We start from the raw sequence: 144,179 nt of genomic DNA on the forward strand, positions 1-144,179 counted from the left end.
TCTTTCCCAAGGACCACACAGGGAATCTGTTCTGCCCTCAGAGTAGGCTCAGATTCTCCTTCAGTCTCCCACTGGGTTGCCAAAGTTACGGAATTGTAGCGTCTCTCGAGAGTACTCACGTGAATTCCATGAGTTCTCTCCCCCACTGTCTCTTTTTTCACAGTCTCGGTTCATTAGCACCACAAATTCACTAGGTCCTAATCTCCTGTTAATTCACCCTGCCCAGAGTCAGGTTTTTCTGCTAGGCTCAGTGCCGGTGCAGACCTGAGGTCGCTCTGCTTATGACGTATGTCCAAGATGGTGCCTGCTCTTTGTCTTGCTCGCCTTTGAGAGGTGAGCGGAGACAGAGAAACCCGTGTCCGTATCAGTCACTTTTTTTTCTCTCTCTCTCTCTCTTCTAGTTAGCCTGGTGAACTTTTCCCCCCGGGGTCATTCCCTCTAGTCTCCTCTTTCCGCTTGCCTGTTGGTGTCTCGGGCTATTGAGGTTTGGCTCACCTCGCGTTCCAGCGCTGGTGTGTTGAGTCTGCCACTGGTGTCCCGAACTGTGGGCTCCCACGCTCTACACACAGGTCTGCTGTGAATCACTCGTTCCGGAAGAGTTTCTTCTGCTGATTCTCCCCTACTCTTCCTTGAACCTGCAGTATCTCCACCTTTATTAAACTGTCTCTCCCCGGACTATCAGTGTGCTCCCTTCCTATTCTGCCATCTTGCCGCTCCTCCGAGAAAACGGTCTTAAGAGGAAAGTTTATAGCAATTGGTGCCTGTATCAAGAAACTGTAAAGGCACAAATAAATGAACTATCAACCCACCTCAAGAACATAGAAAAACTACAGCATATCAAACCCAACACTAGTAGGACAAAAGAAATAATTAAATTAAAGAAGAAATCAATAAAATTGAATCCAAAACAATAATACAAAAGATTAGCAAAACCAACAACTGTTTTTTTTTTTTTGAAAAATAAACAAAATTGACACACCACTGGCCCAACTAACCAAAAAAAGGAGTCAGAAGACCCAAATCAATAAAATTAGAGATGAAAAAGGAAATGTAACAACAGATACCACAGAAATAAAATAATCATCAGAAATTACTACAAAGAGCAGTATGCCAACAAAATGGATAACCTAGAGGATATGGATAAATTCCTGGACACATATATTGAGCCATGAAGACATAGAAAACCTAAACAGACCCATTACCAAGACAGGAATTGAATTAGTAATAAAGACCTTCCCAACAAGGAAAAGCTCAGGACAAGATGGCTTCACTGCTGAATTCTACCAGACATTTAAAGATGAACTAACTCCAGTTCTTCTCAAATTATTCAAAACAATTGAAAGGCAGGGAATCCTCCAAAATTCTTTCTATGAAGCCAGCATTACCTTAATTCCTAAACCCAGAAAAGACACAACAGAGAAAGAGAACTACCGACCAATTTCCCTGATGAACGTAGATGCAAAAATCCTCAAGAAAACTCTGGGTAATCGAATCCAACAACACATCAGTAAGATCATTTACCTGGACCAAGTGGTATTTATCCCTGGTATGCAATGGTTCAACAAAAACCATGATTATCTCAAGAGATGCAGAGAAAGCATTTGATAAAATATAACACCCTTTTCTGATGAAAACTCTAAGCAAACTGGGTATATAAGGAACATTCCTCAAGACAATCAAGGTAATTTATGACAAACCCATGGCCAGCGTCCTATTGAATGGGGAAAAGTTGGAAGCATTCCCACTGAGATCCAGAACCAGACAAAATGCCCACTCCTGTCAATGCTATTCAATGCAGTCCTGGAAGTTTTAACCAGAGCTATTGCAAGAAAAATCAAATGGATTCAAATGGGGAATGAGTAAGTCAAACTATCCCTATTTGCAGATGACATGATTCTATATATAGGGGATCCAAAAGACTCCACCAAGAGACTGTTGGAACTCAAAGAAGAGTTTGGTAAAGTAGCAGGATATAAAATCAACACACAAAAATCAACAGCCTTTTATACACAGACAATGCCATGCCATGGATGCAAAAGAACTTCTAAGATCAGTCCTATTCACAATCTCTATAAAAAAAATCAAATACCTTCTAATAAATGTAACCAAGGATGTCAAAGATCTCTATGATGAGAATTAAAAATTTTAAAGAAATAAATAGAAGAAGGTACACAAAAATGGAAAAATCTTCCATGTACATGGATTGGGAGAATCAATAACATTAAAATGTCCATTCTTCAAAAAGCAATTTGCAGATTCAATGCAATACCAATCAAAGCACCAAAGAAATTATTCTCAGATCTATAAAAAATGATGATGAAATTCATTTTGAAACACAGGAGACCTTGAATTGCGAAAGCAATCTTATACAACAAAAACAAAGCTGGAGCAACACATTACCAGATTTCAAGACATACTACAAGGCAGTTATAATCAAAACAGCCTGGTACTGGTACAAAACCAGATGGATAGACCAACTGAAAAGAATAGAAATGCCAGAAATCAATCCAAGCATCTACAAACTATTTATATTTGTCTAAGGAGCTAAAGCCAACCCCTAGAGCAAGGAGGTCTCTTCAATAAATGGCATTGGGAAAATTGGATTTTCACATACAGGAGTATGAAGCAGGAACCCTACACCTTACACAAAAATCCACTCAAAATGGATTAAAGACCTAAATCTATGACCTGATACCATCAACTTACTAGAGAACATTGGGGAACCCTGCTAGACATTGGCACAGGCAAAGAGTTCTTGGAAAAGACCCCAGAGGCACAGGCAATAAAAGCCAAAATCAACAAATGGGATTGCATCAAATGAGAAGCTTTTGTACTGCAAAATAAATACTCAGGAAAGTGAATAGGCATCCTATAGATTGGGAGAAATTATTTGCAAACAATGAAACTGATAAAGGATTAATAACTAGAATCTACAAAGAGATCAAGAAACTCCACAACAACAAAACAACATAGTGAAGAAATGGGCAAAGAACTTAAACAGACATTTTTCAAAAGAGTAAATCCAAATGGCCAACAGACACATGAAAAAATGTTCAGGATCACTAGCCATCAGGGAAATGCAACTCAAAACTACAATGAGGTTTCACCTCACCCTTGTCAGAATGCTTTCATAGAGAAATCAACTAACAACAGATGCTGGCAAGGATGTGAGGAAAAAGGCACACTAATCCACTGTTGCTGGGAATGTAAATTGGTTCAGCCACTGTGGAAGACAGTATGGAGAAACCTCAGAAACCTGAATATAGACCTACCACATGACACAGACATCCCTTTCCTGGGAATTTATCCAAAGGAAATGAAATGAGCAAATAAAAGTGTTATTTGCACCCCATGTTCATTGCAACTCAATTCACAATAACTAAGACATGGAATCAATCTATATGCCCATCAACTGAAAACTGGATAAAGAAATTATGGGATATGTACTCTATGGAATACTATACAGTGGTAAAAAAAATGAAGTCTAGTCATTTGCATCAAAATGGATGAATGGAAAACATCATACTTAGTGAAATAAGCCAGTCCAAAAGGGAAAAATACCATATGTTCTTGCTGATCTGTGATAACTAATAGAGCACCTAAAATGAAATCTGTAGAAGTGAAGTTGACATTTGAGAAGCAATGTCTTGAAGAGCCCCTGTTTTAACTGTCGAGGAACAGGTTTTTTTTTTCTCTCTCTCTTAATGGAAAATGGGACTGGGAATAGGAGAGGGAGGAGGAGGTGGGGTTGGAGTGGAGGTGGAAGGGCAGGTATGATGGGAAGAATCACTATATTCCTAAAGTTACTAATGAAATTTGTACTCATTAAATAAAAAGTTTCTTTGGGGGGGGGGAGAATCTTCAAACACTGGAGCCTAATCAATAGGCTTATGAGGGACCAATCTGTGTCACACGCAACCAAAAACACAGGCAGCCCAGTTTGGTGGCACATGTCTTCCAGCTTTCTGCTAATTCAGTTAGGTGCCTTGTCTTCTGGCTTGAGATGTTTTTTCTCCCTCCTCTTCATTCAGAAGTAATAAAACTGATCTGACCTATAGGCCAAATGCCTCTTCATTGTTTGCTTCCTGGACGGTTCTTTGGCAAATAGGGAGTCTATATCCAGCTCCGACTCCAGAGCTCTGTTGAGATTCATTCCCCATCATGAATTCTTCTAGACACAGTCTAATGATGTATACAATATCACTACTCATCTCTGTCTCTTATTGCAAAAGCAAAGAAAAAAATACCCTAGCTTGGTTCACTAACAAAATTAAATACAATTTATAAGAACACTAAACATCAGATTTTTACTGCTCATGTAGAAATAGCGTAAAGTAAACATATCACATAAATAATAAGAACATAAACTCTTCCCATATTCCTGGGATTTTATGATCTAAAATGTGCTAGATTGAAACAGGATAGTTAATATAGAATATGATTTTACTTTTAGGACACTCCTTTTGTTTTGAATTTGAGAGGCCTGTTGTTTAAGACATGCCTTTTGATATGCCTAAGTAAAGCCCTCTTTTTAATGGTACAGCTCTTCTGAGGTTAACAGAGCAGCTGTTAATCTGAAAAAATTTGGTCCCTTTGAGAAATCCATCAGAATTTTACTATGCAAAAATCAACACCTGTGAATGGGAGCTGCAGCATGCAGGTGAACCTGCAAAGGGATGTTGGAAACAACCCCTCACCGCTGACACTGCCACATGCCTCAACCTTCCAGCAGGCAGAACAGACCCGGAGTGGTGGGTAGTAGAGCTCTATCAGGGAGAAAAGAAATATCAATAAATTCACAGATTTGCTTAAAGAGTTGGACTTAAAGCAGGAAGGACTCATCACACTGTCTGTGGGAAGCTTAACAATAAAGCCTACATATCGCCTTTATAAATAAGAGGAATTTGATTTCTTTTTCTTAAAGGGAAACTTTATGAAGGTTGCAGAGTTAAATGCTGTCAACTGAGCAGGGCTAGGTGCAGCTCCATTGAACCTTAAATGTCTAAGAAAGCATTCACTTAAAGCTCACAGAGAATGAATATTCCTACTGACAACCAGGAGGCTCCACAGGATCCCAAGGGCTTTCTGACTCAACTGAGATTACATTGTTTCCCATAGAATTTTATGGCTGAATCAATGTTACAGCATCCCAGTTTCTAATGAAGTCAAAATGTTCAGAGTGGGCAAATTCCTACTTCCACAGCAAACAATTTTAATAATTTGAGCAATTAATTCCTGAATGAGGCTCATGAAACTTTACTTTCAAAAATTTTCAAATGAAGTTATAGATTAACATAGCCAAGTCAAATCACTTCCTGTGGGTGTTGATTAGATAAATTTGTGGAAAGTATATCATCCTCATCATTGCTGTTATAAGTAATACAAATAAAAAGCAATGCCAGCTGACAAGCGCATGACACACTGTGCCTGGCACTTTCATGTCAAGTTTGTAAGGATTATCTCAGGTAGGCATCACAGGCTCTTCCTTACAAGGAAGGAAGACAACTATTATCCCAACTTTTCTCACTCGATATTCAATATATAGTTAATAACTCTTAATGTGTTCAAGGCACTGATTTGAGTGTACAGCTATAAACAAATCTGATAATCCAGCATAAAATATACAATAAAGTCAAACGAGATCATTCAATGAAAAAATTCTATAAAGACAATAAAACAAAATAATATGAATGAAGAGTGACCATGGAGACAGAGAAGGATTTGAAAAAGGTCCATTAAGAAAGGATATTTGGGAGGCTGGCATTGTGGTGTAGTAGTAAAACTGGCACCTAAATGCTGGCAACCCATGTGATTGCTGCTTGGAGTCCTGGCTGCTCCATTTCCGATCCAGGTCCCTGCTAAAGCGCCTGGGAAAGCAGGGGAAGATGGCTCTAGTCCCTGGGCCCCGGCACACATGTAGGGGACCCAGAAGAAGCTCTTGGCTCCTGGCTTCCGCCTGGCCCAGCCCCAGTCATTGTGGTCATTTGGGAATGAACCAGCAGATGAAAGATCTTTATCGCTCTCACTCTCTGTACAATTTGAGACATGCTCAATCGGACTTGCCCCAAATTGTGGAGTTAGAAATGTGCCAGGGGATTCCAATTCAATCCCATCTAGGTGACATGTACCAATGCCATCTCACTAGTCCAAGTGATCAATTTCTGTTCACAGTTGATCACACTGATAGGTCTAAGAGTCAAAGGGATCACACAAATAAGACTAGTGTCTGCTCATACTAACTGATAGAATAAAAGAGGGAGAGAACGATCCAACATGGGAAGTGGGATACACAGCAGACTCATAGAATGGCAGATGTCTTAAACAGCACTCTGGCCTCAGAATCAGCCCTTAAGGCATTCGGATCTGGCTGAAGAGCCCATGAGAGTATTTTAGGCATGGAAAGCCAAGACACTCTGGGGGAAAAAAAAAAAAGACCTAAATGAAAGATCTCTGCGAGTGAGATCCCAGTAGAAAGAACGAGTTATCAAAGAAGGAGGTACCTTTCTCTGAAGGGAGGAGAGAACTTCTACTTTGACTATGACCTTGTCTAAATAAGATCGAAGTCAGCAAACCCAAGAGGCTTCTATAGCCTTGGCATCTCATGACTAGAGCCTAGGGAGATTTGTGATGCCATAAACAAGTGTCAAATTGTTAAGTCAACAACAGGAGTCACTGTGTACTTACTCCTCATGTAGGATCTCTGTCCTTAATGTGTTGTCCAATGTGAATTAATGCTATAACTAGTACTGAAACAGTATTTTACACTTTATGTTCTGTGTGGGTGCGAACTAATTAAATCTTTACTTAATACATACTAAATTGATCTTCTGTATATAAAGATAATTGAAAATGAATCCTGATGTGAATGGAATGGGAGAGGGAACGGGAGAGGGGAGGGGTGCAGGTGGGAGGGAATTTATGGGGGAAAAAGCCATTGTAATCCATAAACTGTACTTTGGAAATTATATTTACTAAATAAAAGTTAAAAAAAAAAGAGGGCCAGCGCCGCAGCTCAATAGGCTAATCCTCCACCTGCGTCGCCAGCACCCCAGGTTCTAGTCCTGGTCGGGGCACCAGATTCTGTCCCGGTTGCTCCTCTTCCATTCCAGCTCTCTGCTATGGCCCAGGAGTGCAGTGAAGGATGGCCCAGGTGCTTGGGCCCTGCACCCACATGGGAGTCCGGGAGAGGCACCTGGTTCCTGGCTTTAGATTGGCGCAGAGCACCGGCCACGGCAGCCATTCGGGGGTGAACCAACGGAAAAGGAAAACCTTTCTCTCTCTCTCTCTCTCTCACTGTCCACTGTGCCTGTCAAAAAAATAAAAACTAAACAAAAATTTAAAAATTAAAAAAATAAAAAAGAGAAAGGATATCCCAGCAGAGTCTGAAGAGTGAAAAGCAATTACCTATGTAAAGGTTGTGGAGAGACAGTTGATCAGCCTGCTGTGTTCTCATGAGTGTTTCATTGGCCATGAAAGCCACAATGGCCAAAGCTTCAGTTCCCCACCATGAGTCATACCCACTGTGTTGTCTTTGTAGACAAGAAGGGTTATTTGCTCTGATCTTCACCCAATGTACTGATTAATTATGTAGCACTGATTATTTATATATTACTGATTATTACATATCACTCTCATGGTCTCCTCTCTGATTACACCAGAACAATCAATCTCTAATCTCCCATTACTATTTTTATTATAATTACATTTTAGTTCCAGTATTTGCAGTTTACTTCTCAAACATGCAAATAATAGCTACTGTGTGTTATCAAAGCCAGCTGTTTGGCTCTTTCCAACTATTCCAAACAGACTGAGTAGGAACACAGGCATAACTATACTCCTGATGAACACATACTACACACACACACACACACACACACAAGATCAGAGTTAACACAAAAACTAAACAATCTGGCACAGCATTCATCAGTTTCATAAATACCAAAAATACCCACACGCTTTTTGTTCAGCATGATATATTTTTTCAAGAGAGATGTTTTAAATTTTCCATTTTGTGCCAAGGTAAGTTTTATGCCTCTGTAATGTACAACATATGGATCTTATGACATTACATATTATTTGCATCCCAATAAAACAGCTCATTAATCAAATAGCCTATTGTAACCTCCAGCTGCAAAAACCACAAAACACACCCAAGAAGGAAAGTAATGTTTAGCTCAGAATGTATCCTTTTACAAGAATATTTGTCTGATCATTTTAAACAGTGATCAAACATACAACAGATATTAGTGTGATGGAGAAAGATAATGATAAGGATGTAGCCAACTCTGAGTCACACACATGGTGAATTTCTTTCCTAACTTTGTGCCATGTGTTTTGCTTTCCTCCAGTTGATTTTAATGTAGTTTTCTTATGAGGTCAAAACAAGGTCTTTTTATGGCAACCAACATTTAGCTATAATAATGTACAGCTAATTTAGGAGCAGGTTCATTGTTGAAGAGTTCATTAGAGAAGTAAATTGGAATTTTACACCTACATCAACTATTACAAACTCATCATATCTAATAAAAATGCAAACATTTTTCGTCCCCATTCTCCTGGTTCCTTCATAACAATTCTTGACACTATGTCAGCCAGGTTTAATAGCAAGCAATAAAAGTCAACACTAGCTTACTTGATCAAAAAAGGACTTCTCTGGAAGGGTATTGGTGGATGCTAACGCAACCAGGGAGCTACCAGAGAAACAAGACTGGGAATGAGTAGGGAACACCATGGCATACCAAAGTAACATGAAGCTTAAAGCAAAAAACAAAGATGCCTCTGTCATATAATAAAGGAAATACCTGATCCTGGTCCCAGGTTCCTGGCACAGAATTCCTGAAGCTCTTGGAATTTTTAGAGCCATTGGCATGTGTTCTGCTATTCATAATGAACCTCTCTGGAATACACCTGAGTCTACACTAATGCAGTAACTCAGGGTAGGGTTCCTGGATACCTGCAGCATGGGGACTGGTCATCAGAAAGATCAAGCACAAGGCTAGAGGTAGAAACATACAGCACCACCGCTACCTCTGGAGGGGCAGGGGGAAGGGATATTGGGTCATAAAAGCTATTCGACAGGAGATCTGGTGAGCTCTCAAGTGGTGAACACATTCCCATGCCTGGAAAGTGGTACACACAACTCAGCGTGGAAGGAGACTCCTGTGCTCAGGACTCTTTCAGACTTTGCTTGTGTACCCTCCTCGCCTTCCAGTAGTTCATCTGTAGCCATTGTAATAAACTATAATAATGAAGTTTAGCATTTTCCTGAGTTGTTTATGTCATTCTAATAAATACAATAATATATATTGAAAATATACCGGAAATATATATATATATAAGTATATATTTGGAATATATATTTGGGATATTTGGAATAAATGCATTTGGAAATTCCACTGTCCCTTCAAATCAGTAGGGCATTAGTTCCAAGACTTCTCAAGGATATCAAATGATCCACAGATGCCCAAGTTCTTTATACAGAATGGAATGGTATTTGCATGTAATCTACACATATCTTCCCATATGCTTCAAATCATCTCTCCATTACTTATAATACCTAATAAAATGTAAATGCTATGCAAATAGTTGTTATACTGAATTAGTTATGGAAAAGAATAAAAAAGTCTGCATGTTCAGTACAGACTCAATGTTTTTGATATTTTCTTTTTTAAGATGTATTTATTTGGAAGGCAGAGAGACACAGAGACAGAGACACAGAGTGATCTTTCATCTGCTGGTTGACTCCCTAAATGTCTGCAAGAGCCAGGGCTGGACTAGCCTGAAGCCAAGACCCAGAACTTCATCTGGAACTCCTACATGATTGGCAGGAACCCAAGCACTTAAGCCATAATCCCTTGCATCTCAGGAGCATCAGCAAGGAGCTAGACTGGAAGTGAAGTAGCCAAGACTTTAACAGGCACTCCAATATCGAATATATCTGTTCAAAGCAGTGGCATAACCCACAGCACCACAATACTTCCCCTCAAAAATATTTTCAATCTGCTGTTGGTTGAACCCATGGAGTAAGAATTCACAGAAACAAAAGGCTAGCTGTATGTAAGATCTACATGTATATATAGAATATATGAGAATACTTCAAAAATTCATGGGACTGGAATTAAAAGATAAGTTCTTTATGGTGCAAAAAATTTGAAAACCACATAATTTTTATAATATGCATTTTTATGAAATGTTTGAAGATACCTTGAATGTATGGATTTCAAAAAATATTGCACCAAGATAAATTTATCTTTTAATTCCATTTCCACAAATGTTTCTGAAATATTCTTTTATATGACACATATAATATACATTCTATATTTACATATACATACAAGTATCTCAAGGAATTGGCTTGCATGATTATGGAGGTGGTGAGTCTGAAATTCCTAGGGCAAGCCAGTAGGCTGAAAACTCAAATACAACCTGATGTTGCCATCAGGAGATGGAGTTTCTTCTTCAAGGAAAATGAAATTTTGCTTATAAAGTCGTTCAACTTATTGGATGAGTCCACTCTGAGTATGAAGAATAATTTCCTTTGTTTGAAATCAATTTTTATTGTAGCTGTTAACCATGTCTAGGAAGTACTTTCACAGCATCACTAAATTATTCAAGTGAATAACTAAATACTATAGCCTAGCTATGTTGACATATGAAACTAAGCATTACAATCCACCCCTTGCCAACTTGGCACCCATACACATCTCCTTAAAAAGCACTTAATCTCCAATAAAAGCAAGTATAAAACAATAGTTCCACTAAACAGGATACAACAATCCTGTATACAACAATAACAAAAAACACATTAACTCTTTCCCTAGAAGAGAATATAAAGTCATTGGATATTGTTCATACTCCTCTTTGATCTACTGTAATTTACATGTGATATAAATTTAAGCATTATTAACAAATTTTATGTTAGATAAAAAAGGTATAAGAGAAAGAAAAGCACAAAATTATTTTATATTTACACACAAATATATCAATACACTAATGTATTAGGAATAAATACTAATAACATACAGTCTTTCTCTCTAGGACTAGCCAGATGTCACTGATGTTTATAACTACTATCTTCCAATACCAACTCCTCAAATGGTCATGGGTTTTTTATTTTACATTTTTAGTGTGTTTAGAAGTAGGGGGTGGGGGAGGTTTGCCTAATAGAATAACCCATTTATTTCTTAAGAGCCTGGGCCACTTTTAGTCCTGCCTGAATTAGGTCACAGTAGTTTTCTAGCATCTATGGTCATGGTAATGTCTGACTCTCAGACACGAATGGTGTTGGCTACTTTATCATGGTGATCCTAGAAATGGCATAGCTGGGCATTATATTAAATTCTCACATGTTCTGTACAAGTGTAGGCATTCTAGGTCAAGTGAATAAAAGCATAACTTGAATCATCAAATTAGAGCATTATAGAGTAACTATGTCCCTTAAAACTCATACAGCGAAGCCCTAACCCCCATTGTAACTGTTATTTGGAGATTGGGCCTTCAGAGAGGTAATTAGTTAATGGAGCTCTTAAGGGAGAAACCCTATATGACTGCTGTCCTTATACAAAGAATAAGAAACATCAGGTATGAGCAAGCACTCAGAAAAGACCATATCATAAAGACATAAGGAGAAGGTACCCACCTGTCAACCAAGGAGAAATGACTCAGGAGAAACCAAACTGCTTGCCTGCAGAATTGTGAGACACACAGTTCTCTTGTTTAAGCCATCAGTTAGTGGTATTTTGTTACAGCAGCTCTTGCAAACTAAGTGGGATTGAATACTCAATTAATTCCCAGGTTTGAGCTTCTATACAAAAAAAGAATGCCTTGAACGATAGGAAGGCCAGGTCCTTATGAGAGAAAACTCTGCTACACTGCTACAAATTTATACTATTAATCTTTCTCCCAGCCCTCCCCAAAGGAATCTATGGCCTTTTTCCAGGGTGACTGCACATTGGAGAAAATGATATAATCAGATATTTTTGAGAGTTACTGTACATGGACTCTAGACTGACATTAATTCTAGAAGACCAAAATTATCAATTGGTCCATCAGTCTGAGTAGGGACTTTGGGAGGTCAACTGATCAGAAGACATTTATCTCAAATTCATATAACAATGGGTTGAGAGCATTCCTGAACCAATCCAATAGCTATTTTCTCAGTTCCAGAATGCATTACTAAAACAGACATACTCAACTACTGACAGAATTCACACATTGAGTCTTTGACCAGTGGAATGAGGACATTATGGTGGGAAAATCCAAGTAGAAATTGCTAGAAATTTTCTCAAGCTGGGGAAACAGTGGATCAAAAGCAAAACTTCATTAGTGGCAGAATTTCAGAGATTTGTGTCATCATCAAGGACTTGAAAGATGCAGAGCTGATGACTCCCATCACATCTCCATTCAACTCTACAATTTCGCCTGTGCAGAAGACAGATGGATCTTGAAGAATGGCAGTGGATTATTATAAACTTAACCAGATGGTGACTCCAATTGCAGCTGCTGTTCCAGATGTGGTTTCGCTGCTTGAGAAAATCAACACATCCTCTGGTATCTGATATTCATCTATGGAGGTGGTTAATGTTATTTTTTCTTTTAATGCCTTTTCATAAAGACCACCAGATTCAATTTTGTTTCAGTTGGCCAGGCACAGCAATACATCTCACCCTCCTACCTCAGGAGTATATCAACTCTCCATCCCTAATTTAATCCACAGGGCCCTTGGTTGCCTTTCTCTTCCAAAAGATGACACATTGGTCCATTACACTGATAATATTATGCTGACTGTACAGTGCAGATTCTTGGAATTCTGAAGGAAATCACAACCATCTTTTGTAGATCACTACTCTCCTTTTGATAAATATCATTTGGATTGCTACTTGTCCTTAATGGACACTGAAAACTAAACACAGGTTACCAAGTTTGCATGTGATCTGAGATATTCACCATAAACTTGGTGCCACTACACTCAGCTAGGCAAAGTTAGATGTGCACAGAGGCATTCCGTTGTCAAATTGATGTGGTATACATAAGCCATCCAAAAAATTCATGGAAAAGGTATATTATGAAAAAATAATGCACAGATTTCAGAGACTCTTTTTCACCAAAATAAACTTATCTTTTAATTCCACTCCCCATGAATGTTTTAAAGTACACTTATATAAGAATGAACAAGTCCTAAAGTCACAATGATTTATATGAGGGAATGGCCGAAATGGCCCTACTCCTGCTATTTTATTTTCTCTCCCCAAAGTTGTATCTCTTGCCTCATGGTAAATTCCTCACACTCAGTTGACTAAAAAAGAAAAAACTTGGTCTTAGTTTACAGATGCCACTGTCTGCTATGAAAGCACCACCCAAAAATACATAATTTCAGTGTTACAATAACTTTCTGGGATATCCTGAAAGACAGCAATCAAGAGAAATCAAGTCCTCTCCACTGTTGCTCGTTTTGCATGGAAAAAGAACAGTCAGAGGTATGAGTCTACATGGACTCTGGAGCTTTCTCTGATGATTTGCCTGGCTGGTCAATGACTTGAAAACAGTATAATTTTAAAATTGGGAACAAGGAGGTCTAGATAAGTATGTAGATGAACCTCTAAAATAGATATATATGTATTCTATGCATATGTTTATTAAGAGTGACAACACAGGGGAGGATATTAATTAAGTAGATAAGATGATCGGTTCTGTGGAAACCAATAAGCTCTGTACCCAGCCACTCCTGTCATTGCCCAATGGACTCATGAACAAAGTGGCCATGTGGCAGGGATGAAGATCATGCATGCCTCAGCAACACGGACTTCTACTCATTAAGGCCAACCTGGCTATAGCCACTGCTGAGTGTTCAGTCTGCTAGTAGTCAACCCAGAATCCATGGAGCATCTTTCTAAAATGATCAGCTAGCGGTTTCATGGTAGATTGATTACAGTAGACCATTTGACCATTTCTGTTACGAAAGGGGTGGTGCTTTGTTATTACTAAAGCAGACATTTACTCAGGTTTGGACTTGCCTTCCCTGAACACAATGCTTCTGTCTACTACCACCTTGGACTTACAGAGTGCCTTATCTCCAATAATGATATTTCACACAGCATTGCTTCTGATCAAAGGACTCACTTCACAGTAAATAATTATGGTAATGGACCCATACATGGACTTAATAAGCTCTACCATGTTCCCCATCTTCCTGAAACAGCTGTCTTGATGAAGCAGTGGAATGACTTTTTTGATGACTAATTTACAATGAAAACAAGACAGTCACATCTTCCAAGGCTGCAATGACATCATTCAGCAAGCTGTATATGCTCTAAATCAGCATTTAATATACGGTTCTGCATCCTCCATAGCCAGTATTAGTAAGTCTGGGAAACAAGGAATAGAAATAACTTGGAAATATTTGCATTTACTCCTTTAACTAACAAAATCTTTGCTTCCTGTCCCTTTGACTTTATTCTCTGTTGTTCTGGTGGTCATATTTCCAAAGGAAGGAATGCTTCAAAGACTTCATTAAACTGGAAGTTAAGACTGTCATGTGGCCACTTTGGTCTCATTCCTCTGAATCAGCAAGCAAAGAAGGGAGTTACTGTGCTGAGATGATTGATCATAATTAGCAAGGGGATTCAGGCTGCTAAATCCTTTGGGGTGTCTCTTAGTACAATTGATTACTGTTTTGGTACATGAAAATTTGTATGACACACAGAAATCTATAGTAAGTATCACTGATCACTTAGTATTCTGATTATTGCTTTGGTAGCTGCAGTTCCACTGTAATTTCTGACCTGCAGAGAAGAGTGACCACAGATTCTTCAAGGACACAGCAGCTATCCTCACAAATTTACTTTGTATTGACATGGTGGGATATTTGCCCTCTAGACTCTCCAAGGCTGGATGATCAGGTCATTCACGAGAAATCTACTCTAAATTCCAATCTTCCTGAGTCCTGAGACACCATACTTGGAGCACACAAAGGCACTTTGGCATTTCAACTACACTGAGTGCAGTCACCCATAGTTCGGCCAACAACAAGCTGTTAGAAATATTCCTAAATTCTGAATCTGAAAATTTGAATCTAGAATCTGTTTAGAAGGCCTTGATTAATTCATACTGAGCCAACTTTGTATGCTTTCTCATTATTCTACACTCTTAATATACATTCCCATACAATAAACCAGAAAAATCATGCATTTCTTTGGTGTGGAGTAAACCTCTTCATGAGTCACACTTTTTTCCTAACCCTGTGGGACCTTAGTCTAATTATAATTTTAGAAGCAAAACCAGATGAAGACAATGTTCTGTGGAAAAATCAGTGGTATCTTTTCATAGCATCAACATCAGGGCAGGTCTTCGCCGATTCTTCTGACAAAGTGGAGCTGGCCTCCTCAGCCAGAGATAGAAAGGCTGCTTCCATGGGCAAAGATAACTTGGCAGAATTTGGATGTTCAATAACCTCTGATTCACTGGGATCCTTCTCTATATCCTTTTTATAATTTTCAAGATCCAATTCCTCCCATCAAATGCTCTCACTATAACAGAAGAAATTCTGTGAGGTTGGGAACTCCATCTTTTGGCTTCCAGAAATTTCAGCCCTGCAACCATTAAGAGTTTCCACTGTATGCTGAGTGTTTCTGTCTCCTCCAAACTCATGTGTTGAAACGCTAATCCCCAATGTGCTAGTAAAAGGAGGTAGAGCCAAGGAAGGTGATTAGGCTGAGGGCACAGTTCCCATGCACAAAATTAGTACTCTTACAAAAGAAACTCCAGGAATCAGCATTGTAGCCAGTAGTTTAAGCCACTGCTTGTGATGCCAGCATCCCATATTGGAGTGCTGGTTCAAGACTCAGCTGCTCCATTTCTGATCCAGCTTCCTTCTAAAAATGTGCTTGGGAAGGCAGGCAAAGATGGCCCAAGTACCTGAGCTCTTTCACCCACGTAAGATAGAAGAATGGGCCCAGTCCCTGACTGTTGCAGCCATTTTGGAAGTTAACCAGCAAATGGAGGATATTTCCCTTTTCCTCTTCCTTTCCCCATCCCCCTCCTTCTCTTCTTCCCTTCCTCCCTCTCTCCCTCTCCCTGTGTCACTCTTCCTTTACAATTACAATAAAAAAGAAGCTCCCAGGAGCTCTCACCTCTTCCACCATATAAGGACACAAGAGAAGACGGTCTTCGGCCGGCGCTGCGGCTCACTAGGCTAATCCTCCACCTTGCGGCGCCGGCACACCAGGTTCTAGTCCCGGTTGGGGCGCCGGATTCTGTCCCGGTTGCCCCTCTTCCAGGCCAGCTCTCTGCTGTGGCCAGGGAGTGCAGTGGAGGATGGCCCAGGTGCTTGGGCCCTGCACCCCATGGGAGACCAGGAAAAGCACCTGGCTCCTGGCTCCTGCCATCGGATCAGCGCGGTGCGCCGGCCGCAGTGTGCCAGCCGCGGTGGCCATTGGAGGGTGAACCAATGGCAAAGGAAGACCTTTCTCTCTGTCTCTCTCTCTCACTGTCCACTCTGCCTGTCAAAAAAAAAAAAAAAAAAAAAAAAGAAGATGGTCTTCAATGAACAAGGAAGTAGGGTCTCACCACCATCTGTTAAATGTAGTGTAGCTTGGCTTCCTAGCCCTGGAAATAAATTTCTCTTGCTTGTAAAATAGCAGTTTATGATATCCAATGATAGCAGTTGGAATAGACTAAGACGGTTCTTTTCAGGGAAGATTTAGAAGTTTCTGGAACATTTCTAAAGAGGTTAAAGTAGGAAGCTCATTCAAAAGAATTCAGCTTTTGTTTCCTTGCTTTTCCAGCAGAGTTAGGAGGAACCAACAAAGCTCAGTATATTATTATCTTAATTTCACTAGAAAATGCTAAGATATCAAATGCATGGTCTCTCAGAATCTTGCATTTTATATGCGTTTGACTAGGAGTATCTAATGACAATATCTTGCATATCACTGTAGTCACATCATGTCATAAACAAGCAGTGTCCTCTTTTCCACTGTACTCATTTGTGCCCTTAAATGTAATAGAGAAACAATTCCTTAAAAGTTTATTTCCCTTTAACCACATTTGGTCATAACCTACAGCAGTCAGGGTTCTGCCAGGGAAACAAAGCCATGTGGGTACCTGAGTGTGTGTGTATGTGTGTGTGTGTGTCCATGTGCAGGGGCTGGCAAGTCAGAAATCCTCAGGGCAGTCCAGCAAACAAGAAACTCTCAAGCAGGAGCTGATGAGGCCATCCAAAGGCATAATTTTCTTTCTTGGGAAAACTCAATCCTGTTCTTAATGTCTGCTGATATATCAGAGGAAATCCACTCAGATTATCAAGGATAATCTCCTTTACTTACAGTCATCTGATTACAGATTTTAACAAAAATATCTACAAATAGATTCACAGTGACTCCTAGATTAGTGTTAAACTGAATAACTGCATACTAAAACCTAACCAAGGTAAACTATAAAACTCAACACCAAGCTATTGTCTTCCCAGAAAAATTGGGACATTAGGACATGTGACATTCCAAGAAAATGAAGTCCATATGATAGTCCATCATTCTGAGTACTACTCTGGCATTGAGTTCAGTCCAGGTAATTCTGGAAATAAATCAAAATCCAATAACTGAGATGAAGTCAATGTTGATCTGTCAAAGGCAACATCAGAGCAATGAGACCTGCATGTCAAGATAGTTAAGCCATTGGGTATACACGCTGGTCACTCAGTGGGCAGGAATTAAGGAGACCTCCTGCCTTAAAGTAGTTCCATAGCCATAAAGCATACTGTTTCCAGGAGTCTCTTTTCAAAACTATTGTTGAGTATTTATATTATGCCACAAGTTAAGAATTATATTAAATACTGAAGAAGACTTAAGAGGTATCCAAGGAAATAAAACAAACAAAAATATATTTTTTATTAAAGCAGAAAGAGAGGACAGGGCCTCTTAGTTGAACATTTATTGAACTTTAAGATGATATGAGTCACTTTATACTATCCTCCAAACAACCTCAGGAACACATATTAATAACTCCACTCTAAGCAGGAAAATTCAGGCTAACAATTGGCAGTGCCGAATGTTTCTCCATCAGTCAGGTTTTCAACACACTTCCTTCCTCAACTAATTCCTGCCCAATCTGAATACAACGTTAAGAAGTCAGAATGCTTAATGCTCAGGTAAAGAGCAGTGCTGGGATCAGTGTTGTGGCATAATGGGTAAAACCTCGGCCTGAGACAACAACATCCCATGTGGGTAAGGGTTTGTTTCCCAGATGCTCCACTTCCAATCCAGCTCTCTCCTAATGGCCTGGAAAAGGCAGTGGAAGGTGGCCTAAGTGTCTGGGCCCCTGCAACGTGCATAGGAGACCAAGTTGAGGCTCTTGGCTCCTGCTTCAGCCTGGCCCAGCCCTGGCCATTGTGGCCATCTGAAGAATGAACCAGTGAATGGAAAAATAATCAAAATCATTCAATCAATCAATCAATCCCTCTCTCTCTCTTTTCAATAAATAAATAAAAATAAGAGCAGTACTCTTTTACTTCTGCCTCACACTGACCCTTCTTCTACCCCCAGAAAACAGGTTAAGTTATCATTGGGGACACTAAATCATTTCCAACCTAACACCAGACAAAATTCTCTAGACCATTTATAGCTTTCCAACGTAGCCAATCCCTGCTAGTTCCAGTCCCAACGTTCTCTGGGCCATGAACATAAATGAAGACCCATATATAACATACCTAGTTTCAACTGTCAAAGCTGAGCAACAACACTGTTGTGTAAGATATATTCTACCCTTCAACCTTGTTAATAAGCATGCTTTCATAATGACTTGGAATGCCAACTCAGATTTGCCAAATTCGGACCACTCAAATCTAATGCTGGCACATGGTAGCAGCGTGGGGGAACTTGGCATAGACTTAGCTAGAACTCACCCCACTTCCTTTTCTACCCTGAAATCCTTATCACACCACAAAGAGGCTCATCCGCATATGAGTGGACATTTCACCTAGAATTTTTTCAACTTTTATTTAATAAATATAAATTTCCAAATTCACCTAGAATTTAAGTTTTTCCTTCCCTGCTACTAACAGACTTCCCCTGGTTACCCTAGAGGCCTACCAGTCCCCCCTGCACAGTAACTTCCCCTCAGGAGAATGGACCCAGAAGGAGACCCAGGATACATGGGCAAAGAAAAATGTGTACTAAACTGCTGAATGATGGTCTAAAAGGATCACGTAGAGGCAGGTATTAGGCATGGCAGTTAAAATGCTGCTTCAAACTACTGCATCCTGTATCTTGAGTGTCAGCCTTCAAGTCCTGGCTCTGCTTCTGATTCCAGCTTTCTACTAGCACACACCCTGGGAGGACAGCAAATAATGACTCAAGTACTTACATCAATGCCCCACATGTGAGAGACCCAGATTGAACGGCCAACTCCTGGCTTTGGCCTGGCCTAACCCTGACTACTACAGGTATTTAGGAAGTGGGTGAGAAGATGAAAGATCTCTCTTTGTCCCTATCTATCTGGCTAGCTGTCCACCTATCTATTTACCTCTATCACTGACTTTCAAATAAATAAAAGTAAAATAAAGAAAATTTTTTAAAAATTAAAAGGGATAAATATGAACTCTGGTAAAAACACATCATCTTTCTCCTCAGGCTTTTATCCTGGTATGGAGGAACACAGATAGACAAAGGCCAGAGGACACTCATGACAAGGACCCCTTCTGGTGGCAAAGCACAGTAGGTAGATTCAAGATGGACTCCTGACACATTATAGTTCCCAGCTCCTAGGTTAATACTATATCTGGCTCCCTTTTACTTTCAATTCCAGACCCATAAGAGACTGTATTACTGCAATGTTCATTTAACAATAACATAGAGAAGGCATGCTTTCACAGTAACTAAGCCTCAGTACACTCTTGACAGCTATCACTAGGGGAAATGGTCTGGACGGGCTTGCATTGTATTTATCATGGAAATAACACAGAGTCCTCCTTACACACACACACACACACACAGAACATCAGTTTGTCCCAGAATCTGACCAGAGGCAGCAAGTAAAAAAAAAAGTGTTTGATTAAACTCACTAAGTAGAGGCTTTTCCTTTAAAACAAACATGCAAAAAAGGAAAATATGTAAAACTATCTAATTTGGTTAGACTTCTGCTTCTCTGGGTCACAAGGTATCATTTTTAATAGGATTTTGAAAGGTTCAAAGCAGATTAGTTAGACTCCTAAATTCCTTTGGAGTCGTAGAATCTCAGGGATTTATTACTCTTTATTACATTCTAACTAGGCATCTGCACCTGGAATACTACCAGTATAATTATAGAATTTGTATACCATTGCTTAGTTGTAGGAATGAATCCTATAGATGTATTGTATTGTTGAAAACTGTTGCCACACTCACATATGTAGGCTCCGAGTATCTGACCTCTGTGTTTTTCCTGTGCCTGTCAGTCCGACTAAACATTTTCAGCACTTTTATCTTTTCTCGGCCCTATGTCTTAATTATCTCTTTCATTTTTTACCCATGATTTTCTCATTACATGTAGATGGAATAGTCCTCCATTTCTATTATTTGGTACACTATACTATCGCTACTATTTGTAGAATTATTTTCACCAACTATTTAATCAAATGATCAATCCACATATGGAATTTTCAAGCCATGGGTACTTAGATGTGTCCCAACACAAGAGACAATCTATCTCCATGCCTAACACAATAAAAGTCACTTCCCCATTTTATGTAATCTACACTCCATAACCACAGGTTCTGCATCCGTGGATTCTAGCAACCTAAAATGAAAAATATTTTTAATACACATTATTTCTGTACCAAACATGCACGGATTTTTTTCTTGTCATTATTCCCTAAACAATAAACATGACAACTATTTATGTGGCATTTACATTTTATTAGGCATTACAAGTAATCTACAGATTATTTACAGTATACAGGGATATGTGTATAGGTTATGTGAAAATACAACATCATTTTATGTAAGAGACTTGAACACTAAAGGATTTTGGTATTCACAGGGGGTCCTGTAACCAACCCTGTAGGAACAACTGTAAACACAACAAGAATTAAAAATATTTCAATTCACTCATGTGTGTGGATTAAAAGATGTCTAGAGAAGCAAGGGGAAAACCAACCATTCATGACATTAAGTGAATTGTCCCCTAACACTAGTCATGGGTATTTTGTCTTAGTAGTCCTTCAAGAATTAAAGTTAGTTAATACATAAATGATTTTGAGCATGCATTTTTTACTTCTTTGGGAAAGAAGATGACATAATGAGAAAAAATAAACCAAATGAATTGCCAAGTTCACACTCAACTTGGTCTATGACAGTAGGTAAAAAACTACCTGCCAAGAGAGCCTGATCTCTCAGTAAGTAGAGATGATTCCTGTCCATTAGAACTGTTTTAGGGGAAAAACATTAGGACCTGATAATAAGGAGAAAATCAATAAATGTCTGTTTCTTCTCTTCTGTTAGGATATAATTCATTAAATATAATTAAAAAGGTATGTTTCAGGTTTCAGGTGTTCCTAAAATCAGAAAGACCGGGGAACAAATTCTACTACATGCTTTATAGCCTTGGGCAAGTTACCCTCTCTAGCCTCAGTTTTCCCATCTGCAAAACAGTACCCACTTTCAAAGGTTGTGGTGAGGACTAAAGGGGTCATAGGCTTAGAATTTCTTGGAATTCTGACACAGAAGTAATTAATAAAGGTCAATATCACTGAGAACATGGAGCATAGCAGCCCAAGCTTCATATCCTGCTTCTGTCACTTTCAGACTATGTTATCATGAACAAATTAACCTATCCAAGAATCATTTTCTTCACAACTATTCTGAAATTAATAATTCTTGAGGAGTCAATTCCAAAAAGGTGGAATAGTGAAGGGCATACAGCTCCAGGCTAGGGGTAAATAGTTAAAAAAAAAAAAAGTGGAGGACGTACATTCTCTGGGGAGAGTTGGAGAGAAGACTGCAGTGGAAAGTCTAGAGAAGGAAGAGGAACACTGGATTAGCGTGAAAAGTGTGGATGTGCGGCACAAGCATGGACACAACACATGACCCCAGCAGCCAAGAGCTGGAGAAAGCGCCAGCTTTGGAGAGTGAGGTGAGATCAGACTGCAGCATCCAGTGCACAGAGCCAGATGCAGAGCTTGGCATGAGTCTGGCCTGAAACCCTAAGGGGGATAGGGTACCCACTAACCCAGTGAAGAAAAGGGGCACCTTTCACTCTCCCATCCCCCTGACAATGGTGCCCGGCAATCAGAAGAGAAGGCAGGCGCCATTTTGAGCGTAAGCAGCAGCTAAAGAAGCTCTGATGCAAGTACCCAGCAACTGGCCAGGGAATCAGTGTTCCCCACTGATTTTGAGTCTGGATTTTGAGTCTGGGAGGATTGACAGGGGGCTGGGCACCCACATAGGACTGTAAGGAGCCAGCAGCCTCTCAACACAACACAGGCTCTAGGGCTTAAACCGCTTAGGCAGGGCACACACAAACAGCTGGCTCTGGGAATGCCTCTCTGTGAACAGGGCAGGCTAGTGGGGCACAGAAGATCCTCTATACCCTGTGAGCATGGGAGCCTTGTGTATTGAGACTCTGGGAACTTTGTGATGGCATGAGAGGGCATAGGGTGTAGCTGGGTCTCCAGGCAATCACTGCAAATGGCTCCACATGGCCAGAGCTCCCTGATTGCCTGGAGTGGGTCATTGCAATGAGATCCATTCTCACACAGAGGACTGCACCAATCCTTTGTGCAGTTCATACGGCAGTGTGCATATGTACTGCCCCCACTGTGGGCTAACATCCACAGGCACTGCTCACCTAGGAAGAGAGGAGGTAAAGGTGTGATAACACTAACAGAGGTGATCATATGGTCCTTCCTGCTAAAAAGAGATTTATCATGCCCAAATTGGATGTCACCCTGGATACTTGCCCCACCCTTGGAGCACTGACCAGAGCTCCCAGACCACATCCAACACACACCTCTGGGTATTCACTGAAAAAGCAGATACTCCAATAAGCCACAGAGGAATAGTTCAAAGATAAAAACCATCAGAGGAAAAAAAAAAAAAAAAACAAAACACCAAGTGTCCCACAAATGCCTAAAAATAAATGCAGAAATTCAAGAAACAAGACTAAGGAAGACAATATGATCCTCCCCAAAGGAACACAAAAACACTTCAATATTAAAATGTGAAGATGAAGAGATTGATGAAATGCCTAAAGAGGAATTCAAAAGATTAATCATAGGATTACTCAGCAGCAATAAGAAGCAAGGTCAAGAAGTAAAGAAATCCATACATAACATGAATGTAAATTCTTCCCATGAAATGGAGATTTTTGAAGGGAAATCAAAACGAAATATTAGAAATGAAGAATTCAATATTCAAATAAAAAATACAGTGGATAGTCTCAATAGTAGACTTGGTGAGGCAGAAGAAGGAGCATCTGAGCTAGAAGACAAATCTTTGGAAATGTTTTAATCAGAGCAAAAAAAAAAAGAAGAAGAAATTAGAAAAATTAAAAACAGTGAGCTGGTGCCACGGCTCACTAGGCTAAGCCTCCACCTGTGGCGCCGGCACCCCTGGTTCGAGTCCCAGTTGGGGCACTGGATTCTGTCCTGGTTGCTCCTCTTCCAGTCCAGCTCTCTGCTCATGGCCCAGGAAGGCAATGGAGAATGGCCCAAGTGCTTGGGCCCTGCACCTGTTTGGGAAACCAGGAGGAAGCACTTGGCTCCTGCTTCAGATCGGTGCAGCGCACCAGCAATGACAGCCATTTGGGGGGTGAACCAACGAAAGGAAGACCTTTCTCTCTGTCTCTCTCTCTCACTGTCTAACTCTGCCTGTCAAAAAAAAAAAAAAAAAACAGTTTGGAGATTTATAGGATACCATCTAACAACCAAACAAATGAGTTTTAGGAGTTCTGTGGTGTATGTTGTTACGTTTCCTTTTTCATCTCTGATTTTATTGATTTGGGTCTTTTCTCTTCTTCTTTTAGTTAGTTGGGCCAATGGGGTGTCAATTTTGTTTATTTTTTTAAAAAACCAGCTCCTCGTTTGGCTGATTTTTTGTAATTTTTTTTTATTCAATCCTGTTGATTTCTTCTCTGATTTTAATTATTTCCCTTCTCCTACTAGATTTGGGTCTGGTTTGCTGCAGATTTTCTAGATCCTTGAGATGAATTGAAAGCTCATTCATTTGGTGCCTTTCCAATTCCTTGATGTAGGCACCTATTGATATAAACTTTCCTCTTAACACTGCTTTTGCTGTATCCCATAAGTTTTGGTATGTTGTGCTGTTATCTTCATTTACTTCCAGAAATTTTTTGATGTCTCTTTTGATTTCTTCTATGACCCATTGTTCATTCAGGAACATGTTGTTCAGTCTCCATGTGTTTGTGTATGCTCTAGGGATTCCTGAGTTGCTAATTTCCAACTTCATTCCTCTATGGTCTGAGAAGCTGCATCGTATGATTCTAATTCTTTTGAATTTGCTAAGACTTGCTTTATGGCCTAGTCTGTGGGCAATCCTAGAGAAGGTTCCATGTAATACTGAGAAGAATGTAAATTCTTTATGTGCAGGATGAAAAGTTCTGTAGATATCTGTTAGATCCATTTGGGCTATAGTGTCGTTTAAATCTACTGTCTCCTTGTTGATCTTCTGTCCTGTTGATCTGTCTATTTCTGAGAGTGGAGTATTGAAGTCCCCCAATACTACTGTATTGGAGTCTAAGTCTCCCTTTAAGTCCCTTAACAAATCTTTTAAGTAAACCGGTGCCCTGTAGTTAGGTGCATATACATTGATAATCATCATATCTTCCTGTTGAATTGATCCCTTAATCATTATATAGTGACCTTCTTTGTCTCTCTTAACAGTCTTTGTGGTAAAGTTTATGTTGTCCAATATTAAGATGGCTACGCCCGCTCTTTTTTCATTTCTGTTGGCATGGTATATCTTTTACCAGCCTTTCACTTTCAGTCTGTATGGATCTTTGTTGGAAAGATGTGTTTTGTAAGCAGCAAATAGATGGGTTTTGTTCCTTAACCCAATCAATTAATCTGTGTCTTTTAACTGGACAGTTCAGGCCATTAATGTTCAATGTGACTAATGATAAGTGGTAACTTTGCCCTGCCATTTGCCAAAGATATTTTCTAATATATGCTTTGAACTTCCTGTGATATTTGCTGTGAGGTTTCCTTCCTTTACCTTCTTTCATATTGATGACCTTGTTTCTGTGTTTCTGTGTGTAACACATCTTTAAGCATCTTTTGCAGGGCTGGACAAGTGGCGACAAATTCTTTCAATTTCTGTTTGCTGTGAAAGGTCTTTATTTCACCTTCATTCACAAATGATAGCTTTGCAGGATATAATATTCTGGGCTGCCAGTTTTTCTCTCTTAGTACCTGGGCTATGTCTCGCCATTCCCTTCTAGCCTGTAGTGTTTCTGATGAGAAGTCTGCTGTGAGTCCAATTGGAGATCCTCTGATAGTAATCTGATGTTTCTCTCTTGCACATTTTAGAATCTTTTCTTTATGTTTCACTGTGGGGAGTTTAATTACAACGTGTCATGGTGAGGATCTCTTTTGGTCATGTTTACTAGGGGTTCTATGAGCTTCCTGTACTAGGATGTCTCTGTCTTTCTCCAAACCCAGGAAGTTCTCCGCAAGTATCTCACTAAAATGGCCTTCTAATCCTTTCTCTCTCTCCATGCCTTCAGGAACTCCTAGAACCTGAATGTTGGGTTTTTTAATAGTATCCTGTAGATTCCCCACAATATTTTTTAGATTTCTAATTCCCTCTTCTTTTCTTTGGTTTGACTGTATACTTTCCTGTGCTCTGTCTTCTAGGTCCAATATTCTCTCTTCTGTTTCACTGACTCTGTTTTTCAGGCTCTCTAATGTGTTTTTCATTTGATCTATTGAGTTCTTCATTTCATTTTGATTTCTTTTCACTATCACACTTTCCTGTTCTACTAGTTTCTGCATTTCATTTTGATTCCTCCTTAAGATTTCATTTTCTCAAAGGAGATTTTCTATCCTGTCCAGTAAGGACTTCCGCAGCTCAACCATTTGTTTTTGAAAACTTTTAACTGTTCTTATCATAAATTTTTTGTAATTGGTATCTTGCATTTCTTCCATCTCATCATCTTCATAATCTTGGCTTGGGGTGTCTTGTTCATTTGGGGGTGTCAAATGTCTTCCTTGTTCTTGTTTCCTTGGTTTCTGCATTTGTTGCCTGGCATTGTGGAGATATTCTTCGGATTCTTCCTCCCTCGCTGTGGTGTTTTTTTCTTGTTAAACTATGACTGTATTAAGTGGACTGTCTGCTTTTGATGGAGCCTTAGAGGCTTGAGATGGGTGTGGCCTGAGAGCTCCGTTTGGTTCCTCAGGGTTAAGGGTGTGCCAAAGGTGACACTCCCAGGTTAGGCATGGTAAATCTCTTTCTTTCTTTCTTTCTTTTTTTAATTCAAAAGGGAAGTAATTCTGCACAGCTGAGCAGAATTGGAGGTAGTTAGCAGGCAAATGATATATCCACAGGAGCCAGAGATCGGAAGCTTTTTCCCAAGGACCACACAGGGAATCTGTGCTACCCTCAGTGTGGGCTCATACAATCCTGCAGTCTCCCACTGGGTTGCCAAGGTTACCGAACTGTAGCGTCTCTGGAGAGTACTCATGTGAATTCCGTGAGTTCTCTCACCCACCGTCTCTTTTTTCACAGTCTCAGTTCATTAGTACCACACATTCACTAGGTCCTAATATCCTGTTATTTCACACACACATCCCCACCCAGAGTCAGGTTTTTCTGCTTGGCTGAGGGCGGGTGCAGCCTGGAGGTCGCTGTACTTATGACGTATGTCCAAAATGGCTCCTGAAGAGCTGGTTTTTTTGAAAAAAATAAATGAAATTGATATTACTGGCTCAACTAACCAAAAAGAAAAGAAGACCCAAATCAATAGAATAAGAGATGGAAAAGGAAATGTAACAACAAATACCACAAAAATTAAAAAAAAGGATCATCAGAAATTATATGTCAACAAATTGGTAAAGTAGAAGAAATGGAGAGATTCCTGGTCTACAATTTATCGAAATTGAGTTATAAAGACATATAAAACCTCAACAGATCAATAACCAAGACAGAGAGTAAATCAGTAATAAAGACCCTGCCAATAAAGAAAAGCCCAGGACCCCATGACTTCACTGCTGAATTCTATCAGACATTTAAAGAAGAACTAATTCCAATTCTTCTCAAGCAAATCAAAACAACTGAAATGAGGGGGCATTCTCCCAGACTCCATCTATGAAGCCTAATTACTAAACCAGAAAAAGATATAACAAAGAAAGACAACTTCAGACCAATACCCTGATAAAAAAAGGATGCAAAAATCCTCAACAAAATACTAGCCAATCAAATCCAACAGCACATCAGAAAGATCATTCATCCAGTCCAAGTGGGATTTATCCTTGGTATGCAGGGATAGTTCAACATTCACAAGTCTCTAAATGTGATACATCACATTAACAAACAGAAGAACAAAAACCATATGATTATTTCAATAGATACAGAAAAAACATTTGATAAAATACAACACCAATTCATGATGAAAACCCTAAGCAAACTGTGTACAGAAGAAATATTCCTTAAGACAATCAAGGCAATTTATGACAAAACCACAGCCAGCATTTTACTGAATGGGGAAAAGTTAGAAACATTCCCACCAAGATCAGGAAACATACAAGGATGCACACTCTCATCACTTATATTCAATATAATCCTGAAATTTCTAGCCAGAGCCAGTAGGCAAGAAAAAGAAACCAAAGTGATACAAATTGGTAAGGAGGAATTCAAACTATCCCTATTTGCAGATGATATGATTCTATATATAGGGGATCCAAAAGACTCCACTAGCAGACTATTGGAACTCAAAAAAGTTTGTTACAGTAGAAGGATATAAAATGAACACCAAAAAAAACCCCATGGCCTTTGTATACATAGACAATGCCACAGCTGAGAAAGAACTTCTAAGATCAATCCCATTCACAATAGCTACAAAAAATTAAATACCTTGGAATAAATTTAACCAGGGATGTGAAAGATTTCTACAATGAAAATTATAAGACATTAAAGAAAGAAATAGAAGAAGACACAAAACATGGAAAAATCTTCCATGTTGTGGATTGGAAGAAATAACATCAAAATGGCCATACTGCCAAAGGCAATTAACAGATTCAATGTGATAACAATCAAAAGACCAAAGACATTCTTCTCAGCCGTAAAAAAAAAAATGATATTAAAATTTATATGGAAACACATGACACCCCAGATAATTAAAGTAATCTGACATAACAAAAAACAAAGGAGAAGGTATCACAATACCAAATTTTAAGACATACTACAGGGTAATTATAACAAAAACAGCCTGGTTTCTGGCCCAAAAAGAGACATGATGATGAACGGAACAGAATAGGAACACCAGAAATCAATCCAAGTATTTACAATCAACTTACCTTTGACAAAGAAGCTAAAGTCAATCCATTAAGCAAAGCCAGTCTCTTCAATTAATGGTGCTGGGAAAATTAGATGTCTGCATGCAGAAGTATGAAATGAGACCCCTACCTGACACTTTATACAAAAATCCCCTCAAAATGGATCAAGGACCTAACTCTTCCCCTAATACCATCAAATTACTAGAGAACATTGGGGGAACTCTGCATGACATTGGCAGAGGCAGAAAACATCTTGGAAAAGGCTCCAGAAGCAGAGGCAATCAATGCCAAAATTGGCAAATGGGATCACATCAAGCTGAGAAGCTTCTGCACTGCAAAAGAACAGTAAAATAAAAAGGCAACAGACAGAATGGAAGAAAATATTTGCAAATCATGCAATGATAAAAAGTTATATCTAGAACCTATAAAGAGCTCAAGAAACTCAATAACAACAAAATAAATAATCCAGTTAAGAAATAGGCAAAGGACTTCGATAGATATTTCTTCAAAAGAGGAAATCCAAATGGCCAACAGACACATGAAAAAATGCTCAGGATCACTAGCCATAAAGGAAATGCAAATAAAAACCACAATGAGGTTTCACCTCACCCCATTTAGAATGGCTCTCATAAGCAAATCAACAAACAATAAATGCCCACTAATGTGCATGGGAAAACTGCGGAAAATAGCCTAAGTTCTTGGGCTCCTGCACCCACATGGGAGATCCAAAAGAAGCTCCAGGCTCCTGGCTTCAGCCTGAACCAGCCCTGCTGAAGTGGTTATTTGGGGTAGTGAACCAGCAAATGGAAGTGCTCTCTCACTCGCTCTCTCTCTCTCTCTCTTTCTCTATCAATTTCTCTGCTTTTTTAAAAATAAAAATTAATAACTTTCAAAAACTTCCAAGGGAGGAAATTCCTAGATTACTATATTGCAAACCCATATGGTTAAACACATGAGAAACATCCAAAACTCGAATAATCTGGAGAGCAAATAAAAAATATTACTAGACATAATCTGAAAATAATATAATATATATTTATGTATAAAGGACTATATATCTATAAGATACATAAGATAGAGATCTAGATATATGTATAGACATATGTAGATATATAAAGAAAGGACACTAGTACCCTAGAATAATTGTTTAACTTTATTGGGTGAATTTTGTAAATCCCCCTATTAAAGCATATATCACTCTGTATGGAACAGTATGTTTTTTTAAAAAAGATTCATTTATTTATTTGAGAGGTGGAGTTACAGAGAGGCAGAAGAGGCAGAGAGAGAGAGAGAGAGAGAGAGAGAGATCTTCCATCCGATGGTTCACTCCCAAATGGCAGCAACAGCTGGAGCTGGGCCAACCCAAAACCAGGAGCCAGGATCTTCTTCCAGGTCTCCCACACCAGTGCAGAGGCCCAAGCTTTCCCAGGCCACAGTAGATTACTGGATCAGAAATGCAGCAGCCAGGTCTCCAACTGGTGCCCTAGTGGGATGCAAGCACTGCAGGTGGCAGCTTTACCCACTATGCCACAGTGCCAGCACCAATAGTGAGTTTTTTTAAAGATTTATTTTATTTATTTGAAAGAGTTACAAAGAGAGGTAGAGCCAGAGAGAAAGAGAGGTCTTCCATCTGCTGGTTCACTCCCCAAATGCCTGCAACGGCCAGAGCTGAGCTGATCTGAAGCCAGGAGCCAGGAGCTTCTTCTGGGTCTCCCACATGTGTGCAGGGGCCCAAGGATTTGAGCCATCTTCTACTGCTTTCCCAGGCCATAGCAGAGAGCTGGATCGGAAGAGAAGCAGCCAGGACTTGAACAGCATCCGTATGGGATGCCGGCACTGCAGGCTGAGGCTTTAACCCACTGGGCCACAGCACCGGCCCCTAGTGATAGAAATTGCACACTTCCTCCCTAAAAGCTATCCAAAAAAAGGTTGGCCCACAGTAACCCCTCGGTGATTTTTAATACATTCTTGAATAAATTTTTCTTCCTCTATGAGCCTGTATTCCTATCAGAACATAAATGCCTAGACTTGGTGATGGTATATTCTATGCATCCCTTATATCTAATACAGAACCTACTACCTTAGAGGATCCTCGAAAAGGATTGAACAATTATTTAGATTAATTGATCAGCTACTTCGACTGAGTTAACCTGATAGCACAGCATTTTGTATGCTATTGGACATCTCATAAACATGTGAATTCAGGCAAGCTATCTTCTTATTTACACACCCATCAGTCAAATGCTAAGCTGCCTGGCTGTACCTGTTATTGCTCTCACCCCTACTGTTATAACAAGCATCTCCTAATAGACCATACCTTTCGACACGCTGCCTCATGCTGTGATCACACCAGATAAGTTGGAGTGATAATAATAAGGCTAATCTTGCGGAGATTAAGTCATAGCAGTCCCCAGAAGGAGGGTGTTGGAACGTCAGAGGCAGCAGTGCCATCAAAACACTCAGAGAAGAAGTGGAAGGAAAGGAAGGCACTGCGCCGGGATCTCGGATCCAAGAGAAACGGTCTTCGTTTCCCTGGCCCAGAAGCCAAAGGAGAGCTTACTGGGATAAGAACTGGGGTGAAGAAAGGCCTGGGACCACACAGGACAAGGTTCTCCATTCAGAATCCTGGGCTAGCAGAGACAAAATTAAGGTCCTTTTTTTTTTCAATCAGCTTAATTTCGTTGCCAATAATCTCACTCAACTCATAGCCCGGCCTCCCTTTCTCACGTTCCCCGAGAGCTGTATCTGTGTTCTACAGGGTTTATGCGTGGTAAGGGCAGCGCCACAAGTGGCAGAGGCTGCTGGACCTCATTCATTCCCCTCCCATGCTAGCATCAAGGCCTGTCCCTGTACCTGGGGACTTCAACCAGAGTTTAAGCCAGAAAGATGAAAACAGGATGTGGAGTTCTGAGCCTGAGGTTGAGAAAGGTGACCTCCAGATTAACAGATAGCCACAGATCCCAGGAAGGGCTCATTCTTTGTTCTGTCCTAGCTTAACACAGCCTTCCCCTGTGGGCAGAAAGGGTCACAGTTCTGAACTCAGACTTGGCCCTCAGATAACCATGGGAAGAGGGAGAGACCAGAGAGTCACACACCTGTGTTCCTTGTCTCTTGCTGTGTGACTCCCTGTGCCACCTCAGAACTCTTGGCAGCAGGAAAGCCATCACCAGATGTGACTCTTTGACTTCAAACCAGAACTGTAAGCCAAAGAGAATTATTTTCTTTATCAAGTTAGCCTGCCTCAGATATTTCATTATAGCAATGAAAAACAGACAAATTTACTCCCCTGACTTTCTCTTCCTTCTTGGCATTACCTCAATCCCTTAAAGAAAAAATAAACACTTTGTTTCACTCCCTGACATCCAGAAGTCCACCTAGAAATTAAGTAGTAAAGCTGTAGTTTTTATTTAGTGAACTTCCCTGATCTTCTGGGTGGCTGCAAACTCTACCTGTCACCAGGATCAATCTTGACCCCGTATTATCATCATAAAACCTAATGGCCTGCGAGCTAAATGCACAGCTAAAACCCAATGAACGGCGCACAAGGCACATGATAATGAACCTAACACAGAAATCCAGAATTTCCTTTATTTACTTCTCTCCTCTCTCTGTGTTTCTGTATGATGGTAGCAACACCATTAAATAGCACTGGGCATGAGCAGAATCTTGGACAAGGAAAAGCACAAGCAAAAATCTAGGTGGTAAGCTTAGCTCTGCAATCTCTAGCACCCATTTGTAAATAGATTGCACTGGGTTGGAAGTTTCCAAATCTGGCTAATGGAGTGGAATAACAACAACATATTTCACTGATTAACAATGTCCAGGACTGTGTATTTCAAAGCTTTCTGGGAGATTTTTTAAATCAATCAAGTCTGAGAGTCACTGCACTCTATGGATAAAACTCAGGCTACCTCAACTTCCATAATCACCTTCCCCTGAATTTACATTTCCACTACTGCCATGGTTAAAGATCCTGTTATAGGAGAGCAGAACCCTTCAGTACCAATGTTAGAAGGATTCTAGATCTATTGTTATAGTCTGTTATTATAGGAAACACTATCATGTCACAATGAAGGTGTACTCAAAAGTTCTGTTCAGAAACTTGGGGTTTATTTAAAGGTAAAATATTTTTCAAGAGAGATTATATTGTCACTTTCAGCTGGTCAAAATCACCTGTTAGGAAACTATACCGTGTCGCACCCCCTCTTCGTGGAGGAACGACACAGGACCCTGCACTGTTCTTTTGTCTGCTCTGCCCTCCCCGGGTTTGCTGCTGGTTCTTCCCGGGTTGGCTACCGACCCTTCCACCTCCGTGGAAGGGCGGTTCCCCCTGCCACTTTCCCCACTTCCGCGGGGGAGCGGCACACCGCCGGCCGGCTCTCTCTGGGGCTGCTCAGATGTTCCTCAGGTGTTCCCTTTAGATGTTCCTGGTGCATGCCGTCTCTCTCCTCCTTTATAGTCCTCTTCCGCCAATCCCAACTCTGCTACCCACATGCCGAGTACGCTGCTCTCCTCCAATCAGGAGCAGGATCAGCTCCTGCAGGTCATCACTCAAGTTGGCAAGAGGCAGCTGCGTAGAAGCTGTTTCCTCCTCTCCCAGCGCCATATTGTGGGAGAGCAGATGCATAGAATAAGTCTTAATTCGAGTAACTTAGTCTAGTCTGAGTTGCTCCCCACAGTTCCCCCTTTCTTTTTATTTTTGGCGTTGATACGCGCCTGTCTTCAGTGCCCCACGGCACACACTCTGCTCTGCTTGCTGGAGTTGCCCACAGGTGCTTACAAGCCCTACCAATCAGGCAAACCGAATCTGGGTCCTCTCTTCGCCATGTTGTGAGGAGGTTTTTAGGCACTGATGCGTGCCTGTGTTCAGTGCCCTGCAGTGCACGCTCTGCTCGAGCTGTCTGCAAGTGGTTATCGCCTAATCAGGCACACCGAATCCAAGCCCTCTCATTGCTGTATTGTGGGGAGGCCTTATTTTTCTCTATTTCTCTATCTCCGGGCATTCCTATTTCTCTTATTTTACTTCTATCTGCCAGCATTCCTATTTCTCTCATTTTACTTCTATACTTCTGTTTCTCTTATCCCCGCGGCTTCCCGGCTCTGCGCTTCTCTTATCTGCGCGGCTTCCCGGCTTCGCGCGCACTCCTTGGTCTCTGCACCCGTCGCGACCACACCACGGCCCCGCGCCAGCGTTCCCTATCTACTCGTGCCCCGTGCACTCTCCCCGCTTGCACCCCGCGCACTCTCTCTGAGCGTGGCGGCTTCCGCGAATCACACAGCCTAGCTCACGTTTCCGCTTCTCAGTTTTCAGTCTAAGTTCCCCAGGCTAACCTGACGAAACGCAACCTAGCCTCCGCCTCTGGTTTTAGTTTTTCGCCTTTTGTTCCCCGGGCTGACTTGACGAATCCCAACCTAGCTTACGTCTCCGCCTCAGCCTGCCCCCGCGGCTTCATTTTCCCTAACATTTTTCTCCACCCAGTATGTTTCCTAAATTTTCTTCCAACAATATTCCCCTCTCATTTCTCCTGGCTTCTCCCCACAGTCCGTATCCGAGTCTAAGTTTCTTCTAGCTTTCACTTTCGTTTTCGACCTTAGAGATTTCTCCCAGCTTCCCCCCATAGTCCGTACCCAAGTCTATGCCTAGGCTTTCGATAGCTTCTTCCGGCACCTTTTCCGTCCGGCTTTTCCCTAGGCTCTTTGCTAGTCTTTCTCTCTGGTATTTTCCCACTTCTTCCCATTCCTTCCCTCCTAGGTTTCCTATCCGAGTCACGGCACCATTATGTCGCTCCCCCTCTTCGTGGAGGAACGACACAGGACCCTGCACTGTTCTTTTGTCTGCTCTGCCCTCCCCGGGTTTGCTGCTGGTTCTTCCCGGGTTGGCTACCGACCCTTCCACCTCCGTGGAAGGGCGGTTCCCCCTGCCACTTTCCCCACTTCCGCGGGGGAGCGGCACACCGCCGGCCGGCTCTCTCTGGGGCTGCTCAGATGTTCCTCAGGTGTTCCCTTTAGATGTTCCTGGTGCATGCCGTCTCTCTCCTCCTTTATAGTCCTCTTCCGCCAATCCCAACTCTGCTACCCACATGCCGAGTACGCTGCTCTCCTCCAATCAGGAGCAGGATCAGCTCCTGCAGGTCATCACTCAAGTTGGCAAGAGGCAGCTGCGTAGAAGCTGTTTCCTCCTCTCCCAGCGCCATATTGTGGGAGAGCAGATGCATAGAATAAGTCTTAATTCGAGTAACTTAGTCTAGTCCGAGTTGCTCCCCACAATACCGTATTCTGTAAGACATACACTATCCCTAGCTTCTGTTTCATTAATACTTGCAACACTCTCAGATTCTTCAAGTCTATCAAATACACATCTCACATGAGGAAACCAGTGCCCAGCTCAGTGTGGGGAAATGAGTAACAACAACTCCTAATTAGTAATGTGAGAATTAAATGAACCAGTGCATGTAAGGTATTTTATAGCCACAATGCCTGGCACTGGGAAGTGTTCAATCAATGGCAAGTATTGTTGCTATTATTTTTATTACTAAATCAGAAACATAATAAATATTCAAATAGGTGAAAATTTTAAAATGAGATAAAGTGCTAAGAGGTCTAATAAGGTCTAATAGAGTCTCAGCCCATTAAGAAGAATAAAATCAACTTCTTTTCAGGATTCCTTTATCCAACCCCTGTTGTGACTTGCTATTCCCTAGAAAGCCATTAAGTATTTGCCATTCTCTTGGTTCCTCTTAAGTTAGAGTTTAGTGCAACCTCCAGAATTCTACATGATGAATCTGAATGGTCACCCACTCTACTCCCCTATGTTCAGGCAGGAAAGAGTCTCACAGAGATAAGAGTGTTCCGATTCATCCTACTCATCTCTAGCAACACTGACACCCACTGCATAACCATCACTCCCAAGTGAACATCCAAGCCCCCCTGAAATTATTCTTAGAGTTGGAGTCAATGAACTTTTATTTTCACACATCCAGGACACAGTACTTTTGCCATCACCTTAATGATCTTCAATCTAAAAATAAGGAAATGGGAGACTTGGAGAGATTTCCTCATTTGACCATAGTCACAAAGAAAAAAAAAAGTGTGCAGTGTGAGATCCTACAAAGTGGTGGGTAGGGGGTAGGAAAAAGCCAGGCATTGGCCGGCACTGCGGCTCACTAGGCTAATCCTCCACCTTGCGGCGACGGCACACCAGGTTCTAGTCCCGGTCGGGACACTGGACTCTGTCCCGGTTGCCCCTCCTCCAGGCCAGCTCTCTGCTGTGGCCAGGGAGTGCAGTGGAGGATGGCCCAAGTCCTTGGGCCCTGCACCCCATGGGAGACCAGGATAAGTACCTGGCTCCTGCCATCGGATCAGCATGGTGCGCCAGCCACAGCGTGCCGGCCACGGCGGCCAGTGGAGGGTGAACCAACGGCAAAGGAAGACCTTTCTCTCTCTCTCTCACTGTCCACTCTGCCTGTCAAAAAAAAAAAAAAAAAAAAAGCCAGGCATTGAATTAATGAGGGCTACACAACAGAGTGAAACTGTGGAGGCCATTCAAGGCTTTGTGTCTCAGTTTCCTTCTCAGAACCAAAGTGATAAGATAACCGGCCTCAGTAGGATGCTGTTTTGTTCTCTCATTATGTGACACATAGCAAAAGATCCACTTATCATCTGATTTTTAAAAGCCATCATCTGTTAAAAAAAGTAGCTTTATGCCCCAATTGATAAATAAGAGAAAACAGATTCAAATGTGGTAAATACTTTGCCCAGAGAGCACTTGCCTAGTGATAATGAGTGGAAATGAAATTTCCTGTAAGGTATAATACATGTCTCAGTATGCATTAATATCATACTTTAAACTAATTTTCCTTACTGTAATTTAATGTTTTTCTTTTGTCCACCTTTATAATGAGATCAATTGACTTTCACTTTGTCTACTATGTCTGCTCATGTATTTATGATTATTTCTTCCCACATGTCTTTTGACCCAAGGCTGAACATGTTCAATTTTCTTACTACCTCAAGAGTCTTATATTTTTCAACATTTCATCATTTTTGTTGCTCTCCACTGAACTTCCCTGGGTATATCACTACAAGGGAATTTGTCTAAAATTGCAATCACTCATGGAACAAATTATAGGAGGAAAAAAAAAGTCAGGCTAATACTGAATGTTAACCCAACTCTTCATATCTTCAAGAAGTTTTACTAACATTAACTAATTGCCATGAATGTTCTTTTATAGTTTTGCCTCCCAAAAGTTAAGAAGAGAAAATTCAATAAGCAGTAAAACACTGTAAGTAGAAATATCTGTGTATGTTTGCATCTGGCCAGATATTTAATAGATTAATGTCGAATCAGGGAAAACTCAGGAACACTATGGGTGGATTCCATTGTAATATTTTTACCACATTTTCACCAAAGTATAAAATCAAAATGAAAAACAGAAAAATCACTTGCTCTGAGCAAAAAAGTACATTTAATGATCAGAATCAAGACAGTTTCACAATGAAGTTAATGGAAATATCTCAAGATTAAGGATATGGAGACTTTAATACTGTGTTTAATATCCTAGAATGGCTTCATGTTAGCTGTGTGGCTTTAGGCAAATTACTTAACCTTCAGAGTGTCAGTTACTTCATCTATAAACTAAGAGGCAGTAGGACTGGCCTGTGGTTAAAAGACTGCATGACACATGGAAATAGCACAACATCTGGGACACAGTCGGTCATCAATGAGTGATTATTGTTCAGACTGTTGTCATAAGACTTTCCTAATATGTGGAAAGTGTACAGCACAGGATGAGGCATGTAATAGATACTTACACACATCACTAAATTATGGAATATCCACCCTTAGCCTTCAGAGGCTTCATTCAACCTTGTTACCTACAAGTAAAATAGTTAATGAGTGCAAAAGTCAGTAAAACCAAAGATGTTTGAGAAAAGGCAGCTGTGATCCCTTACTTACTGTGTTTAAACAGAAAATGTGAGAGTACTTCTAAAAGATGAATTTTGATGCAAAAAAATTTGAAATTCATACATATTTTTCAATAAGACAAATTTTCCATGGACTTTCTGAATACCTCTCGTATTAATCTCTCCTATTTTTATTTCATCACTTTGAAATTCAATGACTAGGGGCCCACATTGTGAGACAGCAGCTAAGGCCGTCGCCTGCAATACCAGTGTCCCCTGTGGGCACAGGTTCAAATCCCAGCTGCTCCACTTCCAATCCACCTCTCTGCTGATGTGCCTGGGAAAGCAGCAAAAGGTGGTCCAAGTGGTTGGACCCCTGAACCCAAGTGGGAGACCCGGAAGAGGTTCCTGGATCCTCACTTCAGTCTGGCCCAGCAGTGGTCCTTGCAGCCATTTGGGGAGTGAGCCAGCACAGAGATGATCTCTTTTGTCTTTTCCTCTCTCTCTCTCTCCCTCTCTCTCTCCCCCTCCTCTCCCTCCCCCCCTCCTCTCCCTCTCCTCTTCCTTCTCTCTCCCCTCTCCCCCTCCTCTCCCTCTCCTCTCTCCTCTCTCCCTCTCCACTCTCTATCTCTCTCTCCCTCCCCTCTCCTCTCTCTCCCCTCTCTCTCTCCCCTCTCCCCTATCCCCTCTCTCTCTCCCCTCCCCCTATACCCCTCCCTCTCCCCTCTCTCTCTCCCCTATACCCCTCTCTCTCTCCCCTATACCCCTCCCCTCTCCTCTATACCCCTCCCCTCTCCCCTCTCTCCCCTCTCCCTCTCCCCTATACCCCTCCCCCCGCCTCTCTCCCCTCTCCCTTATACCCCTCCCCTCTCCCCTCTCTCTCTCCCCTCTCCTCTCTCCCTCTCCTCTATACCCCTCCCCTCTCCCCTCTCTCCCCTCTCCCTCTCCCCTATACCCCTCCCCCCGCCTCTCTCCCCTCTCCCTTATACCCCTCCCCTCTCCCCTCTCTCTCTCCCCTCCCCTCTCTCTTCCCTCCCTTCTCCCTCCCCTCCCCTCTCCTGTCTCTCCCCTCCCCTCTCCCCCCTTCTCCTCCCTCCCTCTCCCCTCTCCTCTCTCCCTCTCCCCTCTCCTTTCTCTCTCTCTCTCTCCCCTCCTCTCCCCTTTCCCCTCTTCTCTCTCTTACTGTCTTGCTCTCTCATTCTCTCTTGCTCTGCCTTTCAAATAAATAAAATAAACCTTTAAGAAAAAATGCAGGAAATTCAGTGACTAATTGCTAGGAAAATTCATTCAACATTAGAAGTAGGACATCTGTTACTTGAATTAGAATTGTGCTGGACCTTTATAGAGCTCTGTCCAAGGTGAAGTCCCTGAAGGATCTTATCATATCATGACATCATCTTTATCTTGCTACAACAGACAACTCCTATGATGCTGTTTTCTGAGGCCCCAGAGTACAATCCGTGCAATTTCTGTCTGCCAAGAAATTTAGTCTTTCATTCCTCAAGTTGTTCACTAACTAAATTGATTATTCTAACAGGTCAGGCAACACCTCATTTCTTTATTAGTACCTGCTCTCTGATCACATGCCTAAAAAGTACTGAAATTGTCATAAGGCATTTACATTGGAAACCACACTGTCTTCTTGCTCCATACTACATTCTAAACACTTCCTGGCAAGGTTAGGGAGAAAGTAATGAGGAAAGCAAAACTCAGGGAAAAAGTCTTTCCAGAAACCTGAATCATCAGGGTACTCAAAGTTCCTTCTTTTGTTCCTCATTAAATAACACTTTTGATGTTTTGTCATAGTATAAAACCCAACACATGTTCATTGTAGAAAAATAAATTCTGATAAGCAAAAATGAAGAAAAAACACAATCTTATGCACAAATAGATTTCTATTATTAACCATGGGATGATTCATCAATATAAATATATGACCCCTGTATAAATCAAGGACAAAGGGGGAATCAAAGGGAACTATCAAAATGTGGCCGTTTTCTACTGGGAGAGGAGACCAACAGACAGACAAGTGGATAATGAGGACCTGCCCCCGGAATAGATGGAGCAGAGGACTGACCTTTCAGATTCTGCTTCGTCAGATTCTTTTCTGCAGAGTAGTCTCTGTGTCATGCCTCACCATGATTAGTTTCTTGCACAGAGCCATGAAAGGAGAGCAGTCTTGGTTCCATCATTCTTCTCCAAGGCACAATGGTGGCAACTGCGACATGACCAGCAGAGGTGTTTGTCTCAGACACCCAGAAAGTGACCCCACAACAAAGCAGGAAACAGCCCTAAGAGGCCAGGAAAGAGCAGAGGCGCTGTATGTAGCATACTGATGAAGGCAAAGATGTATGTCAGACTCATTGTTTCAAAGACAAAAACACTAGAGCAAAGTCATATTCTGGAAGTGGAAGAGAAGCTAAATCTGTTCCATACTTAAATAAACCAAGGCCTAACACGTGACCTGTATTAGTCATTACCATAAGAAAATACCTGAGGCTGGCTAACTTTATAAAAGAAAACTGCTTAGTTTACAGTTTTAGAGGATCAAGGGAATGGTGGCAGCTTCGGTGAGGACCTCCTGGCAAAAGTATCACAAAGGTCAGAGCACGTAAGAAAAGGAGAAATGACATTGCGGACAGGAAGCCAGAGAACACTAGAGGGGGTCAGGATCACTTTTAGAACAATTTACTCGGCTGGCACTGCGGCTCAATAGGCTAATCCTCCACCTGTGGCACCGGCACACCGGGTTCTTGTCCCGGTTGGGGCGCCGGATTCTGTCCCTGTTGCTCCTCTTCCAGTCCAGCTCTCTGCTGTGGCCCGGGAGTGCAGTGGAGGATGGCCCAAGTCCTCGGGCCCTGCACCTGCATGGGAGACCAGAAGAGGCACCTGGCTCCTGGCTTCAGATCATCTTGGTGCGCCAGCCACAGCACACCGGCCGCAGCAGCCACTGGGGGATGAACCAACAGAAAAGGAAGGCCTTTCTCTCTGTGTCTCTCTCTCTCACTGTCCACTCTGCCTGTCAAAAAAAAAAAATTTACTCTCAAGAAAACTCAGGGCCCCATTAATCCCTCCCAAGGGAATTCCCCCACCCCAGTGACGTAACTAAGTCCAACTGGGTCCTCTTCTTGAAGGTCTCCCACACCAACCTCATCATACTGCCAACCCAGCTTCCAATACATAAATCCTTGGAGGGCAAACCACATCCAAACACATAGCATGGCCTAACTGGGCAGCCTGTATCAGTGGCTCACACACATATTTCTTAAAATTTAACCGTTTTCTAAAAATTCTAGGGGATATCCAAAGGTACCATGGTAGACAGTTTCCAACGATGGCTCTCATCAATCCCTTCCCTGTACGTACTTGCTGTTTCACCCATTAGAAAATGGAGTCTTGAAGAGCAGGCACCGTGAAATAATGGGTAAAGTTACCACCTGCATGCTGGCATCCTATATGGGCACCAGGTTCAAACTCAGCTGCTCCATTTCCAATCCAGTTCCTTGCTAATACACCTGAGAAATCAGCAGAGGTTGGCCCAGTCATTGGCCCCTTGGACCCACATTGGAGACCCAGAGGAAGCTCCTGGCTCCTGGCTTTGGACAAGGCCAGCTCCAGCCATTGCTGTCACTTGATGAGTGAATCAGAAGATGAAAGCTCACTCTCTCACTCTCTCTCTGCCTTTTAAGTAACTAAATTTAAAAAAAAAAGAGTCTTTAACCCCACACCTTGAATTTGGGTGACCTGTGACCAGCCTTAACCAACAGAATGTAGTGGAAGTCATATTCTGCCAATTTGGGTATCTGCGGTCCCTACTAGGAGCACACTGTGGTCAGTTAATTTGGATTTATTGACCAGCTGTAGTAGGGGAAAATATGCACCATGGGTGCTGCTCCTCCGCACGCGGAGGAGCCGCACCGGACCGGGCGCTTGTTGTTCCCTTTTTTTACAAGTCCTTTCTATAGTAAAGTAAGAATAAGTAAACAGCAAACTCCCAAAGCAAGAATGAGTAGAGAGAAATGAGAAAGAACGAAGTAACGAACTTCCCCGCGAACTCTCCAACGCACTCTCCAACCAACCCACACCACCATGCCGTCTCTCTCCTCCTATATAGTCCTCTCCACCAATCCCAACTCGGCTGCCCACACGCCGAGCACGCCGCTCTCCTCCAATCAGGAGCAGCTCCTGCAGCTTGTCAAGTTGGTGAGAGGCAGCTGGGTAGAAGCTGTTTACTTCTCTCCCAGCGCCATATTGTGGGAGAGCAGATGCATAGAATAAATCTTAATTCCAGTAACAGTATAGTCCGAATTGCTCCCCACAGATCCCCCTTTCTTTTTATTTTTTGGCGTTGATACGCGCCTGTGTAAAGTTCAGTGTGATCTTCATGCTATTGACTCTTGTTTGTCGTGCTACTTCAGAGTTTGTTGAAAAATGTCCCGTATTCCAAAGATCCCAGGGATTGGTTATTCATTGTTTTCTTCCTCAAATGGAGTTTTCTTCTTCTAGATCTTCTGCTGGCAGGTTTATCAACCGAATTCTTCTCTCAGGGGTCCATATTGGTTGTGCCGCACCCTGTGGAAAAAAACAAACGGCGCCTCGTACTCTTCTGAGTAAGGGGAACGGGCCTTTCCATTGGTTGTCCTGTAAATCCTTCCACATTACCCACTGTATTGATTCCTTATCAACTGATTGAGTATGCATTTCTGCAGGTGTTTTACCGTTCTTTTTCTTGTTCAAAAAATTAATTGTATAAAGAGCTAGGGCCAAGACATCCTTGTTGGATGTGGCCATTTCCCCTATTCCCCCTTTTTGTTTAATTATTAAATTTTTTAAATATAAGTGAGCGCGTTCTACCACAGCTTGCCCCTGTGGATTGTATGGAATACCGGTAATATGGGAGATTCCGAATTCTTTCAAAAATGCAGCAAAACGCTTTGATGTATACGCTGGGCCGTTATCCGTTTTGATCACATGAGGAACTCCCCAGGCTGCAAAAGCCTGCAAGCAGTGTTGGATTACTTGTTGTACTCCTTCTTTATTCATGGCTGTGGCCATAATTACCCCTGAGTATGTATCTACAGTGACGTGAACACAGCTTTGTCGCCCAAAAGAGGGGATATGTGTAACGTCCATCTGCCAGATATGTCCTGGTTTAAGGCCACGGGGATTGGCTCCCGCAGGAATCTTTGGAACTATGGTAACAACGCACTTTTCACAGGATCTAATGATATCTTCTGCTTGCTTGCGGGGAATATTAAATTTAAAACTTAAAGTGTGGGTGTTAACATGCCATTTAGAGTGATATTCTTTAGCTTGTTCCAAAGCGGTGCATGCAAGCAAGAATCTTGAATAGTGATCTGCCATCATGTTTCCTCGAGTAAGTGGGCCAGGTAAATTAGAATGAGCTCTTATGTGGCCTATGTAGATAGCATGCTCTCTTTGATTTAATAACCCCTGAATTTCACTTAGATAAGAATAGACTGAGGAGGATTTAAGAATAAGGCACTGTGTAGCGAGCATCTGAACTGCATTCACCACATATGCACTATCAGACAAAATATTCATGGGTGCACTCTCTCTGCGTAATACTGTTGCGATAATAGCTAATTCTGCATGTTGTGGAGAAGGGGATGCTGTTAAGACAAAATATCGTTGATTGTTAAATATAGCTGCTCCTGTTCCGCCTTTAGCTCCATCCGTAAATACGGTAACTGCCCCTTGAATTGGATCCCTTCGCACCTTCTGCACCCGTTTTATTGAAACCTGTGTGCAGAAGTTAACAAATGGATGGCGAGGGTAGTGATTGTCAATCTCTATTTGTAGAATGAGAACTATGTATGCCCATTGCCAGCATTCCCTTGTAAAGGCTTCTACTGCCTCTTGAGCAAAGGGAACTACACATCGCTTTGGAGTCTTCCCCGCCATTTCTGTCGCCTTTTTTATTGCTGTTAATATTAAATCGGCCACCGCAATGCCTTGGGTGTATAGTACACGCGGTGCATGTGAATGTGGGTATACAAACAACAAGGGTCCTCCTTGCCAAATGACTGCAAAGGGATACAGCTGTTCCATAAAAATTAATATTTCTAAGGCTTGTTGTGGATCACATCTTTCCATCTGCATTGCTTTAATTTGTTTTTCAATTTTCTGTAACGCCAAGCGGGCTTCTATTGTCAATCTACGAGGGGAATCAAGCTGGGCATCTCCTTCTAAAATATTGAATAATGGCATCATATCTTCGGTAGTTAATTTACAATAGGGCCTCAACCAATTTAAATTGCCACATAATTTTTGGAAGTCATTAAGGGTCTGTAACCCATCTATTGCAATTTCAAATTCTAATGGGGTTACCTTTTCAGAAGTTACTTTAAGTCCTAAGTACTGTACTACTTCCCCTTTTTGTATCTTCTCTGGCGCTACTTGTAACCCAACTTTTTCCAAATATAATAGCAGCAGCTTATATGCTTCCATTAGGTGACTTTCACTTTCAGCCGTTATTAACAGGTCATCCATGTAGTGTAAAATTTGTACTTTTGGGCACTGTTGTCGGACCGGCTCTACTGCCTGGTCAACATATAGCTGGCATATGGCAGGACTGTTAGTCATTCCTTGGGGAAGCACCTTCCATTCATATCTTTTGTCGGGACCTTGATGATTAATGGAAGGTACGGTGAAAGCAAACCTCTGAGTGTCTTGTTCATGTAGAGGTATGCTAAAAAAGCAGTCCTTCAGATCGAGTACAATTAGTGGCCAATGCTTTGGGATCATAGTAGGAACCGGGAGTCCGGGTTGCAATGCCCCCATGGGTTGCATCTGCTGATTAACAGCCCGTAAATCATGCAACAACTGGTATTTCCCTGATTTTTTCTTTATCACGAATATTGGCGTATTCCATGGGGAGGTTGATGGTTGCAAATGGCCTGCCTCTAATTGTTGTGATACTATATCATTTACCGCAGCCAACTTTTCCTGGGTAAGGGGCCACTGTGGTATCCACTTTGGCTTGTTGTCCAGCCATGACAATGGCAGCGGCTGCATCTCAGTGGCCCCCACGAAAAACCCGTGTCCTGTCTTTTAAAATCGCCTATGGGCTGGGCTAGGTCCCTTCTGCTTTCTCTGGAGCCTAATCCTCTCTCCTGATATCCCTTTTTATACATAATACGCCGTCCTGTAGAACTCTCCAATTGATCCTCATTTGTTAACATCAGTCCCAATTGTTCTAAAATGTCTCTTCCCCATAATGTGATGGGGAGTGCACTAACATAAGGTTGCACATTTCCCTTGTTCCCTTCTTGATCCTGCCAATGAAGCACCTGAGCACTCCTTGATGGTGTCATGGCCGCACCTAGGCCTACTAAAGTATTATCTCCTGGCTGAAGGGGCCATGACTTCGGCCAATCATTTTCCGAAATTATACTTACATCCGCACCTGTGTCTAGCAGGCCCTGAATCGACTTTCCTCTAATGGTTAAGGTCCACAGAGGTCGATCTGCTAGAGATAGGGACAAGGCTGCAAATTTCTCCCCTTGGGGTCCATGAACGTCCTGCGCTCCAATCATGATCAGTATTTGAGCCACAGGTTCTTCTGGTTTGATTTGAATAATACCCTTTGTAGATTGTATTAGCACTTTTAACTTATCAAAAGGTAACTGAATGACTCCGGTGATGACCATTAGGCCTCTCAAAGCATTTGTTTCTTTTCCTACGATTATTCCAAGTCCGTTATGCTCCGCTGAAATTGTTTCTGCCCTCACCTCTATGGCTTGTGGCCCCATTTGAGGTGTCAGTACCGAATATTCGGTGGCTCGTAACTCTGCGCGGTAAATATTTGGTTTTGGGACCGTGGCACCCACCGATTGTTTTGGCCCCGGGGTGCAGGGGCCCACATTCCGTTTTTTTGCTGTTGACCATATACACCTGATCTTCTTATGGGGCCCGGCTCATTTGGCATCCTCTGGGGATTGCCTGCGCTGTTTATTTTAAAGTAACATTCACTGACCCAATGATTTCCTCTTCTACAGCGTGGGCAAAGGCCTGGTCTTCTCGAGTTCTCTATGCCCTGCCGATCTCGGGCTGGAAATCTGGCCCTACATTCCCTCATTAGATGCCCTTCTCGACCACATCTAAAGCATATACGTCCCCTCATGTTCTGTCTAAATTGTCGGGTTACTGCTACTGCAGCATGTGATCCAGAAACTACATCATCCATGACATCCCTACAGATTTTCAAAAAGGTAGGGATGTCCTTATGCTGCCATGGTCTAAGAGCTTCCCGACATGTTTTATTGGCCTGTTCATACGCCAATCTTTTGACTAAGGGCATTGCTTCTTCCACGGTTTCGAAAATGTTTCCTGCTGCTTCCATTAATCGGTTCACGAAATCAGCGTAAGGTTCGGTAGGGCCCTGTACTATCTTAGTTAGGCTGTGTCTTACTTCTCCTTTTCTGGGTATCACCTTCCAGGCTCTTCTTGCTATCTCTCTCACCTGTAAGAGGACAGCTGTTGGTAATCGGGCCTGCTCATCGGGACAGGCAAATCGCCCTTCTCCATTTAACATTTCCTCATCCCATGCTTGATTCCCTGTTTGATAGTTCTGCTTTGAATATTCTCGCGCAAATTCTTTATAGGCAGCTAGCCACAAGAGGAAGTCACCCCCGCCTAACACCGCCTTTACTAAGTTTCTCCAATCCTCAGGTATTAGGCCTTGCTGCCCGATGTTATCAAGGATTGCCTGAGTGTAACTTGCATGGGGCCCATACAATTGTACTGATTGCTGCAACTCTTTAAGTAATTTATGGTCAAGAGGCGTCCATCCCCTGTTTCCCTGTGGATCCTGAATTACAGGAAACACCTGGCCTGGTTCCTGGTACTGCTCCCAAGCAGGTTTTCTATAAACAGCTCCCCTTTGCTTGTTTTCGGTTCTTGGCCTTTCTAGCTCCTCCTGCATACCTAATCCCTCCATCACTCCTTCTTCCTCCCACTCTTCTTCAATCTCATGGGGAAAAAAGGGGCTTTTCTTTACAGGAGGAAACTTTGGTAGTACCAATGGGCGATACCGGGGTGGTGATTCATCCTTTATGGTTGAATTTGCCAGCCTTGTATGGCCAGGCATCTCTCTCGGGGGCGAGGTTCCCTCCTCAGCTTCCTTCTCCCCCCCATAAGCTTCCTGGCTCTCTAAATCCTTCTTTGATTTTCTTCTCACTTGTTCATTACAATAGTTGCTCGCCTGGCTGCCCTGCCATAATTCTTCCTGCATTTCACTCCCCTCATTAAGCAACAACTCGATCCCTTCCGTGGGGTTCTGAAGCACCTGATCAACGAGTTGCCACAGCTTCAGCACTTCTATCGGTTCCCCAGCCTCGCGCATTTTCCGTCCCACCTGCCTCCACTGCTGTGGAAACCAGGGGGACGTCTCTACGATTGCTCTTACGAATGCATGAATTTTCCTCCCCCCTCGTTTCCCTTGCTTAGAGGAAAAGCTGCGACGAGGTGGGGAGTAGGAAGAGAGAGAGAGAGAAACCATATTTAGCCCATAGATGATCTTTAGGAAGAAACAGAGGATGGTGCCCAGGAGGAGGAAGAGGTAGCCAGTGGGCAAAGAGTAGCCAAAGAACTCCATTGTCTGTACCGTCTGTGACATGTTGGAGCAGTGAGCGTAATGGAAGACTGAGTCTCCCAGACGTTCCCAGTTAATACCTCCTTCCTAGCTTCTAATTTTCTTCCCCCGCGGCTTTTTTCCTAGGTTCTGACTAGCTTTTCACCGGCACTCTTTCCGTCCGGCCTTCCCCTAGGCTCTTTGCTAGTCTCTCTCTCCAGTAATTTCCCACTTCTTCCCGGTCTTTCCCTCCTAGGTTTCCTATCCGAGTCACGGCACCACTTGCTGCTCCTCCGCACGCGGAGGAGCCGCACCGGACCGGGCGCTTGTTGTTCCCTCTTTTTACAAGTCCTTTCTATAGTAAAGTAAGAATAAGTAAACAGCAAACTCCCAAAGCAAGAATGAGTAGAGAGAAATGAGAAAGAATGAAGTAACGAACTTCCCCGCGAACTCTCCAACGCACTCTCCAACCAACCCACACCACCATGCCGTCTCTCTCCTCCTATATAGTCCTCTCCACCAATCCCAACTCGGCTGCCCACACGCCGAGCACGCCGCTCTCCTCCAATCAGGAGCAGCTCCTGCAGCTTGTCAAGTTGGTGAGAGGCAGCTGGGTAGAAGCTGTTTACTTCTCTCCCAGCGCCATATTGTGGGAGAGCAGATGCATAGAATAAATCTTAATTCCAGTAACAGTATAGTCCGAATTGCTCCCCACAATGGGGAACTCTGGAGTCTCAATAAGAAAATGTTAAAAAGGACTATTTAGAGTTTGGCTTGTGGTAGATCATTTTAGGGAGTTTAAAGAAGTGCAATTTTGCTCTGGAATAGAATCTGTTAGAAAGTAGGGAAAACATGGCATGGATATCTTAGTAATTTTTATCAAGAAGACAGAAAGAATGGATTAAGGCTTACAATTAGTTAAAAGAAGCAGTCATTCCTATTAGCCACAATGTTCTAATTTTTGTCTGCCTTTGGACATGATTATGGAGTGGTCTTCATTTTGTCCTGCTCCATCATGGTCATAGAATGACCATGTCTGGTGCCAATCTTCAATAAAAATGCTTATATTTGGTAGGAAAAAACACAGTCTAGGGATAAGTATCAGCACATCTCCTAGCAACACCAAGGTATAGCTGACAGTACGTAGCCAGCCCACAAATGTCAAAGGTTGTTTCTCTCTTTTGTAGGAGCATAACCTTTAAGAAGCCTGACAGCATTCAGTTTTGCTTGGGATAAGCCAGCCATGATGTAAGAAGTTCAGCTACTTTGAACTACCATGCTAGGAAGAAGCCCAACCTCATCACATGAAGACACACTGAAGACAGAAAAGAAAAAAAGGAAAAGAAATGAAACCTAGCAGGAAACAAGAGCAGAGACTCCAACCAAATGAATTTTTCTTCTTTTTCTATATGACTCTTGTCAAACCATACTGTCGCTCCCCCTCTTCATGGAGGAACGACACTAAACCCTGCCTAGGCTTCATATCCGAGTCACGGCACCATTATGTCGCTCCCCGTCTTCGTGGAGGAATGACACAGGACCCTGCGCTGTTCTTTCGTCTGCTCGGCCCTTCCCGGGTTTGCTGCTGGTTCTTCCCGGGTTGGCTGCCGTCCCTTCCACCTCCGTGGAAGGGCGGTTCCCCCTGGCCACTTTCCCCACTTCCGCAGAGGAGCGGCACACCGCCGGCCGGCTCTCTCGGGGGCTGCACAGGTGTTCCTTCAGATAGATGTTCCCCTTAGATGTTCCTGGTGCATGTTGTCTCTCTGCTCCTTTATAGTCCTCTTCCGCCAATCCCAACTCTGCTACCCACACGCCGAGTACGCTGCTCTCCTCCAATCAGGAGCAGGTCCTGCTGTTTATTGGTTGAACTGGAGGCAGCCGTGTAGAAGCTGTTACTCCCTTCTCAGCGCCATACTGTGGGAGAGCAGATGCATAGAATAAGTCTTAATTCCAGTAACTTAGTCTAGTCCGAGTTGCTCCCAGTTGCTCCCCACACCATACCAGCCAACCACTTTCAAGATCTCAGATAAGACCTCAGGTGTCACAGAGAAGAAATAACTGTCCCTTCTACAACTTGATGGGATTTCTGGTCCACAGAACCCTGAGAAATGAAATAATTATTGTTTTAAGCCACCATGCTTCGGGGTAATGCAGTACATAACAATAGACAACCAAAACAAGTAGAATGCCAGTTTACTTTTTGCGTATATATTAGTCCCAGTTCTGCAGAGAAACAGAGCCAATATGAGACACTAGCTCAAGCGATCACAGACATTGAAAAACTCCAGGATCTGCTTTGGGGAATTTAAAGGCCCACAGGAGCCAGTGGCATAATTCAATCTGAGTCCGAGGCCTGGGAACCATGGGAATTTTGGAGTAAATCCTAATCTAAGGACACAAGAAGAGATGAGATGTCCCAGATCAAGCAGTGAGGCAGAAATAAAAGAGAGGGGGCAAGAAGGGAGGATTCCTCTCTCTTCTGTCTTTTGTTTATCTGAGGCCCTCAAAGGATTGGTTGGCACCATCCACCTTGGGAAGGCCATCTGTCTAACTTAATCCACCAATCTCTGGGGCAAGCATTTAGCACAGCAGTTTAAATGCTGCTGGAGATACCCATATCAGAGTGCCTGAGTTCAAGTTCAGGCCCTGCTTCCTATCTAGCTTACCAGTAATGCAAACTCTGAGAGGGGAGTTGAGTCCCTGACATCCATACAGGTGACTCAGTCAGAGTTCCAGATTCCTGGCTTCAGCCAGGAGCATCTAGGGCTCTTGTGGGTATTTGAGGAGTGAACCAGCAGATAGAAAACCAATCTGAATCCGTGTGTGTGTGTGTGTGTCCTTACTCTGCCTTAACCAAAAATAAATAAAACTTTTAAATGCTAATTTTGTCTGGAGACAGCATTACAGATACATAAATAATGTTTACTGAGGCATCCCATGGCACAATTTGGCACACAAAATTTACCACTGTAGCCAGTGGGGTAGTACTTGCTTTACACAATTTAAACTAAAGAGTTGAACACTGGGGGGTCAGTGCTGTGGCACAGCAGGTAAAGCTGCCGCCTGCAGTGCTGGCATCCCAGTGGTGGCACCAGTTCCCGTCCCTGCTGCTACACTTCTGCTACAGCTCTCTACTATGTCCAGGGAAAGTAGTAGAGGATGACCCAAGTACTTGGGCCCCTGCACCCACATGGGAAACCAGGAAGAAGCTCCCAGCCCCTGGCTTTGTATAGGCCCAATTCCAGCCATTATGGCCATCTGCGGAGTGAACCAGTGGATGGAAAACTCTCTCTCTCTCTCTCTCTCACTCTCTCACTCTCTCACTCTCTCGCTCTCTCTCTCTGCCCTTGCCTCTCAGTAACTCTGCCTTTCAAAATTAATAAATAAATCTTAAAATAAAAAGTTGAACACCAAGAAGACTGTCATTTAAAAATTGTTAAAGAATTATCACAGGTTGAGACAAATAATAAGTCTCATCTTTAAACCATAGGAGCAAATTTCAGTCTATTGTATTTCCTCTAAGAAGCATATTTCCATTTAAATAATCTAACTTTATACCTTTAATATGTAGTACATCATTGTGTTACAAAAAAGATAAACTTTCTGGCAACCTATTGAAGATTACCCAAGCACACCCCAAAACTGCAGTGCCTAGATCATCTCAAGAGCTGTGGAGATGGGGCTCTGTGCATGGTGGCACAGAGGGTTAAGCCACCACCTGCAATGCTCACATCCCATATGGGCAACAATTAGAGACCTGGCTGCTCCACTTCCAACCTAGCTTCCTGCTAATGTGCCTGGAAATGCAATGGAAAATGGCCCAACTTCTTGGTCCCTGGATACCCATTTGGAAAACTAAAATGAGACTCCTGGCTCCTGGCTTTGGCCTGGCCCAGCTCCAGCCACTCTGGCCATCTAGAGAGTGAACCAGTAGATGGAAGATATTTCTCTCTCTAACTCTGCCTTTCAAATAAGTAAAAATTAAATCTATTTTTTAAAAAAAGAGTTGGTGTTTTCTGACTCATTCCAGCTCAACTCTAGAAGCCCAAGCACTTCTAAGTGACAGGCAAGAGATTTGGGGCCAATATTTAGACCCATCCCACATAGGTTTGAAATTAGAATGTCTTCCTCAGGGCTGAGATGTATGTGCCAATGTCAGCCAAGCCTGAGGTTCCCGCTCTTGACTCAGCAGCCCAGAGCACATCTGTCACATCAGAACAGCAACCCCATTCCACTTGAGAAGCTCTTCCCAGGGTCTCGGGAGAGACTGCCTTCTCAGCAATCATTATATGCAGCACTAGGGCACCATGGCAGGCAGAAGACAGCTATGGGATTTTTTGGTTCACCATCAGCCAGAGTGTCAACTAAATCCCAGCGATGGCTGAGCTCTAGTTATACTCTATATAGAGGAAAAGAGCACAGGCATATTTCTCAAAACCAAGTTGTGTTTACTTTTACCTTTGCAGAAGGCCAAGTTGTACAAGCAGCAAAAAGAATGAAATAGGACAAATTCCTGGTACTTCTTTCTTTTGACTTATTTGTTTCCCTTCACCCTCACTGGAGTCTACACCCTTTCCACCTCAGAAGCATTCGTTCTACAAGGACTTATTACTCTATTTCACTTTCATTTCAACATGCAATTCATATAAAACATTAGTGAAATATTTCACTCCTTATTTTTCATTGTTGTAGAAATCTGGTGTGTATTTTATACCCACATTCAGCATGTCTCAAATAACTTGCTTTTCAAGTGCTCTATTGCCATATGTGGCAATGACCACCATGTTGGAAAGTGCATCTCTAACTTAATTGAAATGTATCTAATATTCAATTCCTTTGATGATCAGTTGGTAACTCTAATAAATTAATTGAACTATAAATTAATGTGCCTTCAGTGCAGTATACTGGCATTAGCAGAGATATAGAATGAGTTAATAAAAAACTTCCAGAGTTACAGAAATTCATCAAAGGCTCTTCCAGCACACCTTAAATTACTCAGGTATGTTCCTATACATACATATAAAAAAAAGCAGAATGATAAAATATATTTATAGGGCACAGAAATAATCCTGATTTGGTTTAACTTTAAGTAACTTCCTTGTCTAAAAAGATTTGCAGAATAAGTAAAGACATCTTTGAGGAAAAACAGGAGGACCACCTGTACACATCCACTTTTCCAAAAGCATTGCAGAAAAAAATCCTTAGGAAACTAACCCTGAGAAAATGGCAATGAGCCATAAAAAGCATAAATTAAAGAAGTTAAATTAAAAAGCACGAAGACGTTATATGACTGTGAAAAGAGCACATATTTCAGAATCTGACAGACTTGGATTTAGATCATGAACTTGGACAGACACTCTCTTGGTACCAGTTTCCTCAGATTGCAGGAAATACCATTTTTCTTGCAAAGTCACAGGAATTTAAATAGCTCTAATGCCATGCTTGATCCAGAATAAACAAATATTTACCTACATATTGTTCTATAGTAATTAGCCATAATCTTTCCTACCTAAATAACTGCTGTGCTGTCTATGAAAACTCTAAGAATGGGGTGAGTAAGCCATAGTGCACAGCCTGCCCAGTCAAGTCAAAGTGCTGTCCTCCTGAAATCTGCAAGCCAGCTGCTAAAGATCTCAGGTGCCTGACTTCTTTCAAAACACCTTGGGGGATCGGTGCTGAGGCACAGTGGGTTAAAGCCCCAGGCTGGCACCACTATGGACGCCGGTTCAAGTCCCAGCTGCTCCACCTCTGATCCAGCTCTCTGCTAACGCACCTGGAAAAGCAGTGGAAGATGTCCCAAGTCCTTGGGACCCTGCACTCACATTTCTGGCTTTGGATCTGCCCAGCTCTGGCCATTGTGGACATCTCGGGAGTGAACGAGCAGATAGAAAACCTCTCTCTCTCTCTCTCTCTCTCCCCCCCCCTTCTCTCCCCTCCTTCCTCCTCCCACCCCACCCTGTAAGTTTGTGTCTCAAGTAAAGAAAAGGAAATTTTTTAAAAATTCCTCTGGGCCAGCGCCGCGGCTCACTAGGCTAATCCTCCGCCTTGCAACGATGGCACACAGGGTTCTAGGCCCGGTCGGGGCGCCGGATTCTGTCTTGGTTGCCCCTCTTCCAGGCCAGCTCTCTGCTGTGGTCCGGCAGTGCAGTGGAGGATGGCCCAAGTCCTTGGGCCCTGCACCCCATGGGAGACCAGGATAAGTACCTGGCTCCTGCCATCGGATCAGCGCGGTGCACCGGCCGCAGCGCGCCGGCCACGGCGGCCATTGGAGGGTGAACCAACGGCAAAGGAAGACCTTTCTCTCTGTCTCTCTCTCTCTCACTGTCCACTCTGCCTGTCAAAAATAATTAATTAATTAATTAATTAAAAATTCCTTTGGAAAAGCCATGTTAGAAAGACTGGCTCACTTGACAACAAACAAGCTCGCACAACTTTGGGTCTCCTCCAGTCATGATTCCAGTTCTATGAAACAGTATTTTCTGACCCAACAACACAGCCAGCAGATCATTATGTTGCTAATGACACAAGCCTTTGCATCCAGCCCATGGAGGGACCACTTTTCAGTCAGGTATTCATCCCTCATCCAATCAGCTGTGTGGCCTTGCCGGATGCGTGGGCAAATTCATCCTGAAGGAAACCAGAATGCGTTGCCCCAAAATACCATTCGTTGATATATATAAAGTCCTCAGGGCAATTAAGAAACAGGAAGCAAAGGTGTTCTTTTCTATCCCACCCCTCTTGCTACCTAAAGACAGGAAATAAATTCCATCTTTGCTGGATTTAGTTCTTAACAGCCAGACACAGTGCCAGGAAGATTTGCAGACAAGCCTGCTTCCAACTTTCTAACTTCTCACAGTTTCCCTGCCCTTGGAAGGCTGCAACTGCTCTCTTTGTCTGAGTCACTCTAAGACATACTGCTCTTTATTAAAACACCATCCAAGCAAGGCTTCTGAGTCAGTTTCATCCTATAGGATGGGCATAGCATGCGTTATTAAATCTCGCTGTTTTTCTCTTGTTGATCTGCCTTTTGCTGCAGAGAGTATGTCAGCCAGAAACTTAGGAGGGTTGAGAAAACGGAATGTATTTCTCCCTTTCAATCCCAGAGGAGATAAGCAGACAGTTTCCTGAAATATTAGTACTCACATGCATGGATTTCAAAATGGTTTGCATCAAAGTAAACCTACCTTTTTCAAAAACTTTCTGAAATATTCTCATAGATCATACTTCACAGATGAGGCAAGTGAGGATCAAAGAGCATGAGTTACTGACCCAGCTCACTCTCCAAGGTCAGGGGATGTGTCTGGTGCTGTTTCGTAACTCTAGTACCTAACCCACTGACTTCTATAAATATTTGTGAAGTTAATAAGCACAAGGCCAAAGGACTCCAAAACTCAACCGTGGTCTCCAATGTTATTCTCAACTTTGGCCCCACATTAGAATCACTAGGGGGCCTGTGATTCTGGCAGATTGACAGAGCCTGGCAATTTTTTTAAAGGTCCCTGAGTTGATCCAAATGTGCAATCAGGGTAAAGAAACATCGCACTAGTGTAGTGGTTCTTAACCTTAGCTATACATCAGCATCTCCTGGGTGGCTTTTAAAACCCCAAGTCAATTAAGTCAAACTCTGCTCCACAGGTGATTCTAATGTACAGCCAAAATTTGAGAATCTCCATTCAGAGAAACACTTGTCAGATTTCAGTGTGCTTTGAATCATCTGGAGAAGTTGTTAAATCGCAGATTCTGGCTCAATGAGTCTTAAATGGACCTTTAGAAATGTGCATTTCTAAAAAGGTCTCCAGCAATTTTGGTGCCACTTGTCCTGAACCCCACACTTTGAGTAGCCAAATCACTATGCAGCCACTTTTAAAGTTCTGAAAAGTTGCTTTCATCAGGTTGAGAATGATCTTGCTTTACCTGTTTATAAGCACATTGTAGCCAACAGTTGCAATACTGCAAATGTTCTTTTTAACAAGTGTTCTTTATAGCAAGGCTCTTTGCCCCCATGGCTGAAGATGAACATGATTTGTTCACATGTGAAGTGGTACTGCCTAGTAGTTAGGAGCATAGATGATGGTGAGATATCCTGGCATGGAAATCCACCATTGCTATTTAATATCTGTGAACTGTGGGCAATTTCCTAAACTTTTTTGTGCTTTAGTTTCCTTATATGCAAATAAGAGATAAGAGAGGGCCTATAAATATGTAATTTTGGATATAAGGTGAGTTTATGCATGCAAAAGACAGAACAGTGCTAAGCATGTTGGAAGTGCTCAGTAAGAGTAAGTTATTATATACTGAGCATTTCTGATCTTTCTTAAGCTGCAAAGGTCAAGGGTTTTAGAGCTTGACCACCTGGGCTCAAATCCCACCAGTCCGATTAACTGTGTGGCTTAGTCAACCTAATCTCTCCACCTTAGCATCCTCAGGTATAAACAGAAATAATGAGAGCACCTGGCTCTTAGGGTTGTTGCAAGGATAAATGATATGCAGTGCACTTACACAAGGGCCAGGCTAAAGGTAAATATGCAACAAATGTTTATGATTGTTGTCATTATCATTATTACCTTGTGCCAGGCACTGGGAATGCAGAGGTAAATAAGAAACTTCAAGCGTAGCCCTTGTTGGAGCTAAAAGGAAATCACAAATGGAAAGCCTTTGATTTAATGAGGTTTTGGAGGGCCCAGTCATCCTTGAAGAGCAAGTAGGAAAAGGAAATGCTGTCAGTTAATATCTCCTGTATCTAGAGTCTTGGTTTACAGCAGTTATTTTTACTCTTTGCTTCAGGCCTTTCATTTGCTTAAAACTGATGGCTTGAAAAGAAAAATCCATCTGGATTTCCTCCCCGAGCTGACAGTCCACTGCCACTGTTATTACAATGATTTATCACTATTCCTTCCCCACTGATTCTGACAGGCAAAGGAAGGGGTTTGCTGTCTATGTCTTGACTTTGACAGACACATTCTGCAGAAAAAGCTGCTTATGTCTTCTAATCTCACATAGTAAGAGCTGCTTGCCCTGGTCCAACAAAGCCAAAACCTCCCAGATACATGTCAAATAAAAAATGAGCTTCCTATTTATGTAATTCATTTCCAGATAGGTTACACAGAAAAGAATTCAATTTATCAAACACAGTACTTACCAAATAATAATTACTAATATATACTAAGGTGTCTTCTAAATAACAGCATCTTTACAATAGAAATTTGGAAAACACAATTCCCAATTCCTGGGAATACCTGTGCTCTACTCCATGCGTTGTTGATCTCTCTCTCTCAAACTCATGAGAGCAGAAAAAAAAATACTATGAATAAAGATAGAAAAATGCAAATAGTAGACACTGCTTGTTTTGGTTAAAGCACACACACATCCACTTTGTAAGCTGGCAAAAATAATTTCTGAAAAAGGAGTCGGAAATACTATATGTAAGTTGGAGTCTGGGTTGTCTTATGTTTCAATTTCTTTTTTTTTTCTTTTTTTTATTTTTTTGACAGGCAGAGTGGACAGTGAGAGAGAGAGACAGAGAGAAAGGTCTTCCTTTTTCCGTTGGTTCACCCTCCAATGGCCGCTGCGGCTGGCGCGCTGCACTGATCTGAAGCCAGGAGCCAGGTGCTTTTCGTGGTCTCCCATGCGGGTGCAAGGCCCAAGCATTTGGGCCATCCTCCACTGCACTCCCAGGCCACAGCAGAGAGCTGGACTGGAAGAGGAGCAACCAGGACAGAATCCAGCGCCCCGATCAGGACTAGAACCCGGGGTGCCGGCGACGCAGGCGGAGGATTAGCCTATTGAGCCGCAGCACCAGCCTTCTGTTTCAATTTCTTAAAGGCTGCCATAACAAATTATCACAAATCTGATAGCCGCAAACACCAGAATTTACTCCCTCAAATTCTGGAGGTGAAATGTTGGGAATCAACGTATCACAGGGCCATTCTTCTTCCAAATAATAGGCAGGGGGCCGGCGCCGAGGCTCACTAGGCTAATCCTCTGCCTGCGGCGCCGGCACCCCGGGGGTTCTAGTCTGATGCTCCTCTTCCAGTCCAGCTCTCTGCTGTGGCCCGGGAAGGCAGTGGAGGATGGCCCAAGTGCTTGGGCCCTGCACCAGCATGGGAGACCAGGAGGAAGCACCTGGCTCCTGGCTTCGTATTGGCGCAGCGCGCCGGCTGTAGCGGCCATTTGCAGAGTGAACCAATGGAAGGAAGACCTTTCTCTCTGTCTCTCTCACTGTCTAACTCTGCCTGTCAAAAAAAAATACCAGCAGGGAGAATCTATTTCTGGCCTATTCTGGCTTCTGGTGACTGCAGACATCCCTTGGCCTGAGGTCTCAGCACTCCAATCTCTGACTCTCTACACTCTCTCCACGGGCCTCTGTTTTGTGCACTTCTTATAAAGACACTTATGCTAAACATGATTTATGGGAGGCATTTTTTTGGATGAGCCTCTTCCCCAGGGCCACATCAGACCAGAGCAGCCCAGAATGGAGTCATTTATGCCAAGTGTCACACATTTAAGACAAACACAGGAGATTTCAGTCAACCCGGATCAGCAAAATAAGGAAGTCCTTTCTGTTTTTACATTATAAGGAAAGTAATTTTGAAATGACTAATCCAAACTTTTTGCCATGGTTTTGCTTTCTTCAGCCATGCTCTGCTCATAAGGCCAGCCTCCTCTACTCTGCTCAGCTCATCAGAATACTCCTCCTACTGTATAAGTAGTGCTTCTATTCTAGAATCACATAGAAAAGCCAGTTAGACCTTTAAGCTAATTTTGGGATAAATTTGCCTTTGACACTGTTACTAAGATTTAAGGCCTACTAGGTTGATGTCATTTCATGATCCTTAGCTTAACTCTACTTGCAAAGACCCTTTTTCAAATAAGGTCACATTCAAAGGTTCCTGACATTCGAAGGTAGACACATCTTGTACAGGGCCACCACTCAACTCACTACAATATATAAAGAGAAAAAAATCTGAAATTATAATTAAAAATAATTCATGGCAAGGACTCATAGTGAAGAATGGGCAAGAAAGAGCTGTGATCTCGGGGTCAGCATGTGGCACAGTAGGTTAAGCTACCACCTGCAATGCAACCATACCATATTGGAGTGCTGATTCGAGTCCTGGCTGCTCCACTTTCAATGCAGCTCACTGCTATTGTACCTGGGAAAGCAGTAGATGGATCAACTACTTGGGCCCCTGCCACACACAGATGGAGTTCTAGACTCCTGGCTTCAGCGTGGCCCAGTGCTGGCCATTGCGAACATTTGAGGAGTAAACCAGTAGATCAGAGATCTTCTTCTATCTCTCCATTTCCCTCTCTCACTCTGCCTTTCAAATAAATAAATCTTTAAAAATAAAAAGATGTGACCTCTGAACTAATGGCCTCAGCTCCTAGATACTGTTTAATTTTCAGATTGCATCCAAATAAGACTATTTTTAAATTTAGCCTACCATTCCAAACTGGAGTAGCTCATGGATTATTTCCACCTTAGATTGCAAAAGGAACACAACAGCATATCAGAGAGAGCCCAGCAAAGCTGCTAAGACATATCTTACTTTCATGGGGATCTCAATTATTCTATTATGAGATTAAGAACCTGACTTTTTTAAAATGATGAACTAGATGCACTAGGACATATTAGTACTTACTACTTGGTTACTACTGTGTTTGATAAATTTAGTTTTTTCTATGTAATCTATCTGGCAGTGATGTATATAAATAGGAGTTCTAATTTACCTGGATAAATCAAAAAAGGGAAACAGACAATCCTCTAAGAAAGTCACGCAACTCTGCCCCATTCACTCTTAGTTCCTAAGAAGTTATGGACAAAATATAAAAGTCGATCCAGAAAGAAAACAGTTTAGGAATTTAAATTATGGGATTGGAAAAATCACAAAGAAATCTATAGCAGGCAATACTTTTCCCATCATGCAGATGAAGGATCTAAGGCTTAGAAATGTTAAGTACTGGGGCCGGCATTGTGGCATAGTAGCCTAGTGGCCTCAATGCCTGCATCCCATATGGGCACTCCACCAAGCTGCTCCACCTCCAATCCAGCTCCCTGCTAATGGCCTGGGAAAAGAAGCAGAAGATGGCCCAAGTGTTTGGGGCCCTGCCACCCACACTGGAGACCCACATGAAGCTCCTGGCTCCTGGCTTTGGCCTGGCTCAGGCCTTTCATGACCATCTGAGGAGTGAACCAGCAGATGGAAGATTCTTTCCTTCTCTCTCTCTCTCTCCCTCTCTCTCTCTCCCCCCTCTCTCTGTAACTCTTTCAAATAAATAAATAAATCTTTGGGGTCAGCATAGTGGCATAGGGGGTAAAGCAGCTGCCTACAACACCAGCATCCTATGTGATTACCAGTTCTAGTCCTGGTGACTCCACTTCAGACCCAGCTCCCTGCAAACAGCCTGAGAAAAGCAGTGAAAAATGGCCCAAGAATCGGAGCCCTGCAGTCACACAGGAGACCAAGATGAAGCTTCTGGCTCTTGGTTTTGTTGCAGCCATCTGGGAGTGAACCAGCAGATGAAAGATATCTCTCTCTCTCCCTCTCCCTCTCCCCATCCCTTCCTCTTTCCCTCCCTTTCTTTGTAGCCTAGACTTTCAAATTAATAAAGAAGTCTTTTTAATAAAAACATAAATATTTTAAAAAGAAAAGAAAAATTAAGTATCTTCCCCTGGGTGAAATCCAGAAAGGGAGGGAACTGAGACATAAACGCAGCTCATATGATCCCAAACCCTTTCCTGGGATCCTTGATACCACATGCTTTCTGTCACCCACCTCATCCAACAAGCATCATTGCTGATCTTCAAAGAGAAGGGCTTGGTCCTTTTTCTTTATACTGTTCATTCACAGACACTAGAAGCCCAGAGACTGAGCCAAGACACTGCTAGCCACAAATGACCTCCCTATACATTCACCTGCGTCCCAGCCCACTGGTCCCAATAGCCACAGGTAGTCCAATCTTTGTGGATGTCTATTCCCAAACCCTCCTCGCTCCACAGCTAAACCTAACCAATCTAAGAGTGACTCTTGTACAAAAGTTCACTCTGCCCAAAAACACATCCATCATAAAGCTAAAGATGCATAAGCCTCAGGCCCCTGAGTAACAAAGAGCTCTCTCAAGGGGACTGCAGGCATTTAAAACAGTATGTCCTTACTTTTCTTAAAGAAGCCCCCACCCCAAATTGAAGTTACTTCAAGCCTCAATAACCTGGATCTACCCCCATCTCTTATGGTATAGCCAGTGGCAATAATGACTTACAGAGCACCTATTCAGGACTTAATAAATGTTAGTTCAAATAATTAATATAATACTTTTTATGTACCAATCCTAGTCACAATCTTCACCTTCTAGGAGTCCAGTGGAGAAGAGATATATTAGTAAAATAATCAACAAATAAGCATAATATCATGCCTCAGTTAAATGTTATAAAGCTGCCATGGTTTTAAAAAGGGACAACTGAAAGAAAAACTGAAGAGATTTCTGAGGAAACAAGTGTGGAGCTGAGCTCTCAAAAAGAGTGAGAATTATGCAGGCAGGAGAGAGAGATAAGTGGGAGAGGGTTTTCCAGGCTGAGAGTGATGAACTAAATACGCAGGTAATTAGTTTAGGTCTGCTGAGCTGGAAGCCAGAAGCCCCCTACTTGTCAATCAAACACCCCCTTTCCCAGGATGCATCTGCTTCATCCAGGACCTAACAGGGAAATGGCATGCAAATATAGATATTAAGTTCCATGTGGAACTTGTGGAGGCACCACCCCCTATCTCATAAACGGGCCTAACACTGGGGGAAGTGGGATCTTACTCTTCCTCTCTCTTGCATTATTTAATGCAAAGGATTCAAGTCATATGATTAAGAATAACTAAGCTCACACTGATGCCTTTCTACCTTCTGTCTTCCAAGGCTGGAGAGACTTTCAGCTATGCATAACTCTTTATCCATTCCCATGAACACATTTCTAGAATGCATACTTAGTAATTGTGGAGCTCTTTAGCTAAATGGTATAATTAAGAAAAAAAGCTTGCTTTTCTCCATAACACTATCTGGCCAAAATATAAGCTGGGAAATGGACAGACTTGGCCAATAAACAGCACTCCCAACCCTAATACTGTCTCACAAATTGACCTCTTATGTAGGAAGCAATAAAAATGGCCAAAATGTTTCTTACGTACAAGAAGTGGTGGCATAATATCAACATTTTACTCATAAAAGAAGTAGCAGGCTATATCATGCCCCTGCTCTCTCAAAGACAAGGGATCAGTTGATCTAATGGATGATGCACTACTGGTGGTCCTCAGCCACCTCAAATTCAACAAGTCCCAAAGCCAGAACCACCCTCAAAGGTTAATACACCCTCCCTTGCATCATTAGAACCTGATTCTCCTTTACTTCCCATCACCACACAACCTCCTGTCCTCCTTTTTCTGGAACAGACCAAAAGTAGTTACTCACAGTGGGACCCTTGTTGTCCCAAAGCAGATACGCTTTTTCCTCTGACGTGGTAGCTGGAGAAGCCAGGACAATTAGAATACATGTCCCCTTCACCATATCTGACTCCATGTAAGCAAACGATGGGAAGATTTCCCCACGACTCCACCAATTTCACCAAGGAGTTTCAGGCCTTAACTTTATTCTATGATCTTATATGGGCTGACTTACATTTTATGTTATTAACTTGTTGCACCACTGAAGAAAAATAGCAAATCTGGGCTGAAGCTCAAACCCATGCAAATTCAATGATGGTTCAGCAACCTGGGTGATATGTTACAGGGGCTTTAGCCTCCCCAACTGCTTCACCTGATGAGAATTCTCAGAGAGAAGATTTGTACCTATGAAACCATATGATTTTATGCATACTGGCAGGGAAAAGGAAACATATTATTAAATCTCTAATTATGATGAAATCAGTAAGTCAACATCAGATATTAGAAGAAAATTTCAAAAGTTTTCCATGGGACCCCAGTCCTCCAGTAGTCAAATTTTAGAAATAGCATCTCAAGTGTTTAACAATAGAGACAGGTTGAAGAGGAAAGGGTACTCCACCATGGGAAGTAGTCCTTGTCATCCAGCACACTCACAGGATGACAATGGTTGTAACCAACATTTGGCAACCTCAGAGTCAGACCTGGGGAATTCTTTTATGGCAATAAAATGTTTTAGACATGGAAGGGCAGGGCATGGACTCAAGGAGTATTCTGTGGGGGAACCCCCAATCCATGCCCTTGATGCAAGAAGAGAAGTCACTGGAAGAGGGACTATCTCCTCCAAAGGAAGGGACTCCTACTTTTCTCATGTCCTTATCTAAAGATTGCTGGGGCTTGGGTACTCAGGTGACTCCCAAGAAAATAAGCATCTCACGCCAAGCACTCACAGTGATCACTGACACTGCAGGTAACAGTGTTAATTTCCTATTTGATACTGGAGGCTCTTACTCTGTGCTAACTTCCCAGGCAGGACCCTGTCTTCAAAAAGTTGTATTATTATGGGAACTGATGGTAAACTCTCAAAGATTTACCTTGTCTTTAGTGTGTCAAATAGAGGATATTCTCATCCCACCAGTTTGGGTGATGTCTGAACATGCAATTCCTTTGCTTGGAAGAAATCTGCTATCATCCCTGAGTGCTTCTTTCAAGTTAATTGCTCCTAAGTTTATGTCATGTGTTATTATGTTAATAAGCACTGAGAAAGACTGCACCCTGGATGATCTTTCTACTGAGATAAAAGAGTATACAATCATTATGGGACCAGGGAATATCTAAACGGGAATCACATTATGTGCCTGTCGGAGTTCACTTTTGCATTGACTAGGGCCTTACAATTAGGAAGAAGCCAAAGAGTTAAAATGTACACAGACTCATGTATGCTTTCTTTTTATTATATGAATAGGCAGCAATCTGGAAAGAGGCCTACCTACTGCAAAGAACTCTCCCATTAAACATGGCAAAGAGATATTAGCTTTCTTCCAAGAAGTATTGGAATCTCAGGAAGTGCATGTCATACACTGCAGGGGACACAAGAAGGAAGATAGCCATGTCAGCAAAGGAAAGGCAAGAGCAGATAAGCCAGCAAAAAGAGGTGCCACACTCCTGTGGCAACTTCTCTAATATCTCTGCTTGCAGAGATAACTAAAAATCCTTACCCTATCAAGAATGACATGGAATGGGCTTAGCAACAAGGCTACAAAAGATGCCATTGGGTAGTGGACTTAAAAATCATAAGGTCATGGTCTCAATGGCTTCTCAATGGAACATAATTAAGGAAATGCATGACTTTACCCATCTTGGAAGAGCAGCTTTAATGCAGATGGTTTCTCTGTTATCTGGGGAGAAAGAATGGCATACTGCATAAGGGAAGTAACTTGGCCCCATCCTCTCTCTTACAGAGATGACCGTACTTGTCACATCAGGCCCTCCCACTTGTACAAAAGAGAGGAACATATCACTAGCATGCCCTCAGAAGATAATTACAAATATCTATTGGACTTTATTGATACTTTCAGAAGATAGATAGAAATTTTTTCCAACCCAAACAGAAAAGGAGCAAAACGTCTCTAATTCCCATTTGTTTACTTTGGCTTTGATCGCCTGTGTGTGCTTCTGGGGTCTTGTCTTTTCTTTTTTTTTTTTAATTTTTTTTTTTAATTTTTTTTTTGACAGGCAGAGTGGACAGTGAGAGAGAGAGACAGAGAGAAAGGTCTTCCTTAGCCATTGGTTCACCCTCCAATGGCTGCTGCGGCCGGCGCGCTGCAGGCGGCGCACCGCGCTGATCCGATGGCAGGAGCCAGGAGCCAGGTGCTTTTCCTGGTCTCCCATGGGGTGCAGGGCCCAAGCACCTGGGCCATCCTCCACTGCACTCCCTGGCCACAGCAGAGAGCTGGCCTGGAAGAGGGGCAACCAGGACAGAATCTGGCGCCCCAACCGGGACTAGAACCTGGTGTGCCGGCGCTGCTAGGCGGAGGATTAGCCTAGTGAGCCGTGGCGCCGGCCACTTCTGGGGTCTTTTCTAAGATGCCTTTGCCTATGTGACTTTCTTACATAATTTCCCTAATATTCTACTCCAGTAATTCGATGGTATCAGGTTGTATATTTAGACCCTTGATTCATTTTGAGTTGCTTTTTATGTAAGGTGTAAGGTAGGGATGTTGCTTCCTACTTCTGCTCATGGAGATCCAATTTTCCCAACACCATTTATTGAAGAGACCATCCTTTCTCCAGGGACTGATCTGAGCTCCTTTGTCAAAGACTAGTTGGTTGTAGATGTGTGGATTGATTTTTGGAGTTTCTATTCTGTTCCACTGGTCTATATGTCTACCTGTGCCAGTATGAGACTATTTTGGTTATAACTGTCCTATAGTATGCCATGAAATTGGTGTTGTGATGCCCCCAGCTTTGTTTTTGTTGTTTAACATTGCTTTAGCTATTTAGAGTCTCTTGTGTTTCCATATGAATTTTAGCATCATTTTTTCTAGATCTGAAAAAAATGTCATTGGTATTTTGATTGGGATTGCATTGAATCTGTAAATTGCTTTTGGTAGTATGGAAGCTTCTGCACTGCAAAAGAAACACTCAACAAAGTGTAGAAGTAACTGACATAATGGGAGAAAATATTTGCAAACTATGAAACTGATAAAGGATTGATATCATTGATACCCAGAATATATAAAGAGCTCAAAAAATCAACAATAACAAAACAATCCAGTTAAGAAATGGGCAAAGGACTTGAACATGCCTTTTTCAAAACAGGAAATTCAAATGGCCAACAGATACATGAAAAAATGCTCAGGATCACCAGGCATCAGAGAAATGAAAACCAAAATCACAGTGAGGTTTCACCTCACCCCAGTTAGAATGGATCTCATACAAAAATCAACAAACAATAAGTGCTGGCGAGGATGTGGGAAAAGGTACCTAATCCACTCTAGGTTAGAATGTAAACTACTATAGCATTGTAGAAGATAGTTTGGAGAAACCTCAAAAAGCTAAAAACAGATACACCATATGACCCAGCAATCCCATTCCTGGGAATTTACTCAAGGAAAATGAAATCAGCTTATGAAAAAGTTATCTACACCCCCATGTTTATTGCAGCTCAGTTCACAGTAGCTAAGATATGAAATTAACCCAGATGTCCATCAACTGATGACTGCATAAAGAAATTATGGTATATATATACATGATGGAATACCACCCAGCAGTAAAAAAAAAAAAAATCCTGTCTTTGCAACAAAATGGATACAACTGGAAACCATTATATTTAGTGAAATAAATGAATCCCAAAAAGACAAATACCATACAGTTTCCCCAACCTGTGGGAACAAATAGAGCACCAAGAATGAGATGTATAGGAGTGAAACTGACATTTTGAGCTCTGAGGATTGTTTACAGCCATAAACAGTGTTTTCTTTTTCTTCTTAATATTTCTTGAACTCTTTACTTACTGTAGAGTTAATCTTATGAGTATAAAGTAAACTGAAATTAGATCATTGTGAAAATTGAGAGGCATTAGTTGAGGAAGGAGTAAGGAGGGTATCGGTGTAGGTTGGATGGAGGGTAGGGTGGGAAGGAAGTATCACCATGTTCCTAAATCTTTATACATTAATTACATGATATTTATGTACCTTAAATAAAATTTAAAAAATTAAAAAATTATGAAGAGGTGTCTAAAGCCCTGTTAAAGAAATAATCCCTATCTTTGGCCTCCTAATGTCATTCCAAAGTGACAACAGATCCTCTTTTATATCCAAAGTAACTCAACTGATAGACACCTAAGGATCTCTTATCACTTCCTTGCCTCCTGGAATTTAACCATCAGAAAATGTTGGAAAAAAAAATCATAACCTTATAAGAAATCTGAATCAGAATCATTATTCTTAATTCAGAATCATGACTTAAACTATTGCCCATCGCCCCTTTCAGTACGAGAATGGTGCCAAATGTTGCTTTAAAACTTGGTCCATTCCAAATGCTATATGAAAGACCCTTCCTTCCGCACCTCTGACATAATCTTTGGTTCAGAAACTCAAGATCAGATGAAGCATATTATCAATTTATGTCAGGTACAAAGGGCTCTAATTCAGTATGGTAACAAAACTGCCCCAGTGCCAGATTCTAAAAGTCACAAACAACCTATCTCCTCAAGAGACCCAATTTTATTAAAGACTTGGAAACAAGGCTCTTCCTCTGAACAATGACAGTTTAAATGGAAGGGACCATACCAGTTGCTTCTCAGCACTTCTACTACAATCAAATTACAAGACATTCTAAGCTAAGACATGGAAGCAACCTAAATGCCCATCAACCAAAGACTGGGTAAAGAAATTATGGGAAATGCGCACTATGGAATACTACATGGCAGTAAAAAAAAGAATGAAATCCGGTCATAAAATGGAACAAGCTGGAAAACCTCATACTTAGTGAAATAACCCAGTCCCAAAGAGACAAATTGTGGGGAACCGCAGGCTGGCCACCTGTGGGAACTTCCTCACTTTGCTGTTTGCATGGCCTGTTCTAACAACTTGTGCAAAACAAGTTAAGGAAGTGCTGGCTGCTGAGAAAAACAAGTCAAGGAAGTACTAACCACAGGATGTCCTGAAGACACACAAACAACCCCAATGGAGCAAGATGAACTTTCGACCTGAGACACTATGTGCCCTTCGACTTGATTCTATGCCTGCATGGACTGCATGTGAACAGACTTGCCATTGGCTGGGAGCGTCCTACTAGGGGAACCTAGGGTATATAATGGGGATAGTATTGTGTAGGGGGAGGAGGGCTTGGCTTCTTTTCTTTCGCCTTGCATCTGGATGAATAAAGTTCCATGAGAACCGAGTAAGCAGCGATCGTGTCTTTACTACGCTGGATTCTCGCGGGCAAGCGTCCGGCAACAAATACCATATGCTCTCCTTGATTTGGGAGAATTAATGGTGCGCCTAAAATGAAAGCTATAGGAACAAAATTGACACATTTACAATCAATGACTGGAATAGTCCTTAACTTGACTTTCGAGGGACAGTTTACCATTGTTACTTTTTATTTTGTATATCTTTTTGGTTTTGTTTTTTTGCTCTTCTCTTTCTTTTTCTTTTCTCTCCTTCATACTATATGCTGAACTCCTCATGTAACATAGAGTTAACCATATCTATTTTAAGATAATTGGAAAAAGATCCCAGTTAAAAACAAGAGGGGGAATAAGAGATGAAGGAGGTAGTCTCTAACTGTAAAGCAGTATAGTTCTGCATACAGTCCTACAGACTTATTTCTAAGGGTACAGACTAAAACTTGTCATGGGACTCCAAACCCATAAAAATCGGTGGTTTAAATGCCATCTTAACTGTTAAAATGATCATATTAAATGTCACAGTCAACATATAGATGGGTTTAAGTGTAAAACTGATCATATAAATAACATCAAGTGCCTGGTAATAATAATAGAATTAAAGGAAGGAAAGTCCAATATGGGAAGCAGTCCACACAGCAGACTCCTAGAATGACATTCGCTGTAAATAACACTCTGACCTCAGAATCAACCCTTAAGGCTTCCTGGTCTGGCTGAAAGGCCTGTGAGAGCATTTCAAGCATGGAAACCCAAGACTCTGTGGCAAAAAATATCCTACATGGAGGATCCCTGAGAGACCTCCGTGGAAAGAAAGAGTCATCAAAGAAGGATGCACTCTTCTCTGAAGGGAGGAGTGTGGGGACCCATGAGCCGGCCATGGGCCCACATGCTAAGGCTTAGCTTGCTGACCATTGCCAATAGTTACTGCTGTGTGGATGTTTATGGTTTCTGTTGAGCTGCGATATGGGGACTGTTTCATAACCCCAGGCTAGAGTCAAAACAACTATGGCCTTGGGGCTTCCCGTACTTCTTTTCCCACTGACCAAGGCTGAGAAAACACCAGGTAGAAGCTTGTTGTTAGCACCCAAGTCGCCTGCTACATGACCAGGAGCTTGATTGGATGAAGGCGCGTGATCACCTTTATGGTTGGACAAGGAGTGCATGGACTGTGCGTGATCAGGCACCCGATTGGAGCACCGCCGCATGGACTGTAGCATGGACTGAGCTTGCTTACATGCTTCTGTAATAATATACTATATAAGCTGTTTGTGAAATAGTAACGGGAGCTTCCCCTTTCTTTCAGAGCTCCCCTTGCTCAAGGGTTTCTTTTTCTATCCTGTTTAAATAAAAGTCTACTGAAGACCGATCAGCTGGGAGCAGTGTCATTCCTTTGCGGGCAAGGGAGTGACAAGGAGAGAACATCCACTTTGCTTATGGCCGTGTCCAAATACTTATGGAGTCTATGGTCACAGAAGGCTTCCATAGCCTTGGCAGCCCATGGCAAGAGCCTCAGGTGATCACTGACATCATAAATAAGAGTGTTAATTGTTAAAGGAACAACAGAAATCATTGTGCACTTACTCCCCATATAGGACCTCCATCCCTAATGAGTTATACTATGAGAATAAACTGCAAATTTTGTTCCCAAACTGTACTCTATATGTTGTGTATGTGCGTGGGTGCAAATTATTGAAGTCTATGTTTAGCATGGAGTTGGTCCTCTGTACATAAAGTCAAACTAAAAATGAACCATAATGAAGAAGGAGATGGGAGAGAGAGGTGGGATGGGAGTTGGGAGGGGTGGGTATGGGGGAAAGAATGAGTGTATTCCTAAATCCCAAGTATCTATGAAAAATGCATTCATTAAATAAAAAATAAATAAATAAATAATAAAAAAGACATTCTCGTCTGGATACATTTGGCAAAAATTAAACTTTTACCTTTTGAATCTTCACAGATGCACAGAGAGGATAAGTCTGCCTACCCTTGTGAGCCAACTGAAGACCTCAAATACCTCTTCAAAAACCAAAACAATAGTAAAGTCTTTGCTTTTGTTATATCAAAGCTGTTTCACTTTATAGCAGACATTTTTACCCACCCTTCTCCTGGTTCTCTCAGGAAGTTGCTATTGCTGAGGAAACTCCCTAGTGAATTCCTCCATCATAATGGGAGAAAATCCTGCTGTACTTCATGAAGCCATTTCTAAAAATCTATCTATTGCCTGAGGCAACCTATCCCACACTTCAGGACAGCTTTTAAGCATGGATTCAAGTCTGTGGAGGTTCTAGCTTAGGTAATCATAGACAATGAACTAGCCCTAAAATACATGCTGGTAGAACAAGAAGGCACATGTGCAGTGATTAATGGGATATGTCACATTTACTGTAACACCACACTCATTCAATAAGACAGTACAAAGCTTTATACCCAGGATGACTGGTTTTATAATCTGGGCAGAGAAAGTCTATCAGCTCCCACTATTTGGGAATCAATGGAATATATTCTTCGTTTCCTAAGAGGGATCCCTCCTATGATTTGTCTTTTTCCAATAATGCTTATCCTTATTGACAAACTTGTTTCAGAGTTCAACAACTTCTCAAAGTAATGACGACCATATAGGGGCCACAACCATTGGCAGTACCTGATGAAAATCATCCAGCTCGTGAGATGTATCCATTGATGAGACAGGAAGATAGTTCCATACCTAATAGGCAGGGCCCACAATCCTGATTAGCTGGAAGTAGGTACAGAAAACGGAAAATCATCCCCCAACACTCCTTAAGATTAAGAGATGGAAATCTCTAAGAGGGGAATGATGCAGGATAAATAGGCAGGTGGTTAATTTAGGTCTGCTAAGCTGGAAGTCACAAACACCTATATGTAATTCTATCTTTCTCCGTGGCAATCAAAGTGCCGTATTTCCTGGGATGCAACTGTGTCAACAAGGACCTAAGTGAGGATGTCATGAAAATATGGATACTAAGTTGCATGTCAGTCTTGTGGAGATTCCACATAATTCCCAGGTGGCTTCACATCTATAGCGGCACCATTCTACCTCATAAAAGGAACCAACATTAGGAGACACTTGGTTGCTCTCTCTCTCTCTTCCTCCCTCTCTCTCTCTTTTCTTCCCTCCCTCCCTCCCTCTCTCCCCATCTCACCATGAACAATGGCTGGAGATGCTGCATGGGTACAATCACCCTCTCTCTCCTACCCCTGCTTCCTTAGGGAAATCCTCTGGCCTACTGCTCACTTATAACAGGTACATTTATTCACTTTCTCACCTTTTGAATAAATTTTGTTATCATTTTCTACACTTTACATCTGCACTATACTTAGTTAGAATCTTGTATTGGGGCCAGCACTGTGGGGTAGCAGGTAAAGCCGCTGCCTGCAGTGCCAGCATCCCATATAGGCACCAGTTCAAGTCCTGGCTACTCCACTTCTGATCCAGCTCTCTGCTATGGCCTGGGAAAAAAGCCAAAGATGGCCCAAGTCCTTGGACCCCTGCACCTGCGAGGGAGACCTGGAAGAAGCTCCTGGCTCCTGGCTTCAGATCAGCCTACCTCCAGCTATTGCAGCCATTTGGGGAGTGAACCAAAAGATGGAAGACTCTCTCTCTCTTTCCCTCTCTCTCTCTTTTTCTCTCTCTCTGCCTCTGCCCCTCTGTAACTCTTTCAACTTAATTAATTAAAAAGAATCTTGCACTTGTGCTAGACAAGGACCTGCAATAAATATTCAAATACCCTAGCCCACATCAAGAGGATAGCAGGGCTGCAGAGGGAGGTGCAGGATGTGTCCAAGGAACTATAAGGTCAGTTTGCTGCAGGACAGAGCAAGGAAGATATTGATGTAAATTGAGCCTTAGCAGGCAAATTAACCACACAGGGCCTTCTAGCCATATGAAGGTGGCTGATCTTTACTGGCAGAACTGAGTGCTGAAGTGCTTAGTTTGAGGGTTGGGGTGGTGGGAAGAGCACAGCAGCCTGAATGATGTGGTCAGATGTGCATTTCAGAAATACTCTGGATACACCATGGAATCAGCAGGGGAAAGGCATGGGTGGGTAACAAGACACAGGTAGGAGGCCATTGGAGCAGATCAGGAGACAGCTGATGGTGGCATGTGGCTGGTAGGAGCAATAGAAAATAAATGGAAATAATTGAAAATATGAGGATATATCAACAGTTCTCATACATGCCTCAAGACTCACCAATCCTGGCCATGGGTGAAGGAGCTGCCAAGGACAATGCTATAGACTGAATGTCTACGTTCCCCACAATTCTTGTGTTGAAATCCTAACCCCCAATGTGATGGTATTAAAAGATGGGGTTAGGCCAGCGTTGTGGCTCACTAGGCTAATCCTCTGCCTTGCGGCGCTGGCACCCCAGGTTCTAGTCCTGGTCAGGGCGCCGGATTCTGTCCCTGTTGCTCCTCTTCCAGTCCAGCTCTCTGCTTTGGCCCGGGAAGGCAGTGGAGGATGGCCCAGGTCCTTGGGCCCTGCACCTGCATGGGAGACCAGGAGAAGCACTTGACTCCTGGCTTCGGATTAGCACGGTGCGCGGGCCGCAGCGCGCCAGATGCAGCGGCCATTGGGGAGTGAACCAATGGAAAAAGGAAGACCTTTCTCTCTGTCTCTCTCTCTCACTGTCCACTCTGCCTGTCAAAAAAAAAAAAAGTTGGGGTTGTTAAAAGAGGGGATTGGGCCATAGGGTAGAGCTCTCATGAACAGCATTACTGCCTTTAGGAAACAGACCCCAGAGAGTTCCCTTGCCCCTTTCACCACATGAGATTATAATGAGAAGACAACTGTCTAAGAACCAAGAAGTGGGCCCTCACCAGACACCCTATTTGCCAACACCTCACTCTTGGACTTACTAGCCTCCAGAACTGTGAGAACTAAATCGCTGTCTTTAAAAGCCATCCAGTCTATGCTATTCTGCTACAGCAGCTTGAATGGACCAAGACAAATAACTACTGGATTATTGGGTTAAATAACTGAGTAAAGAGTGACATGTTAACTAAGGTAAAGAACTTTGGAGGAAAATACCTTTCCTTGGATGGGAAAGGGAGGATTGATGAGATTCAGTTGCCTTTCAGGCATCCGGCCATATGCCTGTTAGGCATGCCTACAAAGCATCCAAGTCAGGAGGCCAAGTAGGAAGTTGGACATATAGAGGATGGCAAGAGATTCTGAGAGGAAGACATAAATATGGGACTGAGTAAGTGATAACTGAAGTACTTGGTGTGGATGAAACCACATAAAGAGACAGAACAGAATAAAAAGAGAGAAGGACCACAAACTAGGACATAGGGAGTATCATCTGGCAAGGCAGCAAAGGATCTGACTGCAAAGGAGAAAGAACATCAGCAGGGAGGTAGCAAGGCAGGAGAATGCTGGGCCACAGAAGTCAAGGAAATGTGTGTAGACAAGAAGGATGTGTTGAGATGAATGCACTGAAAAATGGGAAAGATGGGGACAGGACACATCATCCAGCTTTTGTGGCATGGAGGTTTGGTGGCTAAGGGAGGCAATGAATGAGGGCAGGAGCCAAATGAGAGTGGCCTCAAAGAGGAACAAAGAAGAATGTGGCATCCCACAAGAGGATAAAGGGTTAAGAAAAGGTTGCTGGCTTGCTTTGATTGTTGTTGTATGTTTTGTTTATTTATATTTGTTAATGCTGAAAAATGTTGCTTTCACTACCTGGTGGAAAAATGTGTTTGAGATGGAAATCACATCAAAGGAGAGAGAAAGAGCCTGAGATTGGACATCAGGTTCTCCAGATGGCAGGAGGGGATGGAATTCAGTTTGCAGGTAGCAGAATGGCCAGCTGAAGGCAGCGGGAAAGGCACTCCTCTGCTGTTAACAGGAGCAGAGGTGGGGAGACCAGTTTGTATGGGGAAATACCCTCTGCTGACTTTGAATCCCTGCTCACCAGGTTTGTAAAAGTGAAAGTTTTCCAGGAGGAGTTAATACCCCAGACACCAGGCCACAATGCGAGGAAGAGCCTCGTGCAAGGCAAAGGATCTGATTTTGTGACTCCCAGTGAGCACACACTTCTCGAATATTCTCCCCCAGGGCTCTTTGTTTCTATGAGAGGATTTGATGTGAATGGAGGTCTAGGCAGATGGATTTTATCTCGGTTTTCTCCCTCTGACAGATTTGGAGATTTGAGTGCCTCTTTGAGGCAAACTGCTTCTCTCTTCCAAGAAAACCACTAGTTTTTTCTTGAAAACTATAAAGTCTCACGCACCTGAACACAGACACAGAAGAGGCCCAGCCACACATTCTCCATGGAGATGTAAACCACTGTGTACAGCTGAGTCAGATCAGTGCCTGGCTGGGTCTGTGGCTTTGGGCAGACAGGACTGATTCTTTGGTCGGTTTGGATTCAGATGGCATTAGGGCCGTGAGCTGTCATTTGCTCTTTGGGAAATGTCTATATTTTTATTTGCACTGCAGGCCAAACTAATATGCATAAAGCACTTGGCAGACTGCCATGATGTGCAGAGAGAGTTCAGAACGAGGAACACAGCAGAGGTCTCAGTCATCAGAAAAGTTTCTAAGTAGAAAATACTGGGATGAGGCCTTGAAGGACAGAGTCGGGAAGTAAGGGAGGAGGAAAGAGCATTCCCATGAGGAAGGCAGCTTGTCTGAAACTTCTCTGTGTATCAGTCTGCCTCTAACACTTACTCAGTCCCTGTGTGTCTCTTTTCCCTTAACTGTAACAAGATCATATCAGTACATACCAGGAAGGCAGTGCTGAGGATTAAGCAAGATAGTCCTTTTTAAAAATTGTTTTATTCATTTACTATTTATTTCAAAGACAGAAAGACAGATCTCCCACCTGCTATTCCACTGCCCACATGGACACAACTCAATCTAGGTCTCCCATAAGGGTGGCAGAGACCCATGTACTTCAACCATCACCTGCTGCCTCCCAGGGTGCACACTGGCAGGAAGCTGGAATCAGAAGCAGAGTTGGGAATCAAACCTAGGCACTCCAATAAGGGGAAAAGGCACAGCATCTTAACCACTGCACGAAACAGCCTCCACCAACAAGATAATTCTTACAGTGTTCTTACCACAGTGCCTGAATAAAGCCAAATGTCTCCTGGCTTTACTGTTGTGGGCTAAAAAATTAAGAGGCCAGCTATCTCCATGTTCCAAAGTGAATTCTGAAGCTATCAAGCAGGACTTGCCAAGAAGGTATAAATGTACGTGACCCTCAGCCCCTTGCCCATACTGAAGATGGAAAAGAATCACAAGGAAACAGTTACAAAGGAGTCTCTTTAAGAGAGTTTCAGGTGTGCGTAGAGTCTAATCTCCCAAGGGCAAGGGACCCCTCACCTGAAGCTGGGGTGGGCGACTTCCCAAGAACCACTTATAAGAGTCTAGTATCTGATTCACCCCTGACAAACACAAAGAACACAGACAACTCTTTGGGAGGCAGAGAGGAAGGGCATCACTGGATTGGCCCACATTTGAAGACTTTGCTGGGGTACAAGAGACGTGTTTCCTGTGGACCATTTCCAGGCCACATGCATGAAGGACCTGGCAGGGAGGAGTCCAAGGGCATCACAAGTAATGCAGATGTCAGGAAAAACAGTTGGAAATCCCTAAAAGCTGAGACAGGAGCCATAAGTGGCTCCTTGGAATACAGAAGTGTTCATTCACGCCAGAGAGGGACTCACTAATCAAGGTATGCGTTGAAGGGCTTGGAGGAAGGGATGTGAGAAGGAGGAAGAATTCTCTGAGTGAAGAAGTAAAGGGGACAGAAACCCCTGAGAGGAAGAATCAAGCCCACAGGAACACAAAGGCCAGCTCAAGTCAGAACGTCTGTGTATGGAGTTCCTGATGCTGCTGTAACCAGCATCACAAACCTCTTGGCTTAAAGCAATACAAACTCATTATTTCATAGTTCTGGAGGCAGGAAGTCTAAAATGGGTCTCAATGGACTCAATCAAGTCAGCAGCAGGTCTGCCTTCCTTTTACTAGCTCCAGGGAAGAGTCCAGAGTTTCTGGTCTTTTCCAGCTTCTAAAGATCTTGCACGCCTTGGTTCTCAGCCCCTTCCATCTTCAAAGCCAGCAATGCCAGTCGAGTTCTCTTCATGTCACATCATAGTGACACGCTCTTGCTTCCATTTCCCACTTACAATGACCTAGTGATTACACTGGACTCACCTGGGGAACCACGTGACACTCTATGTCAACATTAACTGATTTGCAGCCTTAATCTCATCTACAGTTTTAATTCTCATTTATCATGTAACCGACTACATGCACAAGTTCCAGTGACGAGGATGTACACCTTTCTGGGGAGTCATCATTGTACCTACCATGGTCAATTAGAATATGTTTGCCCCTTAACTCCTCTCTCTGCCTTCAGTTGAACCTTAGAGGAGCCAGGTGAAGGCTAGTCAGTGTGAGCAGGGAGTTCTAGGCTGGGAACCAGAAAGAACCAGAAAACAACCTCCCTCCTCACCCCTCATTGAGTCAACCCCTCCACTCTGCCTTTCCCACTCCAGTAGGGGGCCAGGCAAAAGGAGTCCCACGCTAGGGGAGATGGAGTCTTACATTTAAAACAAACAGGAGACTTTTCACTATCATCCTTAAATATTGTTGTTGTTTATGTCACTGGAAGTAATGGGAGGCTTAATGAAATTTTTCAGAGATTTCACCAAAAGGGAGTAAGTAGCCCCAGGATGGGTATAAATGGATGTCGGAAGGAAGCATTGAGAGTTGTTTTCTCACTACATCGCACAATTCATGTGTGTTCAATATATATGTTATTATTATTATTACTATAACTACCATTATCACCTCCATCATTAGAGCAAGTAGGACAGAAATCTCTTCATCTATATATTCAAAGTATCAGTACAGTGCCTGAAATATCATCAGCATTAAATAAATAAAATTAATATTCAATCAACATACACATCAATATCCCACAGGAACTGGGGGCCGGGCCACGTGTGACTCCAAATGGAAGCACTCCAGATTTGAAGCCTCCAGCCAGATCTGTTGTCTCCCCGTCAGGGGAAACCTTCTGCCAAAGCATTAAGGCCAGCTTTTTCCTTTTTAAGTTGTAGTCATTGTTTTCACCCTGAACTCCAGAACTGCATATACCTCACAACACACAATACACACAGCTCCCTGAGAAGAAGGCCCCATCAAAATTTATAAGGCAAAGAGTTTGCATCTCTGACTTTAAATGGACTTAACTGCTCCAATTAGAGTAGCTTTTCTATTCCTAGGAGAGAGGAGAGTGCTGAGGAATTCCAAGAACAATCAGGGCAGCCATACCCTCCAGCCACAGTCAGATTCAATCTCTGCTCCGTTGGAACCAAATGTGAGACCTAAGCCCCTGTGTGGGCTTCAGAAAAGAAAGGAAAGTGAACATGTCAGATGATCAGAGCTGACTTTTGATTTTTCACAGAGAAAGGAGAATAGGGCAACATGAAAAATTGAGAGCCAAATGCAGAGAAACAATTCGGTGCCTCCTGAACACAGAGATAAAGCCACCTCTGCGTGTGAGCCTGCTTAATTCAGCCAGTGATGGATAGCAGCAGTCCCACCCAAACCAATAATCCAACTGCAGGGGCTCAGGAAACACTCAAAAGTAATCAAAGAGACTAGGGAGTTTCCTGAGGCCCAAACTGCAACTAAAGAAAGGCTATAAGCTAAGCAACTGCACAAAGAAGGATGGTGCTGAAGTCGACGCTCTCTGTGTACCCAGAAAGGAGATTCAAGAGAAAAACGTGCCCCCGCGCTGACCAGGGCCGACGACCGAGCCAGACAGATGGCAGAAAAGCACTCTCCTGGTGCAAGGGGCTTATAAACTTTCAATGGCCTGAATGACATTGCGACAAAAGCTGCTATTCCACACTCACCAGAGTCTCCTGATTACCAATTAGTCCCATATATTTGCAGAAAAGTTCCGAATAACCTAGGAATTAAGAGGTATGAAGTAGGCCGGCATACAGGCTAAAATTGATTAGATTTGTGAACTGGAAGACCACGCCTTCACCACGCCCCTGTGTGACCTCATGCCTCTATCTGATGCCTTCACTACGCCCCTCTGTGGCCTCATTCCCCTACCTGGCCACACCTGGGTGCCCATCAGACAATCAGGTTAATTAATCACTCCCCTTTGGAAATGGGTTAAAAGCCGGAATATGGTGTGGCCCGGCCCGCTCTTCTTCCCTGGCTTCTTGCCAGGACAGGCCTGGCTGTAGCCCTGCACCTCCGGGGCATGTGGCCTTCAGGCCATGTGCTCTAGGCTTCCAGGCCTAGATGCTTCAACACGTGCTGGTTCCTGGTGCTTGGTATGAACCCCTGTTCACCTCTCTCTTCTTCCCTGGCCTCTTGCTAGGAAGGGGCTTGCTGTAGCCCCGTGCCTCCAGGGCGCATGGCCTTTGGGCCATGTGCTCTAGGCTTCCTGGCCTAGATGCTCATCCACGTGGCTGGTTCCTGGTGCTCGGTATGAACTCCTATTCACCTCTCTCTCTTAAATAAAGCTCTCCCTCGCCTATGCATCTTTCTTACTAAATAAAAGCTTAAAACGTACCATGCTGCCTCGTTTATCTGTGCCAATATTTAGAATTCTTCTCTAAGTATTAGGCAAGAACCCTCTTGGGCTTATTAATATTGGGGATTTAATAATAAGCCCATGGTGAAATCGTATGGCACCCCAAATTCCAGTAGCACATGTGGTACCCTGGATAGCATTTCTAGGGAACTTTTAGCTAAACAATCCTGTTCAACCAAAAGCTGATAAAGAAGCCAATACATAAAACACAAAAATGGATCTGCTATAAATTAAGGGAGAATAGAAGGCTCTAGACTACCCCCAATATACTCCCATCTCTGTGAAATTTTTCATGACCCAGTTTGAAAACCACTTATGCAAACCAGTGCTGTGGTGTAGCAGGTAAAACCATGACCTGCAGTGCTGACATCCCATATGGGTGCTGGTTCTAGTCCCAGCTGGTCTACTTCCAATCCAGTTCTCTGCTGTGGCCTGGGAAAGCAGTAGAAAATGGCCCAAGTCCTTGGGCCCCTGGACCCGCATGGGAAGACCTGAAGGAAGCTCCACACTCCTGGCTTCAGATTGGCAGCCAGTTAGGGAGTGAATCAGCAGATGGAAGACCTCTCTCTCTCTCTCTGCCTCTCCTTCTCTCTCTCTGTAACTCTTTCAAATAAATAAATAAATCTTAAAAAAGAAAAAGAAAACCACTTACCTAGTCTAACTCTCATTTCACAAATGAGGAAACTGATAAGAGAATGTAGATGTCAAAAAGTAGTTCACACAATGGTTTGATGTGGTTCCCCCAAATCACAGATGATAAAGAGCACAGCATTTATGCTGTCCATTTCCAGCCTTGGAGGGCATAACTGCGCAATGCCATATGTGGCCTCAGAATCTTTCTCAATATAGTCTTCCAGTAGCTGCTAACCACTGATTGGAGTTGATGTGTAAAATGAACTAATTTACCATTTATGTCCTAAATACTAAAGATTCAGTCCTAAATGTTAACATGCATTATTTTAGCTATATCATTATCAATGCAAGTCATTAAGTACATAACAGGGAGGGGGAGGGACAGGTATTCAGCCTAGCAGTTAACACACTAGTTAAGATGCTCATCTCTGACATCAGAGTGCCTCGGTTCATTTCCAGGCTCCACTCCTAACTCTAGCTTCTGGCTAATGCAGCCCTGGCATGCAAAGATGAGGCCTCACGTAACTGGGCTTCTGCCACCCACGCAGGAGACCCAGACTGTGCTCCTGGCTCCTGGTTTTGGCCTGGCAGAGTCCCCACGTTTGTGGGCATTTGTAGAGAGAAGCCAGTAGATGAGAGCCCTTTCTCCCTCCCTCCCTCTCGCTCTCAAATTTAAAAAAAAGTTAAGTACATAAAAGGCTTTCATATTATACGTAAGCCAAAAGAAAAGCTCTCCTTTTAGGAAGCAGCCTGAAATTATTGATTTTGGGAGTTGATCTTCCAAACCTAATGATGTTGAGTAAATAATTACTATATAATTATATTTCCTTTAGTAGATTAAAATATAAAAATGAAGGTGTTAGATTTATTCCTTGGTGGTGATGGTGGTGGTCAATCAAACCACAAAAATAAAAAGGTCTGGGGAGTTCCTTGTTTTTAACTGTCTCAAGTTTGATTGACTCAGGCTTAAGCAGAAAAGCATAGCATCTCAAACCCCAATTCTACCTTAGCCATTCTCATTTCTAAAATATTCAATTCATCCTTATTAAGATTTTCCCTTGTAGGAAAAGAAACTAATGCATTTTTACAGTTCATTGAGCTGATTTATACATTTCAACTATGTACAACAGTCCAGGCAAGCTTTAAGGCATGGCTTTCAGCCCATTGGCCAGTTCTCAAAATTAATCTCTCTCCCTAGATTCCTACCTAGGCTCTTAATAACAAGCATGTCTTCTCTCTTGGAAGAACCGGGAGAAAGTCATGATCCTTTTCACTAACTGCTGACTCCTTTTCCCCCTCACCCCCACAGAAGGAGGTGGTTTGCTCACTTGCATAAGCAGGTAGGACAGAATACTTTTGTCTGTCTTCAGTGGTATTTCTTCATCTCTCTCACTCTGGGATCTGTTTCAACCTTAACTGTGTAGCTTCTCTCCTCCATGAAATGACAATTATTCAGTATCTCATTCTCTGCTGCTGAACACAAAAGAAAATACAAGCTTTTCCTGTCTCTGGAATTAGCGTTGAGATTGACTGCACGCATTCCTGCTAGTCTTACAGGATTACTCCATAACATTAAATTGTATGCATACTTTATTTTTTCATTTGCTCCCTTGAAGCCTTATACAGACTAACCGCTCATTTGCACTGCCTCTTATACCATATCTTCTAGATCTCTGCCAGTCACCCTTTTAAACTCTGTAGGTTACAAACACAAATCTAAATCTTGAATTTTAAGTCCTTGAATCATTGAGTGTGTACAATATTTTGACCCATTAACTTGAGACAATATGTTAGGATGAGGAAATTAGGGCTCCTAATTTCCCTTAATATCATCTCATTTCTTCTTTCCTTGCCATATTCCACTTAATCCAACATGCCATTAACTTTATATGGTCAATGTTAAGGCTTATAACATCTATGTCAATGTTATTATTGAACTAAGTGCTCTGTGCTTTGTTTATAAGTTGATTCAAAGTTGAAAGCCAATAGCTATCATTGACAATACATGACTATGGGCCAGCAGTGAAAGTACTGTAATCCTAACCCTGTTCTGCTCAAAGGAGAAAGAAATACAGGAGAATCATATTTCAAGTGCATGTGTATATGTGCATATATATGTATATGCTATATGAGTATACTTGTGTATAAATATACTCATATATCATTCAATAATGTACTTTCATTTGTATTATTGAGATCACCTAATGTTTTGATCCACTCTTGGCTAAAGTGGTATCATTTTTTCCTTGCAAATATTCTACTACTTGTTTTTCTATTATTTGTTTTAATATGAACTAACAGATGTCCTGCCCTACTCCATTTTTATCATCCAAGGATTTCTTTTTATCATATTCCAGGGTCGCATCCATATTTTCTTATTAGACATGGATTCCATTTCCTAGGATTTCTTTTTTCTATTAAACTTCTGAATTTATGATAACTGTAGATCTGCATGCAATTAAAAATAATAATAATACTATAAGACCATAGATATGCTTTCCCAAATTTAGTCCATTGGCAACATACTATAAAACTCCAGTGCAAAATCAAGACCATTACACTGATACAGATGTAATTAAGATACATAACATTTCTATCAACAGAAGGATTCTTCATGTTGCCCTGCTATACCCACACCCATTTTCCTCATCTTGCCCCTGACAACCAGTAATCTGTTTGCTACTTCTATGAGTTTGTCATTTCAAGCACATTATTCAGATGGAATCCTACAGTAAGTAACCTTTGAGGTTTGGCTTTTTTTCTACTCAGAATGATTCTTAATGATTCTAAAGATTTGTCCAAGTCATTATACATATCTACAGTATTATATCTTAATGTTAGCATCACAAAGCACACCGGACACCGGAGTAAGGGAAAGGGTTTATTGGGGAACGCCCTACAGACCGGAGTGAAGGGGCAGCGAAGGAAAAAGAGAGAAAGAGAGTCTAAGAGAGAAACAGAGAGGAGAGGAGCTAGCAAGGAGAGAAGAGAGAGCAGAGAAGAGGAGAGAGGAGAGCAGAGCCAAGAGCCCAGAGGAGGAGGCTAGAGAGAGGAATCGAAAGAGAGCAGGAGAGAAGGGCCAAGAGAGAGCACGTGTTCAGGAACAGGCCCTTTTAAAACTTTGCCTGAGGGCGGGCAGGGAAGCAGGAGCAGCGAATCCCATTAGGATGGGGGTGGAGCCTGGCTCAGGTAGCTGGGCCATTCGGCCACCTGGCTACAACTGCGCCAGTTTCCTAACATACAGTGTCTAAATTTTTTTCTAAATGTTATTTCATGCTATATATCCACCAGACTTCCATTCTGCATATTACCTATATGTTTTGTATAGATATTCTTTATCAGGTTCAGCAAGATCCCCTGTATTCCTATTTTTCTAACAGTTTTACCATAAACGTGATCTCAATTTTACTGATGCTTTTTCTTCATCAATTAATATGACCATGTGATTTTTTCATCACTATTTTGTTAATATGGTGCATGATATTGATCAATTTTAAATTAAACATTCTTGCATGTTTGGAATAAATGCTATGAAGACATTAGTTTTATATATTCTGAATTTATCTGGTAATATTTTATTAAGAATTTTTGCATATAGATTCATTATGGATATTGGTCTTCAGTTTTCTTTCTCATACTGTTACTGACTTTAATATTTTAATACTAGCTTCATAAGATAAACTTATAAGTGCTATCTTTTCTTCTATTTCCTAGAAGAGACTATGTAATAATGATGTTAATTTTTAACAGGCATAAAAATTGTGCATATTTATGAGGCACTATATGATGTTCTGTTACATTTATACACTGGGTAATTTCTAATCAGGGTAAATATATTTATCTTTTTAAGCAGTTTATATTTCTTTATAATGAAAATATGAAACTCCTATCTTCTAGGATTTTTAAGATTCTATTTATTTATTTGAAAGGAAGAGTGACACAGAGAAAGATGAAGACAGAGGGAGAGGGAGAGGGAGAGGGAGAGAGACAGAGAGAGAGAGATCTTCCATTTGCTGGTGCACTCCCTAAATAGCTGCTATAGCCCTGTTGGACCATCCCAAAGCGAAGGGCCAGAAATTCCATCTGGGTCTCCTATGTGGGTGGTGGAGGCTTAAGTACTTGGGCTATCTTCTGCTGCTTTCCCAGGCACATTAGCAGGGAATCAGAAGCAAAAGAGCCAAGATTCAAACCAGCACTCTGATATGAAATGTTGACATCACAAACAGCAGTTTAACCTGCTACATAATACGCTGACCCCTTCTAGGTTTTTGCAATACAGAAACATAAGGTAATTATCTATGATACTAGAATACTATCTATAATACAGTAGAACTCCAAAACTTCTTACTCTTATCTAGACAAAATCTAGTACCTATCAATAAACCTTTCCCCATCTCATTTTCTTCCCCAACTTTTCAAAACAACTATTAAATTCTGTACAAAATCACCTTTTCTAGATACCACATATGAGATAGTGAAATACTTCTTTCTGTACGTGGATTATTTCACTTAACATAGTGACCTCCAGTTCCATCCAGATGTTGCAGATGTCATGACTTCATTATTTTTAATGCATGAGTGTTATATCACACGTTCTTTGCCCTTTCATTGGTGGATATCTGGATTGAGTCCATATCTTTGCTATTGTTAATAGTGCCACAATAAACATGAGAGTGTAGGTATCTCTCTCCTATGTTGACTTCATTTCCTTTGGGTATATTCCCTGAAGAGGGATTGCTAAATCATATTAAAGATCTATTCTTAGGGCTTTTGTTTTGTTTTGTTTTGAAGAGACTCAATATAGTTCATGGATACAATTGTAAGAATATAATGATATTCCTTTTCTTCCTCCCTCTTTTTAGGTTTTTTTTTTTTTTTTCTAATTTACCTTCCCACTAATAGTGTGCAAGGACTCCCTTTTCTTTACATCCTCACCAACACCTGTTATCTTTTGTCTTTTTGATAATGGCCAATCTTACTGGAGTGAGATGATATCTCATTGGGCTCTGAATTACATTTCCCTGGTTATTAGTGATATTGAGTATTTTTTCATGTACCTGTTGGCTTCCTTTGAGAAATATCAGTTTAGATCTAGTGCCCATTTTTCAATTGGATTACTCGGTTGTTAGCTATTAAGGTATTTGAGTTCTTTATGGTTTTTTGCATATGAACTCCTTGTGAGATATAAACCTACAAATAACTTCTACAATTCTGTATGTGTCTCTTCACTATGTTGCTGAAAAACTTCTTTAGATTAACTCCTATTTATCTATTTTTGCTTTTATTTCCTGTGTTTTGGGGGTGAAATCTTGAAAATCCTTGCCATTGCAATGTCCTGGGCCTTTTTCTCTGTTTTCTTGTAGGGCTTTCAAATTTTCCAGTCTCACATTTAGGTCTTTAAACCAATTTGAGTTGATTTTTGTACATATGATAAACATGGGTCTAGTTTCATTCTTCCGAATGTGTATGTACAATTTTCCAAGCAACAGAATTATTATACTTTAACCAATAATGCATGTTCTTAGCACCTTTGTCAAACAAAGTTCAGTTGGTTGGCTATAGGGTAGATTTTCTACTAGGATCTCTATTCTCCATTGGTCTATAAATCTGTGTTCATGCCAAAAACATGCTGTTTAAATACTGTAGCTTTGATATATACCTTAAAATCAGGTAGTGTAAAATCTTCTGATTTGGTTCTTTATACTCAAAATCAATCTGAAGCCAAGAGCCAGGAGCTTCTTCTGGGTCTCCCACGCGAGTGCAAGACCCAAGGACTTGGGCCATCCTCCACTGCTTTCCCAGGCCATAGCAGAGAGCTGGATCAGAAGAGGAACACTGGGACTAGAACCAGTGCCCATATGGGATGCCGGCGCTTCAGGCCAGGGCTTTAACCCGCTGCGCCACAGCACTGGTCCCCCCTCCCAGGTATTTTTATAGCTACTGTAAATAGGATTGCTTTCTTGATTTCTTTCCCAGATAATTCACTATTGGTGCATAACAAAGCTACTGATTTCTGGACACTGACTTCATACTTTGCAGAATATGATGTTACTGTTGAATTGTTACATATGGCCTTTATTGTCTTGAGATATGTTCCTTCTATACTAATTTGGCCAGAGTGTTGTCATGAAGATATGTTGAACTGTATGTACGAAAAGCTTTTTTTACATCTATTAAGATGATCATATGATTTTTCTCCCTCATTTTGTTGATGTGGTATATATTATTTATTGACTTGCATATGTTGAACCACTCTTGCATGCCTGGGATGAACCCCACTTGATCGTGGTAAATTATCTTTTGAATGTGCTATTTGATCATTTGATCCAATTTGCTAGTATTTTGCTGAGGATTCCTACATCTATGTTAATCAAGAATATTGGCCTGTACATGCCCTTGGTAACTCTACATGACCAACCCTATGTCTGACTACCTCTCTTAAGGCCGTTGACTTTGGGCCACAGACCTGTATTTCCCCTTTAATTATCCAACCAGTCTTGACCTCGTTAAGGGAAGCAGGATTATACAGACCCTTACCCAGTTTATCTCTTACCCAACTTAATGATGATTCCACTTGGGAAATTTTGACTTTATGATGATACATAAAAAGAATTCACATTCAAGAGAATTTGTATTGTACTGAATTTGATTTAGTGTTGTTTCAGATATTTTTAGGAAACATTAATGCATAGAAAGGTCTTGGATAGTAGGATCATATCCATATTATTAATTATTGTGGAAATATTTTCTTCTTTTGAACTATTTGCATAAGGAAAGCAACCTCCATGTACTGTGCAAACTCCTGTACTTCAGTTCCAGATAGCAGTTGACCCAGCTGGCTGTCCTGAGAGACAGCTGACCAAAATTATTCAAGGGCTAGCAGCAAACATACAGGTAAATCAAATGACATTGACCCAACAGATACACCAGAACAGAGCAGCAGAGGCTTTAGGGGCTCAAATGATACATAAAACCAAAGCCAGACTGGATGATAGCTATGTTCCTTCAACCTCTGGCATTTTTGACTAGTCCAGGTCTTTGTGCTTCTGCACCAACATTTTTATTAAATGATGTAATAGATTGCTTTCCATTGGCCTTTTATTTTTCTAAGTCCATCCTCATCTTTTCCTTGTTAGTATGTACAATTTATGTAATTGTGGTATTTCTTTCATTTGATGCTGGACATAATAATGAATATAGCCTGCATTTCTCAGTGTTTATGGGTGGGACACCTGATGACTAGACTTCCTGCGACTTGTAGGATCAGATTTGGGAGAGGTAATTCCTCATCTCTTTTGGCGAATGGCAAGCTTTTCATGAACCTTAGGTATTATGTTGACTGGGAAACTAGATAGAAAACTCAGAAATGGGCTATGAAAGAGATTTAGAGCCCTAATCTAGTTTTATCTACTGTGATCAAGGATAAAGACATCCATATACTTGTCCCTGTGATATGACAAGCAGCAATGAAAAGTCCAATAATTCTCCAAATGAGAACATCCTGTTTTCTGTAGGTTATGCCAGGCTTCTGAGAGGCTTTGAATATTAAAATTGGGACTTTAGTATTAATACTACCTGGGATCCTACTGCAGAATCATCTCCCACTGAAGGTAAAAAGAAGCAGGATAATTCAGGAAAAAACTTTCTTTCTCCTTACCCTATGAACATCTTAATATGTATAAGAGTATCTCAAAATGTCCCTGGAAGTGGAATTTAAAGATTTTGTTTGGGTGTAAAAAAGTTTGAAATCCATGCAAAGTTTTTTCAGAGTATGCATTTTTCCGTAAACTTTTCAAAGACCCCCTCGTAAAATGGCTACACATATTCTCATGTTCTTCCTGCATATTTATTAACAGTGCCTCTTCTTCACTTTCAAACCTACCCTGGAATTAATAATAAAATATATGGTCATCCTACTGATGTTACCCAAACATACATTAGATGGATATTTCTGAAAACATCTAGTGCAATTTGCTTTTGCTCTTTAAAAGTTCCCTGAAGAACACATATACTTCTATAGCTGATTTGAGTTCATTTTTTTTTTAGGAAAAAATTGAAGCTTTCCACATATCTTCAATACTCATCAAAATTATCACAGAGTATTTCCTAATTCATAGAAATTGAACTGTTTATTGTTTAAACTCTTCACCCAAATACCTAAATAAAAGCCACAGATAATCTAATCATATGCCTAGCCATAGATGGTTTGGTCAATTTGTTTGAAAAATATAAAAACTATTAGTACAAAGTCTGGAGTGCACCAATACCCTGTTGTGTGTCAGCCTCCTCTCTACAGCTCCCATTGTGAAAGTTCTCATTTTGTAGAATAAGGCTCTGCCCACTGGCCACAACTTACTACTCCAGAGTTAGAAAATTGATAGCAATCAAGAATGATTCTGGGCCAATAAGAGAAAACCACTGTCTTTCCCAGTAACATACTGTTAAGTAAAGATAATCTATAACATTGTATTGAGCTAAAGTTCTAAGACATAAAGCTTTAGAACTGTCGGTGGCTATGTTGTGACCTCATGGAGAAAAAAGTGAGAAGGGAAGGAGAAAAAAGGAGAGAAAAGGCGTAAAGAATGAAGCCAGTGACAATAGCAAGCAAGGACTAGAGACCAAAAGATGACATTTGAATACCTGCTTCTAGTCATTTCTGACCCCAGCTGCCTCCCTGTCTCTCCTGCCACTTGATGGCTCTGGTCTACCACAAAATGCCTACATTCCTACCAATAAATTCCTCTCATTCCAGAAGTAGAAAAGACTGCCTCTCTGTCACCTTTGATCAAGGAGCCCTAACACAAGATGAGAGGTTAATGCATGTGTCCCATTTAAGAATCTTATGACAGAGAGTTCACAGAGAAACCACACAGTTAAAAGCCTTTACTTTTAAGCTGAGATGCCCTGGAGCAATCTGTTGCAATTTCTCTACTTACCATTTAGTAATCTAAAGGTAATTTTTTATATCTCTTCCTCGCATCCTATATATCCCTAGAGACATTCAACTACCCTTCTCCTTTCAACTGTGTCCATTAAGAAAATAGTGTATACCTTCAATGAAAAGAGTGTTTGGCCTCATAATCTCCCTAATAAAAATTATTTTTTTCTATGTGTGCCATTTCCAGCATTTAATTTGATAGCATCGAGGACTGACTGTGAAAGACCCTCCTGACTCTATGTAAGGGTCTTTCTTACAGACTGAATTGTGTCATCATTCCCATTCAAAAATTATATGACAAAGTCCTAACTCCCCAGTACCTCAGAATGTAACTACATGTGGAGATAAGAACTTTTAAGAAGAAAATAAGTAAAAATACATCTTTCCCCTTGGCCCTCAGAAGGAACCAACCCTGCCAGCAACTTGACCTCAGCCTTCCAGCCTCCAGAACTGTGAGAAAATATACTTCTGTTGTCTAAGTCACCTGGCCTATGGTCACTTTGATATGGCAGTCCTAGAAAATTAATGCCATCTGTTCTCCAGAGAAACAAATAATAGGATGATCAGCAGGTCTGAGACTCAGGAAGAGCCAGTATTTCAATTAGGGTCCAAAAGCAGGGTAACAGAAAGGTCTCAGGTTGGAGACAGTTAGATGCGAGGATTTTCCCCTTATCAGAGTGATGTGAGGTTCTCTGAGCCTTTTTGTACCACAGAGATCTTCAGCTAACTGAATAAGGCCTACCCACACTGAATAGGGCAATCTGCTGAAGCAGTCCGCCAAATTCAGATGTTAATCTGGTCCAGAAACACTCACAGCCACAAGCAGAATAATCAAAATAATGTCTGGTCACCCAGATCCCAATTGACACGTGAAACTTCCCATCACACCATCTTATAAAACGAAAGCTCTAACTTAACAACCTGATACCCCAGATCACTGGAACCACATCCCACCCATGCTCTCGACATGCCCGTTAGGTGTGATGGAGGGAGCGGAGTCGCCTGGTACCAGAGGATACAGAGAGTAAGCCTCTAAATCACACAAAGTTCCAAGTGAAGTGTCCTGCCTGCCAGTAACTTTAATTATGGCTTCTGATCCCTTCAGGGTGCACCAAAGGCAGCAAACCTGTGGGAGGAGAGCTCTCGTGTAAGGGCAGTGCTTGAAGGCACTTTGCTTCACTCTCTTTCCTCTATTCTAGTGGCTTTTATGAGGAATGAAAGGCATCTGCACATTAAAGTCCTCCTCCAGCAACTTGGTATACGCTTCGCTGGTGAAGAGGGTGATCGGCAAACCATCATCCCTTCCACGCCTCTGGTTTGTCAGCACTCTGTCGGCTCCGGTTATTCTGCTTATTTTGGGCAATCATCTCCCTTAAGGGTTGCCACATATTAGGGTAATGGCTAATTTTCAGACGCATCTCATGAAATGTAGCTAATTGGGTGTAATATGTACAGATGGATAAGGGATTCTTGAGTGGGAACTCTGAATTACCATAAAATAATGTTATAAGCACTTTACAACTTGGAAGTATCAGAGTTCAGCCACAATTGAAAAGAGTGCCAGCCTGGTCCAGGCTCATTGCCTTCTGCCCACTAAGCATTCTACACTTCTTCTACCCACACATATCAAACTATTACTTCATCATTCAAGCACCTAGGCCTTGGAATTTCTTAAGGGGATAGGAAAATAATCAGTCGTTAGAGACGTCCACTTTGTTTTCAAGTTAAATGCAGGTATATTCAATGCTGAGATACTGGATAAATGCAAGGTCATTGAAAACAATTGTTGGCCGGCGCCACGGCTCACTAGGTTAATCCTCTGCCTAGCAGCACCAGCACACCGGGTTCTAGTCCCAGTCAGGGCACCGGATTCTGTCCCGGTTGCCCCTCTTCCAGGCCAGCTCTCTGCTGTGGCCCGGGAAGGCAGCGGAGGATGGCCCAAGTCCTTGGGCCCTGCACCCGCATGGGAGACCAGGAGAAGCACCTGGCTCCTGGCTTCGGCTCAGCGTGGTGTGCCGACCGCAGCGCACCGGCCACAGCGGCCAGTGGGGGGTGAACCAACAGAAACAGAAAAAGACCTTTCTCTCTGTCTCTCTCTCTCACTGTCCACTCTGCCTGTCAAAAAAAAAAAAAAGAAAACAATTGTCAAGCAAATATAGGGAGGGGTCAAGATCTACAAAGCCCTCTGAGAAAAGAGAAAGAAAGCTTAACAGCACACCAGCCCATCCAAAAGATCCTGAAAGAAACGACATGGTCTGGGCAAAACTTTCTTCTGGTTCTGTGAACGTCTTGAATTGTGGGTCAACTGTGCATCCAGGTTTACCCACATTATCACTCAGCAATTATTGATGGAGCCCCATTTCACTCTCAAAGGGGTTCTGATGTAGGTAATAAGTTCTACAATGGCTATGATTTGTTCAGCTTCTGAGGGAGTCCTGGTGGAAATAAGGCTCCCAAGCAACAGAATGCCCTTCCTGAAGGCAACTGGTGGCTCCCCTCAGATCAAACCCACCAGACAGCAGCACTTTCCAGCTTTTTGTGAGCCAGATTTAGCCACACAGTCACAGTAAGATGACAGCGGGAGCTATCCGGGACCAGGCTCAGTTTCCAGCATGCAGGCCTGGAACGCGGCAGCTCCTCCTCCCTTTTCCCAGTGGCTCATCCCTCCCAAGGTGCTGCCATCACATGTGTTCTTTCCTCCTTCAAGAAAGCACACTCTGCTCCCACGACCTGTGCACCTGTGCACCTGCACCCCTAACTCACGTTTCTAGTTTCGGTCTCCAGTTCCAGTCCAAGCTCCATTAACCAACAGGACATCCCTAGCTGAATATTCTCAGGTGCCTCCATTTTCAACTTGCCTACACCTGAACTCACTCTCTCACAATACACTTTCCTCTCTAGATCACTATCTCTTTCAAATGGCATTATTTTTCCCATTTACCCTCTTAAAGTTATTGATGACTTTTCCTCTTGTTTGACCCATCACCCCCCTCCAATCTCATAACTTTTCTTTCATGAGGCCTCTCTCTCCCTCTTCAAATCCAGCACGCAGGCCTGGGATTCCATTTGCTCCACTGAGGGACACCATATTATCCTTGCCTTTTTCCTATTCCCAAACACACCACATGGTGGCGCTGCTTGGTATGACACCCACATGCTCAAAGAGCCTAACCATGAATCTCATTTATTCACAAACTAAAGATCAGGGTCTTACTTGGGGATACAAAAAATAATCACCTCACTCCAGCTCCTTTCTGTTTGAAGTTCCTAAATTCCTATGCTGAAGGAAGGAATACAGTGATTTGCGTTAAGCCAGCTACAGTTTACAAATCATGTTCACAACAATGAATTGAAATACCAGCACTTTGAGGATAAGGATTCAAGCAATGTCTTGAATCCAGGCCCCATTTTCTTCTCAGCATAGCCCCCATCAACAATGTGGGGAAAATAATTAGCTATTCTTTTACAAAATAATTGGCATTAAATGTATATGATACTCGTTGTGTATAAACTATAACTTTAAAATAAGTAACAATTACTACTGTTTCCTTGCCCTGTATTTCTATAGCTTCTCCATCCCCAAAGTTATTTCAAGAAAAACCAAGATGTCTTCTTACTATGTAAAATATAATATAGGTATTTGGCCTAGCAGTTAAGAGACCAATTGGGATGGCCAATCCCATATCAGAGTGTCTGGGTTCAATTTCCAGCATCCAATTTCAGCTTCCCACTATTTTACACCCTAATTCTAGGGCAACAGATAGTTGGATCCCTGCTTCCCATGTGGGAGACTAGGACTGGGTTCATGGATCCTGGCTCCAGCCTGGCCCAGACCCAGCTGTTGTAGGAGCAGATGAGATCTCTCTCTCTCTCTAACATATTCTCTCTCCCTTCCCAAATTAATATGACACATGTACATGTGTAGACACATGAATTGAAGCAAATTTATGTACAATTAATATTTCAGAACAGTTTTAGATTTGCAGAAAAATTACAGAGCTGATACAGAGTTTCCATATGCACCACAGCCAACTTGCTCTTACAAATATTTTAGATTAACATGGTACATTTGTTACAATTAAGGAAACAACAGTAAATTTTTTAAAGACTGATTTATTTGTTTGAGAGGTAGAGGTACAGATGGAGATGCAGAGACAGAGAGAAATACCTTCTGTCCGCCGGTTCACTCCCCAAATAGCCACAATGGCCGGAGCTAGGCAGATCTGAAGCCAGGAGCCAGGAGTTTCCTCTGGGTCTTCTCATATAGGTGCAAGGGCCCAGACACTCGGGCCATCCTCTACTACTACATCCTCTACTACTCCACATATGAGATGCAAGCACCACAGGCAGAAGTTTAGCCCGCTGTGCCACAGCACCAGCCCAGATAAATTATTTTTAACTAAGATCCATATTTTATTTAGATTTCCTTAATTTTTGCCTACTATACTTTTTCTATCCCAGGATCCCACTGAGGACACCAAACTACACTTGTCATGTTTCTTTATGCTCCTCTCAACTGTGACAATTTCTCAGACTTTCTGTAATTTTTGCATCCTGAACAGGTATTTTATAAGATATCCCACAACTGGAATTATTCCAGCTTTTTCTTATGATTAGACTAGAGTGATAGGTTTTTGGATGGAACACCATAAAAGTAAAATGCCATTGTTCTTGCATCCTTGCTATTAGCTTGATATCATTGTTGATGCTGACATTGATCACCTGACTAAGGTGATGACTGTCAAGTTTTTCTACTACAAAATGTCTCTTTTCTCCCCATTTGTATAATGTACTCTTAAAAGGTAGTCATTGTGCATACTCCACACTTGGGGAGTGGGAAGTTATTTTCTACCTCCTTGAGGACAGAGAATCTACATAAAATACTTTGATTTCTTCTGTATTGGTGATTAGCCTCTTTTTCCACATTTATTTCATTATTCATTCATTCATTTACATCAGTATAGACTCATGGATACTTATTTGAAACTTCGGGTTATAATGCAATACTACTTTATTTTGTTGTTTATATTGTTCTAGCTTTAGTCACTGGGAGTTCCTTCAAGTGACTACCATGTCCCCTTAACATACAAGCACTTCCTCATTTTCTGACCCTACAAGTTAATCTGGCTTCATCCTGTACATTTCCTGCCTGGTACCAGAATCATCATTTATTGAAACAGGACAGTTTCCTTGACTGGAGAATAGTATCAAAAACCAAGATTAAGGGGCCGGTGCTGTGGTGTAGTGGGTTCAAGTCCCGGCTGTTCTACTTCCAATCCATGTCTCTGCTGTGGCCTGGGAATGCAGTGGAAGACATCCCAAGTCTTTGGGCCCCTGCACCCACGTGGGAGGCTGGAAGAGGCTCCTGGCTCCTGGCTTCAGATCGGCGCAGCTCCAGCAGTTGTAGCCATCTGGGGAGTGAACCAGCAGATGAAAGACCTCTCTCTCTCTCTCTCTCTCTGCCTCTCCTTCTCTCTCTGTGTAACTCTGTCAAGCAAATAAATAAATCTTTAAAAAAAATAAACCAAGATTAAAGCACTAGGTATGCTCAAATAAATTTGCATTTACCTAAATCCAACTATATTGTTAAAGAACTTTAAATAGCAGTCTATTTCTCACACATAAAAGGTAAAAACCAGGTAAACTAATTTTCCCATTTTGCTTATAGACATGAGTCATTCTGAACTTTTTTTTATAAGGATGTTTCAATTCTAACTTCTACTAATTGAATACCTCTGATAAGGAAAATAAGATTTAATAATGATAATAGTTGTAGTTGAGGAAGGTGTTAAACTAAGTACTATACAAACATAATCTTGTTATATCCTAACAATTTCAGATACATTAGTATTACTAGTACCCTATTTTATAGATGGTGAAAGTAATATCTATCTTGATTATCATACTGAGAACTAAATGCAAAAAACACCTGGACACCTCCTAGCACAAAGCATGTAGAAGGTGCTCAATAAATCATCACATTCCCACTCTCTTGCCTCTAGAAAAAAAAAAGAAAATATGCAAACTTCAGCAACATATCAGCTGTAAAAATTCAGTTCATGGTCTGTGAGATGAAAAATATGGAGGTTGTATTAGCTCATTTGTTTTCTTTGTTGCTATATAAATGTGATCTGATTCATAAGAGCCAAAAATCAGCCTGCTTCATGAAAGATCTCAAATGAAATGAAGACATATTTATCTGACTGCCAATGCTATTTACTAAGTTATCCCTTATAACACCCAAATTCTCAGACACTAACAAAATCCATACAACCCTCAAATATTTTTAGAGATATTTAAGTAGTCTAAGGCATTCTCCCAAAATATTGTTTGGATCAAGATGGAGAAAACATTAAATAAATGCACCACACCTCATAAGGTACTGAAATGGGACAAAGTTACCAGAATACCTATAAAGCATGCACAAAAATTCTGGAAGCTTTACCTCTCCGAGGAAGTAATTTTACTATTATTATAAATCTTGGGCAAAGAAGTTGCACTATATGCAAATATGAAAACTTTCTTAGAATAGATAAAATAAGCTGAAAAGTAAAAGGCTTGTTTTCATTCTGATTTGTTTCTTCCAACCATTCCTCCCTCCTAATGTTTTGAGAGGATGGAAATTGAGAGTTGGAGGAAAAACCAAGGACATGAGTCTTATAAGCAACAAAGGTAGCATCAGAATTTCAATCTACTCTGAAACACCATCTAGGATCTCTACTATCTTTAACAGGAAGCTTAAAAATTCACTGCAGACATAATTCCAGACCTTAGCTAATGACATTCTCTGCTTGAAGAGCCCTCACCTTTCTTGCTGACACCCTGGATTATCAAATTCAAACCCACTATGAGCTCCAAGTACCCAAAAGTCACTCCCCATGAACAGTCTACTATCCATTTTTGAAATACCCCAGATTTTATTCCTTGAACCAATCTGTAGTACCACCCATACAGTCGTATGTCCAGTCTTCTCATCTAAACTGTAAGTTCTGTCAGGCCTGTTGCCATCTTTCCTGGAAAGCCTAATCCAGGTCATCTCAACAAATATTTCTGATCTCTTTTCATTGATTGCCTATAGCCAGGAGTAACTATGTCCTTGGTCTTCAGGGAAAAAAATCAGAACAAGGATGCTCCCCACCCTAACTCTGGCCTGGAAAGGGGCTCAATGGGTACTCGCCCTCAGCAAAAGTTTTCTCCAGGCCAGCATTTTGGAAATCCCAGAGCTCTGAGAATATTTCTTTGATCAGATCCCTCTGCAAGAGGATAATGCAACTTAAAACATTTTTTTTCAACAAAAAGAGCACAAAAAGTGAATTTAAAAGCAAATGGGCCAAGGATTTTCCCTAGGAAGTCTTTCAATTTCACACACAGAAAATTCCTGTAGTATGGTCCTATTAGAAATGCTTTTTTTAGTCCATTTTTGCATATTTATTATGTTCTTCTATGGCTCTGTTATCACTTAATTTGACACTGAACCTCCAAAGCCACATCTTCTTTCTTGCTGAACTATTAAAAAGGGGCAAAATATTTTAATCATGAAGTCCTGTATAATTTAGAGATTATCTTCCTTCTGTGTGAGTTACAGCAATAATCAAAGGAAGCCTGGGGATTCGTAAAACTAAGGCCCTAATTTTTTGACAGGCATTCTGCTTAGTGTGGAATTAACCTCTTTTCACATCTTACACATGCATAAGAGCAAACTGTTACATATGTTCTCAGTACCCACAGAAAACAAAGAGCCATGATCCAGTAGATAGGAACTGCTTTGCCACAGTCTGAAGCCAGGCTCAATTATTTATTATGAGAAGAAAACAAATGATGGGAGGGAGAGGTTCTATCAAATGCACAGTCTGAACCTGATTGATCAGCTCACCTGTTGGGCTTGGGAGTACCAGGAGTCTTGAGCCCACTGTTAGTTATATTCTCCATTGCAGCCAAATGGAAGATTGGGAATGGCTACAGGCTCTTTTTTTAATATTTATGTATTTATTTGAAAGGCAGAATTACAGAGGCAGAGGCAGAGGCAGAGAGGTCTTCCACCTGGTGGTTCACTCCCCAGATGCCAAAACAGCCAGAGCTGTGCCGATACGAGGCCAGGCACCAGGAGCTTCTTCCTGGTTCCCACGCAAGTTTCCTACGCAGGTATAGGGGCCCAAGCACTTGGGCCATTTTCTACTGCTTTCCCAGGTCATCAGCAGAGAGCAGGATCAGAAGTGGAGCAACTGGAACTCAAGCCTGGCACCCATTTGCAATGCCAGCACCGCAGGCAAGAGCTTTACCCACTATGCATGGTGCCAGCCCCTACAGGGGTCTTATATTGCTTTTCAATGTCCCTCAACTTTGATCAGTGCAGTGGTTAAAGCATAGTAACTAAAATTAGACAGAACCGGATTTGAATCCTACAGACACAGCCTACTACCTATCTGTCTTATGGAAAGCAATTTAACCTCCCAAAGTTTCATTTCATTTATATATGAGAGACATTAATCACAACTACCTATAGGGTATTTTTTAAAGATTTATTTTATTTATTTGAAAGACAGAGTTACAGAGAGAGGCAGAGACAGAGAGAGGTCTTCCATCCACTGGTTCACTCCCTAGATGGGTGCAATGGCCGGAGCTGTGCTGATCAGAAGCCAGGAGCCAGGAGCCAGGAGCCAGGAGCCAGGAGCTTCTTCTGGGTCTTCCACGTGGATGCAGGAGCCCAAGGACTTGGGCCGTCTTCTACTGCTTTCCCAGGCCATAGCAGAGAGCTGGATCGGAACAGGAGCACTGAGACTAGCACCAGTGCCCCTATGGGATGCCGGTGCTTCAGGCCAGGGCTTTAACCCGTTGTGCCACAGCACTGGCCCCACCTATAAGGTATTGTAAATGAGGTTATGCATTGACAGAGTACCTGGTTAAATAGCAACTGCTCAATTAAAGCTCTCTCTTCTCTGGGAACGTAATTAGTATCTTATTATTCACTCATTTTTACACTCATGCAGCAAATACTTTTTGAGTCAGACACAAAGGACCACATGAATACTATATCATGATAAATAAAACAAGCCTTAACTCTATCTTATGAAACTCATAACTGACAAAGTATACATGGATAAAATAAGTAAGTAAACTTTATAATTACCATAAGCAAAATGGGAGTGGTTGGTTGAAGATGAGATTTGGGTAGGAAACATAATCACCAGTTGGCTGAGCAACAGCAACAGACAGAAGTGGAGATAGTGGTTTTATATGTTGGGTTATTATTCCTAATTCTTCACTCCCAACTATTGACAATTGTACATTAATGTCATGTGACTTTTATAGTACCTCCACGTAATAAAAGAGGGCTGAGTATACTTCTCTGCCTCTTTGATGTTGAACTTTGCTATATGACTTGCTTCATCCAGTGGACTATTAGCAGATGTGATATAAGCAGAGGTTTTAAATGGCCTTGCATTGTTTGGCTTGATCTCCTGTGATCTACCATTAGGAGAGCATGTACCAAGAATCTACATGAGTCAACTTGAACTCAAATGGAGTACACCTTGGCCCCGTCATATTCATCTCTAGATCAGCTAATTGTCATTTGGCATTAGCTGAGATGTGTGCTACTCAACAAAAACTGATGAATACTAGGTTCTCGTAAATGTATGGGGGACAGAGATATGGGCAGGCTGGGTGGTTTCATAAGCACATGGCAATCACACTATTGTCTTGGAAAAGGATTAGCAGCAACCTTCCTGGTGCTTCATCTCTCTGTTTTCAGCAGGTTCATTCATGTAAGAATCCTGCACTTCACCCCAAAATTCCACAGCCAGAGGGATCTACTGATGTCAGCCAGAAGATATGTTGGGATCATGTTTCTCTTTTCCTTAAATGTCCAAACTGTTGATTCCAAGTGTTGTAAAGTGCCGAGATCCTACCCCTTCCTTGTGGCCCCAATATGTCAAGTAATGTATTTGTGTAAATGCCTGTAATGCCACCCTTCTCCCCTAGGGCTTCTCTTCATAATCAGACTGGCTGGCCCTTTGACCATTCAATGTTTCATTCTCTCCACATCATGGACCTATCTGGCTACATATGCTCTATATTTCACTATTCTATTTCAGATATGATTTCACAAACTTCAATAAGACACCAGAAATCCTCTAACAGATGCTTGAAATGATGTCCAGAGGTTGACATGCCTCATGCTTCCTCTGAAACACCTGTTAAAGGAATTGAGAATATACATAAATCATCAGCCCCTCCATTTTCCTACTGAATGCAAAATACATACAGCAGAAGAAATGACTCTAATGGTTTCAGAAAGAGCCCAGGCTAATGTGCTGCCTGCTAAAAGATACTATGCACAAAATACTGTGCTTAAATGAGGAAGCATATAAAGAATAAGAACAAATTTCCTGCCCTCAAAGAGTTCATGGATTACAAAAACAAAATGTTTTGAAGTAAATGCTACTGCTAAGAACAAGAATAACTGACAATGAAAACTAGGCCATGAAATGCCTAAGCATTTAACAAAGAGTATGTCCTGGATTCCTTGCACCCGTGCCAATATTACATTCAGAACTGAGGCTTGCCAAGAACTCACCTAAGGCCAAAAAGGCTCATAAAGGGTTAATGTAGGACTAATCCTGGATTCCTGACTCTGACCTTGAATAATATGGGATTAGCCACTATCTTTAGTTATTCTCCAGAGTCATAACACGATAAAACTTAGTCTCAATGAAGGTAATTACCAGTGAAATAATACCAATGGCAGAAAGTGGCTCTCTGGGGAATGACAGAATCAAATCACAAAGAAGATGAACAATGAACAGACTATTAAAGAAAGCATTAGATTTTACAAATTTAAGTAAAAGGTATTTGTTCTAAAGCAATAGCATTTGCAAAATCATAGATGTGTGTTAAGAACACAGACCATTCAAGGAAGCTAAAGAGAAAAGTACAAAGCAGGTGGTAACACAGAGAGGAACAACACGGAAAAAGGAGAAAGAGGTACATCAGTACCTGACTAAAAAGGACCCTGAAGCCATCTTGCAAATTAAGTAAGTTCTTAGTGCCCTTATAGGAATCATTTTTTTTTCTTTTATGTTGTCCCCTGGTCTATCCTAGTTTGCATTTTTTGAAAATGAATCTCATTTCGTTGTTTATTACCCATATATTGAAACTGTCTATATCTCTTGGAATAAATTCTATCCATCATTCTTATTGGATTTATTCCAGCACCACCCCAGTTTGTATAATTTGCAAATTTCATTAACATTCTCTTTACTTTCTCTTCAAACCCATTAATAATATTGTTGCATATGATCAGGCTTAACACCAATCTCTTTGGCACCCTTACTAATCAACTACCCCTTGCTGAATGTCACACTATTCATCACCATGCCTTGTTTACAGACCCCCTGAAAATTATCAATCCCTATGACAGTGTTCATATCCAAGCCAGTGTCAATTAATTTTATAAGTAAAATTTTGTGACGTGGTATCAAATGCATTACTAAAATCAAGATGTATTGCAGTGACTTTGTTCCCCTCCACTGCGAATTTTAAACAGCTTTCAGATCCGTCCTGGATGATTTATTTGTGGCAACACCAAGCTGCTTATTCACTCGTGATTCCATTACTTCTTAGATGTTCTGGGCTATTTTTCTCCATACACTTAAACTTCCTAGAGGTAATCTCAGGGATCATTCCTCTTTTGAAAAGATAGGTGAACACATTTGTTACTAGTCTGAACTTCTGTGATCTCTGCAAATATATCAAGTCATTTAAAAAGCAATTCCTTTTTTTTTTTTTTCCTCATCTGGCAGCTTTTATAAAGGAGCTAGGTACCTCTACAAGCTTTCAGCTAGCAGCCCAGTAAGCTTCTATTAGATGTCACCTACTGGTGCAATGAGCACGTGTTGCTGTTTATGGACAAAACATCATGGTTTGGGGGGGGGGCCTTTTCCATCTGCACCTCTGTCCTGGAATTTTCTCATTCATTTAGCCCTGGCTGCAGAGAATCTACACCATGAAATATCCCAGGTCAATAGAGCTCACTGCCAGATTCTATACACTTCAGGGACATAATGGATTCAAAAGTAAATGATCAAGGCCATAAATCTACTGCTTGAAAGTTATATTGTATCTAAAAGTTGTATTATGTTTTATTGCATTTATTTTTCATTTATCCCCAATAATGACACCCCAACACTGCTGTCATTAACAAGGGTATTTGACAGATAAGATCTAAGTATGAACAGCAACATTTTCTGCCCAAATGTCCCTTTTGTCTCAAAATGAGAAAAATGAAAAAAAAACGAAAGTGGAAAAGGATTATGAAAGAAGAGGGAGAGGCCAGCACTGTGGCTCACTAGGCTAATCCGCCTGCGGCGCTGGCACTCCGGGGTTCTAGCCTCGGTTGGGGCAATGGGTTACGGGTACTAGTCCTAGTTGCTCCTCTTCCAGTCCAGCTCTCTGCTGTGGCCCCAGAGGGCAGTGGAGGATGGCCCAAGTGCTTGGGTCCCTGCACCCACATGGGAGGCCGGGAGGAAGCACCCGGCTCCTGGCTTTGGATCGGCGCAGAGCACCAGCCGTAGCGGCCATTAAGGGAGTGAATCAATGGAATTTCTCTCTGTCTCTATCTCACTGTCTATAACTCTGTCTAACTCTGCCTGTCCAAAAAAAAAAAAAAAAAAAAAAAAAAAAAAAGGAGAGAAAGGAGGGGCCATTGACTGGACACTCCTGTGAAAAGCAGCAGTTTACCATGAATGACAACAAAATACTGGGCTTTGTTCTTTGTTAGCATTTCAATGATCCCAAACAAACCTTCTTAAACTATCCAGATTACTTCTCTCAGGTACTTATAAAAGCATTTTGCTGCTGACTTATCCTGGTATACACACCTGGTGGGTTCAGGGTGCCACACACATTTGGTAACAGCTACCCTAAGTGCTTTTCTGAATAAGGTTTATATATTAGTCAGGGCTCGTCAGAGAGATAAAAGAAATACATTTTTTCAAAAGTTCATGGAAAGTGGAATTGAAAGGTATTTATTTTGTACCAATTTTTTGGAGATCTATGCACAGTTTTTCAATAATATGCTTTTCCATGAATTTCCATGCATGGATTTCATAGATATTTTTATACCCAAACACAATTACCTTTTATTGAACAATTTTTTTTTTTTTTTGACAGGCAGAGTTAGACAGTGAGAGAGACAGACAGAAAGAAAAGTCTTCCTTCCGTTGGTTCGCCCCCCAAATGGCCACTACAGCCAGCACTGCGCCGATCCGAAGCCAGGAGCCAGGTGCTTCCTCCTGGTCTCCCATGCAGGTTCAGGGCCCAAGGACCTGGGCCATCCTCCACTGTACTCCCAGGCCACAGCAGAGAGCTGGACTGGAAGATGAGCAACGGGGACAGAATCCGGCGCCCAGACAGGGACTAGAACCCGGGGTGCCCGCGCCACAGGCAGAGGATTAGCCTAGTGAATCACAGTGTCGACCACAATTACCTTTTAATTCCCATTTTTCATGAACTTTTTGAAGATTCTTTGTGTCAGGGGAGGGGATTTATTATGCAAAACTGGTTCGTAGAATTATAGAATCTGAAAAGTCTGACAATGTGTAACCTGGAGATCTAGGAGAGCCAATTATGTAGTTCCAGATTGAGTCCGAAGGCCTGAGAATGAGGGGAACTGGGAGTGTAAAACCTAGTTCAGCAGCTGGAGGAGACCCAATGTTGCAGCCCAGCCAGGCAGACAGGATGAGAACAAAATCTGTGTTTCGTTCTATCCAGGACCCCAGTAGATCAGATGATGACCACCCACATCAGAGAAGGGCATCTGCATTACTGAGACCACCAATTCAAATGCTAATCCCATCCTGAATTCCCCCTAACAGGCACATTCAGAAATAATATTTAATCTTCACAACCCATCAAGTTGACACATAAAACTAACCATCACACTGGCTTTCCTCTAATACAGGAGTTTGGGCTGCAGGGCTTCATTCATCTATGGGAGACTCTAAGATAAATCAAAGTTGTTCTTTTAAAAATTACATATTCCTGTTTAGCAGTATATGCATGTGTATCCTCTGTTTCTGGCTACCCATGATACACTGCAATTATGTTAAGAGTGGCTGAACTTCCGCCAGGGCAGATCCACACAAAGTCTCAACAGAGCATCCCTCATTCTGACACCTAAGGTGCAAGGCTTTCACTTGAAATCAAATCTTCCAGCCCAGCTCTTGCCAGGCCACAAGTCTCCAGTCTCAATGTGGTTGTCCCATGGTGACACTCTCTGGGACCCTCCCACCCACATTGCACCCCACACATTAACTGCCTTAAAGTTAAACCCCATCATAAGATTAAAGCACTCCACCCTCCCATTCCTCCATTCATTTATTTATCAGCTCTAAACCAAACATCTTTATCCAAAAGTCACTGAACTAGGTATTTTGATGCCGCCAAGGTGAAGAGGGTTTGGTGTCTACCATCCATGGAATAACAGTGAGAGTGGAAACATTCATAAAACAATGTACATATTAAAACACACATACACACACACACACACACACACAGAACGTCCAGTGTGGCATGAGTATTGCAGACAAGAGATCATGGAAATTCAGAAGATTAATCTTGGCTGGGGAAATCCAGAAAGTCTCCAGGACAGAGGCAGAATTTAAAGTAATAATCAGCAAGTTATGACGAGGAGAAAGGCTTTGCCGACAGAGGTATATTGGTCTACATTAACTCTGGATCCCCACGGAGAGCAGAAGGAGGATCCCACGGCTTGAACCTGAATGAGTGTTAAGTGAGTGACATTACAGCGAAACAAGTTAGGCCAGGCTGAGATGTGAGTCTAATTCAACAGACCTAAATGCCTTCAAGGAGGTGTAATTTAATCACACACCCTCTGTCTTTACAATTAACCTGTTGAACAATGTTTCCAAAGCCTGTGTAAAACTAGGCTCTTTATGCCCTCTAGAAATTCACTCATGAATGTGTAATTTTATGGTATCGTACTGTGCGAGAAATGCCACAGGGAGTATACAGGACCACAAAGACAGGACCTATAAATTCTGCCTTCAAACTTACTCAGCACTGACCACTGAGAGCTAAATCAGCACACATAAATTTAAGCCAGTTGAACCCATATCTCTTATTGACATTCTCTTTTCCCGTGCCTTCTGGCAGAACACTCTCCTCTGTGTCTCCTCTGGTGTCCTTAAAAACTCATCTCCTCTTACTAAATTCTTGTCCTTCTGCCCACCTGAACACTTTAGTTTACTCTAGAACCCAACTGTTGTGCCTTCTCTTTTTATGCGCCATGGCCCCTTTGAAGAAGTGCTTCTATTTCCATGTCTCTAACCACCACTTATGTGGCAACAGTTACTATCCAGCTGCAACCATCCCTCTGAACTGTGACCAGCATTTCCCAGTGCTCCCTGACTACATTCTCCGTAAACATTTTCAAAGCAGTATGTTCAAAGTGAAGGTCGTTTGCTCCCCTTTCCAAAATCTACCTCTGGTCAAACCTGTTCTCTGAATGATTTTCTTTCTTAATTAACTGTATGACTACACACTGGAGTTCTCACCAGTAAAATGAGAAAACTTCTGAATTCTGCTTCTCCTTTAACCCCAAATGCTACTGAAGATACTTTCCAAGCATCTTAGAATTCATACTGTCTCTACATCCCAGGGCAAGTGTGTTGACTTCTGTTTCCTGAGTTATTCCAACAGCTCTACAGCTGGTCAACTTGTCTATGGATTACTTTCCTTTCATGGCAACACCTGATGAAACTAGATTCCAAGATTCTTTTAATCAGTTTTAAGGAGACAATAAAACATAACTGTCCACCGGCACCAAGGCTCAATAGGCTAATCCTCCGCCTGCGGTGCTGGCACACCGGGTTCTAGTCCCGGTCGGGGAGCTGGATTCTGTCCCGGTTGCCCCTCTTCCAGGCCAGCTCTCTGCTATGGCCCGGGAAGGCAGTGGAGGATGGCCCAAGTGCTTGGGCCCTGCACCTGCATGGGAGACCAGGAGAAGCACCTGGCTCCTGGCTTCGTTCGGATCAGCGTGATGCGCCGGCCGCGGCAGCCACTGGAGGGTAAACCAATGGCAAAAGGAAGACCTTTCTCTCTGTCTCTCTCTCTCACTGTCCACTCTGCCTGTCAAAAAATAAAAATAAAAAGATTTAAAAAAAACATAACTGTCATTAATCAAAAATAGAATGCATAAATAAATCAGACATGGTCCCTACCTTTAAGCATCTTTGTTCTGTAGTCTAGTGTGAATCAAACTACAAACAAGGAAGTCACTGGGATACATTATGACAAGGAGTATGAAAAAAACATACATAGGTTCTGAAACATCTAGGATAGGCCTCAGATTCAAACTAGAGTCATGGGAAGATTTCCAGAACAAAAAATGGCAGGCAATTCACACTAAAAAGAATGTGTATGCACCAGCTAGGCAAGGAAGATATTAAAACGCCATTCCAGACAGTAGTCATATAGACAAGTCCAGTGGTGTGACAATGAAATAATGTCCTACAACTTTGACATGGAACAAGAAACAAAGACTGGAACTACAGAGGAGACACAGGCCAAGTGGGCAAGTGTCTTGTTTAGTAAGCAAAGTTTTGCCTCCTTGTCACCACCACACTAGCTCTGAATCAGGAGAAAATGTCTTTTATGTCAAATCATACCAACCAGCTTACAATGTAATAAATGTGAGATACAAATTCACCTTACGTACCTGGTTCAGGTACTTAACATCAAAACTGGTCATGGAACAGTGAAAAGTTTTAGGTTTCCCAGAAAAAAACACAAACTTGTTTTGGAGATTTTTACACATCCCCAAATACCTAAGACTCCTACAGAGAAATAAACCCCCACCGAAGGTAAGCTCACAATCAAAAGTTTAAAAATCACAAGAAGACATATGTCATCCCAATTAAAACTACTGCTTGCAGTAAATAGAACTGGCATTCCAAGAACTTCAATACCTAAATTTGGTAGGCTTAAAATCAATAATATGCAGGGCCTTCACTTGTGGTGTAGCGGGTAAAGCAGCCGCCTGCAGTGCCAGCATCCCATATGGGTGCCAGTTTGAGACCCGGCTACTCCACTTCTGATCCAGCTCTCTGCTATGGCCTGGGAAAGCAGTAGAAGATGGCCCAAGTCCTTGGGTCCCTGCACACACACGGGAAAACCCAGAGGCAGCTCCTGGCCCTTGACTTCGGATCGGCGCAGCTCCAGCCATTGTGTCCAATTGGGGAGTGAACCAGCAGATGGAAGACCTCTCTCTCTGCCTCTCCTTCTTTTTCTGTGTAACTCTGACTTCAAATAAATAAATAAATCTTTTAAAGAAATCAATAAGATGCAAAAAAGGACAAATAAAGACACAAAGAATAGGACGCTAAATTGTTTAATTAATTAATTTGAAAGGCAGAGTGAGAGAGAGATGAGGGAGAGACAGAGGGAAATACTTTCATCTGCTGGTTCACTTCCCAAATAGCTGCAATAGCCAAGAACTCCTTCAGGTCTACCCCGTGGCTAACAGGGACGCAAGTACTTAGGCCATCTGCCGCTGCCTTCCCAGGTGCACTGGCAGGAAGTGGAGTCAAAAGCTACTGGGGGAGAAGGGGAGCAGCCAGGACTGGAACCAGGCACTCCTATATGGGATCCCCACGAGCCAAGTGGAGGTTTAAACCCCAGAGCCACAATTGCCCCTTGATTTTTTTTTTTTTTTTTTTTTTTTTTTTGACAGGCAGAGTGGACATTGAGAGAGAGAGACAGAGAGAAAGGTCTTCCTTTGCCGTTGGTTCACCCTCCAATGGCCGCCACGGCCTGCGCGCTGCGGCCAGCGCACCGCGCTGATCCGATGGCAGGAGCCAGGTGCTTCTCCTGGTCTCCCATGGGGTGCAGGACCCAAGCACCTGGGCCATCCTCCACTGCACTCCCTGGCCACAGCAGAGGGCTGGCCTGGAAGAGGGGCAACCGGGACAGAATCCGGCGCCCCGACCGGGACTAGAACCCGGTGTGCCGGCGCCGCTAGGCGGAGGATTAGCCTAGTGAGCCGCGGCGCCGGCCCCCTTGATTTTGTTAAAACATATTTTCAATAGACCTCAGTAAGCCGGCACAAGTGAAAAACGCCAGCATTGACTAGAAGACGCGACAAAAGACAAAAATTAAGAGACAGAAGGCATTGCTATGGACACCATCCTAACCAGGCATATAAAGAGATGGACAACACGAACAAGAGGTTCAAATATGCAGTGAACTAAATGAAACCACCCAATGTACATCTAATAATATTTACAGAAGAAGAAAACAGTGAAAGATAACGTTCAGTACCCCGGGACTGAAGACAAATGCATCAGACTGAAACATCAAGGTGAGTTGTAGCCCTGATCAACACAAATCCTTGGAGGAAACCATTACACTCACGCATACGACCATCTAACTTTAAAAGGGAATCCATCTACGCGAGTCCACAAAGCAGGACCCGGACACGGCGCCCACCCACAGTGCCTCGCGCGCAGCTCCCTGCGGCCCCCGCGCCATCGGCGACAGCGAGCGCCCTGGCCCGCCTGAGCTCCGCCATCATGCCGCGCTCCTTTCTCGTCAGGAGGCCTCCGGGCTGCCGCCCAAAGCCCGACTACAGCCAGCTGCCAGACTCTCATTCTGCAGCGGTCGCCTCCCTGGGGCCCTGCGACCCGGCCCACCTGCGGGCGGCCTTGCCAGCCCCCGCGCTCCTCAACCCCTCGGCCTCCCTGCCCACACTCATCTGGGACTCCCTCATGGCCTCCCAGGCCACGCTGCTGGGCCCTGCCTCCCCTCAGCCCCCGGAGCGCCCCGCGGCTGGGCTGACCACCCTATCGGAGGAGCGCAGCCTGCCGTCACGGGCTCCTTCCTCTTCCCCCTCCACCGCAGCCTCTCTGGAAACTGAGGCCTGTGCCGCCACCCCGGCCTTGGGCCTTCTGCCCCTGCAGCCAGGCCGGCAGTGGGCGGCCAAGGACCCCCAGCCCCGCAAGGCCTTGGGCTGCAAGGACTACAACAGGGAGTACGGCAGCCTGGGCGCCCTCCAGGGGCACTCCCGGAGCCACGCCCTGCCGACCGTCTGTGGCACCTGTGGCAAGGCCTTCTCCAGGCCCTGGCTGCTGCAGGGCCACGTCCGCACGCACACCGGCGAGAAGCCCTTCTCCTGCTCGCACTGCAGCCGCGCCTTCGCCGACCGCTCCAATCTGCGGGCGCACCTGCAGACCCACCTGGCCGTCAAGAAGTACCCATGCGAGAGGTGCTCCCGCACTTTCTCCCGCATGTCCCTGCTCCACAAACACCAGCACTCGTCCAGTTGTTCCGGGGACGGACGCTGACCCTGAAGTCCCTCCCAACTCCGGAAGGAAGGACCCCCGCATTCTCCCTACTGCCACGGACTCGCGCTCCCCCCACAGACCCACTTCCTGCTGCCGCAGCCCCACAGGACTTCCACAAAGACCATTTTCTGGCCCTCGCTTCGTGGACGCTGGAAGAGGCCTTCCCGTGGCCATTTCTGTGACTGGCTGATGAGAGCAGCGTGCAATGGAGACGCCTTCCGGCCACCGCTGCTCTAGAGCACTTCTGACTTGGTCTTTGTGGGGTTGTATGTCCCGAGCTGCTTGGATAGGGGCGCTTTGAGCTGCAGGACAAAAGCTGACAGATTGGGAAACCCCTTCCGCTGAGGGGATGCCACTCTGCTAACCCCATTCCACCTGCCCAAGATACCCTCAGACCACCCTCCTCAGAGGTAGGACTGACTGCAGTAATCTGCCCCCATCCTCATCCACAGAGCCCAAGGACATAACTGCCCCAAGATGCCCCTGGGCCTGCGCAGCTGTTTCAGCTGCTTGTTTGTCATGGCAGCACCTGTTTCGTGGGCAATTTAACAGTGTCTCAAAAAGGACCGTGAATAATGGCCCTCACTTCTCCCTGGGCAAGTGGGGCACTTTGGCCTGACTCATGTGTCTGCCTGAACTATTTTAGGGGCCTGACAGGTGGGCCTGGATGGAAAATGTTTACATTTCTATGGGTACACTGGTATTTAATTACAAGTAATATTTGCACTAAGGAAATATTTTGTATAGTTACACATACAGTTTATTGATATGTCATAAATCAGTTAAGAGGTCTCAACAAATTCCATACAAACCAAGTTTTTGGTATATTCTTTGACAATAATATTTTAAAATAAATTACAGAGAGATAGTAAATCAACTTGAGCTTTCTACCAAAAGGTTTGGGGGACAAGGGACATTGGAGGTTTGAAGTGAGAAAATAATATGGCCATGTTATATGTGTTATACAGCTCAGTCTAGAAGTAACATGGAGGATCATCCTGAGCAAGAAATCTGACTAGAATTAGAAAGGAATCTAGATGAGAGTAATTAATTAGGGCCAAGATAAGCGCAGGAGGAATGGAGAGAGAGGGATTTTGAGAAGCATTAAAGATCTAGAAATTGATGGTTTACTGATTAGATATGGATGAATTAGTGGCAGGGATCTAAAATTCAGAGTTCTGATTTGGGTGAATGAATGTGGCAGTATTTCATGGAGGTAGCAACCAGAGGAACCAGTGACAATGACAGCCTCACCTGAGCTCAGGATTCTCATATAGCATAGAAGTGGTAGCTAAAGCTACTGGAACAAATGAAGTCAACAAAGAAAGCATACAGAGTGAGAGAGACAAGGACCCTAGGAGCACTCTGAGAAACACCAACATGTAAGATGTCATCACCCTTGAAAAAGATTAAGTAGGAATAGCCACATATTGATCAGTCAGACCAAAGTTTCTTAAAAGGAAGAACAAGTGTAAGAAAGAAGGCAGAGGCAAATACAACCTATTCTCAAAATAAATCAGACAAACCAAGGAGAAAAGCTATCCACTGGATTTTCAGTTGTGTGGCTGAACTTGGGAGGAAGAGTTTCAGCAAAATGTCAGGGATGGACATGGGGACAGTGTGGATGAAGAGTGAGTGTGAGGTGATTAATGTAAATGGCAATTGAGGCTATTCTTTCATGAGAATTGGCTGAGCAGTGAAGTAGAGAAAAAACTTGGTGGTAGCCTGAGGGTTACCTGGCTCCAAAGAACACCAAGGTTTTCACATAGGTGGAACTGAATATAATTATCAGGAGTGAGGGAGGAAGGATCATTTCACTGAGATTTATATACTAGTAGAGTTTTATCTCTGCAGATAAATTAGTGTCTTTTAAGATAATAGAAAACATTTCATTCTGAAATGAAACCTCTGAACAAGAGGTTTTTAATAGTTAACTGAATGAAACTAATATACGTATAATGTCAGTTATAGAAGGAGAAAATGAAGACAAGAGAAAGGCAACAGTGAATTTTGTAAGTGTATTGTGGAAAAAAACATGCTTTAAAAGACATGTAAGAGTCATTTCATTCCAATGTAGTCAAGTATTTTCCATGTGTGTGGCTGAAAGCACCTTCTAACATTTGTTGTGTCCTTCACTGTGGCTCCACCAAAGCCTCCTTAAAGCATTTATGAATTGGGCTGCAGAGTTCAAGCCAGGTAAAGGATAGCATCACTCCTCTGACTCTCAAAACTCCCATGGAGAAATAATTTCTCAACATATTAACAAAATAATTTATTGACAGCCCACCTAATGTAGAGGCAACTGAGTTTTAGAGAAATAACACAAAATGTCCTGATCAACACTCTCAGATACAGAATTTCTCTCTATGTAAATGTATGGACCTCCCTCATTTACCTAAGTCCTTTCCATCAAATATTAAATAAATTCAGTAAACAATCACTAGTTAAGGGTCAGGGAATAGTTTTTGTTCCATTCTGTTTGTCTTTGCTTATTTGTTTGTTATAAGGAGAGTAGCAGAACAAAGAATTCATTACATTCAATAGTGACTGACTAATATTTATTCATGAATATAATAGGAGTTTGAGATAGATTTTTTTAATAGAAGAGGTAGAAAAATATAGTATTAACAATGCCATTTAGGGTCTTGATTTATTTCACTGATTTGGGTTTTTTTGCACTTTGCTGGAGAAAAAAAATTATAAATAGTTGAAAGCATTTATCACCTGAGATACACCATTTGGAAAAGAAAAGAGAACATATTTTTAAGCCATAAATTTCCACCATGTTCACCCCTCGCATAAATAAGCATCCCTAGACTTTGCAAGAAATATTAAAGTTCATTTAAATTGCAAATCTGACCTTATTAAAATGGCTTTCTCAAAGAGTCATAAACAAATAGAGTACACTGGTAATACTGCCACACAACAGAACACATTCTCAACCAGTTCAGTAATTAAAGTGGAAAGATAGAATTTTCACAGTTCTGAATGACAGAGATGGACGGAGAAAACATGTTATGACAATAATTTTAGGTGGGGAGAGTGCATCCATCTGGAGGCTCCCCTCAATAAATGTCTCAGCACAATTACTCTTTGAAAGTCAATGTAAGTTCTTATGAACAGCTTGGAAACATTATTATATTGCTGCTAATTCGATGTATTTGACTACTTTCCTAAAGCTACCACATTCCCTCTTAATGTTGGAAGCATAACCATTAAGATTTACTATGTTTGGGGTAAGAATAAAAATGAAACAATTAAGAATGAGCTTATATCTGCAAATGGTTAGAAAGAGCTAATAAATTTCAGGATTAAAAGCCAAACAGAGAGGATGGGCTGTTTACCGAGTTTATGGAAAATCCATATTTGAAGGTAGATTGTCACCAAACAAATAGCTCCCTTTTACTTAGAAAAATAATCCAAAGTGCAGTAGGCCATGTAAATTAGGTGGAATTGAGATGGAACTTGACTTGTTTCTCACTGATTTAAGCAACTGGATTTATGGCTAAGTAAGTGCTACCATGAGATCCAAGGCAGAATGGTAAGTTTTAAAACGCAACAAAGTGAAGGTGCAGGTTGGACCAGAAGCATTTAAAGTTCTCCATTGACTTAAAATGAAATCATCACCAAATACAAACTGCTTTAAACTTTCATTATTTTATATTTAGGTGTGAATTTTGGTTTATTTATTAATTCCTTCAACAAATGTTTATAAAACACTTCTCCATTCTAGATTAGAGGTAGGCACTATGGATATAATACAAACAGAATATGTACGATCCATGCCTTCACAAAGTTGAGTAATAATTTATTATATACTGGTTTTCAGAAGACAAGCTGTTTCACCTAATTTCAGAAATATTTCTAGCAAAAATTTTCTAAATAATTTCTATGATTAACTAAAGTTGTTTCCTTTTGTTATGCCTTTAAGAAGTGATGAGAGAGTACGTCACAGGCATTTTAATTGCTTTATATTCTCTGAAATGTTATTGATTCCAAGTCCCTTTCCCAGGGAGTAGTCCGTCCCTCAGACAAGCTGCCATCCAACCCAAAGACATACATCTCTTGGATTTGCCCACCAGCTCTTAGTAAATAGACCTGTCCCCTGATGCTTGCCATTCACCAACTTCCTGCATCATCTGAGAAGAAAGTGCTAGTATATGAGCCTGGAATTACAGTATCAAATTCAAATTTTACAGCATATATGTCCCTTAACTTCTCTGAGCTTCATTTTCCTTATCTGATGTGAATGGATAACTCCTACCTCAGGTGGATTTTTTTAATGATTACTTTTAAAATTTTATTTGAAAGGGCAAAAAGAAACAGAAATGCCCAAAACAGCTAGGGCAGGCTCATGCCAAAACTGGAACCTGGGAACTGAATTCTGGTCTTCAGTGTGGATGGCTGGGACCCCACTATTGATCCATCACTACTGTATCCAAGGTGAACATTAGCAGGAAGCTGAATCCTAAGCAGATCCAGGTCTCAAACCCAGGTTGGTACTACAATATGGGATGAGGGTATCCATCTTACACTGCTTGGCCAAATACCCACTCTCTGCAGTAGTTTTCAGGAGACTAAATGAGATAATACAGGAGAAAGCTTGCATAAACTCCAGTCTGTAGACATTGTTACTACATGTACCACTTAAAACAGTTAGTTACCATGACTACTATTACCACCTCTAAAAACCAAAAGTATTACAATAGTGGCCATATTGAACTTCGAAAAAGCAATCAAAATGAACCTAGGAAAACTTAACATGAGTTCATTTGCATGAGCAGCCAAATACCTTGAGAGTCAATACAACTGGATACAGTGCAGGTTAACTTGGAATTCCTGGGAGATCTGCAGTCTGATGTACCCCATCAGATCAGGAGGACAGGGTTCTTTGCAGACCATGCAATTGGACGTGCTTATCTTCTGAAAGTAGCCCCAGGTTAGACCAAGGTGACCACTAGGTCACCCTGCAGAACAAATAACCATGTGTGCCTGTCTGACATAGACACATCTAAAGATAAATCAACTCTGAAAATCCACAGGATTTTCCCAATATCTTCCTCCCTTCTTATGGAGTTGAGATTTCATTGTTTCATTTCACTCAGTTTGATAATCAAACATTAATTGCATACCTTCCTGAACCATGATAGAGCATTAAAATTCTATTATATGTGCCACAGGAACCCATTGGAAAGTTAATGTGTAGGCACATGTACCCAGCACAGTATGCACTCAATTATTCTTAGTTCCCATATAATTAAAGATTTGAATACAACAAGGCTACTAAAACAGAAATAGAAACTAGAAAAAGAAGCAAATCACCAGGCAAATAGAGTTACTGAACTTAAGCATTTCATTTTGTTCTATATATAAGCAATTCAGACCAAGGAATGTGTTTTAGTTCTTGTCATTTTTTTTCTCCCTGTAACACCAGGAAAGAAAGAAAGTTTCACATGACTAATGACTAAAATGCCCCCAGATTCCTCATTCAGAAAGGACCATTTTCTATGTTTGAAATGTAATGAGAAAAATATCCATCAATGCTAAGCGCCTGAGTGTAGCTGTTCCCAACTAATATATCACAAACCTTGGTCAATCAGTTGATCCCAAAGTCTGACCTGGGAGATTGCAACTCTCTTTCCTTTTCCTACTCAATCCTCCCCTTACTGCACAGTCCTAAAACCCTTTGGTAATTTCCACCATGGAGAAGGAAATGGGTATGAGTTTTGCCATTATACCTATATTTAGATCTGTATCTATAGATCTCTATCTACATGCAGAGCTATATCTATGTACATATGTATGACTCATGGTGTTATTAGTACACCAAGGTACTGTCAAATTAAAGCCACCATCCTGGTTTAGCAATGACTTATCATCACCTACTACTTTATCCTTCCAATCCAGTAATGTCAAGACTCAAAAAAACTGAAGATAATTCACTCTTAGAGAAGACTGAGGAATCTATTTGAATATATTTCCAAGTGATCTAGGGATTAGCATTTACAGTTAAGGCAAACTACCTCTTATTTGGATTGTCACAAAACTGTGGGAAGAATAATCTAAATTGGGAGAGAAAGGGATTTGGGAAGAAGTCAGTTCCTCCTCAGGCATCAGTGACCCTGATAAACAGCCTGTTGTATCCATTCAATGTATGCGTATCCTTCTTCCTACTAATTCCAGCTCAGGAAATAAAATCAAGGGACTGGAACTGAGCAAAAACAAGAGGCAAACTTGATTTAAGCTTCGATTTTCCATGTAACACAGCTTGAAAGTAGCAAGCAATATGACTCCTTGAGGGGATAATAAAGAATGTGATGCACTTTTCTGAAGGCATAGAAAAAGGCTCCCCCATTACAGCACATGGCTCTATTTTCTAGAAATCGTGAAGAAAACACCCTTCCCATTCATGCCATTTTTCTGCAACTTATGCAACTTCCTAGAAATGCCTATTAAGGAATACCTTCAGGATGAGGCTGTGATCTGGTCTGAGTGTGAGTTGGGTGTGCATTGTCAGATGCCAGGCAAGGGTGAATTTACAAAACATGAAATACTCTTCTCTCTAAGGAAGTTAAATCGAGTTGGAGCTGCATCTGTACACATAAGTTCAGAGACCAAAAGAGATGCTGCCAAATCCAACACAGGCGCATCATACAAGGACTATATATCATAAACATAAGGTGGTCAGAAAAAAAGAAAGGCAACAGGAAAGACATCACGGGCCAAGCCAGTTCCGAGCAGTCTCAGAAGAACAGATGGTGTTCTGCTGGTAGTACTCCTGGCACTCTTTGGGGCTTCCAAACCTGGCATTCTAGAGTTGGGTGACACAGAGCTAGGTTCAGACTTCCAGATCCTATTGTCTTTCCCAGAGCCTTTTCAGATCTGTCTCTGTCCCCACAAAATTTCTACCTACACAAAAATCCTCAGCATGAGTGGAGAATGTATACAACGATTAAAAGAATATCTGGGGCAGTGAAGAGGGAGGGTAATAATTTGAAAGGATGTTTTTAAGACCTCCAAAATATCTTTTTGACTCAAAAATTCCACTTGGAAAAATTAATGTTGGGGAAAAATAAGGCTGTGCATAAAGATTTAGCACTCTATTCGTATATCTATATATAGATATATTATTATAATTGATAGATACATAGTTTATATAATGTATTTGTGTGTATGTGTATGTATACATATATAAAAGTTTTATATATTTATAAAAGTTTTATATATATTTATATACATAAAAGTTTGAAGCAACCTAAAAAACCAAGAATGAGAATCAGGTGAAGAAAGTTATACTACCTTGACATAGTTGAGGTACTATTTAGCTATTAAAACTGATACAAAGATGGGCATCTGACACAGTGGTTTCGTCACTGCATGGGATTCCTGCCTCCCCTTTCAGAGGACCTGGTTCAAATCCCACTTACTCTGCTTCCAATGCAATCTTCACTAATATGCACTTAGGGAGGCAGCAGATGATGCCTCAAGAACATGTACCTGGGTCCCTGCCACTTACATAGGAGACATGGATTGAGTTTCTAGGCCCCTGGCTTCAGCCTGGCCCAACTATATCTGTTTTGGGCATTTAGGCATTTGGGGAGTGAATCAGTTGATGAAAAATTCTCTCTCTCTCTCTCTCTCTCTTTCTCAAATAAGTAAACTTCTAAAATGAAACATAAATGTCCATTGGCATGAAAAGATACTCATAGTATATTAGTCATGCTACAAAATATTATGTTTAATATTCTAATTTTGAAATAAAAAAGTGTAAAAATGCAAACAAGCACACCACACTATTTTGTGTCCTTGTGTGTGTATTTGTAATTACAGGTATGATAAAACAACAAAGTTGTTATCTCTGGATGATGGGACTGAGGTGTATTTTATTGTATTTACAATTTTATGCATTTTATAGTTTTCTATGATTCAGGTATTTTATTAGATACTTTAAAAACTGTTTTTAAAAAATAAAACTAATAGACAAAACAAACCTAAGAGCCACATAGTGTTGGGACCACGCTATGGCTGGTGGGACTACGGGTTGATGTATGACTATAATTCAACCCCAGGCAAAAGTCAGCAGTGAAAAAGAAAGCATTCTGATTATCAGTAAGTCAGCTTGATCATTTTATCCATAGCACACCAGAAATGGCCTGGGAAAGAAAGGTCATGCCGCCTGAGCTCAGCAGACTCAGTTGTCTTCAAGTCATTGCACATGAATCAGATAAAGATGAGAATGGGGTAGATACGCAGCAGAGCCAGCCATGCATGAAGGCAGCAAAGGAAGGCTTGTGTTTGTCTGACTTTAAGAAAGCTCGAATTGTATGACTTACTCTCTATGGGAACAAACAGGGCCTGGCAATTCACAGAGGATAATGACAAAGCCCTCTGAAACCCAGTCAGAGCCTTCTCAGGAGATGCAGCACTGTTACTACACAACTTAATAACAGCCTTTAAGTGATGACAGAAAGCACATTGAAACCACATTATCCACTGAATAGGGAAAAATAAATAAAGCAGACTTTATTAACTGGTAGAGAGAATGATTACAGGGTAAATAAAATCAACTCAGGGAAATGGAGATGAGGGTGTATTAAGGAAGAAAGAAAGATATTACAGCCCAAGAGGAACTACAGAATGAGGTGAAGAAAGGGCAGCAAGCTGACAATGAAGTAGAGAGGATACACTGGCTCTAAACACACTGTGAAAACTCATTCATGGTTTTCTTAATACAGTGGCAGGAAAGAAGAGAAATAAAATGGAATGCAGTTCTGCATACATGCTTGGGAAATGCAGAAATTAGAGTCCTGGCATCGTCCAGGGGCAGTACAGGAAGGGATTGGGTATCTGAATGAGAAAGAATCTATAAGAGATTTTGAAAAGGGCACAACTTAGACTTCTCCAGGAAACTAAATGGCACTGCTCACTACAGCACTGGGAATGTAACCCACAACCTGTTGGAAAAATAAGCCCCATAGGGCCCAACTACCTACCAGAGCCTTGTGAGAGCTGGTGGTTTACTTTCTTCTTTTTTTAATGCATCTGCTTCTTTACTATGTCTCTGCTGTTCTGGAAGAGATTCTCTGGAGAGAAGCCACGTCTCTAAGAGTCACCTAACGGACACTGGTTCTACCACACCAAGAGCTCATTATTGCCTTGAGCATATGGGTGTGTAAACCCCTACTCCACAAAGCACAAACCAAACATGTTTTCTAAGCCTTAGTTGTTGAAGATAATAATATCCATGTCCCAGCTGCATTCCCTGCAACATTTATCTCTTTTGTGTGAGTGACTCCTTGCTTTCTGTACTTTGGCCAGTGTATAACTTATGAATAATTCTCCGATCCCCTCCACAAGTAGACTTTTGCAACTATGTGACTTTGTGGATGAAACTCTGTTTGCATGACCTGCCTTCACCTCAGTAACTCAAACACTAACCCAGTATCATTTCCTCTCCAGACACTTAAGTGCCTGCCCCTCCCTTCCCTGCATGGGTTTCCTCAGTGGCCTGTTGTAACTGCTACCCTTATAGCACTGAGAGCTCCCTGAAGACATGAATCAAACCTTTTCTTCACATCTGTCCACATGCTGAGAGCTAACACTAAGATGGCTTTCAGTAAATGCTTGCTAACATGAATGAGCATCCAAAATTCTTTTCCTCAGAGCCATCCCTCTCCTTCCTATTGTTCATGTTTTGGGAGGAAGATAAGAGTCAGAGAGAATGGCTGGGATTCACAATTGCCTCAGTGACCTCCTACCCTACCTGGTTGCTGGATACTTTACATCTTGACCTCCTTATTACCTATTCATTGGTTCAGTTTATACTAAGTACTTATCCTGGGCTAGGCCTGTCCTTGGCACAGTTGGTCCTTCCCCAATTACCATGGAAGTTCAGACACTTAACTTCACTTAGTTCTGACCATCACTGTCTTCATGATTCTATGAGTAATCCTGACATGGCAGGTGAGAAGCAGGTAAGCAAAGAGAAGCTGAGAGACTGTCAGCACCCGAGCCACAGGCACCCTAAACTCTACCCACTTCTGTGCAGATCCAAAATGGCTATAGGCTCAGCACACCTATTCTTCATCATGCACCTAGGCCTCACTTCCCATAATGCATGAGACATCATAGATGAAACATGTGTGTGTTCCATATGGAGACTCCATGACCACCATGACACATTTTGAGAATCCCAATAAAGGGACACAGAACCAAGCAGTACTCACATCCCATCCAAACTCCACCCTATTTGTATATTCAGCTAGGACCTGACCAGAACACCACCCAGTCCTATAAAAGAATGAGCCCAACCTTGGTGGGGGCAACAGTTCCTCCTGCCTCATGAGGAGACGTTATCCATACTCACAGATGAGGCTGTACTACCATTTTCAATAAATCCTGATTTCCTGTGCACCTTTATGCCTCTTCTTTAATTCTTTCATTCATAGAGATAAGAACTCAGAACTGGCCCAGGTTGGGGCTGAGTTGCCCACAACAATCCCAGCTGCATGTTTTCTCCCTCCTCTAGGTTTCTAGTCAGAACGTTAACATCTGTGTCCCAATAAAGTGTCCCTGTCAATGAATTTTTGTCCATACAATCTTGTATCTTATCTCATTTAATCAAAAACACTCAAAACCCAATCCCTTAAATGTTCTTCTGGTTCTTGCCAGTATATTCTAGTTAATTCTTGTTGGTATATAATCTCTTTTTCTCTCCCTAACTAGACCCAACACGTCCACAGCCAGATTATGCCCTACCAAAATATGTGGGGCAAGTTTTGGAAAGGAGAGAGTGACTGCCTTGTAGAAGAAGGACTTCCACTGTGTCATCCAGCACAGAGAAGACCATTTTGCAAACTCTCAGGACTTAGGGAGGTCTGCAGAGTCAGCATCCACAATAGCATCAAGACGTCCTCGTCCTACATCTCAGAATCCCAGGTTTTCCCATTAAGGATCAGGATCTTAGCATGGAAGTCCTACCTTGGCTGAGTATTAAAACATCTCTAGAGTGCTGCAGGTCTATTAGACCTTCAGTCTGATACTCATGCCTCCCACGCAGGAGATAAAGGATTATTTGTAAGTTATCAAGAAGGCAATCTGGAGCTCAACTTAATTATTTTTATTATTATTAAGTTTGTTTAGCCTTTCAAAGCAAGTTTCAACTGACTGGTGTATTTATGCATCCTGTCTCTGTACTGGGAATTTTGTTCTTTTTTTTTTTTTAATTTTTTTATTTTTTGACAGGCAGAGTGGACAGTGAGAGAGAGACAGAGAGAAAGGTCTTCCTTTGCCGTTGGTTCACCCTCCAATGGCCGCCGCGGCCGGCGCGCTGCGGCCGGCGCACCGCGCTGATCCGATGGCAGGAGCCAGGAGCCAGGTGCTTTTCCTGGTCTCCCATGGGGTGCAGGGCCCAAGCACCTGGGCCATCCTCCACTGCACTCCCTGGCCACAGCAGAGAGCTGGCCTGGAAGAGGGGCAACCGGGACAGAATCCGGCGCCCCGACCGGGACTAGAACCTGGTGTGCCGGCGCCGCTAGGCGGAGGATTAGCCTAGTGAGCCGCGGCGCCGGCCGGAATTTTGTTCTTTAATTGCAAGAGGATTTGTACTTTTTTTTACATTCTTTTTTTTTATTTCTTTTTTTTTTTTTTATTTTTTGACAGGCAGAGTTAGAGAGAAACAGAGAGAAAGGCCTTCCTTTTTTCTGTTGGTTCATCCCCCCAAATGGCTGCTACGGCTGGTGCTCTGCGCCGATCCAAAGCCAGGAGCCAGGTGCTTCCTCCTGGTCTCCCATGCGGGTGCAGGGCCCAAGCACTTGGGCCATCCTCCACTGCCTTCCCGGGCCACAGCAGAGAGCTGGACTGGAAGAGAAGCAACCGGGACAGAATCCAGCACCCTGACCTGGACTAGAACCTGGGTTGCCGGCGCCGCAGGTGGAGGATTAGCCAAGTGAACCGCGGCACTGGCGATTTGTACTTTTTTTTAAAAGATTTGTTTTATTTATTTGAAAGAGAGAGGTAGAGACAGAGAGAGAGGTCTTCCATCCACTGGTTCACTCTCCAGATGGCCACAACGGCCAGAGCTGCGCCAATCCGAAGCCAGGAGCCAGGAGCATTTTCTGGGTCTCCCACATGGGTGCAGGAGCCCAAGGATTTGGGCCATCTTCTGCTGCTATCTCAGGCCATAACAGAGAGCTGGATCGGAAGAGGAGCATCCGGGACTAGAACCGACACCCATATGGGATGCCAGTGCTTCAGGCCAGGGAGTTAACCCGCTGCGCCACAGCACCAGCCCCCTCAACTTAATCTTTAACTACTTATTAAGGTCTTTCAAATTGTCCTCTCTCTTCAGGGCATCAATACAACCTAGAAGCTAACACCTCTGTCTTAGCAAGCATTATTCCCATTATATCTTTCCAATACCTGAACCATCATATGTGCAACCAGGTGGTCTTCCCAAATTACTTTAATGAAATATTTGGCAATTTCACCACCAATCTGAACCAGTGATTATCCATTCCCCAAAACCCACTCACAACAGCATCCTGTTTGCCTGCCAGGCAGTACAAGAGACAGTGACAGAAGCCCATCTTACTGTCTATTGCCTTGGACCACTCCAGCAACAAATTAGGTCAGTTCAGATTTTCTCACAGGAAGATACCAAGATGGGATGAGATATGCAAGAGACTTACTGAGGGAAAATACCTTTGAGGAAAAAGGGGAGGAAACAATAGAAGGTGAAGCAAGCCATCCAACTGCAGGTCTGGTCTTGGCCCTGTGAAAAAGACAGGAGAAAACAGGGGGGCCGGGGGAAAGGTTGAGAAGGAAGCCCCAGATCAAAGTGTGGTTCTCAAAAGCTTCAACCAGGCCAACAGGGAGTCTCAAGTCAAAGTAGCTCATTGTTAGTCAATGGCTGAAGTCAGTCACTGGCAGGAGCAGTCTATGAAAAGTGAGTCTCGGTGTGAAGGTGGTGGTAGATTCAGAGTTAAGGTCATGTGTTGACTGCTTTCTCTGCATCAGGGACTCCACACCATATATGCCCATGATCACCACACCTATCTGTGGCAGAGATACAAAAGAACAACAACAACAACAAAAAGTTGCAGAATCTAGCACAAAACAGGGGGCCACCAAAACTGAAAACAGGCAAAGAAGATACTGGTTAGAGTTAGAGAAACTTAAAACAAATTTCTTCCTATCACAAGGATGGAGTGTAAGGGTAACCTGTGAATATGATCATTTATCAATCCTGTGACTGTGTTACATTATACGGCCAAAGGTATTTTTGCAGATACAATAAAGGTTAACAATCAGTTGACTTTGGATTAATCAAAAGGGAAATTAACTAGAAGACAGAATTTTGAATGTTTTCACCATAAAGAAATGTTAAGTGTTTGAGGAAATGTATTTACCCTAATTGGACATTACCTAATATATACATGAATCAAGACATTCACATGGTACCCCATAAATCTGTCCTATATTTGTGTCTGTTTAAAAAAGGCTTTTTTTAATAATTGGAAAAAAATTAAAGAGAGAGAATCTGGGTGGGTCGAATTAAATAAAATCTATTCTAAACTAATCTAATCTAACCTGGGTGAGCTATAGACTTTTCTCTGCTTGGTAGTGAAGGAAAGAATAACTCAAGATATGAAGGAGATTCATCCAGAGTGATTCTGCTGCCAGCCATGAGGATGTGAGCAAGCCTTTGAAAGGCCTATGGCAAAGCACTGCCAGTAACCCTAGTAGCTGGGAGTGCCTCCAGCTGCCAGCCAGAGGTTGCATTCCTTGATCCTATCACAGTCCTTCAGAAAGCCTGGGGGGAAATGGAATTATAAAATGGGACTATTTTGGTGCAATAAAAGGGTTGAATTGCATCATATTTTTTGCATAGTGCACATTTTGAAGGCCCCTCTTAAATTGTAAAGAACTGAATTTTATCAACCACCTGGATGAGCTTGGATTCTTCCCAAAGCCTTGTAGGAGACTGCAACTGAGCCACACTGAACTGCTGCTCTAAGACTCTGATAATAAATGATATTGTTTTAATCCACTCTGTTGTGTTAACTTGTTACAAACAATAGAAAACAAATAAACCCGTTCTGCTCCTCCCTAAAATGTACGAATTAGGTAAGATGGATGGATAGAAAGACAGATAGATAGACTGACAGGTAGAGATGGATGATAGTTGGACAGATGGATGATAGATAGATCATACTTGTCACAATGCTCTCAAAAGTTTATGTTCTCAAACACATTGCTTGAGCTCTCCTAGAACCCAGATTCTTTATGTTCAGAAAGTGAGGACTGGGGTCAGTACTGTGGCACAGCGGGTGATTCTGTGATGTCAGAATCACATACTGAAGTGTTGGTTGGAGCTTCCTGCTAATGTGGCTGGGAAACCGTGGATGATTGCCCAAGTACTTGGGCCTCTGGCATCCATGTGGGAGACAGCTGGAGTTCCCAGACCCTACCTTCAGCCTGGCCTAGACCTGGCTGTTCTAGCCATTTGGGAAGTGAACAAGTGGATGGAAGCACACTCTCTCTCTCTCTCTCTCTCTCTCTCTCTGTCACTCTGACTCTCAAATAAATATTTTTTAAAAGTAAGGATGAACAAAGGCACAAATGAGTTCATCTTGATAACTAGCATTTGCATTCATTTCTAATTCTAAGATCACTAAGACTACCATGATAACGACATCCCATTTTATTTATCATTTATTAATTCTCCCTTATCAGCATATATGCATGATAATTTTAATAATAGAAAATAACAAGTTTTTAATGTTTATTTATTTTCCTCTACTTTTCAGAGCAACAGAGAGACCTTCCATCCACTAGTTCACTCCCCAAATAGCTACAACATCCAGGACTGGGCCAAGTTGAAACCAGGAACCCAGAACTCCATTTGGGTCTCCCACATGGGTAGCAAAGTCATCATCTTCTGCCTCTCAGGATGCATTAAGAGGAAGTGGATCAGAAGCAGATTCAAAGTGACACTCTGATGTGGAATGCCGGCATCCCAGGCAGTAGCTTAACTCACTGCTCTGCAATGCCCACCCTAACTTTCCTTAAGTTTTTGTCTTTGTATCAAGCACATGTATCATGGCTCAAAAAATGTTACAGGAAAAGGGCAGCAAAGAAATTATTGTTACCTTGGTTCTTTGACTCACATGGAAGAAGAATTACCAAGCAGACAGCAAAGAGATTTGAAAGTTTTTATTAGAATCAAAGACCTCCAGCCAGAGCAGCATGCCAAGAGAGGAAAACCCCACACATGTATCATTTCATGTAATGCTCAACCAAATCCTATAAAATATAGAGACCATTCATTCTAATATTTTTTATTTATTTATTTATTTGAGAGGTAGAGTTACAGACAGTGAGAGGGAGAGACACAGAGAAAGGTCTTCCCTCCGCTGGCTCACTCCCCACATGGCCACAAGGGCCAGAGCTGCGCCAATGCAAAGCCAGGAGTCAGGTACTTCCTCCTGATCTCCCATGTGGGTACAGGAGACCAAGGACTTCGGCCATCTTCCACTGCTTTCCCAGGCCACAGCAGAGAGCTGTATTGGAAGAGGAGCAGCCGGGAATAGAATCAGCGTCCATATGGGATGCTGGCACTGCAGGTGGAGGATTAACCTACTGCGCCATGGTGCTGGCCCCTCATTCTCATATCTTATTTGTTCAAAAATTCTTATTGAGCAGATACTGTATGTTGAACACTGTTCTAGGGCCTTTGACATAATGGTAAGGAAAGTTCTAAAAAACCTTGCTATTTTCATAAAACTTAGGCTAGTGGGAAAACTACACAATAAATCCGTAAACAAGTAAATGAATAAGACAGTTCCAGATTTAATCAGTGCTATGAGCGAATCTGGTATTTAACATAATGTTTGAAAATCCCACATCCTATATAAGAATGCCTGGGTTCCATTCTCAGCTATGGCTCCTTACTCCAGCTTCCTGCCGGTACAGATCCCAGAAGGCAGCTGTGATAGTTTCAGTTATTAGGTTCCTGCTTCCCACTTGGGAGATCTGAATTGAGTTCCCCAGTTTTGGCCCCAACCCAGCCCCTGTCATTTCAGTCACTTTCATAGTAAGTCAGCAGATGGATACACTATCTGTGCTTGTCTCTATCTCTATCTCTATCTCTATCTCTATCTCTATCTCTATCTCTATCTCTATCTCTCTATCTCTATCTCTATCCCTATCCCTATCCCTAACCCTATCCCTATCCCTATCCCTATCCCTATCCCTATCCCTATCCCTATCCCTATCCCTATCTCTATCCCTATCCCTAACCCTATCCCTATCCCTATCCTTATCCCTATCCCTATCTCTATCTCTATTTCTCTCAAATAAATGAAAATTTTAAAATTCTATGAGAGAAATAAAGCAAGGCAATGGGATAGTGAGTTAGCTACCTAACTCCCCTACAGGATGACCCTGAAGGTTGAAACCTGAAGAATGAAATCGATCTTATTGCCCAAAGTTCTGAGGAAAGAGCAATCCAAGTGGAAGCTAAAAGCAGGAAGAAAGCTTGACACATTCACAAATGTAAAGACCAAGACAGAAACAGGCTCAGAGGAGCTAAGTGGCCAAGGTCACCCAGCCAGTAGCTTGTAGAACCGGATATGAACGAAGGTCAACTTCTGAGTGTTGGATATTATCCATGGTGTTCACAAACAGGGTTTGGAAACTGTGGATCATGGACCAAGTATTACTTGAAAAGTTATGACTGTTACATAAGATGTGTGCAAAATTAGTGGTAAGTCCAAGCATCTAGCCTAGAATCCAGGCCATTCCAAAGGCCTAATACATGGTATTTGTCTGTGAAAGAAACAAAATCAACACACACACACCCTCCACCACTAGCTATTGCAATTTCACAAGCTTGTCATGCTAAACAACAAAATGCCACCTGCTGCAGTTTCATAAACCCCAGGGAGAGGGAAAGAGTCAAAAGCTGTTTGCTTGATAAATTACTCTGGGTGTTTCTTTCAAAAGCTGTTTTCCAGTGACATAATCATATATAAGAACAGAGTCGGATTCTCGGGCTACCATTCTCAGATACAATGACTTATTTCCCAGAGAAAATTGAAGGAGAATGTGTGCCATCCTTTTCTGCAATTCCTCATGGAAAACATACATTCTATTCTCCTTTCCATTGTTGTTGAGGTTTCTTATTTTTTATTATTTTTAACAAAAACGACGTTGAACACAATGATCAAAAAAGTTGTAGGTCACATACTTCAGTCTTCAAGTAGTGGGACTGAAAGGACAAGCACAGTCACAAAAAGATTTCCAAAAAGCTCCCACCCTCTCTGTGCTTGTCAAAACCTCTACAACAAATTTCTTTAAAATCTTTTCCTTCTCCCATCTATTTCCTTCTTTAATAGCAGCTTCTCCCACAGCTACTCAGGTGAAACAAGAGAACAGCTGATTTGTACTTGTTTTAAAAGCCACAGGAGATCCTGAAAGATTGTGGCTTATCTTCCCATTTACTCTCTGGGCGCCTTTGGGAAAGCAATATATCTTCCCCGTGCCTCACCCTTCCTCATCTACAAAATGCGGATAACAGTGCTTTATTCCACAGAGCTTTTATAATGAATAGATGTATTCTTGAAACATGGACCAAAAGCACTTAATCCATGACATTTGCTAACTAAGGGTTTATGATTGTCATTACAGGTTACATTGATGAGATTCAAGGTGAATCTCAAGTTCTCTAATAATTCCTGTCATCAACTGAGAGCTCACAATATGCTAAGCACCACTGTGCTTTTCCATATTTTTATGCTATACTTGCAACAGTCCTATGAGATTGATAACTCCTACTTCACAAATAAGGAAATCTGCCCACGGTTACTCCATGGGTGAATGACAGAGCTGACATTTGGACCAGGTTGTCTGGCTCCAGAACTGGAACACTTCCCCATTGGCATGGACTGCTTACCCCTGAAATACCTTGATGGGATTCTGGGAGGCAGTAATGGTAGCTCAAGGAATTGGGTCCCTCTCATACAGTTTGACTCAGATGAAGTTCCTGGTTTCTGGCTTCAACTAGACCAAGCCCAGGACACCACAGGCAACTGGAAGTGAACCAGTAGATGTCAAATCTCTCTTTCTATGTCTCTCTGCCTCTCTCTCTCTCAAAAAAAAATGAAATATTGTGACAGTTTTACAGTCCAGAGACACTCATACAGATGCTAACAGTAATAATAGATTTTAAAATTTTACTGTTGTTTTCTCTGATTTCCAGAAAAGGTAGCTCTTATACTTTGTCAATTTAGCCTAACTTCTGTATGTTTTCAGGAAATACTCATTTTAATATAAGGAAGAAAAAGATTAATGCAAATTATTTTATGTATTACAATGCAATGTTGTTATGGAAAAACAAACTTCATGAAAAGGTGCAGAATGAAAGACCAAAAGAAAATATGTGAAGGGGTGGGCCTTGTGGCATAACATGTTGAGACACTGATCAGGAAATCCACATCCCATGTCAGAGTGCCTGCTTCAAGTTCTGGCTACTCATCACTTTCCAATCCAGATTCCTGCTAATGCGTCAGGGAAAGCATCAGATGATGGCCCAAGTAACTGGGCCCCTGCCACACATGTGGGAGACCTGGTGGAGTTCCTGGCTCCTAACTTCAGCCTGATCCAGGCTTCATTGTTGCAGGTAATTGAGGGAGTAAATCATTAGATGGTAGACTCTCTCTCTCTCGTCTTTCAAGTAAGTAAATTTTTCAAAATTTCAAAATGTTAATCATCTTTTCAAAGCAATTCCCACCCTACTTTCCAAATTGTCTATAATTTCCAAATTTTCTATATTTTCCTATACATCATCTTTTGAAGAAAAAGATATTACTTCATATGCAATGAATATTATACATTTTATCATCTTTTGCTCAGAAACCAGCACTTTCCACATATTCTGAAATATACAATTGAGGCCAATTGTGCTTGTTTAAATACTTCAAAGTTCTCTTAAATATAAAAAGTTAAGCTTTCTTCTATTTAAATTCAAAAGCTGATTCTCTTCCACTTTTCACATGTGCTAATCTAAGCCTGACATTTAGAAACTGCCTAAAACCTTTTCTGTGAATGGAATCCTGCCAAAAAAATAAAATTTTATTTTGTTCCTGGTTTTATGCCATTGGACTACTTTGCCCTCTCTTATCCAGGTGTTCTACAATATTTTTGCATACATTTACTGGCCATTATCATTGTGCTAAATACTGTACCATACAAACATCAAACTGAAAACAGAGACAAACTAAACCAAAGGCCATTCTGTATCATACTTAAAAAGCTGGCCACCTCACTGCATTTAGAAAGCTTTTAACAACCACACTTTAAAATGTGGCATAGTACTAGATACATTCTCAAACAGTTAATATTCTGAGAGTCCTGTTGTATTCATCAGTGTTCTCCAGAGAAATCAAACCAAGATGACTTTATGGAGAGAGAGGTAGAGGGAGTGAGAGAACAATTGTGCAGGTACAGGTCCAAAATCTGCAGGGTATGCCAGCAGGCTGGAGACCCGCAGAAGAGTTGCAGCTTGAGCCCAAAGGCCCTCTGTTGGCAGAATTCCTTCTTACTCAAGGGAGGTCAGTCTTTTTCTATCAAGACCTCCAACTGATTGGATGAGGCCCATCCACATTATGGAGAATAAGCTGCATTAGTTAAAGTCCACCCATTTAAATGTTAATCTCATCCAAGAAACACCTTCATAGACATATCTAGAATAAGGTTGGACCAAATATCTAGGCACGATGGCCCAGCCAAGTTGGACATACAAAATTAATCATCATGCCTGTGATGCCAGCCAAAGCTAAGAAATGAGCCTCAAAGCATCTCCACCTGCCCTTACTGAACTCTTATAGAATTGCCATTTATTAATATTTTCAAAACTCCTGTGTCATCTGTTTTTACTTCTAAGAATAAGATTCCTGAATGTAAAATTTAAACATGAAAAGAAAGCTGTCAACACTAAAATACAGAAGAATCTCATTAATCACCTGGAGTCTGCCTAAGATCTATCACAGGAAAAAAAATGCCTGAATTATTGGATAGTCAAAGATATACACATTTATAAAGGACAATAACACACATTTTAGCCAAAACGGGATCACCGTAAGAAAGTGAGGTTCCTTCTAGATCTGCTTTAATAATCAGAATGAAGTGATCAATAAACAGTACATCGATTACTGATATGGAAATAAATGCTGAATGTACTTTCAACTAATATGTTCTCTGGGGAAGTCAAACATGTCTCATGCAGTCTCATTTTCATTATTAATGAACGTAATTTTTCAAGCTTATGTCTGATTGGAGTAGATTCTACATTAATGAGGTCCAAATTGTTAAGGTTTTTCTAAATAGGCGGAAAGCCAGGTTGTTCAACAGTTTCACCTAGTGTTTGGAATTCTTTGTTTTTTAAGACGCAGTATTTTCATTGGTGTGATCCCAGCAAAGAGGCTAGAAAATGTCCCTTGTCTTCCACAGTGAGCGATGCCCCTTTTAGTGTGGTCAATAGAAGCTGTGAAGGGAGGGATATTTCAGAAGGACATACAAGCAAATGCCTAGAACAGGACCTGAAAAATACCTGCTGGAATGGAGTCTTAGGAAACCAAACTGGGAAACAATTTGTGGGTTGGGTCGATTCAAGTGCAAAACTGTTTCCTGATAGGCTTGAAAGAGACAGGACACATTAAGGGAGGTTTATCAAATGGGGAGTGAGGAGTTATTCCAACAATAAAACAAGATCAATGGAATCTCTTGGCCGTGAAATTTTCTCTCTAAAATTTCAAAGTTCTTCCACAAACACTACTCTGTTCCTATGCAAGTTTGAGGTCCCCCCTTTAGCATTACAAGAGAAACAGTTATTGAGAAATTCTTTGAAGTCTTTTAATACATTTTATATACAGGACATTTCCAGTCTCAGTTTCATATACCACTATGCTCAATGCTTTTCCTTTAACACTAACCATTTCCAATCAAGACTATATTTACAACTTTTAAATAAATAACACATTATCAATATAAGTAGCCACATTCCTCTCCATTTCAGCTTATACCATTCTTCATCCTTTTAGCCTTAAACCACCGAGAAATGGGGAAAATTCCATAAGCCTCACAGGTCTAACAAGATAATGTGAACCCAAGGTGCTGCACAAAGAGTCTCTCATGGAGTAGCACTCTATACAGTGAAGTAACTTTAGAAAAGTAAAAAATGTTGGCTATAGAATTCAGGTAATTTGAGAGTCTGCTCTCTGTAGCATGATATCAAAAAGAAAATAACTTATTTTCTATAATGCAGCTTTTTTATAAGAATTTTGACACATTCACCTTCAGTTTTAATAAAAAGAGGAAAGACAGATATTCAAACTCACTGCCTATGAATTCAGCTCAGCTTTGTTCAGTCCCTGAAGGACAGGACCAGTTGACCCAGAAAGGATGGAACTCCTCAGGGGTCTTCCTACACAAGGAGCAAAGAGAAAGTAGCACGCACCTTCCTAGGCAGGGCCACATGGTCTTGGGAAGCTCCTGCTGACACGCAGCGCTACCCAGTTTCCTTCTGGGGACACCAACCTCCCTGCCTTCCTTGGCTCCACAGGAGCTGGTTCAAAAGTCCAGGGATCTCAGTTCTATGTGACATTAAAAGATCTCCACCAAGAGGACTAGGAACATCAAAGGCCATCCAAACTTGGACCTCTGCTGATTGTTGGGACACATCTGCCCACCAACTTTTGACATTAGAGAAAAAAGAATCATCTAGCAAATGAAATCCTCAAGAAGGAAACAACTTGAACACTTTTAAGTGCTGGGCGGTTGATTGTGTAGAGGTGAATGCTATAATTCATTTGATGTATTTATGGTACCTACTCTGTATGATGCCTTCAAAGAAAGCAATGACCAAATGCCACAAGACTTCCTCAGAAATGCACAGTGGACCCAACCAATTCATAAATAATTTGACATTTCTTTGACATTTATTGGCTTCCCAGAGGCTTATGGTATATGAAAGACAGGCTACTTGAATTTTAAGCAGTATCCTACTGATATAGTTTGGGTTATTGTTAAAAAAGTTTTATCTACACACTATCCCCCCAACACAAATAAAACAGAAATGGGTATTGAGGAGTGACACCCATGAATTTCAGCAGGTGTTTAAGGACTGATGGTGACAGAAGTCATTTCTTCTCTGCAAGCTGGAGAAGCGGTGCTGGAGAAGCAGTGCCCGACAAGGCAATTGCCCCTCCGTGAGTCTGACTTTCCATCTTTAAGGAGGCACTCACTGCTCTGGAGGTGTAATGGTGTCTAGTTTGTTTGGGGTGAACTTAACAAACTGCATTGGCCAGTACATAAAGGCTCGCCTTTGATATAGGTGAGGACAGTGCTTTTGATGACTCACATTGCTGCAGGGCACAGAGTCACGTAAAGTTTTTCCATTGGAACCACCTGCACCAATAGTTCACATAAACTCCTGAAAGAGAAGCATCAGGCTGAGGCATAGAAATGCTTCCCTTTGACATCTTGCACCAATATACTGCGACCGATCAAGGAAGCCATTTCTCATCTTCAAATGGTTGAGCTTTCTACTGCAGCTCCTAAAAAATTCTATTTGTAATTGTAACCAGATTGTCTCCCCCCAAACACACCATAGAATCTGGTAATAAAGGTAATGTTCTTCTATAAAACAACGGTTTCATAAAATGATCAGAGCCTGGCCCAGCGTCCTAAACACTTACCTACCCCTTAAAGTGCTGAATTAAATTAAAGTGCCATAGGGACGTAACTGATGTAATGTTTCAAAATCGTAAATGCAGGAGGAGGGATTTTAAAGCTGGATAATGGAGAGAATGGAATAATGCAATAAAACCTGGCTCAAACGCTGAATCTGTGATACATGATTTATTGTTTTAATATAATGCTGTAAAGGCCATTCTTGAATATACAGCAGTATTTTATTTATCTAATAGTCATGATCCTAACAACGGTGTTTAACAACAGCTTTAGACTGAAGGTGGTGGCATGCACAAATGAATCTGGCTTCAGGATATTCCCTGAAAAGGAGAAGGGGGCAGAAGTGGGGAGAGTTTGAGAGGCGGTGTTTCAGTGGCACCTGGGAGTCCCACTGAAAAGAGTATTCCGCCTCTTCAGCATGGCTCTACAGCTGCCAAGCTCAGCAACTTGGATACAGACAAGGGCCCTGATGAATAATCACAGCCCACAGGACTGGTCTGAGCCAAGAGCTCTGTGTCCTCTCTGGGGTTAGCAGGGTGCAATGCACACCAGCAGTCAAGAGGGCACAAGAAGGGAGGGAGAGAGCAGTGCCTATGTGGTCCCCATTTCTCAGAAGGACCAGCCCTATCTCGAATGCCCCAGAGATAACACCATAAGCCATGAGGTCAAAGTTCTGCTTCATTCTGGGGATCTTTTCAAGTTGTCCTATAATTGACAGATGGGGAACTGGGTATGGTCCATTGGCTAATATCCTTATATCTTAATAAATACATAAATAGATAGATAGATAGATAGAGCCCAGCATCTGTGATTGTTTCCACCAGTTCACAGTCATATTGTCCAATCATGAAATCCTTCATTACTTACCAAGAAGCATGGCACAGTGGCTAACAAAAGCTCTGGTTTCTAACACTGCTCCACTTCCTGCTTTCTGTGAGTACTTGCTGATTAGTTTGAAAATCTTCAAGCCTTGCCTTAGTTTCTTAATCCTTACGACTAGGTTCAGAATGTTCCCCAACTTACGGAGAGTTAAGTAAATACTACATACTAATGGAACCAGCAGTACTGGGACAAAACTAGTTCAGGGTTGAAATCGAAACTCAACACTTCCCTTTAAAATTCATTCAGTGGGGAAGTTTCCTCCTTTGTACTTAGGTGGAAGTCCGTCTGAAGCATGGCCCACAATATATGGTATGTAGATAATAAATCTCAATTCACCAACTGGGAGTTCCAGTTCCAGCCTATAATCACTTTCGACATGACTTCAAATCTTCTTCCCTCTCAAGCCAAGATCCATTCCACTGAAAGCTCAACTCTTCTAGATGGTGCTCTCGGGCACAGTCCCTTTAAAATAGCCCCTGACACAACATTCTGGCCATGGTTTTCACCTCTGGCCCAAATCCAAGTACCTCTGACCTGCTTTCCTACTTATCATGTCTCCCTTTTGCTAAAATTCTCCATTGGTTTCCCATTTCCCTTAGAGCAAAAAACCCCCTCCCTATCACTCACACTCCAATCCCTGTCCATTTTCTACCCTGTCTTCATTTCCTACCACTCACCTCTTCCTGCATTTCCCCTAGTGACACTGGGCTTTTTATGTTACTGTTTATGTTACTGTTTTTCCAAAATCTCAAGTCCTGTGGTCTTTGTTCTGTTCCTACTGTCTCAATGATCTGAATGGTCTCTGCTGTCACTCAGACCCCACCCAGAAAGGCCCAACCTGACCACTCAATTGGAATAGATTTCTCTGCCCCACTTCAATCCCAGACATGAAAGAACCCATTCTTATGAAATATTTCCATCATCACATTCGCCACAATCTGAAACCATTTTCTTAATTTTTTGTTTGCTAACATTGTGGGTTGAATGTTAACATCTCCCTCAAAACTCATATGTTAGGGGCTGGAGCTGTGGCGCAGCAGGTTAAAGCCCCAGCCTGCAGCGCCAGCATACCACGTGGGTGCCAGTTTGGGTCCCAGCTGCTCCTTTTCTGATCCAGTTCTCTGCTATGGCCTGGGAAAGTATGGAGGATGGCCCAAGTCCTTGGGCCCCTCAACCCACTGTGGGAGACCTGGAAGAAGCTCCTGGCTCCTGGCTCCTGGCTCCTGGCTTCAGATCGGCTCAGCTCTGGCCATTGTGATCATTTGGGGAGTGAACCAACAGAATGTGACCTCTCTCTGGTTGGAACTCTTTCAAATAAATAATTCTTAAAAAAAAAACTCATATGTTAAAACCCTAATCTCCACTATGATGATATTTTAGAGAAGTAGTCTTCAGGAGGTAATTAGCTTCAGATGAGCTCCTGAGAAGCATTCATGATGAGATTATTGTCCTTATAAGAGGAAGAGGGACCAGAGCACTCTCTCACTCTCTTGCTGTCTCACTCTTTCTCTCTCATCACCTGCCAGGAGAAGACACAGGAAGAAAGTAGCTATCAAAAGCCAAGAAGAGAGTCCTCACCAGAAACCAAATGGGCTGGTGCCTTGATGTTGAACTTTGCATGCTTTAGACCTATGATAAATGAATGCTTGTAGCTGGAGCCATGCAGTCTTTGGTATCTTGTGATAGTAGCATGAGCTGAATAAGACAGCTCATTGCCTTTTTTCCTCCTTAAAACAAAAAGTTACTCCTCTATAATCTCATCTAAAGAAAAAAATCTTCCTCTTCTCAATAAGTAATGACCCCTCAAGCCTGTTAGACAAGAGGATAATGGTCTTATACATTTTAATCCAATTAACACACCAACCCTATAAGGTAGTTAACATTATTATGCCCATTTTATTCTAAGGAAACTAAGGCACAGAAAAGGTTAAGTAAACCACACCAAGGTTACACAGCTAAGAAGTTGTTAAATTGTGGCATCAAAATTTGAATACACACCATCTGAACCTGAAACCCTCTGTGAGCAGAGCAGAGGTTCTGCCAACAGAGAAACCACTGTCTTTAATGACCCAGGTATGATCATGTCTTACCTTCCACCCTCTTTCTCACTTTATAAATTCACAACACATCCAGATTTAAGACTGAATTTTTGCACAAATGCACAGAGAAGTCATAAATCTATAAATTTAAGACCATACATCTTTACCATTCAAATTTGCTTTAGCTTAATCATCATTTTATGATGTTTATCTGAAGTCTGTCAACATCTGCTTGGCACTGGCTTATGTGCTAGACTACAAAATCTGCTAGTTTCTAACGTAGAGAATCACCCACACACATGATACTCACTCACGGGATGTGACTTCTATACCAAGTCAAAAAGAACACCTCTTGTTTCCTCTGTGTTATCTATCCATCCTTTCTTACATTTTTCTGAAAGAAAGAGGGAAAGAGGAGGCAGCACTGCAGGAGGTAGGCACCAAAATATTTATTTCTAGACTCAATAACACTAATAATGAATGTGTAGTAAGGACTTCTTTCAGAGATACAGTATAGAGTAGTGGTTAAAAATGTGGGCTCTGCTAATTATCTTGATGCTATAATTATACACTGCATAATATATTAAATTATCATAGCATATACCATAAATATGTACACATATTATGTCTCAATTAAAAATTTTTTAAAATATGGGCTCTGGAACCTGATGTACTTTGAACACCTACTTGATACCTTGAACATGTTACTTATCCTCTCGGTGCCCCAGTTTCCTCATCTGCAAAACAGGGCTACATTTATGATAGAATATTTTAATATTAACTGGATTAACACATAGTGCTTAGAACAGTGCTGGCATAAAGTGCTATATAAGCATGATGAGCCTGTCAGTTTGGAGTGCAAAATAGGAGATTGTCAGAAGAGTGGGGGATCTCCAAAGACTGAGAGAAGGGCTCAACTTACCTATGGTCTAGTACAGACTGAATGAAATGTAGCACCCCGAAAATGCATGCATAGGTAAAAAATTTCCATAGTTGAGATGAAACATTACATTGCTATACAAAAAGAGAAATACTTCTATCTGGAGATGGTACAATGTTCCCATTGTTTCCCTTCTAAAATCATAGGTTCTAAATTCCTACAAGACCCTCCTAAATAAGCTCCCAGCCACAGGAGACGTCCTCTCCTATGCCTGACACAAGATTAACCCCCAACTTTTGCTTGAACAATTCGAATGAAAGGGAAGTCTCTGACCTGTAGTGGGCTGAGTGATGACCCCTCCAAGAAGTACACATCACATTACCCAGCACCTACAAATGCTACCTCATATGTAAAAGGGACTTTGAAGACTGGATTATTAAATTAAGGATTTTGAGAAGGGAGATTATCTAGGTGATACCTAAATGTCATCACACGTGTCCTCCTTACATAGAGATGGAGGGAGCTTTAACAATAGAAACAAGAGATGCGATGAAAAAGAGAAGATGGGAGGATGGGAGGAAGGGGTCACAATCCAAGAAATATGGGCTCCAGAGACAGCAAAGGTAAAGAAATTGTTTCTCTCCTCAGGTCTCCAGAAGGAAACAGCCCTGCCAACATCTTTAATTCAGCCCAGTGAGCTCAACTTTTGACTTCTGTTCTCCAGAACTTAGAATAAATCTGCTTAAAGCAACAAGTTTTGGGTCACGTATTACAGTAGTAGCAGTAGGAAACGAATACAGAGCAAAACACAGTTGTGGTTACTACTGACAAGTGGTTCTCCAACTTTGCTCCTAAGAAACGCTTATGCCAGATGTACAATAGCTAGAGTGAACAATAAATTTATTTTAAAATAGGGGAGGCATTTTGTCTGTCAGCTAGGATACCAGTAGGGACACCCAATCACATATTGGACCACCTATATTTTAGAGTCCTGGCACCACTCTCAATTCCAGCTTCCTGTTCATGTGTACCCTGGAAGGCAACAGGTAATGACTTAAGCAATCGTATCCTGCCGTCTACATGAGAAACTTGGATTGAGTTCCCAGCTCCTGGCTTCAGCCTGGACATGTCCCAGTCTCAGCCAAAATATGCATTTTGTGGGGGGAGGTGAACCAGCAGATGGAAGATATCTCCTCTCCCTCTCTCTCTCTCATAAATAAAAGATAAAATAATTTAAAAAAAAACGGGATAGCTATCAGTTTTTGAAAACATATTACCATTAAACTTTTCCATGTATGATTTCATTAAATTTAATTCTCACAATTCTTCTTGTACAGATGAGCAAACAGGTCTTAAAAGGTTAAGTAAATTGTCCAAAGTCATAATGCTAATTAAGTAGCCAAACAAGGATTCAAACTTCACTTGAATCCAAAAATAATCACATCACAGTTAACATATGAAAATGTATCAAATTTCAGTTTTCTCCCAGTGGTTTTCTTAGATCTTGGGGGTCTATTTTCATTTTTCCACCAGTATGTGCTAGCAGAGAATTACATAAATGAACTAAATAAAACTGATATAAACATCAAAACTCAGAATCATCAATGCTAACATCAAATCACATCTTTAAAAACTCTAGGCATTTGGGCTTCTAATTGCAAGGTCATGTTGTTCTACAGAAGGTACATACCATATGGTTATATTCAATATTTCTATGCATAATAACATGTGTTTTTTTGCTTTTTTAAAGATTTTATTTTATTCATTTGAAAGTCAGAGTCACACAGAAGAGAAGAGAGGCAGAAAGAGAGAGGTCTTCCATCCACTGGTTCACTCTCCAGATGGCCGCAACAGCTGGAGCTGCATGCATCTAAAGCCAGGAAGCCAGCAGCCAGGAGCTTCTTCCAGGTCTCCCACGTGGGTCGGGGCCCAAGGACTTGGGCCATCTTCCACTGCTTTCCCAGGCCATAGCAGAGAGCTAGATCAGAAGTGGAGCAGCTAGGATCCGAACCAGCACTCATATGGGATGCTGGTACTACAGGCAGTGGCTTTACCCACTATACCACAGCACTGGCCACATAGTAATGTTGAAAAATTTAAATGTACGGTGTCCTTTGAGATTTCCATTTGTATGTGTCTGATCAAGTATCAGGCCATTGATAAGCAATCACAATACCAGAATTCATGACATACTATAGGGCAGCTATAATCAAAAGAGTGTGTTACTGGCACAAAAATATACATGTGGATCAATGGAACAGATTAGAAACTCCAGAAATTAATCCATACATCTACAACCAACTAATTTTTGACAAATGAGCTAAAAATACTCCTTGGAGAAAGGACAGTCTCTTCAACAAATGGTGTTGGGAAAATTGCATCTTCGCAAGCGGAAGTACAAAACAAGACCTCTACCATACACCCTATGCAAAAATCAACTTAGAGCAGATCAAGGATCTAAACCTAAGACATGAAACCATCAAATTACTAAAGGAAAATAGGGAAAATGATGCAAGACATTGTCATAGACAAAGACATCTTAGATAAGACCCCAAAAGCACAGTCAATAAAAGCAAAAATAGACAAATGGCATTACATCAAACTAAAAGGCTTCAACATAGCAAGGGAAACACTCAACAAAATAAATAAATAACTGACAGAATAGGATAAAATATTTGCAAACTACATATCTGAAAAAGGATTAATATCCAAAATATATAAGGAGATTTAGAAACTCAACAACAACAAACCAAACAATGCAGTTAAGAAATAGACAAAGGAGATGAATAGGCATTTCTTCAAATGGCCAACAGACACATGAAATCAGGATCACTACCTATTAGAAAAATGCAAATAAAAACCACAATGAGTTTTCACCTCACCCCAGTTAGAATGGCTCTCATACACAAATCAACAAACAATAAATGCTGGCAAGGATGTCGGGGGAAAGGTATCCTAATACACTGTTGGCGGGAGTATAAACCAGTAGAACCATTATGGAAGACAGTATGTAGATTTCTGAATATAGATCTACCATTTGACCCAGCCATCCTATTCTTTGGAAATTTACCCGAAGAAAATGAAATCATCATATGAGTTATCTGTACCTTAATGTTTATAGCAGCTCAATTCACAACAACTAAGATATGGAATCAATCCAGATGTCCATCAACTGATGATTGGATAAAGAATGAAATCCTGTCTTTTACAATAAAATGGATGCAACTGGAGACCACTATGTTTAGTGAAATAAGCCAGACCCAAAAGACAAATATCATATATTTTATTTGATTTTTGGTAGCTAAAATAAAAAGTGCAAAATAAATGTAATATAGGGGCCAGTGCTGAGCTGTAACGGTTAAGTTTCGGCCTGCATCACTGGTATCCCATATGGATACCAGTTCAAGTCCCAGCTACTCCACTTCTCATCCAGCTCCCTACTAGTGCACCTGGGAAATCAGCAAAAGACAGCCCAAGTGCTTGGGCCCTTGTATCATGAGGGAGACCCGGATGATGCTCCTGGCTCCTAGCTTTGGCTTGGCCCACCCCTGGCTGTTGTGGCCTTTGTGCAGTGAACCAATGGATGGAAGACACCTCTCTCTCTCTCTCTCTCTCTCTCTGTCTCTCCCCAACTCCCTCTCTGTAACTCAGCCCTTCAAACAGATATATCATTTTAAAAAATATAATGTATATGATGAAATTGCCATCTTAAGACTTGATTATTGGATTTATTGGATTATTTATTATTGGATTATTTGTCTATACTTCTATGGAACAGTGATCTTTCTACCTTCTACCTGTTGAATTCTTTATTTAATGGAAGGTTAACCCTGCGACTATAAAGTATTGAAAGTATGCTATCACAAAAATTAAAATGAAGAAAGGAAAGGGAAGAGAAGAGAAGGGGAAGGAAGGGAAGGCAAGGGAAGGGAGGAAGGGAGGAACGGGAGTGGGAAGTATCACTATGTACTTAAAATTTTATGAAATCTGTTCTCTTTATATAAATTTGAAAAAAAAAGATATATTGAAAAGGGAAAATAAAAGCATTTAATTCTTAAAACTCCCCTATCAGGTTGGTGGTTTTTATTTTTGCACTTTCCAAATAGCAATATTAAGGCTTAGAGAGTTTAAATAATTTGCCTAAGGCAGCAGAGCTAGGGTTGGAACTAGTGATAATATGATTCTGAAACCTAGAATCTTATCTACATCCCATTCAGAGGTGAGAATGCCACCAAGCAGAGCACTAATCCTCCCCTCCTCCAAAAAAAAAAAAGTCCTCCAAAAAAGCATTCTGCCCCATGCGCAATTCCTTAGGACTTTAGGACTCACTTTTGAGGTAACAACTACTTTTCAGAGCTATGTGGATAACAATGCAGAGGCAAAGCAGGACCATTTAGTGAGGTATTTGTTTGTTTTGTCTTGTTTTGTTTATGTGGTGGCCTTCAAAGAACACAGTAACTTCTAGGTATGAGTCATCCTAGGCTAAAATGTTGTCCATTTTACTGAGTCCATGTGTGTTTGTGTGTGAACTCAACCCCATACCTTGGATCTGTCCTCTGGGTTCAAAGAGAACAGATTTACTCCTCGTCCTTCTGACAGGCCTTTCAGGCCTCCCTAAGTTTTGGTTTGTTTCTGAGCTAAGTGCATTCCCTTTCTTCAATAGCCCTTGATGTAACAGCTTTCAGTTTTAGGATTTGCCAAAATCAGAAATGACTCCCTAGCTGGAGTCACTGGCTGAAGTCTGGTTTTAGCTTTGTCATCTCAGCAAGATGGAAGCCTCCAGACGTGAAAAGAGAGAGAGAGACTAGTTAAAAACTTTATTTTTGTCTCTATTTTCCTTTAGTTAGGATCAAGGCTGTGAGATGTAATATTTAGCTTTACTTGGCTGTTTCCAGCCCATGCCCAAAGGAGTGACTACTTGAATGAAGGGCACCCAGGACCCCTGAAGCTAGCACTGCTCGTTAACATTGAGGGGATGGCACAGAGCAGTGGCCCACACCTCACAGCCATCTTCGTGGACACGACCAGCAAGCACATTGAATGTGTGTGAACGAGTCCTCTTTATTTCCTCCATGCGGACATAAATGTGCATTCCTCACCTAAGGCATTAAGAGGCAGGCATTCACTATCTCCACAGAAGCAAGCAAGCAAAATTTCTGGGCAAGGAGCTTCTTAGCATAGGAATGTTGTGATTATTCCACGGGAGAGGGCCTACAGAGCTCATCACAACAGCCCTGGACATACAGACAAGAGCCATACTCTGTGAAGCTCATCTACTCTGTGAAAAAAGAAAGATGATTCATTTCAGGTGAGCCTCAGTACAGTTTTCAAGTGTGCAACTCCTTGCTCTGCACATTTTAAATAACCTCCCACTATCTTCTATTGTCCCAGTGTCAATGATTGGCTTGCTGCACATCAGGTGAGCAGACTCCAATTTAGGAGGTTCTATAACACCTCCAAGGGTTATTCTGAGAAATACGGAGGTAGCCAATAGGACACAGAGTGTAACTTGTGGAGATAACCAAGGGGCAGCTGCAGGTCTACTTCCCATGGGCACTTTCAATTTATTCAACAGAAGTATCATTTTCTTGCCACTGGCTCAGATTTGGGGAAAGTTTCATAAGTCTTTGACACTTTCAAGGAACCAAAGAAGTCTTGGTCCAGCAAATTCTACCTCCTGTCCAATGGGACAGGCAAAACCAACTGTTTCTTCTTTCTCGCTCACAGCCTCTCTATGTTCACACACTATTTGCCTGCCTGGGAGAAGGGCATATCTGACTTCTGTTTCTCCACCTTACTCATTCATCCTTCCTCCTAAACTTGTTCATCATGGTTTCTGAACCTTCTGGATCAGAACATGAAGAGAGATGAAAAGAGGACTCATCTTGAGATGATCCAGGCAGCCTCTGGTTGTCTCCTTGTGCTCTTCCCAGAGTCCCTACGACTTGCTCCATCACTGCAGGTTTCCTTCCTGTAGTTCTGTGAACTTGGGCAAAGGCATCTCACCCTGCTGGCACTTACGGATCTTCTTCAGCCTCTGGAAATCCATAGCCCACCCTCTCCCCTTTGTCAGTCCCTCACCTTCTAGTGGCCATCTTGCTCAGGACCTGTGACAGCCTAGGCCTAACTGGCTCATTCTGGAGCATGGCCCCAAGATATCTGCTCCACAGGCCCAGTTTGCTGTTTGTTTGTTTTTTCCCAGAGAAATACTCAAAGTGTAACCATCCCCAGAACAACAGCAGTTTATCCTTCAATCCATTCTCTGAGCAACTAGCTCTTCAGTCTCCCACATTCTGGGGTTCTGGAAATGAGTCATGCATCGGTCTTTCAGTTTCTGCCAAGATACCAGAGTCACATGTTGCAGTCTTGGGGAGACTCCTTCCAATCCCTCTCTCTGAACCCCAAGTGAAGCTCCCCACCCTTCTGCCTCTAGGAGAGACTCACCCACACTAGCAACACCCTCCACCAGGCTGCTTTTCACCTCCTCTCCCTTTGTTCCTCATTCCAATCCTATTAGACACTGTAGGTGAACAGTGAGGGGTGGGTCATCCCCCGAGTAGTTTGCTCATCTCTTTCTGCAAGTCTTGCTTGGGGAGTTACACCTCACTTTGGCCTGCAGCCTCTATCAATGTGAGCACGCAGCTGAATTAGGCCTAGACAACCTTTATTTTAACATATCTTTAAATAATAATAGCAACGGTAACAAGAGTCAAAATGTATTGGTTACAGAGTTGTATCTGTCTCTGAACTGAGAGCTTTGCGGGTACTGGCTTATTATATAACCCTAACAGGGTGATATGATTTGTCATTTGACATGAGGGAACAGTCTTAGGAAGGGTCTGTGACTTGGTTCAAGTTGAAGTTCACACAGCACAATGAAAGGATTAGAAAGCACATCAGTCTCATTCCAAGGCCGGTGTCAGAACATCCACATACTAGAATGCTTGTGTAATCATCAAATCAGTCATTTATTTGATAGTCTATGAGAAAAGCTTTTGTAAAACTATAAAGTATTCTTCAATTATTTATATTGTTATTGTAGTTATAAAAAGATAATAATTTTTACTATTCCATTCTATTGGTACAGCTTTAGGCTGCTTACATAAGACACATTAAATACTCTAAAAAGATTTAAATTGAGAATAGGGATTGCAAGGTGATAGAGTAAGTGTTACAGTGGTCATTAAAATGTCTTAAACATTAAGGTGCCTAAAAATGGAATATTTAACTGTATTAAGATTGCCAAATTAAATTGGCTGTTTTCCCAAGAATGATCTCTAGTAAGTGCCACTTGATTGAAGAGCAATCCAAAAGGGCTGTTCTATGAGCAATGAAAATGTTGTTCAAGCTGCCTCCTAGTCCACTAACCCCTCATTAGGTGCATGTACTTCTACTGATTGCTCAGACAACAGAATATCTATATTTTTCTTTGGATTCAAACATGCAGCAGAAATATTAGCACAATATCCCCACCACTTAAAAGAATTTAAAAAGAAAGTTTTCTATTAGAACATGATAAGATGAAATTGGTGATAATATTAATTTCTAATACATGAGCTGTTTGCCCTGAGCTGAGTGTTCCACAAAAATGACATGTTTGAACCTTCTTAACAACACCATGGAATAAAACCGCGGAGGTTCCCAATTTATAGAGAGGACTTAGGGCAGCCACTGTGGGCAGCAAAATAATTCTCCCCAAAGATGTCCAGACCCTAATCCTAGAACCTGTTTATATTCTACTTACTGTGGCAAAAGACTTCACAGATATGATTAAGCTTAGGACCTTGACACGGGGAAATAACACTGCTTATTTTATCAGGTGGGTCCAGTGTAATCACAAGGGATCCTGAAAAGATGGAAGAGGAGGGAGAAGGTCAAACTCAGAGAAATATTTGAAAACTTTATATTACTGGCTCTGAAGATGTAAGCAGTGGCTGTGAGCTAAGGAACACAGGTAACCTCTAGAAGTAGAAGGGTAGGGAACTTGGAACCAGCAGCCCTCCACATAGGAACTATCTCTACGTGATTTTAGTCTCCATAGGACCTATTTCAGGTTTCTGATGTCTACAACAATAAGATAATATGTGTTGCAGAAGTAAATCCACAACCCAATACCATCAAATAATTAGAGAACATTGGGGAAACTCTGCAAGGCATAGGCAAAGAGCTCTTGGAAAAGATGCCAGAAGCACAATCAAAGCCAAAATTAGGCCGGCGCCGCGGCTCACTAGGCTAATCCTCCACCTTGCTTGCATCGCCGGCACACCAGGTTCTAGTCCCGGTCGGAGCGCCAGATTCTGTGCCGGTTGCCCTCTTCCAGGCCAGCTCTCTGCTGTGGCCAGGGAGTGCAGTGGAGGATGGCCCAAGTCCTTGGGCCCTGCACCCCATGGGAGACTAGGATAAGTACCTGGCTCCTGCCATCGGATCAGCGTGGTGCACTGGCCGCAGCGCGCTGGCCGCGGCAGCCATTGGAGAGTGAACCAATGGAAAAGGAAGACCTTTCTCTCTGTCTCTCTCTCTCACTGTCCACTCTGCCTGTCAAAAAAAAAAAAAAAAAAAAAAAAAAAAGAAGCCAAAATTGACAAATGGGATTGCATCAAATTTAGAAGCTTCTGCACTACAAAAGAAACACTCAGTAAAGAGTTAAACAACAGAATGGGAGAAATTATTTGCAGACTATGCAACAAATAAAGGATTAATAATCAGAATATATAAAGTGCTCAAGAAACTCAACAACAAAACAACCCAGTTAAGAAATGGGCAAAGGAATTAACCAGCTATTTTTCAAAGAGGAAATTCAAATGGCCAATAGACACATGAAAAAATGCTCAGGATCACTAGCCATCAGGGAAACGCAAATCAAAAGCACAATGAGGTTTCACCCCACCCCCATTAGAATGGCTTTCATACAGAAATCAATAAACAAATGCTGACAAGGATGCAGGGAAAAGTGTATCCTAATCCACTGTTTTTGGGAATGTAAACTGGTACAGCTACTGTGGAAGAGGGTATGGAGATACCTCAGAAATCTGAATGTAGACCTACCATATGACCCAACCATCCCAGTCCTGGGAATTTACCAAAGGGAAATGAAATCGGCATATGAAAAGAATTATCCATACCCTCACGTTTATAGCAGCTCAATTCACAATAGCTAAGATATGGAATCAACCAAAATGTCTGTCAGCTGAAGACTGGATGAAGAAATTATGGGATATGTACACTATGGAATACACAAACAGTGGTTAAAAAAAAAAAAAAAAAAGATGAAATTCTGTCATTTGCAACAAAATGGATGCAACTGGAAAACATTATACTTAGTGAAACATGCCTGTCCCAAGAAGACAAATATCATATGTTCTAGCTGACTTATGGTAACTAATAGAGCACCTAAAAGGTAATCTATAGAAGTGAAATTGACACTTTGAGATGTGATAACTGAAAAGCCCTTGTCTTGACTATTGAGGAACAGTTTTTCCCCCATATTATTTGTTGAACTCTTTACTTAATATAGAATTAATCTTATATATATAAAGTAAATTAAAAATAGAATTTAGTAAAAAACAAGAATGCAATAGTAGAGGGAGAAGGAAGAAGGGTGGGAGTACGGGTGGGAGGACGGGTACGGTGGGAAGAATCACTACGTTCCTAAAGTTGTATTTATGTATACATTAAATAAAAGGTTTCTGGGGGGAAAAAAGATGTGTGTGTGTGTGTGTAAATCATGAAATATGTCTAACTACTTACAGCTGCAATAAGAAACTGGTCTAGGGGCTGGCGTTGTGGTGTACTAGGTTAAGCCACCACCTGCAGTGCCGGCATCCCATATGGGCACAGGTTTGAGCCCTGGCTGCTCCACTTCCAATCCAGCTCTCTCTATGGCCTGGGAAAGCAGTAGAAGATGGCCCAAGTCCTTGGGCCCTTGCACCTGCATGGGAGACCCAGAAGAACTTCCTGGCTCCTGGCTTCAGATCAGCACAGCTCCAGCTGTTGTTGCCATTTGGGTTGTGAAGTGGAGGATGAAAGGCCTCTCTCTCTCTCCCTCTGCCTCTATGCAACTCTATCTTTCAAATACATAAATAAATAAATATTTTTTAAAAAGGAAAGAAACTGTCCAGACATTTGGGCATTAGTAAATGGTGGAGGTTGGATGTGAACTTTGGAGTGCATGATTCCAAATTTCATCCCTCATGTATCTATTGTTATGCATCAAATTTTGTTCCCCCCTCTCCGCTCACCCCCACCACCAAATGTTGAAGACCTAACACCCAATATCTGTAAATGTGATCATATTTGGAAATGCAGGCTTTGCAGATGATCTAGTTAAGATGAGGTTGTTTAGGGATGGGCCTTGATCTAGTATATGCTGTTCTTACAAAAGGGAGAAATTCAAACACAGACATGCACAAAGGAAAGGCAAAGTGAAGAGACAAAGAGAGCAAATGGCCAAGAGGACACAAGCAGAAAATCAAATGAAGGAATGCCTGCAGCAAACAGAAGTTAGGGGAGAGGTCTAGAACAGATCCTCCACCTCCGAGGGAGCACAGTCCCACCAGCACCTTGATCTCAAGCCATCAGCCTCCAAAATGAAAACACTAAAATTCAGTTGTTCCAAGATGTGATGTTTTCATACAGAAGCCGTATACACCCACTCAGCAAAGCGGCTTCTTGGCACACGAGTCTACAGTGTTGAGTAGACACTGCACACATCCACATATTCAGGAGATGTCTTGGTTCCTTCGTGCATCTATAATAAAATACCTGAGCCTATAATAAAATACCTGGTAATTTATGAGTAATAGAAATTCCTTTCTCACAGGTCCGAAGGCTGGAAAGTCCAAGATCAAGATACTGCAGGTTCAATGTCTGTTGAGAGCCTGGTTTCTGCTGCCTTTGTATGTGTGTGTGTGTGTGTGTGTGTGTGATGCAGCTTTCCGGATCTAGAACCTGGCCCTGTGGGTCTAGACTTCTCCAGCTCCATGAGCCTGGGATCTAGAACCAGCTTTCCAGAACAGTCAACACTGAAGACATCGCCATTCTAGAATTTTTTTTAAAGATTTATTTATTTATGTCTTTAAGTAAGTTTTTTTTTTTTTTAATTTGACAGGTAGAGTTATAGACAGTGAGAAAGAGAGACAGAGAGAAAGGTCTTCCTTACATTGGCTCACTCCCCAAATGGCCCCCATGGCCAGCACTGCACCGATCCAAAGTCAGGGCCAGGAGCTTCCTCCAGGTCTCGCACGTGGGTGCAGGGGCCCAAGGACTTGGACAATCTTCTACTGCTTTCCCAGG

At 41.9% G+C, this 144,179-nt stretch overlaps 2 protein-coding genes across 6 annotated transcripts; one reads left to right on the forward strand and one right to left on the reverse strand.

Annotated features, from left to right (window-relative positions):
• Positions 1 to 44,631: 44,631 nt before the first annotated feature.
• On the reverse strand, positions 44,632 to 106,356 carry LOC149120139 (endogenous retrovirus group K member 10 Gag polyprotein-like). Of its 5 annotated transcripts, none has more exons than XM_089322539.1 (2): positions 106,227 to 106,356; positions 44,632 to 48,890 (listed from the first exon to the last, which is right to left on the reverse strand). In XM_089322539.1, exon 2 carries the CDS (start codon positions 47,019 to 47,021, stop codon positions 45,165 to 45,167), a length of 1,857 nt encoding a protein of 618 aa, XP_089178665.1. In that variant the 5' UTR covers positions 47,022 to 48,890; positions 106,227 to 106,356; the 3' UTR covers positions 44,632 to 45,164. The 5 variants fall into 5 exon arrangements, with proteins under 5 accessions (XP_089178665.1, XP_089178664.1, XP_089178662.1 ...); XM_089322538.1 differs by lacking the exon at positions 106,227 to 106,356 and adding an exon at positions 89,737 to 89,818; XM_089322536.1 differs by lacking the exon at positions 106,227 to 106,356 and adding an exon at positions 76,705 to 76,872.
• LOC100352102 (zinc finger protein SNAI1) lies at positions 105,317 to 106,686 on the forward strand. Its single transcript, XM_089322541.1, has one exon. It carries the CDS (start codon positions 105,564 to 105,566, stop codon positions 106,332 to 106,334), a length of 771 nt encoding a protein of 256 aa, XP_089178667.1. The 5' UTR covers positions 105,317 to 105,563; the 3' UTR covers positions 106,335 to 106,686.
• Positions 106,687 to 144,179: the final 37,493 nt, after the last annotated feature.

Source organism: Oryctolagus cuniculus, chromosome 20 (assembly GCF_051225735.1).
Source record: "Oryctolagus cuniculus isolate XC-2025 breed Fujian yellow rabbit chromosome 20, ASM5122573v1, whole genome shotgun sequence".
NCBI lineage: Eukaryota > Metazoa > Chordata > Mammalia > Lagomorpha > Leporidae > Oryctolagus > Oryctolagus cuniculus.

Excerpts from the sequence above, each read along its gene's own strand:
- LOC100352102 (XM_089322541.1), top strand. The coding sequence starts at position 105,564 with ATGCCGCGCTCCTTTCTCGTCAGGAGGCCTCCGGGCTGCCGCCCAAAG.
- LOC149120139 (XM_089322539.1), bottom strand. The coding sequence starts at position 47,021 with ATGTCACAGACGGTACAGACAATGGAGTTCTTTGGCTACTCTTTGCCC.